The sequence below is a fragment of the Oncorhynchus tshawytscha genome, linkage group LG02, assembly GCF_018296145.1.
Source record: "Oncorhynchus tshawytscha isolate Ot180627B linkage group LG02, Otsh_v2.0, whole genome shotgun sequence".
NCBI lineage: Eukaryota > Metazoa > Chordata > Actinopteri > Salmoniformes > Salmonidae > Oncorhynchus > Oncorhynchus tshawytscha.
In genome coordinates, this window is record NC_056430.1 from 15169771 (window position 1) to 15313949 (window position 144179).

At 42.8% G+C, this 144179-nt stretch overlaps 3 protein-coding genes, 1 long non-coding RNA gene and 2 pseudogenes across 5 annotated transcripts; 3 read left to right on the forward strand and 3 right to left on the reverse strand.

The window, feature by feature from the left end:
- Positions 1-3825: 3825 nt before the first annotated feature.
- Positions 3826-29046, reverse strand: LOC112221067 (importin-9). Its single transcript, XM_024383161.2, has 22 exons — positions 28832-29046; positions 26328-26389; positions 26088-26174; positions 25744-25945; positions 25338-25633; positions 25118-25218; positions 24849-24907; positions 20738-20889; positions 19637-19735; positions 19345-19451; positions 17715-17854; positions 15753-15915; positions 15277-15503; positions 14771-14919; positions 14316-14444; positions 13941-14216; positions 13507-13673; positions 13202-13335; positions 12919-13038; positions 5311-5430; positions 4936-5012; positions 3826-4746 (listed from the first exon to the last, which is right to left on the reverse strand). The coding sequence occupies exons 1-22, from the start codon at positions 28995-28997 to the stop codon at positions 4636-4638; spliced, it is 3144 nt and encodes a 1047-aa protein (XP_024238929.1). The 5' UTR covers positions 28998-29046; the 3' UTR covers positions 3826-4635.
- A 16680-nt stretch (positions 29047-45726) lies between these two features.
- Positions 45727-87884, reverse strand: LOC112221063 (annotated as a pseudogene).
- Positions 87885-91353: 3469 nt separating this feature from the next.
- On the forward strand, positions 91354-92703 carry LOC112221057 (annotated as a pseudogene).
- LOC121847843 lies at positions 92474-94842 on the reverse strand. The gene is made up of 3 exons (XR_006084725.1): positions 93849-94842; positions 93657-93745; positions 92474-93437 (listed from the first exon to the last, which is right to left on the reverse strand). It is a non-coding gene; the product is annotated as an uncharacterized LOC121847843 (long non-coding RNA).
- A 574-nt stretch (positions 94843-95416) lies between these two features.
- LOC112221051 (probable protein BRICK1-A) lies at positions 95417-97826 on the forward strand. The gene is made up of 3 exons (XM_024383122.2): positions 95417-95666; positions 96408-96490; positions 96597-97826. The coding sequence occupies exons 1-3, from the start codon at positions 95459-95461 to the stop codon at positions 96621-96623; spliced, it is 318 nt and encodes a 105-aa protein (XP_024238890.1). The 5' UTR covers positions 95417-95458; the 3' UTR covers positions 96624-97826.
- A 222-nt stretch (positions 97827-98048) lies between these two features.
- On the forward strand, positions 98049-110388 carry LOC112221036 (RNA-binding protein 5-B). Of its 2 annotated transcripts, none has more exons than XM_024383103.2 (25): positions 98049-98183; positions 98440-98464; positions 99151-99316; positions 101538-101696; positions 101920-101989; positions 102405-102478; positions 103314-103397; positions 103725-103785; positions 104149-104211; positions 104343-104503; positions 104728-104825; positions 104925-105012; positions 105094-105165; positions 105265-105328; positions 105699-105790; positions 105906-106026; positions 106231-106322; positions 106454-106636; positions 106853-106993; positions 107119-107196; positions 107310-107498; positions 107635-107709; positions 107847-107950; positions 108553-108682; positions 109066-110388. In XM_024383103.2, exons 2-25 carry the CDS (start codon positions 98457-98459, stop codon positions 109189-109191), a joined length of 2499 nt encoding a protein of 832 aa, XP_024238871.1. In that variant the 5' UTR covers positions 98049-98183; positions 98440-98456; the 3' UTR covers positions 109192-110388. The 2 variants fall into 2 exon arrangements, with proteins under 2 accessions (XP_024238871.1, XP_024238878.1); XM_024383110.2 differs by having other exon boundaries at positions 105100-105165.
- Positions 110389-144179: the final 33791 nt, after the last annotated feature.

The following is a 144179-nucleotide window of genomic DNA, read 5'->3' on the forward strand; positions in this document are numbered from 1 at the left end:
ACTTTTTATTAAGATATCTATACCTTTACTCAAGTATGACAATTGAGTACTTTTTCCACCACTGAAGAAATCACAACACATGGTATGGGCAGCCATAAACTACGAACAACGAACACAAATCTGGATTTGATAAGATACTATAGTTGAGTAGGGGTGTTCACATATAGTCTTCTTGAATGAAAACAAAGGAAAAGTACTCGGTTGTATTTGTATTCACACTGCCCTTGCCTTTGAATGTGCAACTCTTTTGCCAGTTCACTACACCTATTTTGTGGTCTGAGTCCTCTTTGCATTCACACTGCTTTGTTCAGAAAGGAAACACCATGAGATTATGTTAGGACAGCGCCTAGCCACAGAAAACCATACAGCCATTTTCCAGCCAAGGAGAGGGCTCACAAAGTCAGAAATAGCGATGAAATTAATCACTAACCTTTGATGATCTTCATCTGGTGGCACTCCCAGGTCTCCATGTTAGACAATAAATGTGTTTTGTTCGATAAAGTTTATCTTCATGTCAAAAAATCTAATTTGAAATTGGCGCGTTATGTTCAATAATGCATTGTCTCAAACCCCCGGTGAAATTGCAGAGAGCCAAATCAAAGTACAGAAATACTCATCATAAAACATTGATGAACGATACAAGTGTTATACATAGGATTAAAGATACATTTCTTGTTAATCCAGCCGGTGTCAGATTTAAAAAATGCTTTACGGCGAAAGCAAACCACACTATTATCTCAGGATAGCACCCCATCAAACAAGCACAGAAAATCATATTTCATCCCGCCATGCGCAACACAAAACTCAGAAATAAATATATACTTAATGCCTTACCTTTGAAGATCTTCTTTTGTTGGCACTCCAATATGTCCCATAAACATCATAAATGGTCCTTTTGTTCGATGAATTCCGTCGTTATATATCCAAAATGTCCATTTATTTGGCGCATTTGATCCAGAAAAACACCGGTTCCAACTCACGCAACATGACTACAAAATATATCATGTTACTTGTAATCTTTGTCCAAACATTTCAAACAACTTTCCGAATACAACTTTTGATTATTTACATTAAAAAATAACCTATCAAATGTAAGGCGGGATGAACAGTGTTCGATACCGGAGGAAAACAACGTGAAGCGCGTGATCTGGAGCGCGCATCAAAACATTAGAGAGCCCAAGCCTGGACCCTCGTTTTGGACAGCTGTACTTCTTCATTTCTCTAAAGATAAACATCAACCCAATTCTAATTTCCACATCTAGTGGAAGCAATAGGAACTGCAACGAAGTGCCACAGAAATCTAGGAAACCCATTGAAAACACTGTCACCTCACAGACATCATTCAAACAGTTTTAGAAACTTCAGAGTGTTTTCTATCCAAATCTACCAATTATATGCATATCATAGCTTCTGGGCCTGAGTAGCAGGCAGTTTAATTTGGGAACGCTTTTCATCCGGTCGTGAAAATGCTGCCCCCTATCCCACAGCTGAAGTCGGAAGTTTACATACACCTTAGCCAAATACATTTAAACTCAGTTTCTCACAATTCATTAAATCCTAGTAAAAATTCCTTGTCTTAGGTCAGTTAGGATCACCACTTTATTTTAAGAAATGTCAGAATAATAGTAATAATAGTAGCGAGAATGATTTATTTCATCTTTTATTTATTTCATCACATTCCCAGTGGGTCAGAAGTTTACATACACTCAATTAGTATTTGGTAGCAATGCCTTTAAATTGTTTAACTTGGGTCGAACGTTTCGGGTAGCCTTCCACAAGCTTCCCCCAATAAGCTGGGTGAATTTTGGCCCATTCCTCCTGACAGAGCTGGTGTAACTGAGCCAGGTTTGTAGGCCTCCTTGCTCACACACGCTTTTTCAGTTCTGCTCACAAATATTCTATAGCATTGAGGTCAGGGCTTTGTCATGGCCACTCCAATACCTTGACTTTGTTGTCCTTAAGCCATTTTGCCACAACTTTGGAAGTATGCTTGGGGTCATTGTCCACTTGGAGGACCCATTTGCGACCAAGCTTTAACTTCCTGATGTCTTGAGACGTTGCTTCAATATATCCACATAATTTTCCTACCTCATGATGCCATCTATTTCATGAGATGCACCAGTCCCTCCTGCAGCAAAGCATCCCCACAACATGATGCTGCCACCCCAGTGCTACACGTTTGGGATGGTGTTCTTCGGCTTGCAAGTCTCCCCCTTTTTCCTTTAAACATAACAATGGTCATTATGGCCAAACAGTTTGGTTTTTGTTTCATCAGACCAGAGGACATTTCCCCAAAAAGTGCTCTCTTTGTTCCCATGTACAGTTGCAAACCGTAGTCTAGCTTTTTAATGGCGGTTTTGGAGCAGTGGCTTCTTCCTTGCTGAGCGGCCTTTCAGGTTATGTCGAAATAGGACTCGTTTTACTGTGGACATAGATACTTTTGTACCGGTTTCCTCCAGCATCTTCACAAGGTCCTTTGCTGTTGTTGTGGGATTGATTTGCACTTTTCTCTCCACAGTATGTTCATCTCTAGGAGACAGAACGCATCTCCTTCCTGAGCGGTATGACAGCTGCGTGGTCCCATAGTGTTTACTTGCGTACTATTGCTTGTACAGATGAACGTGGTACCTTCATGAATTTGGAAATTGCTCCAAAAGATGAACCAGACTTGTGGAGGTCTACAATTTTTTTTCTCGAGGTCATTGCTGATTTTTCCATGATGTCAAGCAGAGGCACTGAGTTTGAAGGTAGGCCTTGAAATACAGCCACAGGTACACCTCCAATTGACTCAAATGATGTTAATTAGCCTATCAGAAGCTTCTAAAGCCAAGACATCATTTTCCGCAATTTTCCATGCTGTTTAAAGGCACAGTCAACTTAGTGTATGTAAACTTCTGACCTACTGGAATTGTGATACAGTGAATTATAAATTAAATAATCTGTCATAAGCAATTGCTGGAAAAATGACTTGTGTCATACACAAAGTAGATGTCCTAACTGACTTGCCAAAACTATAGTTTGTGAACAAGAAACTTGTGGAGTGGTTGAAAAACGAGTTTTAATGACTCCAACCTAAGTTTATGTAAACTTCCGACTTCAAGTATATATAAATATAGCTAATTATCATCTTTTAACTAAATACAATCTAAATCTAAATCAAGTAAATATGATTGGTAACAGAATAAATAGCAGAATACTGCAGATAAAAAAATGCTGCACTTGAAAATTTCACTCAATTAACGCTACTGCCCCTTTACAAGCTAGCATTGATTTTTTGGTTAGTGCTAAACCCCACAATCAAATAAACAGTTTATGAAGCTTCCTTAGCCTATAAATAACACTTTTCAAACAAATAATCTGAACATTGTGTCAGCACCAAACTCCACACATATATTTGGGCATTTCTGTATGTCCTTGACAATCGCTAAAGAATATCCAAAAACAGCACACATTATTTCCACGAACCTACACATAATCTTCTCTCTTTTGTGCCACAAATGTGAGGGGTTATGGCAGGGGAAACTGTGTTGCAGTAGTCTAGTGTGTGGTGCAGGAATAATGGCAATAATACTTTGTGAGCTGTGTTCACATTGCCCTAATATAGGGAACCGGACCACGGGACTAAAGCAAACCGAACATAGACCACCTCGAGATGTCTCCATTCGGTTGGCTTCAAATGCTCTTTGGAGTGTTCACACAGCACAAAAAAATTTACGCGAACAGCACTGAGTACAGAAAAATTGTCTGAAAGGGACAAAGTACAAAGTCTTGTACTGCCATTCTTCACTATCTGGGAAAGTGACCAAATAACAATGGAAACAAAAATGGTGTCCTATTGGGACTTTTATTGAGAAATTTCACCCCAACTAGTGGGTAAAGGGAAATGAAAAGGCGGTGAGTCACCATGGCAACGGTGTGATTCCCCCATAACCACCCAGGCCCCAGTCGCAACCAGAAATCCTCAAGGTTTTCATCCCAATCAGAAAAGTCAATGGTTTCTGAAAACAAGGCCACCAAAGTTTCTTACTCAGTCTCAAAGATATATTTCTCTTTGTCTGTCCATCGTCATGAAGTCTCTTTTGCCTCTTGGAAGTTTATTTTTTAATTTTTTACAGAAGCACAAAAATAAGTGGGTCGAGTTACAAATGGGACACAGTAAAGACTCCGTTCATATATCACAGCTGCCCTGCCTGCCTGTCCCATTGCAAAACATCAACCCCTCTGTCACATTCCAAAGTCCTCCCACAAGTACAACAGGGCAGAGGAGCGAGGAGACACTAAGGAGGTGTCTCCCACAACTGTCTCCCAGCCCTCCCTGGGAACAAATCAGGGTGTCCCTCACGACCTTCTCTCGAACTTCTTCCGTCACATCCCTCCACAAGTCCGCAGTCTTTTCCTGGTCATCCTTTAAGTCAGAATAGAGAGACAGGATGTTATGGGTAAGTCATGTCTGTCTCTTCTCTCCCGCTTTACCTCCCCATGATCTTCTGCTGGAGATGTAGGTAAAGCATCAACAACTGCTTGGCCAATCAGAGCCTCTCCCACACTCAGGGGTTGGTGATTGGTTGGTGAGAGTGAGGGATTGGGCAAGAGTGTTCTAGTAGGGTTGACATAGGGAAGTGGATGGGAGCAGGTTTAGATGCCGATAGTTTGCAGGACTCTCCTCTCAGCGTCATTGAGATGGCCAGAGAACATGCTGTAGCACGGCGACTGGGCAAACTGGGTCAGGAAATCTGTCAGGTAGGCCTGGAACACACAGTACAACAAACTTTATTTAAAGTTAATTTAAGACATTAAAATACAACCGAAAGGACAAACCGTTGAAATCTGTTCAATCTCGAGGGCACAGTTGGAACACAACCACATCAGCCCTAAGTAGTCATGTTTTTGTGAACTAAATCTGAATAACAGATCAGTATATTAGCGAGGCATTACCTGAAGGTCTATCTGATATATGGGGTCCTTCAAGGCATCTGGATCCTCCTCATCATCATCCTCATAGTAGTCTTCATCTGAGAGATTCAAAATACATTTTGATACCTGTGAAACATGGCAGATGGCAGCCGTCTTGGCGCTTACTACACTGATGTAGGAGCCAGACCTCTAGAAGAGGGAAGTTATTTTGTCACCATGATGAATTATTTTGTAGCCGCAACGCTTCGGTGCATTTTTCATTCTTACTCAGCATAATCCATAAATAATAAGGGCTTTTAAATTATTCCACTACATGCCTTGATTACTTCTGTTTTTTTTACTTCTTTTCCGGCATTGTTTACTATCCAGCATCAACTTATTTTGGTCTATTCTCACCATATTTGTTGGAAGCGATGAGGTCAGATAGCAGCTGCCCGGCCAGCCCTTCATCCTCCTCATCATCCTCCTCCTCCTCCTCTTCTTCTGCCTCCTGGTCCTCCCACATTCCACCTGAATCTGCAGTGACACAACCAAACAGCTTGGGATTAGATTCAACAGGACCTACTTGCCTTCACAATACTCAACACACACATATGAAGGCCGTTTGTGGTCCTCTGTAGCTCATTTGGTAGAGCATGACGCTTGCAATGCTAGTGGGAAAACTCCCCATTTGTAAAATGTATGCATGCATGTCTAAGTCACTTTGGATAAAAGCGTCTGCTATAGGGCATATATTATATTACATACAGTCAATTCGGAAATAATTCAGACCCCTTCACTTTTTCCACATTTTGTTACCTTAGACGTATTCTAAAATAGATTAAATTAAAAATAAAGTCCTCAATCTACATACAATACCCCATAACGACAAAGCGAAAACAGGTTAGATTTTTTTTTGCATATTTCTAAAAAATTAAATAAAATTAAAAATAAAATAAAAATCGCTTATTCACAAGTATTCAGACCCTTTGCTATGATACTCGAAATTGAGCTCCGGTGCATCCTGTTCCCATTGAATTGATAGGACATGTTTTGTAAAAGGCACACACAAGTCTATATAAAAGTTCCCACAGTTGAAAGTACATGTAAGAGCAAAAACCAAGCCATGAAGTCGAAAGAATTGTCTGTACAGCTCCGGAACAAGAATGTGTCGAGGCACAGCACTGGGGAAGGGTACCAAAATCTGTCTGCAGCATTGAAGCTCCCCAAGAACACAGTGGCCTCCATCATTCTTAAATGGAAGAAGTTTGGAACCACCAAGACTCTTCCTAGAGCTGGCCGCCCGGCCAAACTGAGCAGTCGGGGGAGAAGGGCCTTGGTCAGGCAGGTGACCAAGAACCTGATGGTCACGGACAGAGCTCCAGAGTTCCACTGTGGTGGTGGCAGCATCATGCTGTGGGGATGTTTTTCAGCGGCAGGGACTGGGAGACTAGTTAGGATCGAGGCAAAGATGAACGGAGCAAAGTACGAGGTCCTTGATGAAAACCTGCTCCAGACCTCAGACTGGGGTGAAGGTTCACCTTCCAACAGGACAATGACCCAAAGGACACAGCCAAGACAACACAAGGATGGCTTTTGGTACATGTCTCAATGTCCTTGAGTGGCCCAGCCAGATCCCGGACTTGAACCCGATCAAATATCTCTGGAGCACAGAGCTTGAGAGGATCTGCAGAAAAGAATGGGAGAAACTCCCCAAAGACAGGTGTGCCAAGTTTGTAGCATAATACCCAAGAAGACTCAAGACTGTAATCGCTGCAACAAAGCATGAGTAAAGGGTCTGAATATTTATGTAAATGTAATATCTGTTTTTAATTTAATACATTTGGATGGGCTTGGTACCAGGGTACGGTTCGCTGCAAGTGAGAACGTGGTCCGGAACAAAAACAGGGAAAGGGGATACTTAGTCAGTTGTACAACGTGTCTACCGCATTTAACCCAACCCCTCTGAATCAGAGTGGTGTGGAGGGCTGCCTTAAAATCGACATCCACGTCTTCGGCACCCGGGGAACAGTGGGTTAACTGCCTTGCTCAGGGGCAGAACAATAGATTTTTACCTTGTCAGCTCGGGGATTCAATCCGGCAACTTTTCTGTTACCTGCCCAACACTCTAACCACCAGGCTACCTGCCGCCCCAAAGAACCAGAGGCACACATTATTATGTTGTTGTTTGACAAAAGCATTTGATGAAATGCACGCAGTAGCCAACCATAACTTGTTATCTCTGAAACATTCTATGAGTAGCAGCACATTTATGAGCACATCCGATGCAGATTAAGGGAGACGGGGAAGTAAAAATATACACTAAACTAAAATATTAAACAATAATTTAAGATTTCACTGAGTTAGAGTTCATTTAAGGAAGTCAGTCAATTGACATATATTAACCAGGCCCCAATCTATGGATTTCAATAGGCATCAGGATCTCATCATGGTATCTCTGTGCATTTAAAATTGCAATTGTGTTCGATGATCAAATGAAATTTGAGCATTTGCCCACTGAAAGTCAGCTATGACACCAAACTGCAGGCAGGTGAAGACTCTTGTGAGGATGACAAGCACGCAGATGAGCTACTGGGAGACAGTTTCTGACAGTTTGTGCAGAATTTCTTTGGTTGTGCAAACCCAGTTTCATCAGCCGTCCGGGTGGCTCGTCTCAGATAACCCTGCAGGTGAAAAAGCCAGATGTGGCATCCTGGGTTGGCGTTGTTACACGTGGGTCAGTGGTTGTGAGGTCGGTTGGACGTACAGCCAAATTCTCTAATACGACGTTGGAGGCCGTTTATGGTCGAGAAATGACTATTAAATGATTTGGCAACAGCTCTGGTGGACATTTCTGCAGTCAGCATAGCAATTGCACGCTCCTTCAGAATTGTGTTGTGTGACAAAACATTTTAGAGTGGACTTTTATTTTCCCCAGCACAAGGTGCACCTGTGTAATGATCATGCTTTTTAAATCAGCTTCTTGATATGCCAAACCTGTCAAGTGGATGGATTATCTTCACAAAGGAGAAATGCTCATTAACAGGGATGTAAGCAAATCTGTACACACAATTTGAGAGAAATAAGCATTTTGTGCATATGGACAATTCCTGGGATCAATACAAAGGCAATCAAAAAATTTAATCAAACATTTCATGAGAGCCCTGGCATTCAGAGTTTGGGTGGCAGTGAGAGCCAGCTCCTCATAGCAGGTTGGTGCATGGAATAAAGTAAGTGTTTCTGTTGCGCAACATTTCTACAGGCTATGCAATTGCATGAGAAAACAGGGTTTTGATGGCCTCAATGAGGATCCCACCATCTTTCTATAGGCTAGGCTTATATTTATTTCTCAACATTCCATGTATTAACACATCACTTCTGTTCTGACAGGTGCATGATAATGGACCATTCTAAACAAATTTCACACATCATTTAGAATACTTAAAGACCAGTGCCTAAATTTGTGAAAATCGGAAGGTACCAGAACAAAAAGTGAGCTCGAGAGGGGATTGACCTGGGGACCTGAGGTACCGTAACACATGGAGAATAAATAATAATAATTCACCTTTATAATAAAGCATTGCATGCATATCATGGTATTTGCGTAATGGCATAGAGCAGTAGAGTTGAGGCAGTTACAGAAGTTGCACACATGGGGAACATTTTTAGTAGCCTAGGGTCTGGAAAAGTGTCCTTTTATAAACGCATTTAATGCATTTCTAAGTCCTTTTACATGACTGGAGACAGGCAGAATCTATTTTAATACTGCACACATTATCTACAATGTCAAGAAAAAGTATGTGAACCCTTTGGAATTACCTGGATTTCTGCATAAATATGTCATAAAATTTGATCTGATCTTCATCTAAGTCACAACCATAGACAAACACTGTGTGCTTAAACTAATAACACAAATTATTGTATTTTTGTCTATATTGGATACATCATTTAAACATTCACAGTGTAGGTTAGAAAAAGTATGTGAACCCCTAGGCTAATGACTTCTCCAAAAGCTCATTGGAGTCAGCTAACTTGGAGTCCAATCAATAAGAGATTGGAGATGTTGGTTAGAGCTGTCCCGCCCAATAAAAAAAAAATCCCAAAACAAACTCACAAAATTTGACTTTGCTATTCACAAGCATTGCCTGATGTGACCCATGCCTTGAACAAAAGAAATCTCAAAAGACCTACGAATTGTTGACTTGCATAAAGCTGGAAAGTGTTACAAAAGTATCTCTTAAAGCCTTGATGTTCATCAGTCCACGGTAAGACAAATTGTCTATAAAATGGAGAAAATTCAGCACTGTTGCTACTCTCCCTAGGAGTGGCCGTCCCGCAAAGATGACTGCAAGAGCACAGCGCAGAATGCTCAAATGAGGTTAAGAAGAATCCTAGAGTGTCAGCTGAAGACTTATAGAAATCTCTGGAACATCGTCTCTGTTGACGAGTCTACGATACATTGCTGCAGGTCTGAAACATTGCTGCAGGTCTGAAACATTGCTGCAGGTATGAAGTTTGAAAAATAGCACCTGAATCTTCCACAGTGCTACTGGCAAAATAATCTGTGGACAGTTAAAACTACAGTTGAGTTGTTTGGAAGGAACACACATCAATATGTGTGGAGAAATAAAGGCACAGCACACCAACATCAAAACCTCATCCCAACTGTAAAGTATGCTGGCGGTAGTATCACGGTTTGGGGCTGCTTTGCTGCCTCTGGACAGCTTGCTATCACCTACGGAAAAATTAATTCCCAAGCTTATCAAGACATTTTGCAGGGGAATGTAAGGCTATCTGTCCGCCAATTGAATCTCAACAGAAGTCGGGTGATGCAACAGGACAACGACCCAAAACACAGAAGTAAATCAACAACAGAATTGTCTTCAACAGAAGAAAATATGCCTTCTGGAGTGGCCTAGTCAGAGTCCTGACCTCAACACGATTGAGATGCTGTGGCATGACCTCAAGAGCGGTTCACACCAGACATCCCAAGAATATTGCTGAACTGATAGTTTTGTATAGAGGAATGGTTCATCATTCCTCCTGACCGTTGTGCAGGTCTGATCCACAACTACAGAAAATGTTTGGTTGAGGTTATTGCTGCAAAAAGGAGTGTCAATCAGTTATTAAATCCAAGGGTTCACATACTTTCCCCACCCGGCACTGTGAATGTTTACACGGTGTGTTCAGTAAAGTTCATGAAAACGTATAATTGTTTGTGTGTAATTAGTTTAAGCAGACTGTTTGTCTATTGTTGTGGCTTAGATGAAGATCAGATCACATTTTATGACAAATTTATGCAGAAATCCAGGTAATTCCAAAGGGTTCACATAGTTTGTTAGTGTCAAAGTAGCCGGAGATCAATAAAAACGACCTGGTCTTGAATCCATCAATAGTCTAGGCCTAGGTGTGTGGAGATACATATTGTAGGCTACAATATGAGGAAATTATAGTCCTTAAAAAGCTTTCCAGTTTCACTGACTCACCCAATGCTGCGCAGATCACTCGCTGGTAATGGCCTACGTGTTCGTGCCAAACGCCCATCTCTAGTTTTATGCAGTAAAACCATATTTGGAAGTTGATCAAAGATTTTGATAGCCTACAGCATAGTCTTTTCAGCAGGAGCCATTTGCTTTCCAACCTGTTACCCTTCGATTGTATTTGAAATCTTGCAAAAGGCCTGTTTTGTCTGCATGCTGTTCTCTGACAGATTTGATGCACATTCTCAGCTGTATGCTATGCCTTATTGGGCTACACACAATACACAGCTAGGCATTTTTTTTAAAGAAGCTACTGATCCTGTGAGACTAAATTATAGGCCTTCTCATGGTGTAGTAGACAATTATTAATTACTTAATATCTTTCTGAACAGACAGCAGTAATTCTATAACTTTGGAAAATGTATTTCAATTCAACAGATTTGACTAGCCACTATACAATACAAGTGGATCCCAGGTTTCTAGTCCTGCTATATTTATTGCTCACTTAAAAGAAATTAAGCACATTAATCCGCTTTACAAACAGTGTAGCCTACCTGGTATATTAAAAAAACTATCTGCACGTAACCTCCATTTGCTATTTGAGTGCAGGTTATGGATGACTTTTTTTGTGGGCCATTCTTAATAAAAAAATTATTCCACACATATACACACAAGTATTTGGACACCCCTTCAAATTAGTGGACTTCAGCCACACCCATTGCTGACAGGTGTATAAAATTGAACACACAGCCATGCAATCTCCATAGACAAACACTGACAGTAGAATGGCCTTATTGAAGAGCTCAGTGACTTTCAATGTGACACCATCATAAGATGCCACCTTTCCAACAAGTTAGACAAATTTCTGCCTTGCTAGAGCTGCCCCTATCAACTGTAAGTTCTGTTATAGTGAAGTGGAAACGTCTAGGAGCAACAACGGCTCAGCTGCGAAGTGGAAGGCCACACAAGCTCACAGAACAGGATCGGCGAGTGATGAAGCATGTAAAAATCTTTGTCCTCGGTTGCAACACTCCCTACCGAGCTCCAAACTGCCTGGAAGCAACGTCAGCTCAAGAACTGTTTGTCTGGAGCTTCATGAAATGGGGTTTCCGAGCAGCTGCACACAAGCCTAAGATCATCATGTGCAATGCCAAGCGTCAGCTGGAGTTGCGTAAAGCTCACTGCCATTGGACACGCCGTCTCTGGAGTGACAAATCACACTTCAACATCTGGCAGTCCAACAAACGAATCTGAGTTTGGCAGATGCCAAGAGACCGCTACCTGCCTGAATGGATAGTACCAACTGTAAAGTTTGGTGTAGGAATAGTCCATGGTTTGGGCTAGGCCCCTTAGTTCCAGTGAAAGGAAATCTTAACGCTACAGCATACACTGACATTCTAGACGATTCTGTGCTTCCAACTTTGTGGCAACAGTTTGGAGAAGGCCCTTTCCTGTTTCAGCATAACAATGCCCCCGTGCACAAAGCGAGGTCCATACAGAAATGGTTTGTTGAGATCGGTGTGGAAGAACTTCACTGACCTGCACAGAGCCGTGACCTCAACCCTATCGAACACCTTCGGGATGAATTGGAAAGCCGACTGCGAGCCAGGCATAATCTCCCAACATCAATGCCCGACCTCACTAATGCTTGTGGCTGAATGGAAGCAGGTCCCTGCAGCAATGTTCCAACATCTAGAGGAAAGCCTTCCCACAAAAAGTTGATGCTGTAATAGCAGCAAAGGGGGGGCAACTACATATTAATGCCCATGATTTTGGAATGAGATGTTTGACGAGCAGGTGTCCACATACTTTTTGGTCATTATCAAGTCCTTGTCATATTGTGAATGAGATGTGCAGTGCAGCTCAAGAAACAGAGCGCTTCACTTTCACAACACTTTTTTCAAATCAGAATTCCTCACATCATGCAGCCTTAGACTACATGTTCTGATTTCTAATACATTCTAACGTTTGCATCACAACTAAAGTAGAATAAATAACTCTAAATTAGAAACACATAGGAGGACCTGTTTCTTTGTTAATTGCACGACACAGAACAGCTGCATGTGTACACTCCCTCGGAAATTGTTTGGGGAAAAATATCCTTTCTATTTTATTCAGCTATGTTCAATTGTATTGTTCTTACTATAAAATAAATGCCACAGGAATAATAAGCTTATCTTGCCTGCTAAATGAACTTGTGTAGCCCACAGCCATATGGCCTAGCCAAATCAGGACCAGACATAAGGATGACTCAGAATATGCTATTCTGTTCTTCTAAAATATGATAGAAAGAAAAGCCTGTTTCTTTAGATCTGCCTAAAATAAATAGATTCATTGTGAAGGTGTAGGCTATATTCAAATGGATTTATTAAGAGTTTTTAAAATGTATATTTTTCAAAAGGTCTGCATCAGTGAGTTGTAAGCTGTGTGTGGAAGCCAGAGATGAAGGTGTTTATATTCATTAACTGTCAATTACCGTGAGACCGGCAGTTATTTGAATGACAATCACCGGCTGACAAAATGTAATGACCGCCACAACCCTGACCTTGACTCCAGTCTGCTGCGGCAGCTCTGGTTGTGTTGGCCTCCACCACTGACGACAGCTCATTGACAATCAGCTTAAAGACCTTCACTAGCAATGGAATGTTGGTCCACTTCTCTGGATCTGGGGAGAGACAGACAGACCTTACAGCCACACTGTAAGATGTGCATACCACCAACAGAAGCATATAGCAATGCACCCCGTGTCATACATTAGACAAGATAATGGGGGAGGATATTTTTTGTGTCCTAAATGCTAAATTAGAGAAGTGAGCTGTGGGTCGTACTCTTGGCAGACTTGGAACGTGTGCGGATGCCCTCGTCAGGGCCAAAGATCTCCTCTCCCTTGACCACGATGTCCTGGAGACGCTTGTCATTGGTGTTGAGACCGTGCTGCAGCAGCTTACACAGGGCTACCGTACTACACAGGGACAACACAGGAGACGGGGGAAACACAAACATTACAAAAGGGAAGAAAATTCCAGGTCATAAAAAGGTGGAAAGGGGAGTACAGAGAGGAACACACCTTTTCTTCACCATGTTAAAAATATTATACTCTACCATCTATCTTGAGGAGTGTGGATACACTCACCTGACTTTACCCTCGTACTGTCCGTAGAAGAGGTGCTGTCGGCTCATCCACTCAGCCATGACAAACTCCAGGGCTGGTTTCCCCGTTGGACCCGGCAGACTGCACAGGAACTCCAACAGAGGCTCCAGCTGAGAGTGGACCAGGTGGGCAAATACCATGATCAGAGACTGGGGGAGAGAGAGAGATGATCAGAGACTGGGGGAGAGGAGGAGAGGAGAGAGATGATCGGAGACTGGGGGAGAGGAGTCGAATGTCAACAGGGTCTATATGGGTGGCAATAAAGTAATTGCTGGACAACATTGATGCAAGGCTCAAGATTAGTATAAATTGAATAGAGACATCTTGGCGTGTTGAAACCTCAACATCACAGAGAACCCTGATAGATTTAAAGAGGAAAGTTCCAGAGCGGGACAAATAGAATTGTTGCTTCCTACCTGCATGACGCTGAGGGTCTCGGCCTGCTGCATCTTGCTGAGGATGGCTCTGAGGATTTGGTCTAACTGCTCTCCAAGCTCAGTGCCGGCGCGGGCGATCAGCGTGGACACCAGGCGGCCCACGAAGGCAGCGGTGAACTCTGATGTCCTGGGGTCAAGTAGTTGACTGACCACCTGCATCACGTACCACAGACCACTGTGGCCCTCCGTGTCCCTCCACTGGCCCACCTGCTCCAGGGCCACTGACACATACGCCCGCAGACACTCACCCCCGTTCTGGAAGAGAATGGGGTTAGAGTTCATATAATTACAAAGTGTACTGGTGTAAGAGCAGTTGGTATTAACATCGGAGTCCTTCTCGGTGTGTGTGTGTACCTGTATTGTGGTGTTGTCGTCTGTGCGGAGGGTACACTGGGCCACCACAGGGAAGGCCTGGCAGACCAGCATCTCAGAGAGCGGGGGTTTGGTGTGTCGGACCACCGTGGTCAAGATGTCTATGGCGGTCTGTCAGGGAGAACACAGGAGACAACTGTCACCCTAAACGTTGATGGTGACAAGGAGGCCAGACCACCAACCATGGTCCTGGAGAGTGCAGGCTTTTAATCCAGCCCAGCACTAACACACCAGATTTAACTAAGTCAAGGAAATGACTACTTGATTAGTTAAATCATATGTTTGAGTACCTGGCTGGAATAAAAGCCTTCACACCCCTGTAGCCTAGGCCCTTGAGAATGGAGTTGAGACCACCTCTGTTAGGCCCCGACACACAGTGCTGATGCAAATGAACCACTTCCATAGTAGCTAGAGGCACCAGGCCAGTGGTGACTTACTGCACACAGACCGGAGGGGATCTTGTCAGGCGGGGCCTGCATGATGCTGACCAGGGTGGGGATGAGGCGCATCTGCATGGGGCCCTGGCACGCCTCGATCTGGGCCAGTTCCTTAAAGATGTCCTGGGCCAGAGACGCCACCACCGGGTCTGGGGAGAGGAGGGAAAGTAAGATGGAGGCACATGGGTTGATCTGTAAGGAATGGATAGTCATAGCGGCAGGTAGACTAGTGGTTAGAGCATTGAGCCAGTTACGGAAAGGTTGCTAGATCGAATTGCCGAACTGACAAGGTAAAAATCTCTTATTTTGCCCCTGAAAAAGGCAGTTAACCCACTGTTCCTAGGCCATCATTGAAAATAAGAATTTGTTCTGCCATGTCTAGTTAAATAAAGTTTAAATAAGAAAAGAAAATATGGTAATATCTCAATTATCTATGGGACTCAATGATACACTAATAATAAAATACAAGAGCACCAACTGCCAAGGTGGTTACTATAGTTCCCCACCGTTACTATACTTGAGAAAGATGGCGATGGTGAGGGGACAGATCTTGTTCTCTGCGCTGGTAGTGAAGGCTGGGTCCACAGTGCAGACGATACACAGTGTCTCCATGACCAGGGTGAGAACCTCGGAGCTGAACTGGGCTGCCAGCTGCACCAGCCCGTCCAGAACAGCAGGCAGGAACGGCTGCAGGACATGGGTACTCTCAGACAGCTTCAACTGGTCACAGTACCTGAGGAGAGCACACACACAGAATTACCACCTGCATATACAAACACATTTAATGTTATGGTGTAGTGACGGATTGTGTTGTATGGCTGGTTGGGTGACAAACTAGAGGGATTTATCCATCTATCTACTGTATGACATCATCGCTTCTACCTGGTCTAGCTTACTGGTATTATTATGATGACTGAAGAAGTGTAATCTACAGCTTGTCAGAACTATCGAGGTTTAAGTCTTGAACATTCATCTCCCTCACCCCCAGATGGCGCGTACGGCTGAGATGCGGACTGAGGGGGGCTGACTGTCGTGCAGGCCGCTGACGGTGGCCTGGAGGAACTGCTGGATGAGCTCAGGGGACATGGCTGCTGTGAAGCGGCTGGCCGCCCACAGGGCTCGGCCCAGCAAGAACGGAGAGGCCGCTGGGGAAAGAGGAAGGAGGGGTTATTATATAAGCATATACGGTACCATGAGTCACAGTCCAGACCTTTTGATGTCTGAAGGTTGTTTCTCCCTCACTCTTTATTGATCACGTAATCAATTGATCACCAAGTCAATGATTGACTAGTAAGTCCACCCACCAGGGTTTTGCAGTCTAAATCAGACATTTCTTAGAAAAACAATATACAGTGGGGCAAAAAAGTATTTAGTCAGCCACCAATTGTGCAAGTTATCCCACTTAAAAAGATGAGAGGCCTGTAATTTTCATCATAGGTACACTTCAACTATGACAGACAAAATGAGAAAAAAAATCCAGAAAATCACATTGTAGGATTTTTAATGAATTTATTTGCAAATTATGGTGGAAAATTAAGTATTTGGTCACCTACAAACAAGCAAGATTTCTGGCTCTCACAGACCTGTAACTTCTTCTTTAAGAGGCTCCTCTGTCCTCCACTCGTTACCTGTATTAATGGCACCTGTTTGAACTTGTTATCAGTATAAAAAAGACACCTGTCCACAACCTCAAACAGTCACACTCCAACTCCACTATGGCCAAGACCAAAGAGCAGTCAAAGGACACCAGAAACAAAATTGTAGACCTTCACCAGGCTGGGAAGACTGAATCTGCAATAGGTAAGCAGCTTGGTTTGAAGAAATCAACTGTGGGAGCAATTATTAGGAAATGGAAGACATACAAGACCACTGATAATCTCCCTCGATCTGGGGCTCCACGCAAGATCTCACCCCGTGGGGTCAAAATGATCACAAGAACAGTGAGCAAAAATCCCAGAACCACACGGGGGGACCTAGTGAATGACCTGCAGAGAGCTGGGACCAAAGTAACAAAGCCTACCATCAGTAACACACTACGCCGCCAGGGACTCAAATCCTGCAGTGCCAGACGTGTCCCCTGCTTAAGCCAGTACATGTCCAGGCCCGTCTGAAGTCTGCTAGAGAGCATTTGGATGATCCAGAAGAAGATTGGGAGAATGTCATATGGTCAGATGAAACCAAAATATAACTTTTTGATAAAAACTCAACTCGTTGTGTTTGGAAGACAAAGAATGCTGAGTTGCATCCAAAGAAGACCATACCTACTGTGAAGCATGGGGGTGGAAACATCATGCTTTGGGGCTGTTTTTCTGCAAAGGGACCAGGACGACTGATCCGTGTAAAGGGAAGAATGAATGGGGCCATGTATCGTGAGATTTTGAGTGAAAACCTCCTTCCATCAGCAAGGGCATTGAAGATGAAACGTGGCTGGATCTTTCAACATGACAATGATCCCAAACACACCGCCCGGGCAACGAAGGAGTGGCTTCATAAGAAGCATTTCAAGGTCCTGGAGTGGCCTAGCCAGTCTCCAGATCTCAACCCCATAGAAAATCTTTGGAGGGAGTTGAAAGTCCGTGTTGCCCAGCAACAGCCCCAAAACATCACTGCTCTAGAGGAGATCTGCATGGAGGAATGGGCCAAAATACCAGCAACAGTGTGTGAAAACCTTGTGAAGACTTACAGAAAACATTTGACCTCTGTCATTGCCAACAAAGGGTATATAACAAAGTATTGAGATAAACTTTTGTTATTGACCAAATACTTATTTCCCACCATAATTTGCAAATAAATTCATTAAAAAATCCTACAATGTGATTTTCTTTTTTTCTCATTTTGTCTGTCATGGTTGAAGTATATCTATGATGATGGGAGAACTTGCACAAATACTTTTTTGCCCCACTGTAACTGAACATGGCTGCCCGGAGATGAGCGACTGACTAACCTGTGAGGTTAAGGTCAGCCAGGATGACGTTAGCCAGGAAGCCGTGCATATCAAACTGAACACGGCCGTTCTTCACGTTCTCTGTGATGATAGTCTTCACTGAGCCCAGAGCTAACATACAGGCCTCATGGATCTTCCACCTGCAGAAGGGGACAACACAGGAGTAAGGAGAGAGCACACCTACAGTGCTGATGGTTTAGCCATGGGGTGCAACTCAATATTAGAAAGCAATGTTCACTCATTTTTTTCTGTCACTTAGCAAATTTCAGGTCTGTTGAGTGCAAACTTGAACATTGTGAAAATTCCGTGCAACTTTCAGTGGGCGTTTACAGCAAACACTGAGGCTGTACCCGCTTTAAGTTACAATTTCAGACAGTGGTCAAGTAGGCTACTGTGGCTATTTGGACCATAATGTAGGCCTTTCAGAGTGGCCTACCCTCAAAAAAATGGGAAAAAATGCATCCAATAACATTTTAACAGGGAAATAGCTGTTCTATCATTCAGCCTACAGTAGCAGCCAACGTGTGGTGTTCAATGTAAGCCTACATTCCATGAGACTTTTTAAAAGAAAAAAAAAAAAGCACGCAGGGCTTGACATGAGTCTGTTTATCCACTTGTCCTTCTGACAAGGAGGTGACAGAAAATGTTGTGTTTGTTTGATGCAAGAAACCACTTTACAAAATAAAATGCATTATTATTCCCATACCGTTATTACAGAGAATCAGACAAACTATTCTACCCTCTGCCTATTGGCTACTTAGCTTATTCAAACCTGTCTCAAAATACAACACTGCCCCTTTAAGACAAAAAACCTCTTTACCCGACTCCCTTTTCCTAAGATGTCTAGAAATGTACATGTTTTGTGCTCTTGTTGGAAGCAAATACTCCCCCGTTGCTGACTACAAATGATCTATAACTGGGCTAAGAACTCACTAACTAGCAAAGAATATGAACAAATGTGCACACATGGCTACATGCAGCTCTCGCTTTGATGTCAAAACAAGCAGTATCTACTCACGCTCATGCTGTAAACACAATCCAGTTCAAAGAGAATGGCACAGATCCATATATGGCAATGGTCTGTTTGCATATAGGCCTACTGCAGCGCTGATTGGTTATGTCGCACCGGTCTGTGTAGAGTAGGGGTTGAGTAGTGGGTGTCAATGCAAAAGAATCCTACTCCGATGCTTTCTGCCTACAACAAAATCTGCGGCATAGTTAGTTTTGCATACTAAGTCTTGCGTAGTTTGTTTTGTTTCGGTATGTTGCATTGAAAGTGGCTAATATTGCATTGATTCGATCACAATTCCCACAGTAAATCAAAATGTTGTTAGTGTTAACTAAGGGGGGGGGGAAAAACGTGCTTCTTTTCTCTGGGTGATATTTCTTCTGCGGGGCAGTCCCAGGGGAGCAGAACGCGTGAACACTGGTCGAAAGTAATCTCTTTACCTTGTTTTCCGTCTACACTGACAAAAATAACTGGACAGATTAAAGCAAATTCCTGAAAGGCATCCATATTGCTTTCACCTAACGCGTGTTTTCAGTTCAACGCCGAGGACAAACAGGAGAAGGACTATTAATTAAGAGGCATCCACTTTGCCATGTCATGCAGCCAGTGTGTGGTCCTCACCAGTGCTCATTGCCACTGTTCTTGGCCTGCTCGGCATCCTGCAGGTGCCTTGTTGCTGCTGCAGCCAACGCTGCCGCACTCTCGTTCTGGAACTCTGTCGCCACAGCCTATTGAAAGAGGAGGAAGGTTGGAGTGAGAAGTCTTCTCTCCAGAAAGGTCACATTGACCAGAATGTAAACATGCAGAAGTAACTGTGGAGTGAAACTTTGGGGTTCACACACACGTCAAAGGTAGTGCACTATATGGGGAATAGGGTGCTATTTGAGCTTTGCCTACAGACTGAGGTACTCACCAGCAGCAGGTCCTGGGCTGAGATCCTGACGGAGTAGGAGAAGGTGTCGTCATCCTCGTCCTCCACAAACTGCTGGGGGTTGGCCGTCCACACCTTGATCTACAGATACACGACTACTGATGAGGAACACATACAACCATGACATCATAGACTATGGATGAGGAACACATAACCATGACGTCAAATGGGTTTGTAAAGACAGTGGCAAATCAAATTCAAGGACTTTAGTACTTTTTCAAGCACCAACATTTATTTTCAAAGTCCATCAATTTGTAATAGTTCCTTTTACGCAATTGTTCGTAATCGTCACCAGATGGCAGTATATCTCCACAACCTCTTGAAAAAAAAAAACACGTACTATTCATCACTACCTTACAAGTTTTACTCAATAATAGGCATTCACTAGTTATTTACTAAATACACGAGTGGTAAGTCAGTACTAACGTTGTAATTTGAGTAGAGATGAGCAGAGTTTTGCAACGGTGAACACACATTTCCTATTCGCATTACTACACAATTCCAGCTTAAATGACTACATTGTATTTTTATTTTGTATTTGGGGGTCTACTAATTAATAGCTAGGAAAAAGCGACTTCATTCCAACTGGCAGCTTTAGTGTCACCGGTTCGGCAGAAGAGCTGGTGGGCTGTGTGAGGAAAACAGCATGTGAACAGCCTCCAGAACAGCAGGAGCACAGCTGCCTCTTGATAAAGCAGATTATCACAAACGCCCCTTGATCGAGGCAAAAAAGCTCTGGAGAGAAAAAGTCCATGTAGAATTGGCGCTAGTGCATGATGCAGCATTGTCTTTCCCCCCTTCAGGGCTGACTCACCAATGCTCGTCTGGCAACCAGAGCGAGAAACTATTGAGGAAATAAAACTTGGTTGTCTGCCTGGAAATTAATTTGTAAGACCAAAACATTGTTCTAATGTTTTTCATATTAAATCATTTTCTGTTCTCCTCACATTTTAATTCAAGTACTTTTTAAGTACCAACACATTTAAACATCTCAAGCACCTTGTGCGAACCCTGCATCAGACTCAGCACCATTAAAAAAAAAAGGTCTCTCTCACACATACACAGGAGTGAGGGAGTGTGTACCTGATCCTCCGTGATCTGCATGTAGAGGATGATGTAGTAGATCAGCTCAGGAAGAGCCTTCTTCACTGTGCTCTTGAACTTGCTGTTCTCCAGCAAAGTGTGAACAAACTCAAAGATGCTAAACACCAGGTTCTCAAAGCCCAGAACCTCACCTGGAAGAAAAAACGCACAGTTGGCAGACCATGGCACTTTCACTGCCAGAATAATTGGTTTGATTTCCGGAACCCTCCGTATGTAAAATGTATACAATGATGACTTAGTAGCTTTGGCTAAAAACGTTTCTTAAAATGGCACATACGCATGCATATAGAATACCAGTCAAAAGATTTAACACACATACTCATTCAAGGTTTTTTTTTTTTTTTTGACTATTTTCTACTTTGTTGAATGACAGTGAAGTATTCAAAACTATGAAATAACACATATGGAATCATGTAGTAACCCCAAAAAAATAGATTCTTCAAAGTAGCCACCCTTTGCCTTAATGACAGCTTTGCACACTTTTGGCATTTTCTCAACCAGCTTCATGAGGTAGTGACCTGGAATGCATTTCAATTAACAGTTGTGCCTTGTTAAAAGTTCATTAGTGGAATTTCTTTCCTTCTAAATGCATGATCCAAATCAGTTCGTGTGACAAGGTAGGGGTGAAATACAGAAGATAACCCTATTTGGTAAAAGACCAAGTAGATATTATGGCAAGAACAGCTCAAATAAGAAAAGAGAAACGAAAGTCCATCATTACTTTAAGACATGAAGGTATGAAGAACTTTGAACATTTATTCAAGTGCAGTCGCAAAAACCATCAAGAGCTATGATGAAAATGCCTCTCATGAGGACCGCCACATGAAAGGAATACCCAGAGTGACCTCTGCTGCATAGGATAAGTTCATTAGAGTTAACTGCACCTCCTATTGCAGCTCAAATAAATGCTTCATAGAGCTCAAGTAACAGACACATCTCAACATCGACTGTTAAGAGGAGACTGCGTGAAATCAGGCCTTCATGGTCGAATTGCTGCAAAGAAACCACTACTAAAGGTCACAAAGAAGAGACTTGCTTGGGCCAAGAAACACGAGCAATGGACATTAGACCGGTGGAAATTGTCCTTTGGTCTGATGAGTCCAATTTTGAGATTTTTGGTTCCAACCGCTATGGCTTTGTGAGACACAGAGTAGGTGAACGGATGATCTACGCATGTGTGGTTCCCACCGTGAAGCACGGAGGTGGTGTGATGGTTCTTTGCTGGTGACATCATCTGTGATTTATTTAGAATTCAAGGCACACATAACCAGCATGGCTACCACAGCGATACGCCATCCCATCTGGTTTGAGCTTAGTGGGACTAGCATTTGTTTTTCAACAATACAATGACTTCAAAAACACCCCCAGGCAGTCTAAGGGCTATTCGACCAAGGAGAGTGATGGAGTGTTGCATGAGATGACCTGGCCTCCACAATCACCCAACCTCAACCCAATTGCGATGGTTTGGCATGAGTTGACCGCAGAGTGAAGGAAAAGCTTCCAACAAGTGCTCAGCATATGTGGGAACTCCTTCAAGAATGTTGGAAAAGCATTCCAGGTGAAGCTGGTGGAGAGAATGCCAAGCGTGCGCAAAGCTATCATGACAAAGGGTGGCTACTTTGAAGAATCAAACATGTTAAATATATTTGGATTAACACTTATTTGGTTACTACATAATTCCATATGTGTTGTTCCATAGTTTGTGTCTTCACCACTATTCTACAATGTAGAAAAGAGTAAAAATAAAAACCCTGGAATGAGTAGGCGTCCAAACTTTTGACTGGTACTGCACACACACCTAGACTTTTTCTACATTCTGTTACGTTACAGCCTTCATCAAAAATTGATGAAATTATTTTATCCCTTATCAATCTACACACAATACCCCATAATGAAAAAACAAAAATGGGTTTTTAGAAGTGTGAAAATGTATTAAAAATTAAAAAAACCACTCAAGAACATTCAGAGACTTGTCCCAAAGCCACTCCTGCATTGTTTTGGCTGTGTACTTGGGGTCACTGTCCTATTGGAAGGTCAACTTTCACCCAAGTCTGAGGTCCTGAGTGCTCTAGAGCAGGATTTCATCAAGGACCTCTCTGTACTTTGCTCTGTTCATCTTTCCCTCAATCCGGACTAGTCTCCCAGTCCCTGGTGCTGAAAACATCCCTAACAGCATGATGCTGCCACCACCATGCTTCACCATAGGGAGGTTCCAGGTTTCCTCCAGATGTGACACTTGGCATTCAGGACAAATAGTTCAATTTTGGTTTCATCAGACCAGACAATCTTGTTTCTCATGGTCTGAGAGTCCTTTAAGTGACTTTTGGCAAACTACAAGTGGGCTGTCATGTGCCTTTTACTGAGGAGTGGCTTCCGTCTGGCTACTCTACCATAAAGGCCTGATTGGTGGAGTGTAGCAGAGATGGGAGAACCTTCCAGAAGGACAACCATCTCCACAGAAGAACTCTGGGGCTCTATCAGAGCTCACCTCCCTGACCAAGGCCCTTCTCCCCCGTTTGCTCAGTTTGGCCAAGTGGCCAGCTCTAGGAAGTCTTGGTGGTGCCAAATCTCTTCCATTTAAGAGCGATGGAGGCCACTGTGTTCTTAGGGACCTTCAATGCTGCAGAAATGTTTTGGTACCCTTCCCCAGATCAGTGCCTAGACACAACCTGTCTCAGAGCTCCACGGACAATTCCTTCAACCTCATGGCTTGGTTTTTGCTCTGACGTGCACTGTTAACTGTGGGACCTTATATAGACAGGTGTGTGCCTTTCCAAATCATGTCCAATCAATTGAACTTACCACAAGTGGACTCCAATCAAGTAGAAAAATCTCAAGGATTATCAATGGAAACAGGACTCAATTTCAAGTCTCATAGCAAATTGTCTGAATATTTAATGTAGAAAAGGCCCATGGAGTTGGTGGAATAATCATTTAATTCATGGCCACTTACTCAGCTTGGCCAGGGGCGCTTTAATTAGGTCAGGTGGCAATGACCGACAGGTCTCATCCCCATAAAAAGGAGGAAAACGCCATCGCCTGATCTCGCTGCTTTCTCTTCCTTTACTCAGTCTGCTCCAGAAGTTCTGTGAGTCCATGAATCCACCGACTCTGTGAATTGTCAATGATCACGGCCCTACGGATCCTCATAGGCCAATTATGCAATCGATATGGTTAATATGTAATGCAATTAATTACATGTACACATGACAATTGAAAGGGTGAAATGAGAAATGTCATTGTTTGCCAACTGATCGACTTTGATATCAAACTAATGGGGGTTATAGATTGAATAACCATTCACTGTTTGTATTATTTCATGATAAATAGTTACGAGCCTATATGACTCTCGGATGATTACTATTGACTTCTTAGTTAACTGGATTGTTGAATTCCCTAATTATGTTAATCATGAATGCTTGTTAAGATTTGATCTTTGTGATTATGAATTTGATCGGATACACTTTATTCTGTTTCCTTTGTTATGCAGCACAGACTACTCAGTAAATATACCACTTTATGGTTAAAGGAATTCCTGCCTCAGTCTCATCCATTCCTCTGTCACCTGACACGTGACCACCTGTTCACCTTCACTGTCAGTCATCCTACCTGTCCAGCTACCCACACAGATTCCACTAATCTTTCACTTATATAAATGGGGTATCTGTTTTTAATTTTTAATACATTCACTCAAATGTCTATAAACCTGTTTTCACTGTGTCATCATGGGGTATTGTGTGTAGATTGATGAGGATTTTTTTAAATCCATTGAAGAATAACGTAACAAAATGTGGAAAAATTCAAGTAGTCTGAATACTTTCCGAATGCACAGCACTGCACTGCACACACACACACACACACACACCTGATCTAGAGGACTTGAGGAAATTATATAGTAATAGCTCACTATGTTCTATACTACTATCTATAGCTACTGTATGTTATAATGCTTTCTATATCCATCTACTGTATGTTCTAGATCAGCCCATTTAAAATTATTAAATCAATATGTTACAAGTTCAATTAATCATGAACAATAACAAGTGATGTAAATGCATGAAAATAAGAACAAGACTAAGGTTGCACTCACCATCAGAGTCAATTGGATCATCTACCTCCTCTGTGTAGTTGACCTCTGTTCTGACATAAGTGCACAACTGGTTAAGGAAAACCCATTCTCAGGACACAGACCAGTGTTTACCTGATCACCCTCTACAGTTAGGTGAATAGGTCACATTCCAAGAGGAACATTGCCAATCATTATGGACAGATATCAACCAAAGCTATGGGAATTAATAGACATTGAGCTAACGTAATATGAAAGTGGAGAGGACATGGTTGCAGCAGAGTGAAGGATATAAAGCGGCACTCTCTGTCAGGGTGTTCCAGACGATGGGCAGGATCTGCTGCATGGACGACACCATGGGTTTAGGGAAGTTCTTCACTAGAGCTGTCACAGCCTGGCGAAGAGAAATTAGGTGAAAAGAAGGTTGGATCAGGACAACCTATAACATCTGACCTACAGAACCCATAAGGCCAACCTCATCTAGCGTATAAGTCCTTGTGGTAATCTTCTCACCTTGAGGACCTCCATCTTGAGGCCGCTGTCTGAGGAGGGTCCATCAGGCATCTGCAGGGCCAGAATGAACGCCTCAGTGAACTGCTGCACCACAGGGAAGATCAGGGCCTTGGCTGCTCCCTTCTCCAGCTCCTCTATCGCACAGATCAGGTTGGCACAGGTGGAGAAGATCTCCACGGCTCTGGAGCGGGTACGGATGCTGTAGATGTCCATCATGGAGAAGATCTTGTACATCTCAGGCAGGATCACCGGAGCCACCAGAGGCATCTGAGTGTCTGTCACCTCACGGGTAAACTCTGAGAAAAAGCCAGAAGAATTATGTGAATACACTGAGATCCATGCATACAAACAGTTAAGAGTGGGAACGGCGCACAGGAAAAGGGGTCCATTTGGGATGTGCGTGTACCTGTGAGGACCCTCATTGCCCCATGCACTGCGTTGACGTCGCCACTGACCAGCATGTCCATGAGGATGGTGAAGAGCTGAGGCCAGGCCTCGGGCCAGTCCCAGTGGGCAATGGCCGACACAGCATATGCCACACTGGACCGCACCTTACTGATGGACTCCCTCAGGCCTCCTGGCAACAGCTCCCTGATGGCTGCCTTGGCCTGGAGAGGAGAAAGAGAGAGAGAGATTTTAGGCAGCATCAGTGGTTTTGTAACTCCTCTTTCTCAAAATATTTTCAAATAGTCAGCCATCAAAAATGATACATTTTGTTTAGTTGGAAGAACGACGTGTTGCTTTGCTTACACGGTCTGTGGTCTCTGGGGGTCTGAACTTCTCAGATAGGGAACACCAGTGGGTCTCCACATACTGCTTAAGGATGACTGAGGCCAACTGGACAAAACACACAAACGTATAATTGATTGATATAGTAGAGTAAAGGAGATACAGAGATGTGGTCTCACATACACAATAGACATAGAATTAGAGCTCTAGAATACTTCTAGAGTTAGAATAGAAGAAGAATGACAGTTTCTGCTTACTAACCTGACGAATGGCCAGAGCTCCCCGAGGGTCCACAGTTAGCTCCGCCAGGTGGACTCCAAACTCTTCCAACACAAATGGAGCAACAACACAGTGGACAGATCATTAAGAACACATCAATCATCAGATCACATTAGCCTCACATGACGTGCAATATCGGAAACTATGACGGACATGCAAGGAAGGGACAATATGTCAGAAATATTCTTATGATTGGATTCATGACTTTGATTTGAAGAAGAAAAAAAACGTACATATCACATTTAGTGCTGAGTGATTATTGATTTGAGGTCGGATTAATTATATTAAACACGGTTTTCAATTGTTATTATTTTTTTTACATTAAGTGCACTACGCATGGTGGGTTGAATGCTGTAACCGAATAAAACAATTACTAAAAGTCCCATGATGGTAGTGAATGCCCATTACTGCTTATCACTTATTAACCATCATTTATTACCATTACTTTAATAAAATATTTCAGTTGTTATGGTCATTTGTTCGACAACTATTATTTCATTCCAAGTGATCATCTCTATAGAGCTGCTGCCTGACAAAATCACTGTATCAAAGTAAATAAGGCATACTTTTATGACTGCTGAATAACAACTATCAATCACTTAGATCATGTATTTTCAGGTAGAGATACTGCGAAGCAACTGCTCTCTATCCCTCTCGATCGCACTTTCTTCTCTCCGGCTCCGTGCTCCACACAGACCGGACAAGTAGGCGCGCAATGGATTATGGTAATTGTAGTTAATTACCAAGTTATGCACTAAACTATGTAAAATATTGGCCTGTTGGAAACTCCAACTCCCTACTACATCGCACAGTTTGGGCTTGATCTGATTTATCTCTACAGAAACTGCACATTGAGGAAAAAACGCAATGAAAAGGAATTCAAATAATTGAACAGTCGGCCAATTTGTTGTTTAAAAACTGATTTTTTTTTTTTTTTTGGGGGGTTAATTGCTCAGCACTTACATCGATTAAGCACATTCGAGCATTTACAACAAGCACCGTCTCTTCCCCCCAAAAAAACTCTTCCAATCTGTTTTAGGCTAGTCAGTGAGACTCAGAACCTCATCCCTACAATGTGCCACGCTCTATCCCAGCTTTAACTGAGAGTGACATCAGAGTCCAAGAGACAATGTTAGTGCTGACAGCTCTAGCTATACATAGAGTAGCTCCCTCAGAAAGAGGCCTGCCGGGCCCATTCTTGCTTCTGTGACACTACAGTGGATCCCGACAGACAGCCTGCACAATCAGCCTTTTTGTCATGCTGGAGGAACGCCACAGACAAAGGCACTGTACACACTGTCCCTATATTCACCCCTCACTGTACTTTGGATTAGTGGCAAGCTGATTTTGGGTAGCTAGCTAGTTACTACACTTTGCTATATAGCTAGGTATAGCTAGAGCCGTGTATTTAGAATTGGGCCAATGCGCTTTCTGCATTATGATGATGCATATACATGACACTTCAACATTCTATGACAGCCATGTTAGCTCCCTATTAACATTACATGGGGAATATTTAAACAATGGTATGTAACTGAAGGTCTAGAATTATAACTATATATGGTAGCTATAATTCATTCAACATGCATTGGGTAAAAGGGCGTGTGCAGTATTTGACAGATGGAAAATGAATTTATTCAAAGGGGAACAAGGAACAATACGTTGTTGTTTTGCTGAAAAAATTAAAACAAGTTGTCAAAACCACTGATGATGTCCGCACAGGGTTAGTTATACAAATATTTTATGTCAGTGTACAAAGGCTTGAAGCAGCAAGGCGGGAATACTACGGAATCATATTCGCGGGAAAACGTGACATTCCAAATCGAATGGTTGCTATAGCGACCCTAAAACGATTTGAGCTTCGATTATAGATTCATCAACACTATGTTCTTCTGTAATTACAAATGGAACGCAAGGCCCGAGATAACATTACACAAGTAATTTGGTAACTAGCTAGCTAACGTTAACTAAGAAACGTCTTATCTGCTGTATACGGTCAGCCCATCTAGCTAGCTAGCTCTTTGTATTAGTCAAATTGCCATTTTAATTTCAGGCAGTGTCTTCTTGATTGAATTGGTCCACCACATCGTGTGTTGACATACTTCACCGAAAATGGAATCAAAAAGCTGCTAAGTTTAACAAGCAAGGATTATGGAGGTAGAGTGCGCTTCACACACATGGTTTGTCTGTCAGCTAACTAGCTAGCTGCTAACTAGCTAGTTGGAATAAGTTAGCTAGCTGGATTAATTTGCGCCACTTGCTAGCCAATTGAATAGGAGAGAACATCTTAATTAGTTAGTTAGCTACATATTCTGTTTTATCATAGCGAGCGAACGTTAACAGTATTAAGTAACATGACAATAATTGTGTTGTATGCTGTGGCTAGCTAGAATGTATATTTCCGTAAAGGCCCATATGCATGGAAGTTATCATGCCATTCCACTCTCTTCATCAGCTGGTCTCGTAATGCTAGCATCCATGCTTACCCTCTGTCACTTCCAACACTTTTATTTGCTCCTCCGCGGCTGCTCGCACTTCTTGAACCGGGGACAGGATAGCCGTCAACGTCTCAATCAGGGCTTCTTTAAGTCCTTGTTGAACCGGTCCAGCAGCCGAAGCCGACCCAGGACCTGCTGCACTCATGCCTGCCATGTTTTCACACACACAGCCTGAGCAAATCAGTATCTCGTCTGCAACATTGGAAAAAGTACTTCCGGGTCACGTAATTTCTGAAACGTTCCAAATAAAAGTCCCTAAGCAATAGTAGAATATGTTCAACCTATATTTATTCGTGATGTATGTAGAATAATTGTCTAAACAGTAACAATGATTCATATTTGTTAATATTTAAGTGACATTTGCATTAAATCTGGGTTTTAAAACATGTTCCAATATAAAAAACTAAATGCCTCCAATGCAATTGATTCCTTGTGCCAATGTAAAAGAAGGGTAGGGAGCAGTAGGGTCTGTAGAATATTTATATGGTGTCATTTCATGAGGCTCTGAACAATACTGAGTGTTGCTGGCCTTTTACTGTGGTCAAACAGCTTAAAATGGGGTGCCTGGGCACTATACGGTACAAATATAGCACTGTACAGGAAAAACAATTCTTTGTGCCAATGTAAAAGTGGGGCGGGGAAGATCTCAGTAGGGTCTGTAGAATCGCAGTGGAGAGGGTCAAAAGCTTCAAGTTCCGCACATTACTGAGGACCTGAAATGGTCCCTTCACACAAACAGTGTGGTGAAGGCACAGCAGCGTCTCTTCAACCTCAGGAGGCTGAAGAAATTTGGCTAAGCCACCAGAGCCACGACCTGTTAACCCCGCTAACCATCTAGAAGGAGGAGACAGTACAGGTGCATCAAAGCTGGGACCGAGAGACTGATAAACAGCATTTATCTCCAGGCCATCAGACTGTTAAACACTCACCATTAGCCGGCCTCCGCCCAATGACCTGCCCTGAACCTTAGTAACTGTTACTAGCCGACTACCACTACCCTGCACCTTAGATACTGCTTTGTCCTATGTACATAGAGTCATTGAACACTGGTCACTTTCATAATGTTTACATACAGTGGGGCAAAAAAAGTATTTAGTCAGCCACCAATTGTGCAAGTTCTCCCACTTAAAAAGATGAGAGGCCTGTAATTTTCATCATAGGTATGGCAGACAAAATGAGAAAAAAAATCCAGAAAATCACATTGTAGGATTTTTAATGAATTTATTTGCAAATTATGGTGGAAAATAAGTATTTGGTCAATAACAAAAGTTTATCTCAATACTTTGTTATATACAATATAAAAATATATGCAATGACAGAGGTCAAACGTTTTCTGTAAGTCTTCACAAGGTTTTCACACACTGTTGCTGGTATTTCATCCATGCATATCTCCTCTAGAGCAGTGATGTTTTGGAGCTGTTGCTGGGCAACACAGAATTTCAACTCCCTCCAAAGATTTTCTATGGTGTTGAGATCTGGAGACTGGCTAGGCCACTCCAGGACCTTGAAATGCTTCTTACGAAGCCACTCCTTCGTTGCCCGGGCAGTGGGTTTGGGATCATTGTCATGCTGAAAGACCCAGCCACGTTTCATCTTCAATGCCCTTGCTGATGGAAGGAGGTTTTCACTCAAAATCTCACGATACATGGCCCCATTCATTCTTTCCTTTACACGGATCAGTCGTCCTGGTCCCTTTGCAGAAAACAGCCCCAAAGCATGATGTTTCCACCCCCATGCTTCACAGTAGGTATGGTGTTCTTTGGATGCAACTCAGCATTCTTTGTCCTCCAAACACGACGAGTTGAGTTTTTATCAAAAAGTTATATTTTGGTTTCATCTGACCATATGACATTTTCCCAATCTTCTTCTGGATCATCCAAATGCTCTCTAGCAAACTTCAGACGGGCCTGGACATGTACTGGCTTAAGCAGGGGACACGTCTGGCACTGCAGGATTTGAGTCCCTGGCGGCGTAGTGTGTTACTGATGGTCGGCTTTGTTACTTTGGTCCCAGCTCTCTGCAGGTCATTCACTAGGTCCCCCCGTGTGGTTCTGGGATTTTTGCTCACCGTTCTTGTGATCATTTTGACCCCACGGGGTGAGATCTTGCGTGGAGCCCCAGATCGAGGGAGATTATCAGTGGTCTTGTATGTCTTCCATTTCCTAATAGTTGCTCCCACAGTTGATTTCTTCAAACCAAGCTGCTTACCTATTGCAGATTCAGTCTTCCCAGCCTGGGGCAGGTCTACAATTTTGTTTCTGGGGTCCTTTGACAGCTCTTTGGTCTTGGCCATAGTGAAGTTTGTGACTGTTTGAGGTTGTGGACAGGTGTCTTTTATACTGATAACAAGTTCAAACAGGTGCCATTAATACAGGTAACGAGTGGAGGACAGAGGAGCCTCTTAAAGAAGAAGTTACAGGTCTGTGAGAGCCAGAAATCTTGCTTGTTTGTAGGTGACCAAATACTTAATTTTCCACCATAATTTGCAAATAAATTCATTTAAAAAATCCTACAATGTGATTTTCTGGATTTTTTTTCTCATTTTGTCTGTCATAGTTGAAGTGTACCTATGATGAAAATTACAGGCCTCTCATCTTTTTAAGTGGGAGATCTTGCACAATTGGTGGCTGACTAAATACTTTTTTGCCCCACTGCACTGTATTCTAGTCATGGCTCATCCTATATAACTACTGCTTTACACACCTTTTCTATTCATATACTGTCCATACTGTCTATATATACTGAACAAAAATATAAACGCATCATGTACCGTGTTGGTCCCATGTTCCATGAGTTGAAATAAAAGATCCCAGAAATGTTCCATATGCACAAAAATGTTGCGCAGAAATGTGCTTACATCCCTGTTAGGGAGTATTTCTCCTTTGCCAAGATGATCCATCCACCTGACAGATGTGGCATTTCAAGAAGCTGATTAAACAGCATGATCATTACACAGGTGCACCTTGTGCTGGGGACACTAAAAGGTCACTCTAAAATGTGCAGTTTTGTCACACAACACAATGCCACAGACGTCTCAAGTTTTGAAGGAGCATGCAATTAGCGTCCTAACTAATTTAATGTTAATTTCTCTACCATAAACTGCCTCCAATGTCGTTAAAGAGAATTTGGCAGTATGTCCAACTGGCCTCACAACCACAAACCACGTGTAACCACGTCAGCCCAGGACCTCCACATCCGCCTTCTTCGCCTGCGAGATCTTCGGAGACCAGCCACCCGGACAGCTGATGAAACTGAGGAGTATTTCTGTCTGTAATAAAGCACTTTTGTGGGGATAAAAACATATTCTGATTGACTGGGTCTGGCTCCCAATTGGGTGGGCCTATGCCCCCCCAGGCCCACCCATGGCTGCGCCCCTGCCCAATCATGCGAAACCTATAGATTAGGGCCTAATTCATTTATTTCTGTTGACTGATTTCCTCATATGAACTGTAACTCAGTAACATCGTTGAAATTGTTGCTTGTTTCGTTTTTTATTTTTTTCAGTATAAACATATACTTATATACCGGACTCTAAGATTGCGCCTTCTGATATTTCTTAATTTCTTTCTTTTCACCTTTGGATTATGTTAGTATTATTTTGTATTGTTTTCTTGGTATTATTACTGCACCGTTGGAGCTAGAAACACAAGCATTTTGCTGCACCTGAGATAACGACTGCAATTCTGTGTACACAACCAATAAACTTTTCTTTGATTGGGTGTCATTTCATTGGGCTCTGAATAATATGGAGTGTTGCTGGGTATTTAGACCTAAGTCCCACATTAAATAATACCATATATAAATCCCACTGACCCTATGCCACTTTTGCATCAGCACATATAATAATTCTCTCTTTAAGCCAATGTGTAATTTGTAGGCCTACAGGGTATTGCATTGGGACCAATAGAATGGGTGGAGTAGAAATGCTGGGAATTCAGACCAGTACAAGATCAGTAGGGTCTGTAGAAGGTTTTAATTTACTCAGCGTGTGCCACCTTATCTTATATAAAGTAGTAATTATCTTTAGTTTAACATTTTGTAACATAATTTGTTCCATTATACACTATGCAAAGCTGCAAAAAAATGACTGATTTCGTATCGTACACATAGCGTTTTACCGCATAATTTTTATTTTGAAGGCTAAATCAGAAAACCGGAAATGTTAATGTTGTTGCAGGAACGTTAATGTTGCTGCCGTGACGCTAACCCTGGGCAGCACGCTACAGTCACCTGGGAGGATGAAACACCGGTGAAGCGCGCCAATGCATGGACAATTCTTATCAGTGGTGTAAAGTACTTTAGTAAAAATACTTTAAAGTACTACTTATATCGTGTTTTGGGGGTATCTGTACTTTACTTTACCATTTATATTTTTGACAACTTTCACTTTACTACATTTCCTAAAGAAAATAATGTACTTTTTACTCCATACATCTTCCCTGACACCCAAAAGTACTCGTTACATTTTGAATGCTTGGCAGGACAGGAAAATTGTCAAACTCACGCACTTATCAAGAGAACATCCCTGATCATAAGTATTGCCTCTGATCTGGCGGACTCACTAAATACACATGCTTCGTTAGTAAATGATTTCTTAGTGTTGGAGTGTGCCCCTGGCTATCCGTAAATAATTTTAAAAAACAAGAAAACGGTGCTGTCTGTCTGGTTTGCTTAATATAAGAAATTTGAAATTATTTATACTTTCACTTTTAATACTTAAATATATTTTAGCTATTTACATTTACTTTTGATACTTACGTATATTTAAAACTAAATACTTTCGACTTTTACTCAAGTAGTACTTTACTGGGTGACTTCCACTTTTACTTGATTCATTTCCTATCAAGGTATCTATACTTTTACTGAAGTATGACATTTGGGTACTTTTCCCACCACTGGTTCTTATTATACCGCAGTCACAGAATTTCTAAACCCAGAGGCGCAACATCGCGAGACTTCCGGGAACGCTTACTATACAGACCACACCGGGTTTGGAGTTTGAGAAGTCAATGACAGAAGTGAACAATTCGTCCTTGGTTGTTAATTTTCTCGAAATCTAAAGGCACAACCTAGATTCGAGACAATGTCTTCAGTAGTTGAACATATTACACCAACCTCGTGAAAATGACAAACTGACACGTTTTCATTTTCGTTAAAACAGCTGTCGAAAGACTACCTTCGATTTGAAGGCATGCACATGCGCAGTTCGGCGCGAGAGACCTTTTGACGTGTTTCGTCGCATGAGCTTTGCTTGCCAACATCGCCATGACATCGCCTACAAGTGTGATCGGGGATTTCTATTGGAGAATCAGTTTTAGCCTATCTTCATAGTGTACCAAATATTTTTATAACTAACTCAAGATAGAGCCTGTCGTTTCCAGTGGGAGCATAAAAATCATAGTGGGCAGAAGAAGCAAGGAGGTGGGCAGAGCCAAGCACGAGTTACCGAGATCCTATTGGCGCGTTGTAGCATAATTTGCATATTTCCGTTTGGGAACGACTACTCTGTGAAGTGCGCGTGTGCAATAACTAAATTCGCCCTTGCAATGCTTCGAAATAACGCTTTTTTTGTATGACTTTGGCAAAGGATAAAGTCTACCAAACTTAGTCCACTCTATTCATAACAGACTCTTGTTTTGGAAACGGAAAACTGTATTGAGATTAAATGTTTCATTGATGAGAGAATTTGCAGAAAGTCTGCCAAAATCCATCTCGCTCCATCTTCTCTCACTGACAGCCACTGGGCATCCTCTCATCTCATCACACCGGATGCTTCACATTTATACATCCGGTGAAATATCTAATTGTGACAGTAAGGTCTTTGTGACTTGTTTTCTAACTGTACTGTCTTTGACTCAGTGGGATGGACGGCGATGGCAGGACTTCAATATAATTCTTTACACATTACCTGGGATGAATGTCAACAGTTTAAAATCCATCCATCTCGTTCGTCTGCATTAATCTGAACACAGGTGAACATATTGTGTTAGTTACCTGCCTAGTGCCTACCTGGTATTTGCTGTGACCTCTACATTTCTTTGAAATCAGTGTAGATGAAGAAAAGGAGACCAGGAAATGAAGTCTCTTTAGATGCAATCTTGGCCTAGTAATGCAATACTATTCAGCTGGTCAAATCTCTGTGATATTCTTTGTTTAAGTAATTACCAGGCGAGTAATAAGACTACTTTCATCTTCCACGGAGTTACCTTTTAAAAGTTATAATAGGTCAGGCTACTGAATAACTGACCAGTTCCTAAATGTTCCATCTTATGAAACTGTGGCAACATGCAAGGTTTGCGGATCCTGTTTTGAAGCTGACAGCTGATTGGACAAACAGATGATAACTGCCTCACACCATTGATGATCATCTATACAACATTAATTCCGGAGACCTTAAAGCTATAGAGAGCCTTAGACTCAGAGACGGTCCAAAATCAACCGCTCACCACTAGCCCTTCTAGGTTTGCAGAACTAAAATAATTGAATAAGTGTAAGTGACGTACCCAGGAAGCTCCCTGCTCAGCGTTCAACACCATAGTGCCCTCCAAGCTCGTCACCAAGCTTGGGACCCTGGGACTGAACACCTCCCTCTGCAACTGGATCCTGTACTTCCTGACTGGCCAACCGTGGGTGTTGAGAATAGGCAACAACACCTCTGCCATGCTGACCTTCAACAAGGAGGCTCCGCAGGGTTGTGTACTCCTCCTGTACTCCTTTTTTCCCCCACAAGTGTGTGGCCACACACACGACTCCAACTCCATCAAGTTTGCTGACAACACGATGGTGGTAGGCCTGATCACCAACAGCGATGAGACAGCCTACAGGGCAAAGGTCAGAGAACTGTCAGGACAACATTCTCTCCCTCAACGTCAAGATGACCAAGGAGCTGATTGTGGACTACAGGAAACAGGGGGGTTGAGCTGCACCATTGAGAGCATCCTGACTGGTTGTATCACCATCTGATATGGCAACTGCACCACCTGCAACTGGAAAGCTCTACAGAGGGTGGTGCGGACCGTCCAGCGCATCACTGTGGGGCTATTTCCCATCCATCGAGGACATACATGCCAGGCGATGTCTGAGAAAGGCCCCAAAAATAGCCAAAGACTCCAACCACCCAAGACATGGACAGTTCTCCATGCTCTTGTCCGGCAGGAGGTACCGGTGCATCAAGGCTCAGACAAAACAGACTATCCCCTGGCGTTAAGACTGTTAAATCTTGTGGGGTGGCAGGTAGCCTAGTGGTTAGTGTGTTGAACTAGTAACCGAAAGGTTGCAAGTTTGAATCCCTGAGTCTGCTGTTCCCACATGCTTCAAGAGGGCCACCATTGTTCCTGTTCCCAAGAAAGCTAAGGTAACTGAGCTAAACGACTACCGCCCCGTAGCACTCACATCCGTCATCATGAAGTGCTTTGAGAGACTAGTCAAGGACCATATCACCTCCACCCTACCTGACACCCTTGACCCACTCCAATTTGCTTACCGCCCAAATAGGTCCACAGACGATGCAATCTCAACCACACTGCACACTGCCCTAACCCATCTGGACAAGAGGAATACCTATGTGAGAATGCTGTTCATCGACTACAGCTCGGCATTCAACACCATAGTACCCTCAAGCTCGTCATCAAGCTCGAGACCCTGGGTCTCGACCCCGCCCTGTGCAACTGGGTACTGGACTTCCTGACGGGCCGCCCCCAGGTGGTGAGGGTAGGCAACAACATCTCCTCCCCGCTGATCCTCAACACTGGGGCCCCACAAGGGTGCGTTCTGAGCCCTCTCCTGTACTCCCTGTTCACCCACGACTGCGTGGCCATGCACGCCTCCAACTCAATCATCAAGTTTGCGGACGACACAACAGTGGTAGGCTTGATTACCAACAACGTCGAGACGGCCTACAGGGAGGAGGTGAGGGCCCTCGGAGTGTGGTGTCAGGAAAATAACCTCACACTCAACGTCAACAAAACTAAGGAGATGATTGTGGACTTCAGGAAACAGCAGAGGGAACACCCCTCCATCCACATCGATGGAACAGTAGTGGAGAGGGTAGCAAGTTTTAAGTTCCTCGGCATACACATCACAGACAAACTGAATTGGTCCACTCACACAGACACATCGTGAGGAAGGCGCAGCAGCGCCTCTTCAACCTCAGGAGGCTGAAGAAATTCGGCTTGTCACCAAAAGCACTCACAAACTTCTACAGATGCACAATCGAGAGCATCCTGGCGGGATGTATCACCGCCTGGTATGGCAACTGCACCGCCCTCAACCGTAAGGCTCTCCAGAGGGTAGTGAGGTCTGCACAACGCATCCCCGGGGGCAAACTACCTGCCCTCCAGGACACCTACACCACCCGATGCTACAGGAAGGCCATAAAGATCATCAAGGACATCAACCACCCGAGCCACTGCCTGTTCACCCCGCTGCCATCCAGAAGGCGAGGTCAGTACAGGTACATCAAAGCTGGGACCGAGAGACTGAAAAACAGCTTCTATCTCAAGGCCATCAGACTGTTAAACAGCCACCACTAACATTGAGTAGCTACTGCCAACACACTGTCAATGACACTGACTCTACTCCAGCCACTTTAATCATGGGAATTGATGGGAAATTATGTAAATGTATCGCTAGCCACTTTAAACAATGCTACCTTATATAATGTTACTTACCCTACATTGTTCATCTCATATGCATACGTTGATACTGTACTCTATATCATCGACTGCATCCTTATGTAATACATGTATCACTAGCCACTTTAACTATGCCACTTGGTTTACATACTTATCTCATATGTATATACTGTACTCGATATCATCTACTGTATCTTGTCTATGCTGCTCTGTACCATCACTCATTCATATATCCTTATGTACATATTCTTTATCCCCTTACACTGTGTATGACAGTAGTTTTTTTTGGAATTGTTAGTTAGATTACTTGCTCGTTATTACTGCATTGTCGGAACTAGAAGCACAAGCATTTCGCTACACTCGCATTAACATCTGCTAACCATGTGTATGTGACAAATAAAATTTGATTTGATTTGATTTGATTTAGCTAACAAGGTAAAAATCTGTCGTTCTACCCCTGAACAAGGCAGTTAACCGACTGTTCCTAGGCTGTCATTGAAAATAAGAATTTGTCTTAACTGACTTGCCTAGTTAAATAAAAGTTTTAAAAAAAATGGCTAACAACTACTCCCTCTCACAGACTCTATGACCATCCACAGGTCTTTACACACTCAGACACAACCTACACTGCTGCTAAAATGTTTATTGTGTTCTGTGTGGCTCAGCTGGTAGAGCATGGTGCTTGCAATGCCAAGGTTGTGGGTACAATTCCCACGGGACCAGTATGAAAATGTATGCAAGTTGCTACTGTAAATTGCTCTAGAATATAGTGTTGACTAAAATGGGATTAGATTTATTATTCCAATATGCTGCTGTCCATTGATTGCCATTACAAATAGTATTTATCCAGCTACTGGTCACTATTACTCCTGTTTACATGTATACTGCATATTACCATTGGATTTGAAATTATACAATGACTACCAGGTTAAAGTGCAGATTGTCTGCTTTAATATGAGGGTGTTTCATCCATATTGAGTAAACCGTTTACAAATTACAACACTTTTAGTTTATAGTCCCCCCCATTTTAGGGGACCAAAAGTATTGGGACAAATTCACTTATATTTGTATTGAAGTTGTAAAAAGTTAAGTATTTGGTCCCGTAGTCATAGCACGCAATCACTACATTAAGCTTGTGACTAGAAATGTTTGATGTATTTGCTGTGCCCAATAGAAATGAATGGTAAGTAATGTAGTGTCATTTTAGAGTCACTTTTATTGTTAATAAGAATATAATATGTTTCTAAACACTGATACATTAATGTGGATGATACCATGATTACGGATAATGCTGAATGAATCATGAATAATGACGAGTGAGCAAGTTAGTGGCATAAATTCACTTTGTGGAATACACGTATGTGGACACTCCTTCAAATTAGTCGGCTAATTCAGCCACCTGTTGCTGACAGGTGTATAAAATCGAGCTCACAGCCATGCAATCTCCATAGATAACATTGGCTGTAGAATGGCCTGTAATGAAGAGCTCAGTGACTTTCAACTTGGTACCATGCTAAGATTCCACCTTAACAAGTCAGTTTGTCAAATTTCTGCCCTGCTAGAACTGTCATGATCATCCAGCTCATCCAGATCATCATGTAAATGCTCCTATTGTGAAGTGGAAACGTTTCGGAGCAACAATGGCTCCACCGCGAAGTGGTAGGCCACACAAGCTCACAGAATGGGAGAGCAGTGCTGAAGAGTGTAAAAATCTTCTGTCGTTGAATGCAACACTCACAGTTCCAAACTTACTCTGGAAGCAACGTTAGCACAAGAACTGTTTGTCGGGAGCTTCATGAAATGGGTTTCCATGGCTGAGCAGCCACACACAAGCAAGCCTAAGATCACCATGCGCAATGCCAAGCATCGGCTGGAATGGCATAAAGCTTGCCGCTAAACGCGTTCTCTGGAGTGATGAATCACACTTCATCATCTGGCAGTCCAACAAACAAAAATCGGAGTTTGGCAGATGCCAGGAGAACGCTACCTGCCGAATGCATAGTGCTAACTGTAAAGTTTGGTGGATGAATAATGGTCTGGGGCTGTTTTTCATGGTTTAGGCTAGGCCCCTTAGTTCCAGTGAAGGGAAATCTTAACGCTACAGCATACAATGACATTCTAGATGATTCTGTGCTTCCAACTTCGTGGCAACAGTTTGGGCAAGGCCCTTTCCTGTTTCAGCATGACAATAGCAAAAAGCGAGGTCCATACAGAAATGGTTTGTCGAGATCGGTGTTGAAGAACTTCACTGGCCTGCACAGAGCCCTGACCTCAACCCCATTTAACACCTTTGGAATGAATTGGATGCCCGACTGCAAGCCATGCCTAATCGCCCAACATTAGTGCCCGACCTCACTAATGCTCGTGGCTGAATGGAAGCAAGTCCCTGCAGCAATGTTCCAACATCTAAGTGGAAAGCCTTCCCAGAAGAATGGAGGCTGTTATAGCAGCAAAGGGGGACCAACTCCAAATTAATGCCCATGATTTTAGAATGAGATGGTCCACAAGCAGCTGTCCACATACTTTGACATCTAGTGTATAATTTACCCCCCTCCAAAATGCTACCCTCTCCTGTTATTGTAATGGTGAGAGGTTAGCATGTCTCGGGTGTATGATATTTGTGCGTCTGTAACTTTCTTACCCATCATTATTCACGATTAATTCAGTAATATCAGTAATCATAGTAGCATCCACATTAATGTAAGTGTTTAGAACCATATTCTATTCTTATTTGCAATAAAAGTGACTCCAAAATGACACAATACATTATTTACCACTCATTTCTGAAACTCAACAGCAAATGCATCCAACAAATTTGTAGAGTCACAAGCTTGGTGTAGTCATTGTGTGCTATGAATATGGGACCAAATATTTACCTTTTTACTACACATCTATGTGAATGTGTCTCAATACTTTTGGTTCCCTGAAAGGGGGGGGGTTAGACTACGTACAAAAAGTGCTGTAGATTCTAAACGGTTTACCCAATATGGGTGAAAATACCCGCAAATGAAAGCTGACAGTCTGCACTTTAACCATAGTCATTGTTCGTATCATTTCAAAAGAGCCAAAACAAAAACAGAAGTGTCACAATTCTTTTGGAGCTCACTGTTCATCCACTTTTTTTTTTTTTTAAACCCACCTCATCCACTCCAGTAAGGTACTGGCGCGGACCTGTATATACAGTGCATTCGGAAAGTATTCAGAACTCTTGACTTTTTCCACATTTTGTTACGATATAGCCTTATTCTCAAATTGTTTAAATAGTTTTTTCCCCCTAATCAATCTACACACAATACCCCATAATGACAAAGCAAAAACAGGTTTTTAGAATTTTTTGCAAATGTATTAAAAACAAAACACTGAAATACCACATTTACATAAGTATTCAGACCCTTTAGTCAGTACTTTGTTGAAGAACCTTTGGCAGCGATTACAGCCTCGAGTCTTAGGAATGACGCTACAAGCTTGGCACATCTGTATTTGGGGAGTTTCTCCCATTCTTCTCTGCAGATCCTCTCAAGCTTTGTCAGGTTGGATGGGGAGTGTCACAGCACAGCTATTTTCAGGTCTTTCCAGAGATGTTCGATCAGGTTCTGGCTGGGCCACTCAAGGACATTCAGAGCCTTGTCCTGAAGCCACTCCTGCATTGTCTTGGCAGTGTACTGAGGGTCGTTGTCTTGTTGGAAGGTCAACCTTCGCCCCAGTCTGAGGTCCTGAGCACCCTAGAGCAGGTTTTCATCAAGCATCTCTGTACTTTGCTCTGTTCATCTTTCACTCGATCCTGTCTCCCAGTCCCTGCCGCTGAAAAACATCCCCACAGCATAATGCTGCCACCACCATGCTTCACCTTAGGGATGATGCCAGATTCCCTCCAGACATGACGCTTGGCATTCAGGCTAAAGAGTTTCATCAGACCAGAGAATCTTGTTTCTCATGGTCTGAGAGTCCTTTAGGAGCCTTTTAGCAAACTTCAAGCGGGCTGTCATGTGCCTTTTACTGAAGAGTGGCTTCTGTCTGGCCATTACCATATAGGCCTGATTGCTGGACTGCTGCAGAGATGGTTGTCCTTCTGGAAGGTTCTCCCATCTCCACAGAGGAACTCTGGCACTCTATCAGAGCTCACCTCCCTGACCAAGACCCTTCTCCCCCGTTTGCTCAGTATGGCCAAGTGGCCAGCTCTAGGAAGAGTCTTGGTGGTTCCAAACTTCTTCCATTTAAGAATGATGGAGGCCACTGTTTTCTTGGGGACCTTCAATGCTGCAGAAATGTTTTGGTACCCTTCCCCAGATCTGTGCCTCGACACAATCTTGTCTCGGAGCTCTACGGACAATTCCTTCAACCTCACGGCTTGGTTTTTGCTCTGACATGCACTGTCAACTGTGGGACCTTATATAGACAGGTGTGTGGCTTTCCAAATCATGTCCAATCAATTGAATTTACCACAGGTGGACTCCAATCAAGTTGTAGATACAGCTCAAGGATGATCAATGGAAACAGGATGCACCGGAGCTCAATTTCGAGTCTCATTGCAAAGGGTCTGAATACTTTGTCAATAAGGTTTCTGTTTTTTGATTTGTAATACATTTGCAATAATGTCTAAAAAAACTGTTTTCACTTCGTCATTATGGGTTATTGTGCGTAGATCAATGACGAAAATGTTTGATTTCATCCATTTTAGAACAAAGTTGTAACGTAACAAAATGTGGACAAAGTCAAGGGGTCTGAATACTTTCCGACTGCACTGTACTTGCATTCTCGTGTTCTTTAACTCTCATCGTAGTTCTTGTGTGGCTTTTATTCTAACTTTCATTTTTTATTCTATTTTTTCTATGATTATCACTGCATTGTTAGGAATGAGCTTTCAAGGTAAGAATTTCACTGTACACCTGTTGTTTCCTGTGTGCACGTGGCAAATAAACGTTGAAACTTGAACTCATGATCTATCCAATTGTTCTACCCGAACAAAGCCTCCCATCCCGTGTGTGTGTGCTTTACTCAGACAGTGTAACACTCTGCTTTTACAGACGTAATTTAAGTCTTTGTACAAAATGTACAAGAAGTGTTAGACACATGGAAAAGCAACATACATTGAAAACACTCAATGTAAAAAAAAAAAAAAAAGCCAGGTGTTTTTTGGTGCTAAAATTACACTCACTTATTGCTGCAGCGAGTTGGGCTAGGAAAACACAGGAGACATTAACATAACTATACTAAATTAACGAAATAGCTGAAATCTGGTTTCCCACCACTGTCACAGTACCACCATTTGAAAAAGGCAAGGGCTATGCCTCAAGAGTGAGGCTTAGTGTACTCTCATGTTCAAATCTGGCAAAAGTTGACAAATAAATACATAAATACTACTATGCATTTGTAAATCACAGAGCCATGGTAGAGCATAGTCATATGGCTGAATGTGTACTGTCATTTTCTGTAGTACAGAGAGGGTCATCTTGGTTCTCACCTGGTAGTAGGGCAAGGCTGCAGAAATAGAAGAGGCTCAGTCTGGCGAATATGGACATGACAGAAAATGGTAGCTTCGAAAAATAAATGGTACTCAGCCTCTGCAAGGCAGAACTAAAAATGAACCAAACACTAATACATTTTTTCTTATTTTTTTAAGCAAAAATAATTAGGTTTATGTAGTAACAAGCGATGTTTTGCATTTGGATATTATCCTCTCCTTTAAAAGAGTTAAAGCTTAAAAAAAGAAATACAAATTAGTATAAACTCCCATTACACCCAGATTAAATGTAGGCCGATGTTGGTGACAAAAAAACGAAGAAAACCTGGGGAGAGCTCACAATGGAGATACTATAGATAATAACATACATATAAAATATACAATCTGAAATATATTTTATATATATTAAATTGTGTTAGGGTTAAATATATTTTACTTCAAAACATTAGGGTAGGATGTCTGCTAATTTTCCTTCTTAAATTCTATTATATATAAAATCATAGGAAAGTAAAGCAAAACAAATTAATCAACGGACAAACAAATGTGGGAAAATGGTAACTAAGCAACAGATGGCAGCCTCGTCCCCTCACCCCACCCCTACCCAGGGTGCACCAGCACGGGGGGGTGCTGAGGCCTGCCTAGCTAGCTGTACAGCGCAGTGAAACATACCTTACATCTTAGCTCATTTTATACGTACAGTCGTGATCAAGGCACAGGGATCTTCTACAAGTAATGTTTTGTTCAATAAAGTTGTACAAAATAATACATTTTACAGTCTGTACAAGAATAATAGTCCAGCAGTAAAATAAAGACAGACAGACTGAATGCTCGGAGGCTGGGAGACAGGAGAGTTGGCAGGGATGTGTAGGTGGCAGGGACAGGGATGTGTAGGGGTAAGTGATGAGGGCAGGACTCTCTCTCTGTGTGTGTGTGTGTGTGTGTGCATGTCATGTCTGTCCTTTGCTCCCTCAACTTTTTATTTCTGTGTGTTGTGGTTATTCTTTCCTTGTTAAATAAAGTCGGTCTACAATCCCCAGGTGTGGAAAATAGTTCTGTGTTTTGTGAGCTGGAGTCTGGTAGCAGTGGGAAGGGAGGTAGAAGGGAGGGAGAAGGGAGGTAGAAGGGAGGGGGAAGGGACGGAGAATAGACAGGGTGATTTGGGAGGTAGGAAACAGGGTTAAATGGTGCACAAAGGCAGATCACACACACAGTGTACACCAACACGGCGAACTAACAAACTTAAAAGTTGACTTGTGTTATTACAGGAATATATAATATTTATATATATATATATATATATATATATATATACACATATATAAATATCTATATATCTATATATATCTATATATATATATAGCTTGTATTTTTTTGCACTGCATGACGTTCACTGTATACATGAATTCATGTATTATATGTTGAGATTTTCCTCATTGATTCCAGAAAAGCAAGTCATGTGACAGTCTTGTGTCCGAGTCACACTGAGTTCTACATGCATCCATCCATCCCCAGGCAGAACGTGCTCACAACCCGCTTCTTTATTGGTTACATTCCTCCATTTTTCCTTCCCAGAGCCGTCTTCAGTGTACTGTACATACTGCATCTCTCGAGGACATCTCTTGCCAGAGTAACTGAAGACTGTGTGTGTGTGTGTCTGTGTGTGTGTGTGTGTGTGTGTGTGTGTGTGTGTGTCTGTGTGTGTGTGTGTGTGTGAGGAATATTTCCAAGTAGAAGAATGAATGTGAGACACTGAAAATGAGAGAGGGTTTCCTTTTGTTTTTGAGAGTGAGAGTGCGCGAGGAAAAAAGCCACGGATTGCACATTGCAGTCCTGAGCACAGTTTCAAAGTGCAGTGGCGCGTTCAGCAGTCCTGGTTTGTTACAGGTACAGTACTGTGTTTAGGAGTCTGTTGGTTTGTTACAGGTACAGTACTGTGTTTAGGAGTCTGTTGGTTTGTTACAGGTACAGTACTGTGTTTAGGAGTCTGTTGGTTTGTTACAGGTACAGTACTGTGTTTAGGAGTCTGTTGGTTTGTTACAGGTACAGTACTGTGTTTAGGAGTCTGTTGGTTTGTTACAGGTACAGTACTGTGTTTAGGAGTCTGTTGGTTTGTTACAGGTACAGTACTGTGTTTAGGAGTCTGTTGGTTTGTTACAGGTACAGTACTGTGTTTAGGAGTCTGTTGGCTTGTTACAGGTACAGTACTGTGTTTAGGAGTCTGTTGGTTTGTTACAGGTACAGTACTGTGTTTAGGAGTCTGTTGGTTTGTTACAGGTACAGTACTGTGTTTAGGAGTCTGTTGGTTTGTTACTACAGTACTGTGTTTAGGAGTCTGTTGGCTTGTTACAGGTACAGTACTGTGTTTAGGAGTCTGTTGGTTTGTTACAGGTACAGTACTGTGTTTAGGAGTCTGTTGGTTTGTTACAGGTACAGTACTGTGTTTAGGAGTCTGTTGGCTTGTTACAGGTACAGTACTGTGTTTAGGAGTCTGTTGGTTTGTTACAGGTACAGTACTGTGTTTAGGAGTCTGTTGGTTTGTTACAGGTACAGTACTGTGTTTAGGAGTCTGTTGGTTTGTTACAGGTACAGTACTGTGTTTAGGAGTCTGTTGGTTTGTTACAGGTACAGTACTGTGTTTAGGAGTCTGTTGGTTTGTTACAGGTACAGTACTGTGTTTAGGAGTCTGTTGGCTTGTTACAGGTACAGTACTGTGTTTAGGAGTCTGTTGGTTTGTTACAGGTACAGTACTGTGTTTAGGAGTCTGTTGGTTTGTTACAGGTACAGTACTGTGTTTAGGAGTCTGTTGGTTTGTTACAGGTACAGTACTGTGTTTAGGAGTCTGTTGGTTTGTTACAGGTACAGTACTGTGTTTAGGAGTCTGTTGGCTGCACTGTCACTTTCTTACTTTGAAACACAACGTCCCCAGGAGAAGGTGTTTGTTTTTCAGGATGGAAGGGGAGGGCTGGTTGAGTTACGAGGGGACTAACTGATCAAGGATAGGCAGAACACTGGGAGTCTCTCCTCCCACTCACATCACAAGAGCTCATATTGTCGTAGGTGCATCCTCTGAATGATGTCTCGACAGTCGTTAAAGACGCGCCGGATGTTTTCAGTGTCCACTGCGCAGGTGAAATGGGGATAACAATAGTGCCTTCCATCTCCGCTGGCTGTGCTGATCCTCTGAAAAGGCCACACAGAAGAGAAGGGATTCATTATCACATATGGTTGTGTGCATATTGGCCTGACTTCTATACACATTTGGTGCTACTACAGTCTCACAATATGCTTGGTTTCTTACACAAAAAGGTAAACAAAAAAGTGACTAGACATTAATGAATGTACCAGAAACTCATCACGTATGAAGTACTTTGCCCTTGTGACACGAGGATCCTCCCCTGGCTCTGGTGTTGCTGGTTGGGAAGGACAGAGACATCAAACCCAGTGGACATCAGTTATATACCAGCATCTGTTTAATCTGTTTAATCACTGTATACCAGACATTTTCATTTCCATCAGTAAAATAATCCATGTTAACAAGATTCATTCTTCACCAGAGAAGAGTTCGCAAAGTGATCCGAAGTGTTCAAAGTTATATTATTACAATTGTTACATTTACAGATAAACTTGAAACGTTGCCAGTCTTGAATAGTTCCAGTAGAGAGTTGCCCAGCAGTATTACTGTTTCCCTTACCATCATCTGGTGTAGTGTAGCGCCCAAACTCTGGGAAGTACTCTTCAATTTTAGATTTCCCCGCAAGCACCTTCTCTGCTAGCAGATCCTGTTTGTTCAGGAAGAGAATGACAGAAATGGTCCGCAGCCACCTGAGGAGAGAAACAACAACAAAGGGAGTTGAAGTGGATGTATTCAAATCAATGACATTTTAAATTAGCATAAAAAGGTCAACAATCCATATCGGCTACTGCTGTGGTTGGGAATCATACAAAACAACAGTATGTCAAGGACAGGAGTGGCTTTGTAAGTGGGAGAGAACTGAAAGTGGTAGAGGCCAGAGAGGTCTTGCCTGTTGTTCCAGATATTCTTGAAGAGGTTGAGGGCCTCCTGCAGCCGGTTGGTCTGATTGTCTTCCCGGATCACCATGTTGTAGCTGCTACTAGCTACCACAAAGATAATGGCTGTCACATCTGGAGGGACAGACAGACAGACAAGGAGATACCCACCACTGGGTTAGACATGATACTGGACATGGATGTGAAGGTGGATGTATCACATGCCATTTGCTTATACACTAATTGGAGGTAGAAATACAACAGCATTAGATGGTGCAGAGACCTTACCATTAAAACACTGAATCCACTTTCGGCGTTCATCCCTCTGACCTCCAACATCAAACATACTGGGAGAGGAGAAAAGACAATGAGAGTTACTTACTGCTCAATACATCCACTGATAACAAGTAGTAGAAACACAGAGGGATCAACAGTTAACTAGGGTATTCATCTTGAAGAAAAATGGCTGCCATTTCAAACTCACTGAAAATTGACTTTGTCTACTTGGAATCTTGTCTCAAAAATCCCCGATGTCAGTACTCTGCATCTCAACAGGTCCTGATCAGTAGGAGAGTAGTCACTCTGCTTCACAATTTCAATCTTTTCTAGAAAGCTGTAAAAGAGGATTACACATTTATTGACAGATATTAAAGGACACAATATGATATTTATAGAGTATATTGTGCATACAACTGACAGAAATACATAATTAGTACTATACCCAAATGGACAATACTCCAAGAAATATAACAATATTCTTCATTCATGAGAGACAGATGACCGAAACCCACACAGTAGCCAGAATTACCAAACATCAGCCTACCAACTCTGAAACATTCTCAAACCAGAACTATTGTCAAATACCAAAACCTCACTGGGTGCTGCATTTGAGACATTAGATTTATGTTATCTGTCTGTGAATTCAGCCAACTACATGTTTCACCAGACATTTCCTGTCAAACTAATCAGACTGTAAACATTCTCAAGATGGCACTAGCTAGCGGTCATTCTGCCACTTGGCAAATTCCATACCAGGCAGATTGAGACTCGGGAGGGAAACTTTAGTCTCCAACCAGTAAAGCAAAAAGATAACACTTCCACAACCAACCAGCAGAGGGGTGTATTTATTCTCCACAGCCAGATCAGAGGTTTGCAGTGTGAGTCACCAGCCGTTTGCTCTGTCAGACACTGTAGTCACTGGAGCTGCTGTAGTAGTAATAGTGAGGGGGGGACTCTGTAAATGTTATATGCATATAGTTGAACCATTAAATATGTCTATGCTGAATTTAGAGAGCTTATGACTGACGTGCCTTTAGACTGATGTGACTTGTGGCCAGCCAGCAGACGGATCGGATCCGCCCCTCCCTCTTTTTCTACATGTGAACCTGTACCCTAAGTGTGGACTGCCATCATTGGTCCAGTCTACTGGGCAGAACAAGCCCAACCTCACACCATGGTCATAGGCTACACATTTCAGTATTAGAGAGGTATTCTGTGTCTGTTGTCCCAACAGTCAAATATTATTATTTTTTTGTTTGTTTTTTTACCTTTATTTTACTAGGCAAGTCAGTTAAGAACAAATTCTTATTTTCAATGACAGCCTAGGAACAGTGGGTTAACTGCCTGTTCAGGGGCAGAACGACAGATTTGTACCTTGTCAGCTCGGGGGTTTGAACTTGCAACCTTCCGGTTACTAGTCCAACGCTCTAACCACTAGGCTACCCTGCCGCCACGATACTGCATTTCAGACTGCTGTCTGAAATGAAGGTAAAACAGCTCAATTCCACAGTGAAGTGCAGTGATTCAGGGCATTACTGAAGATCCCCATGGAGACCAATAAACTTTGATTTGATTGGAGACTAGCTGTAGGAATGTGAGGCCTGGTAACCCATCTCATGTCCAGAACCCCAACATGGACAATCAGTGTGCTGCCTGGCTGCCTCTCAGGGAAGAGGTATATAACCCTCTGATATAACTAGGAATGTGACACACTGGTGTGAAATGTGACCAGAGGCCTGCAGGTCACACACAGAGAGAGGAGGGGGCTGGCTGGCTGGCTGGCTGGCAGGCAGACAGGCAGACATTGACATAGACAGACATGCTTCATGCTCACACACGCACTCATGCGCAGAGCCAGCTAGCTACCACCTCCCTCTTGGGGCTGAGTGGCAAGGCTGTTCTCATACCACAACTGCTCTGATGTGCCCACGGATCCAGTCCAAATACATATCTCAATTTTAGAATTTCTCCCTATTAATAGAGCTAGTCCTATAATAACCCTTCCCCAGTAGTCAGACTGAATAATGATGTAGAAACACTAACCTGGTGTGCTTTTATTGGTGGCAGACTGACGTGTTTTTATATTTTCTTTAACTAGTTTGGTGATCTCAAACGTATTTCTGGGATATAGTCTGTGTCCATTTGTCCAGCACTGGTAAACCCAGCCTTTGAGATTTCCAGTAATGTCAGTTTCTTTAACTTGAAGTAACAATAGCCTAAGTTTAATAACAGAGACATGTTCTACAAAGAAGGCTACAATGTGGCATAACTTAACAGCTCTGGGGCATAGCTCCAAAAATCTTAAAAGACAACACACACACACACACTGAATCACGTGAATTATATAACAATGATTATTTGTTTACATTTTCCACCAAAGAAAATATATGGGATCTACTGATGCCAACCGATAACATTGTACAGTCAAATTGTTAATGGGTCAAGTTCACCTCATTGAACTAAAACCCCGTAAAATACATAATTTTAAAAAGGTCAGAATTTTGAGGTATTGTCCTCTCGCGATTTTCTATTTTCAACAAAACGTTAAAACACATTCTGGTTTGTACAAAATGGGTTTAGTACAACATGGGTTTACTTATTGTTGGTTAAGAGTCCTAATTATTTTTCTACTTCCGATGAAAGACGTGTAAGGAGCATTTCTAAATGTTTCCCTGCATATCTGGACTTGTTTCTCAGCCGTCCCCCAGCCTGTAACTGATCCACCACACATTGTTAGAGAAAAGACAACTCCGAGCCAGCCTTTCCAATAGATAATAATATTCCACTGCTAGTGAGCAGTGTCATGGCGGTGTTTGCTAGCTGAGCACATGCGCAGAAAGAGACATGTGACCATGTCAAGATGCTAGATCAGGAACAGAGAGTGGACCTGGAACATACATGGATACATTGATACAGAGATTAACCATGCAAGTCTACCATGCAAGTCTACCATGCAAGCCTACCATGCAAGCCTACCATGCAAGCCTACCATGCAAGTCTACCATGCAAGCCTACCATGCAAGCCTACCATGCAAGCCTACCATGCAAGCCTACCATGCAAGCCTACCATGCAAGCCTACCATGCAAGCCTACCATGCAAGCCTACCATGCAAGCCTACCATGCAAGCCTACCATGCAAGCCTACAAGTCTATCGGTTTTGTAATACATTTGAAACGTGGCTTAATACATATTCCTTGAATATGAATGTCCTGATCCTAATCTTTACAAAAATGTTGATTACAGATTGTAAATAGTATGATAATGAAACCCATTACATTGGATCATCATTATTATAACTACATTAAATATATTATTGCAAACCACCCACTATTTCACTATCCCTAACATACCTCCATATTTAAAGACATACACACACGCACACACACCCAGAAGACGCTCTGACACAGAAGAGAGGGAGAAAGGGAGAAAAGAGAGAGAAGACATTACAGAGCTGCTCCAAAAATAGCTCCCTGGCGCCCTGGCCTCCAGCTTGGTTGTTATGGTGACAGAACCACAGGCGCTATAAATAGACTATCAGCTCCAAATCTTTAGTGACTGGAGTGGGGCCAGAGAGAGGGAGAGACAGACACAGAAAAGAAAGAGGAGAGAGAGAGAGAAAGAGGCAGGGAAAGAAGAAAATAGGGGGAGGGAAACGTGGAGAGAGACCAGCAAAGGGAGGGTGAGAGCCCCCGGGAGGGTGAGAGCCCCCCCCAAAAGGGCTGTTGAGCACAGAATGCTGGAAGTAGAGAGGGAAAGGGGTGAAGGCTCTAGGAGAGCATTCTAGAAATAACAACTGGCAACACGGGCTCTAAACAGCAGAGCATTCTAGAAATAACAACTGTCTGGCAACACGGCTCTAAACAGCAGAGCATTCTAGAAATAACAACTGTCTGGCAACACGGGCTCTAAACAGCAGAGCATTCTAGAAATAACAACTGTCTGGCAACACGGGCTCTAAACAGCAGAGCATTCTAGAAATAACAACTGTCTGGCAACACGGGCTCTAAACAGGAGAGCATTCTAGAAATAACAACTGTCTGGCAACACGGGCTCTAAACAGGAGAGCATTCTAGAAATAACAACGTCTGGGATCGCAACAATGTAACTACGTAGGCAGACCAGGGGTGTAATTCATTAGTCGGAATCTGTTTTGCAACGGACACGTTTACGGTTTACTCTGTGAACCAAACTGAAGCAAACAGAGCAAATGGGACGAAACCGGGAGGGACCTACCTGAATTTGTCCAGCTGCACGGTCGTAACACTGTAGTGCATCTCACAATTTTCATGGAGTGTATCCGTTAGTCTCGTTTTCGTTACAAAACATTTCGTAACAGAAAATGTTTTGCAATGGAATCCGACTAATGAATACACCCCAGGAAAGTTGCAAGACGCGCTACAATGCTATGGCCATGCACCTGGAACCAACAACTGTTTATCTATTCTCACGCTGGAAATGCAGTCAGCTAGATAAATAGGGAGGATTTTATATGTGTGCAGTGTGTGCGACTACACGAAAATACCCACACACAAACTCAGGCCTTTCAGTTTGAAAAGCCCTCTTTTACACTCTCCACCAACCCTGTTTCCAGTGAAACCTCTCACCCTCCCTCTCTCTCTTTGCCTCCCTCTCTCCTTCCTTCTCTCCCTCATGTGATGACTCAGTCCCAGCCATTTCCTGCAGAGACACTACTACAAACTGGATGGGGAGAGAGAAAGAGAGAGAATGGGAGAGAAGAGTTTACCAAGTGAACAATGTATAGCAGAAAAGTCAAGATAGTGTGGCTTTGAGAGAAAGTAGAACTGACAGGCCAGACTGAATGGTCTATAGCTCCGTTGATACATATGTCAGTGGCTAGTCGGCTAGGCCAGTGGTTCTCAAACTGGGGTCGCGGAGGTACTGCAGCAGGTCAACGGCCAGATCTAAAAAGATTTAGTCACATTGTTTACGTTTCATGAAAAACATTACTAACAACAACAGATTTAATGAATGTTGGCCAAGGGATCCGTGGAATAAGTTGAGGGTGTAATATAGTACAATGTAATATTATTGTGTTATTTAAAATGTATGTTCTTAACCCTGGGCAAAATGGGTCTGGGAGGCTCACAGGGATATTGGTATCCACAGTACTCTACCAATTATACATTTTATAACTTAATACTTATTGTATTGCCCTAAAACATTTTTGATTTTATAATTACATAAATGCACTGTAATTTAAGCTTTAAACCTGCAAAATGTGTAGAATTACAGGACATGAGCTTTAAAGCTGCAACAACAACAAAAATCTCAAGGACTATACTTTTTTGAATAGCAGGAAATTAGCTTGAAAACTGCACACATCTCTCTCCAATGCCAGGAGGTGGGCCTTTAAGGAGTGGGTTGAGTCACTGATGTGATCTTCCTGTCTGGGTTGGCGCCCCCCACCCCCCCCCTTGGGTTGTGCCGTGGCGGAGAGCTTTGTGGGCTATACTCGGCCTCGTCTCAGGATGGTAAGTTGGTGGTTGAAGATATCCCTCTTGTGGTGTGGGGGCTGTGCTTTGGCAAAGTGGGTGGGGTTATATCCTTCCTGTTTGGCCCTGTCCGGGGGTATCATCAGATGGGTCCACAGTGTCTCCTGACCCCTCCTGTCTCAGCCTCCAGTATTTATGTTGCAGTAGTTTATGTGTTGGGGGGCTAGGGTCAGTTTGTTATATCTGGAGTACTTCTCCTGTCTTATCCAGTGTCCTGTGTGAATTTAAGTATGCTCTCTAATTATCTCTTTCTTTCTCGGAGGACCTGAGCCCTAGGACCAGGCCTCAGGACTACCTGGCATGCTGACTCCTTGCTGTCCCCAGTCCACCTGGCCATGCTGCTGCTCCAGTTTCAACTGTTCTGCCTGTGATTATTATTATTTGACCATGCTGGTCATTTATGAACATTTGAACATCTTGGCCATGTTCTGTTATAATCTCCACCCGGCACAGCCAGAAGAGGACTGGCCACCCCACATAGCCTGGTTCCTCTCTAGGTTTCTTCTTAGGTTTTGGCCTTTCTAGGGAGTTTTTCCTAGCCACCGTGCTTCTACACCTGCATTACTTGCTGTTTGGGGTTTTAGGCTGGGTTTCTATGCAGCACTTTGAGATATCAGCTGATGTACGAAGTTGCTTTATAAATACATTTGATTTGATTTAAAATGTTCCTTCCCAGAGCCCGAGACTTGGTTCACCCCCTGCCGTTTCGGATTATAACTCCTTGTATACTATTTTATCTCACTAAAGAAGAATTTGATATCACATACATTCCTGGCCCCAAAACGTTTGAGAACCCCTGGCCTAGGCTACTCCACACAGCCCTATTTCCTCAGCATTCCTAAAGCTGTCCACATCAGCCTGAGGGGAGCAGCTCAACAACCTCGCTCTGCTTTGTCTCCGGCATCGCACTTTCACTTCCCAGTCCTGTTCACTGAATTATGTAGTGCGTTTAGGTACAAATCTTATCAGGGAAACTGAGATACAAATGCAAAATGAAGCCTAGTTTATCAAGTTTGGTATGGAATACAGAATTAGTACAAAGCAAACACAACTTTGACTCGAGGGACACATTGGGCTTTTTAAAAACCAGCGGAGGGACGATTTGTTCATCAAAAGCAATTTGCGGGCCAGAAAAAGGGCAGTTATTTGACATTTTTTATTTAACTATCTAGTTTCGACATTCAAGAGTGGCCTGGAGTGTTTTGTACACTCCTCCCCACCCATGATTTTGACAGAGCAACGAGCAGTGCGATTGTTAGACAAGACCGTAATACTCCTAATACACAGGGAATGAGCTTTTTATTTTGAGATTAATTTCTGTGACATTCATGTAGGACTGAGATTTATGCAGGTTAACCGTGCTCTCACTAGGTCTCAACCACAGATCAAAACTACTTGACATGTTGTTTGGGTATCTGTTTGGTTTAGTATCTATACTACCATATCGTCTATACTGTATGTTGCTGTTGGAACTTTTCAAGGCCCTCCCCAAATTGACCCCCAATTCATAACGGGATCCGGTAAAGGTTTGCTCTCAAGAATCTGTAACGTAACGTGTTTTATCCCGGTTGTTAAGGAATGAAAATGTAGCGCTCAGCCAGAGAAAGACATTTTGACAACACAATAAGCAATATACTTGCAACAGCAGCCATTTCATAACTTCTTGGCCTAATATGTGACGCCCATGAGAGGGTGGTAATCTATGTGGTATAGAATGAAATGAGGCAGATACATGATGCTCCCGAGTGGCAGAGCGGTCTAAGGCACTGCTTCTCAGTGCTAGAAGCATCACAGCAGACCCTGGTTCAATCCTGGGCTGTATCACAACTGGCTGTGATTGGGAGTCCCATAGAGCGGCGCACAATTGGCCCAGCATCGTCCAGGTTAGGGTTTGGCTGGGTTTTAAAAAGTCAGTCAGTTAAGAACAAATTCTTATTTACAATGACGGCCTACCTGGGAACAGTGGGTTAACTGCCTTGTTCAGGGCAGAACGACAGATTTTTACCTTGGGTAGGCCGTCATTGTAAATAAGAATTTGTTCTTAACTGACTTGCCTAGTTAAATAAAACTACGGAGCGTAGGGTTGGTAAATGTGACAAGCCATGCAATCACATGGACGTTGTATATGAAGTGATTGCCTACAGTCTATTTCAGCACCTTTCGGGCAGTCAACATGTCACCCTGTTGCATTGCTAAAATGATTAAGATACAAAACATCCTTAATTAAAAACAACACAGACTTCCAAATGTGACAGGAAGTGCCATGAAAACATCAAAACCTAAGAATCTGATGACAACAGAGCAGAAGTGATTCCATGCGCCTGCCTCCATCTGACAGACTCAATTCAACCTCCTCCACAAGTCCTTATCACAGTCCTAATAACAAATGTATCACAGTCCTTATCACAGCCTAATCACAGCCTTATCAAAGTCCTTAGAGCAGCCTTACCACAGTCCGTAGAACAGTCCCTAGAACAGCCTTATCACAGTCCTTGTCACAAGTCATAGAGAGAAGGGAACACTACCAAGTCCTTATTACTGACACAGAGACGGGAGAACATTACCAAGTCCTTTTCACCGCCAGAGAGACGTGGGAACACTACCAAGTCCTTATCACCACCACAGAGAGGGGGGATACTACCAAGTCCTTATCACCACCACAGAGAGGGGGGATACTACCAAGTCCTTATCACCGCCACAGAGAGGGGGATACTACCAAGTCCTTATCACCACCACAGAGAGGGGGATACTACCAAGTCCTTATCACCACCACAGAGAGGGGGATACTACCAAGTCCTTATCACCACCACCACCACAGAGACAGGGGAATACTACCAAGTCCTTATCACCACCACCAGAGACAGGGGAATACTACCAAGTCCTTATCACCACCACCACCACCACAGAGACAGGGGAATACTACCAAGTCCTTATCACCACCACCAGAGACAGGGGAATACTACCAAGTCCTTATCACCACCACCACCAGAAACAGGAGAATACTACCAAGTCCTTATCACCACCACCACCACAGAGACAGGGGAACACTACCAAGTCCTTATCACGGACACAGAGAGGGGTGGGGAATACTACCAAGTCCTTATCACGGACACAGAGAGGGGAGAATACTACCAAGTCCTTATCTCTCCCACAGAGAGGGGGGAATACTACCAAGTCCTTATCACTGCCACAGAGAGGGGTGGGGAATACCACCAAGTCCTTATCACCACCACCACCACCACAGAGGGGGAATACTACCAAGTCCTTATCACTGACCACCAGAGACAGGGGAATACTACCAAGTCCTTATCACCACCACCACCAGAAACAGGAGAATACTACCAAGTCCTTATCACCACCACCACCACAGAGACAGGGGAACACTACCAAGTCCTTATCACGGACACAGAGAGGGGTGGGGAATACTACCAAGTCCTTATCACGGACACAGAGAGGGGAGAATACTACCAAGTCCTTATCTCTCCCACAGAGAGGGGGGAATACTACCAAGTCCTTATCACTGCCACAGAGAGGGGTGGGGAATACCACCAAGTCCTTATCGATGACACAGAGAGGGGAGAATACTACCAAGTCCTTATCACTGAGACAGAGAGGGGGGAACAAGTAATTATCAACACAGAGACAGGGGAAAACAACCAACTCCTTATCTCTGCCACAGAGAAGAGGAACACCACCAAGTCCTTATCACTGACAGAGGTTGGGGAATACTACCAAGTTCTTATCACTGCCACAGAGAGGGGGAATACTACCAAGTCCTTATCACTGACACAGAGAGGGGGAACACTACCAAGTCCTTATCACTGCCACAGAGAGGGGGAATACTACCAAGTCCTTATCACTGCCACAGAGAGGGGGAATACTACCAAGTCCTTATCACTGACACAGAGAGGGGGAACACTACCAAGTCCTTATCTCTGCCACAGAGGTTGGGGAATACTACCAAGTCCTTATCTCTGCCACAGAGGTTGGGGAATACTACCAAGTCCTTATCACTGCCACAGAGGTTGGGGAATACTACCAAGTCCTTATCACTGCCACAGAGAGGGGGAATACTACCAAGTCCTTATCACCACCACCACAGAGAGGGGGGATACAACCAAGTCCCTATCACTGCCACAGAGAGGGAGGAACACAACCAAGTCCTTATCACTGCTACAGAGAGGGGGGATACTACCAAGTCCTTATCACTGCTACAGAGAGGGGGAACACTACCAAGTCCCTATTACTGCCACAGAGAGGGGGAACACTACCAAGTCCTTATCACTGACACAGAGAGGGGGAACATTACCAAGTCCTTATCACTGACACAGAGAGGGGGAACACTACCAAGTCCTTATCACTGACACAGAGAGGGGGAACACTACCAAGTCCTTATCACTGCCACAGAGAGGGGGAACATTACCAAGTCCTTATCACTGACACAGAGAGGGGGAACATTACCAAGTCCTTATCACTGACACAGAGAGGGGGAACACTACCAAGTCCTTATCACTGCCACAGAGAGGGGGAACATTACCAAGTCCTTATCGCTGACACAGAGAGGGGGGAACACTACCAAGTCCTTATCACTGACACAGAGAGGGGGGAACATTACCAAGTCCTTATCACTGCCACAGAGAGGGGGGAACATTACCGAGGGAGGGTTTTCAATTTCCCTCACTAACCCAGACAGATTTTCATTCCATGCCTACACCATCATTGATGCTAAAGTTGTCTCTCTTTCCCCAACACACACACACACACACACACTAATTCTTTCTCCTTCTGCAGCTAGCCTGAGTTAAAAATAGCTCTCCCTCTCCCCTTCTCCGTTTACATAAGTACACAGCGGGGGGAGGGGAGCACTTCCGGTGTGGCTACCCAGCATTTGATCCACAACACAGGCTGGGCTGCTGGGTGTGGGAGACTGGAGGAGGGCTGACAGACATACCCCGCAATGCAGGAAAGACCTCCATCTATATGTCTCTCCCCCTTTAGCCTGCACCTAACTGTCTGTCTACCTGCCTGCCTCTCCGTCTGTCGTCTTCCTGCCGGTCTTTGACGTTCCAGGAGCGGCTCGCATCCCCGGGCTAAGATTAACAAACCAGAATCACATTTCAAAACAAGGGAGAGATTTCATGATCATCTTGCTGCAAAGCTTTAATACCCCCCCCCCCACCAACAGCATCCATCTTCCAAGAACTCTGGATTCATGTGACCAGTGCATGACTTATAACATAGTCAGGTCTGACAGAGACAAAAAAACAGATAAGAAACAATTCCAGAAATGAAAAGCTATGAGCCGATGAGGGAAAGGTAACCTCTACTGTAAAACTCTCCCACCCAACACAGCCAACCCTCTCAAAACAGCCAACCCTCAAAACAGCCAACCCTCTCCTCAAAACAGCCAACCCTCTCCCTCCCAACACAGCCAACCCTCTCCCTTCCAAACACAGCCAACCCTCTCCCTCCCAACACAGCCAACCCTCCCAACACAGCCAACCCTCTCCCTCCCAACACAGCCAACACAGCCAACCCTCTCCCTCCCAACACAGCCAACCCTCCCAACACAGCCAACCCTCTCCCTCCCATTCCCCCCAACACAGCCAACCCTCTCCCTCCCAACACAGCCAACCCTCTCCCCCAACACAGCCCAACACAGCCAACCCTCTCCCTCCCAACACAGCCAACCCTCTCCCTCCCAACACAGCCAACCCTCTCCCTCCCAACACAGCCAACCCTCTCCCTCCCCTCAAACACAGCCAACCCTCTCCCTCCCAACACAGCCAACCCTCTCCCTCCCAACACAGCCAACCCTCTCCCTCACAACACAGCCAACCCTCTCCCTCCCAACACAGCCAACCCTCTCCCTCCCAACACAGCCAACCCTCTCCCTCCCAACACAGCCACAATGAAAATATATTGGAATATGCACAAATCTCCAGCATATACAAATAAAAAAACAAGCTATTGTAAAACACAATCTCAACAACAGCCACAGTGTAGAGTGAATCAACAGCCACACTGTAGAGTGAATCAACAGCCACACTGTAGAGTGAATCAACAGCCACACTGTAGAGTGAATCAACAGCCACAGTGTAGAGTGAATCAACAGCCACACTGTAGAGTGAATCAACAGCCACACTGTAGAGTGAATCAACAGCCACAGTGTAGAGTGAATCAACAGCCACAGTGTAGAGTGAATCAACAGCCACAGTGTAGAGTGAATCAACAGCCACAGTGTAATCAACAGCCAATCAACAGCCACAGTGTAGAGTGAATCAACAGCCACAGTGTAGAGTGAATCAACAGCCACACTGTAGAGTGAATCAACAGCCACACTGTAGAGTGAATCAACAGCCACACTGTAGAGTGAATCAACAGCCACACTGTAGAGTGAATCAACAGCCACAGTGTAGAGTGAATCAACAGCCACAGTGTAGAGTGAATCAACAGCCACAGTGTAGAGTGAATCAACAGCCACAGTGTAGAGTGAATCAACAGCCACACTGTAGAGTGAATCAACAGCCACACTGTAGAGTGAATCAACAGCCACACTGTAGAGTGAATCAACAGCCACAGTGTAGAGTGAATCAACAGCCACACTGTAGAGTGAATCAACAGCCACACTGTAGAGTGAATCAACAGCCACACTGTAGAGTGAATCAACAGCCACAGTGTAGAGTGAATCAACAGCCACACTGTAGAGTGAATCAACAGCCACACTGTAGAGTGAATCAACAGCCACAGTGTAGAGTGAATCAACAGCCACACTGTGAATCAACAGCCACACTGTAGAGTGAATCAACAGCCACACTGTAGAGTGAATCAACAGCCACACTGTAGAGTGAATCAACAGCCACAGTGTAGAGTGAATCAACAGCCACAGTGTAGAGTGAATCAACAGCCACACTGTAGAGTGAATCAACAGCCACACTGTAGAGTGAATCAACAGCCACAGTGTAGAGTGAATCAACAGCCACACTGTAATGAATCAACAGCCACACTGTAGAGTGAATCAACAGCCACACTGTAGAGTGAATCAACAGTGAAGTGAATCAACAGCCACAGTGTAGAGTGAATCAACAGCCACAGTGTAGAGTGAATCAACAGCCACAGTGTAGAGTGAATCAACAGCCACAGTGTAAAATCAACAGCCACAGTGTAGAGTGAATCAACAGCCACAGTGTAGAGTGAATCAACAGCCACACTGTAGAGTGAATCAACAGCCACAGTGTAGAGTGAATCAGCCACACTGTAAGTGAATCAACAGCCACACTGTAGAGTGAATCAACAGCCACACTGTAGAGTGAATCAACAGCCACACTGTAGAGTGAATCAACAGCCACAGTGTAGAGTGAATCAACAGCCACACTGTAGAGTGAATCAACAGCCACAGTGTAGAGTGAATCAACAGCCACACTGTAGAGTGAATCAACAGCCACACTGTAGAGTGAATCAACAGCCACAGTGTAGAGTGAATCAACAGCCACAGTGTAGAGTGAATCAACAGCCACAGTGTAGAGTGAATCAACAGCCACAGTGTAGAGTGAATCAACAGCCACAGTGTAGAGTGAATCAACAGCCACAGTGTAGAGTGAATCAACAGCCACAGTGTAGAGTGAATCAACAGCCACACTGTAGAGTGAATCAACAGCCACACTGTAGAGTGAATCAACAGCCACACTGTAGAGTGAATCAACAGCCACAGTGTAGAGTGAATCAACAGCCACAGTGTAGAGTGAATCAACAGCCACACTGTAGAGTGAATCAACAGCCACACTGTAGAGTGAATCAACAGCCACAGTGTAGAGTGAATCAACAGCCACAGTGTAGAGTGAATCAACAGCCACAGTGTAGAGTGAAACAGCCACACTGTAGAGTGAATCAACAGCCACACTGTAGAGTGAATCAACAGCCACACTGTAGAGTGAATCAACAGCCACACTGTAGAGTGAATCAACAGCCACACTGTAGAGTGAATCAACAGCCACACTGTAGAGTGAATCAACAGCCACACTGTAGAGTGAATCAACAGCCACACTGTAGAGTGAATCAACAGCCACACTGTAGAGTGAATCAACAGCCACACTGTAGAGTGAATCAACAGCCACACTGTAGAGTGAATCAACAGCCACACTGTAGAGTGAATCAACAGCCACAGAGTGAATCAACAGCCACACTGTAGAGTGAATCAACAGCCACACTGTAGAGTGAATCAACAGCCACACTGTAGAGTGAATCAACAGCCACACTGTAGAGTGAATCAACAGCCACACTGTAGAGTGAATCAACAGCCACACAACAGCCACACTGTAGAGTGAATCAACAGCCACAGTGTAGAGTGAATCAACAGCCACACTGTAGAGTGAATCAACAGCCACACTGTAGAGTGAATCAACAGCCACACTGTAGAGTGAATCAACAGCCACACTGTAGAGTGAATCAACAGCCACAGTGTAGAGTGAATCAACAGCCACAGTGTAGAGTGAATCAACAGCCACAGTGTAGAGTGAATCAACAGCCACACTGTAGAGTGAATCAACAGCCAGCCACTGTAGAGTGAATCAACAGCCACACTGTAGAGTGAATCAACAGCCACACTGTAGAGTGAATCAACAGCCACAGTGTAGAGTGAATCAACAGCCACAGTGTAGAGTGAATCAACAGCCACACTGTAGAGTGAATCAACAGCCACACTGTAGAGTGAATCAACAGCCACAGTGTAGAGTGAATCAACAGCCACAGTGTAGAGTGAATCAACAGCCACAGTGTAGAGTGAAACAGCCACACTGTAGAGTGAATCAACAGCCACACTGTAGAGTGAATCAACAGCCACACTGTAGAGTGAATCAACAGCCACACTGTAGAGTGAATCAACAGCCACTGTAGAGTGAATCAACAGCCACACTGTAGAGTGAATCAACAGCCACACTGTAGAGTGAATCAACAGCCACACTGTAGAGTGAATCAACAGCCACACTGTAGAGTGAATCAACAGCCACAGTGTAGAGTGAATCAACAGCCACACTGTAGAGTGAATCAACAGCCACACTCAACAGCCACACTGTAGAGTGAATCAACAGCCACAGTGTAGAGTGAATCAACAGCCACACTGTAGAGTGAATCAACAGCCACACTGTAGAGTGAATCAACAGCCACAGTGTAGAGTGAATCAACAGCCACAGTGTAGAGTGAATCAACAGCCACAGTGTAGAGTGAATCAACAGCCACAGTGTAGAGTGAATCAACAGCCACACTGTAGAGTGAATCAACAGCCACACTGTAGAGTGAATCAACAGCCACAGTGTAGAGTGAATCAACAGCCACAGTGTAGAGTGAATCAACAGCCACAGTGTAGAGTGAATCAACAGCCACAGTGTAGAGTGAAACAGCCACACTGTAGAGTGAATCAACAGCCACACTGTAGAGTGAATCAACAGCCACACTGTAGAGTGAATCAACAGCCACACTGTAGAGTGAATCAACAGCCACACTGTAGAGTGAATCAACAGCCACACTGTAGAGTGAATCAACAGCCACACTGTAGAGTGAATCAACAGCCACACTGTAGAGTGAATCAACAGCCACACTGTAGAGTGAATCAACAGCCACACTGTAGAGTGAATCAACAGCCACACTGTAGAGTGAATCAACAGCCACACTGTAGAGTGAATCAACAGCCACAGTGTAGAGTGAATCAACAGCCACAGTGTAGAGTGAAACAGCCATATTGAAGAGTGAAACAGCCATATTGTAGAGTGAAACAACAGCCATACTGTAGAGTGAAACAACAGTCATATTGTAGAGTGAAACAACAGCCATATTGAAGAGTGAAACAGCCATATTGAAGAGTGAAACAACAGCCACACTGTAGAGTGAAACAACAGCCACACTGTAGATTGAAGATGCCATTGTCAGCTGGACAAATTTAATAAGTCAGCAACAAAGCAGTTAAATGAAAATAAAAATGCATACTTAACCTGTCCTGAAGTTTGAGTCTGTGTGTGTGTGTGTGTGTTTCATAACAGGGGCAAAGAGTGGGTGGGTACTTACTACTGTGCACAGTCGATCAGCTGGTACTCATTGGATCTCTCGAAGCAGGCCTTCACCCCCTCGTCTTGCCATAGGGTCTTAGCATGCTCATAGAACTCCTGCAGAACAACATAACACAGAGAACTGGATCAGGCCAGTACATGGGTAGACAGTTAAACCGGTTGCCAACTTGGACCCAATTCAGATTAGAAAAGTCCTTCAACATTATTTACATTTCAGGTATTCATTTCATTCAGGCAATAGAAAATATAGTCCTAGGCCCTACCCCCTAGGCCCTACCCCCTAGGCCCTACCCCCGCGGCCCTACCCCCGCGGCACACCTGTACATCTCAAATTATTGGATAATTGAGCGATAGTTCACCTACATACAGTATGTAGGATCTTAATTTTATCCAGTTTCCTACAGCAGGAAAATAATCCTGGAGCAACAGGAAATGTGAATTATGTGGATTATAGACGGGTGGGTTGTTTAGGGAAAGGGATACCTAGTCAGTTGCACATCACGGAAAGCATTCAACCAAAATGTGTCGTCCACATTTAACTCAAGCCCTCTGAATCAGAGGGGGGGGCTGCCTTAATCAATGTCCAAGTCATCAGTGCCCTGGGAGAAGTTGTTGTTTGGGGTTAAGTGCCTTGTTCAAGGGCAGAACGGCAGATTTTTCCACCTTGCCGGCTCTGGGATTTGAACCAGCAACCTTTATGTTACTGGCCGCGCACTCTTAACTGCTGGGCTACCACTAGCAACTACAATGTGTGCACAGCTATGGGGAAAATCAGAGTGGTTATCGCGACGTTGTCAGCCAACCCGTCTATAATTAATGGCCATTTTTGTATGGGTTGATACATTTTTCGTAAGGGAAAATCAAGTCTGAAATTATAAAGTGGAAATTACAAACTTCAGAAGCCTTTTTAAACTCCAAATACACTACATGTTCTACATGTCTTTAGCCTATCAGAAGGTAAGATGAAGAAGCAATGCTTGTCTAAATCTATCCTATCTAACCTACCCAGGCTTTTGCTCTAGTCATATTATAGCAAACTACACCAGCTAATCCTGAGGAGGAGATAATTAATATGATCATATGTGTTTAAAGTTAGACTGAAACAAAATCCTGCAGGAGCTGCCCAGGAGGGTTGGCAATCCCCGGGCTAGCATAGAGGCTAATAGGCTGACCACACCGCTCTCGTCGCAAAATAAATGTAGAAATCTATGTTTTTCAATTATTGCTCACGCGTGTCAACGAGCGTCCTTTCTATTTCTGACGCAGATCGCACTGCAAGTCCTGCCTCTCCCATCTCCTCATTGGTTTATTGAAGCAGGTACCCACGTGCCATCTCCTCATTGGTTATACCCACGTGGGTGATTGAAAGACGAACTGTGTTGCCGGTCGGTGTAGTAATATTATGAAAGTTTAGATGCCAATAGCCATATAAGTTCAAAGATGAAAATGCCTGGAAGGAGGAGAGATGGCTAGAAACTATTCAGTTGGCCGTTTTATGTGTGGATTAATTGTCGGAGTAGAGGACCTTGTGCATTTCAGGTAAAATAACAACTCAATGTTTATATCCCAGGACAAATTAGCTAGCAACAGCAAGCTAGCTAAATAGGACAAATGAATGTAATTGGTTCAGAGTTTGTTTTGATATTTTAACCTGCGTGTCGTGATCACGTTTGGTGTAGGGGGACAAAATAAATGTATGCACGATGGTGCAAGCGCGCAGCCTGTTTGAGTTCCGTGTAAGAGTCAATTGGGAATTCAACACTAAATCAACCAATCAGAAAATACTTTTAAGCTGAAAATGACATATTTGGGGCGGGCATTGCATGTGTTTTCCTTTAAGTGGTCTCATTGAACCTACAGCCGTACCCGTCCCTTAGTTGACCGTGGTGAGTGGAGACAGAGTGGGCACAAGACACAAGAGATACAGACTGAAGAAAACATTCATCAAATCAAGCAGCCTACACATGAACGATGAGGGACAGAAACACCATAACAGAACCTTGTCTTTCCAAATGACAAGGACTCTCTAAGCATCCCCAACTAGGCCTCTGGAGTCTGGACAGTAACAAGACACAGGCTTACATGACAATTGATATGACTGCCAATGCCTGCATGCAACAAAAAAAACATAAATGTCAGTCTCACTCTGACCACGCTAAAATCCTGACATTCACTCATGTTGTAAATCAATCAACGAGCATTTTAACGCTAGTGACTAATTAGTAGGGTCAAGTGTTTCTCCTAACCATGTGGCAGGTAGCCTTAAGGTTAGAGCATTGGGCCAGTAACCAAAAGGTCGCTGGATTGAATACCGTAGCAAGGTGAAAAGGGTACAAGGTGAAAAATCTGTCACTGTGACCTTGAGCAGGGCACTTAACCTTAATTGCTCCTGGGGCGCTGTACAATGGCTGTCATCCTTCTCCCTGAGGGTATCTCAGGGGGAGATGGGATAGGCAAGAAACACATTTCCATTACACCCTTGTGTGTAATAGGACAAATATAATAACCCCCCAAAATATTATAACCAAGTAGGCTAAAACTCCTGTCCCTATTCTTGAGGTATAGCATCAGCGTACATAGCTGAGGACAAACAGATAGCAAGACACCTGTCCTGGTTCAAACTGGTGTTATATTTAGAGAAGTACAGAAGAGGAGGAGACAGATGAGGACAACAACCATATGGGTTGAGGATGTTCACTGAGACAAAAGGCCATTACGTACAGTAGAAGAAACCAAACTCTTTAAGGAAGACACTGGGATGTAGTCAGTATATTCAAGGCATTGGCTAAGCTTAGGCTTCCTGTCCCTGTTCCCTGTCAGAACCCTAAGCAGAGCGGAGCGAAGCGGCAGGCAGAGTCAACCAGTCAGACTGGTTCCTGGTAGGCCCTAGCCTAGGGCCAGGAGATAGGGGGAGGGCGAGAGGGAGGAGGAGGCGGCAGCAGCCAATCAGATAGTCTTCTCTGGCCAAACACACACAAACCCACATTAATATAATGAGTTAGATGCTTCAGAAAAGTAGTCAGAAGCCACAGACATTCCAATCCACAATATGCAGTGCATTCAGAAAGTATTCAGACCCCTTGACTTTATTCATTTTTTAAAACATTACAGCCTTATTCTAAAATGGATTAAATAAATAATAAATCCTCATCAATCTATCCCATAATGACAAATACAGGTTTTTGAAATGTTTGCAAAATGTATTCAAAATAAAAAACAGAAATACCTTATTTACATAAGTATTCAGACCCTTAGATATGAGACTCGAAATTGAGCTCAGGTGTATCATGTTTCCATTGATCACCTTTAATATGATTCTACAACTTGATTGGAGTCCACATATGGTCAATTCAATTCAATTGATTGGACATGATTTGGAAAGGCACACACCTGCCTCTATAAGGTCCCACAATTGACAGTAAATGTTAGAGCAAAAACCAAGCAGAGGTTGAAGGAATTGTCTCAGAGTTGCTCTTTGGAGATGGGAGAACCTTCTAGAAGGACAACCATCTCTGCACCACTCCATCAATCAGGACGATGGTAGAGTGGCCAGACAGGAGCAACTCTTTAGTAAAATGCACATGACTTAGAGTTTGCCAAAAGGCACCTAAAGTACTTCTCTGGTCTGATGAAACGAAGATTGAACTCTTTGGCCTGAATGCCAAGCGTCACCTTTATTTAACTAGACTAGAACAAATTCTTATTTACAATGACGGCCTACCAGGGAACTGAGCTAACTGCCTTGATCAGGGGCAGAACGACAGATTTTTACCTTGTCAGCTCAGGAATTCGATCCAGCAACCTTTTGGTTACTGGCCCAACACTCTAACCACTAGGCTACCTGCCGTCACATCTGGAAGAAACCTGGCACCATCTCTAAAGTGAAGCATGGTGGTGGTAGCATCATGCTGTGGAGATGTTTTTCAGCAGCAGGGACTTGGAGACTAGACAGGATCGAGTGAAAGATGAATGGAGCAAAGTACAGAGAGATCATTGATGAAAACCTTCTCCAGAGCACTCAGGACCTCAGACTGGGGTGAAGGTTCACCTAATAACAGGACAATGACCCAAAGCACAAAGCCAAGACGACGCAGGAGTGTCTTCAGGACAAGTCTCTGAATGTCCTCGAGTGGCCCTGCCAGAGCCCGGACTTGAACCCGATCAAACATCTCTGGAGAGACCTGAAAATAGCTGTGCAGCAAATCTCTCCCCTTCCAATCTGACAGAGCTTGAGAGGATCTTCAGAGAAGAATGGGAGAAACTCCCCAAATACAGGAGTGCCAAGCTTGTCGTGTCATACCCAAGAAGACTCAAGGCTGTAATCACTTCCAAAGGTGCTTCAACAAAGCACCGAGTAACGGGTCTGAATACTTATGTTAATGTAATATTTTTGGTTTGTCATCATGTATTGTGTGTAGATTGATGGATAATTATTATTTTTTAAATCCATTTCAGAATAAGGCTGTAACGCAACAGAATGTGGAAAAAGTCAAGGGGTCTGAATAGTTTCCGAATAGATTACTTCGGCACAGCAACAGACCATATAAAATATCTCCAAATCTATAGAAAGCATCAGGGCAAATTCTCACCAAGTTTCATGTTTTAGTCGTACGTATGGGATACACATGGTATACACCGTCCAATGAAATGCTTACGTGCAGGTTCCTTCGACAATGCAACAACAATAAGAAATAATACAAGGCTCAGTAGAATAAACATTTTAGCATCAGTATAATACAGGAAGTCACAAGTCAATATTTACAAGTTTTACAGAAGAGGGGATTGGGGGGCAAACTCTCACCTAAAGATGCAACTTCTGATTCAGAATAGGAAAACTGCTTATCCTGCCTGCCTGCCTGCCTGCTTATCCTGCCTGTTTCCCTGTCTGTCTGCCTACCCAGCTGCCTGCCAACCCTGGGAACAGGCAGTTTGGAAGGAATCCCTGAGGGTCCTGGTGTTTCAGAGGGGAACTCCCATCAGACTCATTTAGTGTTATTAAACACAATCAGTGTTAACAGGCACAGGCCATGCATCTCTCAGGTGAGAGCCTCATTCAATTGTGAGCATCCCAAGGAGAGCACACCTGCTAATTACTGAACCACAAAACAGCCAGACACCATACTGTAGTAGCTTTCATGGCTGATGTGATGTTCCTCGAGGAACTTATTGGCTATTCCTCCATTCACTGACTGGTCCTATTCCTCCATTCACTGACTGGTCCTATTCCTCCATTCACTGACTGGTCCTATTCCTCCATTCACTGACTGGTCCTATTCCTCCATTCACTGACGGGTCCTATTCCTCCATTCACTGACGGGTCCTATTCCTCCATTCACTGACGTGTCCTATTCCTCCATTCACTGACTGGTCCTATTCCTCCATTCACTGACTGGTCCTATTCCTCCATTCACTGACTGGTCCTATTCCTCCATTCACTGACTGGTCCTATTCCTCCATTCACTGACGTGTCCTATTCCTCCATTCACTGACGTGTCCTATTCCTCCATTCACTGACTGGTCCTATTCCTCCATTCACTGACTGGTCCTATTCCTCCATTCACTGACGGGTCCTATTCCTCCATTCACTGACTGGTCCTATTCCTCCATTCACTGACTGGTCCTATTCCTCCATTCACTGACGGGTCCTATTCCTCCATTCACTGACGGGTCCTATTCCTCCATTCACTGACGTGTCCTATTCCTCCATTCACTGACTGGTCCTATTCCTCCATTCACTGACTGGTCCTATTCCTCCATTCACTGACTGGTCCTATTCCTCCATTCACTGACGTGTCCTATTCCTCCATTCACTGACGTGTCCTATTCCTCCATTCACTGACGTGTCCTATTCCTCCATTCACTGACTGGTCCTATTCCTCCATTCACTGACTGGTCCTATTCCTCCATTCACTGACGGGTCCTATTCCTCCATTCACTGACTGGTCCTATTCCTCCATTCACTGACTGGTCCTATTCCTCCATTCACTGACGGGTCCTATTCCTCCATTCACTGACGGGTCCTATTCCTCCATTCACTGACGGGTCCTATTCCTCCATTCACTGACGGGTCCTATTCCTCCATTCACTGACGGGTCCTATTCCTCCATTCACTAAATGGTCCTATTCCTCCATTCACTGACGGGTCCTATTCCTCCATTCACTGACGTGTCCTATTCCTCCATTCACTGACGTGTCCTATTCCTCCATTCACTGACGTGTCCTATTCCTCCATTCACTGACGTGTCCTATTCCTCCATTCACTGACGTGTCCTATTCCTCCATTCACTGACGTGTCCTATTCCTCCATTCACTGACGTGTCCTATTCCTCCATTCACTGACGTGTCCTATTCCTCCATTCACTGACGTGTCCTATTCCTCCATTCACTGACGTGTCCTATTCCTCCATTCACTGACGGGTCCTATTCCTCCATTCACTGGGGTCCTATTCCTCCATTCACTGACTGGGCCTATTCCTCCATTCACTGACTGGTCCTATTCCTCCATTCACTGACTGGTCCTATTCCTCCATTCACTGACTGGGCCTATTCCTCCATTCACTGACTGGGCCTATTCCTCCATTCACTGACGGGTCCTATTCCTCCATTCACTGACGGGTCCTATTCCTCCATTCACTGACTGGTCCTATTCCTCCATTCACTGACGGGTCCTATTCCTCCATTCACTGACGGGTCCTATTCCTCCATTCACTGACTGGGCCTATTCCTCCATTCACTGACGGGTCCTATTCCTCCAATCACTAACGAGTCCTATTCCATCATGCCTTAAATTCAAACACATAGACCTATATCACGTTAGCAGCCAGTTTGACTAATGTTCATAGTTTCAACAGTTTGAGGTGGACATTTTTCTTTGGGGCAAGAACTCAGAATGAGACTGCGGAATCCAATTAGGGTTTGAACTAGTCTGTGTTAGCCCACTGAGCTAAACGAGCACCATCAGAGAACAACCAGGAAACATGCCAACATGACAGGGAGAACAAGTAATTATTCATTTGAAAAATACTTACCGATGTAAATTCAAAATCCTTCTGATTTACTAGGTTTAGGATGTATTCGATTCGGAACTGGTGTGCTGGGTTGGCTAACCGGACTGGGGGCGTCAGTGTACTCATGGCTGTCACTATAGTCTGGAATGGAGGAAAAATAGAAAAACCTTGATTTACAAAATCTACAGAATTTAAAAAAATGTTTTTTGTAAATCTTGAAATGTGTTAAAGACTTCCTCTGTTGGGATACTAGTAATGTTAACTCATGTAAACAATGTAACCAAGAGGGAGAAATCAGCAGTAAACAGCACCAATTACTGACCTCTATAGCTTCTTTTATGTTGTTTTTAATGTCTTGAATTTTCTGTTTTTTCTCCCTGTGAATCATGAAAATAGATATTTAGAATCACGATAATGAGGAAGTCAGTGTATAACAGCATACCACCTTAATGTCATCAAAATCACCATAAAGGTGTAGCAATGCTTGACATGGAAAAGAAGAATGGCAATCTTTACTCATTGACGAAGTCTGCAAACCCTAAATAAGGGCCAGACCACACAGATATTGCATCCATAAAAAATGGTTGCCAATGGTTTTTCTATGGGACTCATGCATTGATGGACAATAGAGACAATTTAATTTGGATAGATAGATAAATAGTGCATTCTTCATGCATTTCATCAGTCTGTGTAGCTGGGCTGATAGAATGTAGGAGTTTCAGTGACAGAGTAAAAGCAGTGCACTGTATGACTGAGAGGAGGCTCCACTACATTCCTCACACTAAGACCTCAAAACACCCTGTTTAAAATAAACTGCCATACCAATCTCTTCTCACCTCTGCCATTCCACTCCTCTCCCTTATCATCCACTCTCCCTATCATCCTGTCACTCCCCACCTCCCATCACCTTCTGTCCTCCTCATCCCACTCTCCAGCACCTTGTACTGACTGGCACTGCCTGTCCAACTTCCAGTAGGTAGGTACAACATTCTAGTCTGAGGGGCAGGCTGAGACAACCACACGGAACTGAAGCAAGAACTATAGAGATCCCCTCCCTCCATATATTTATCAATAGCCTACACCAGGGTGTCTGGCTGTGGAACACAAACCCGGACAACAACTGTCCTGAATTGACCATCAATACAATCTGTATACGGTCCCTGCTATGAACTGACTGACTGGCTGATGTGTGTGCAAGTGTGTGTGTGTGTGTGTATGTAATTTTGACCTACTATGTTTTTAAATTGCACTATTTCTATGAGGTGATCAGTATTATATGTTGCGTATGTCATGTAGGAGCAGTCGTTCTTGTACGTCCAACAAAAAGGCCCCCTCTGGGACAATAAAGTTGATCTGATCTTATTAAGACCTGTCAACTGTGCCATATGGGGAAGCCAAGGTGTGGAATGATCAGAATCATGACCAGTAAAATTAACAATACAGCCACTGTACGTAACCTGAGAATCCACGGAAATGGAGCCTGAGTGAAGTCATATTGTTGGGAAACAAAAGCTTAAGGCAAATTACTGTTTTTAATGAGAGGTCCTATAGTATTGATGTTGGCATACTATGACATACTATACTGGCTAGGAAAAGAAGTTAGTGAAACCAAAATCTTCAGCATTTTCTCTCGATGAGCAGGGTTACAAGACCTACTAGTCTGAACGCAGTAGGCTATGCATGTGATTTCAAACGATTCAAAAACTAGTTCAAGGATCTGTTGAATAATTGGTGCCATCGAGCAAAACACTTGTTGTTTAAAAAACAGTTTATAAAATAGGCAATTCATAGAGCAATACACTTTGTAAATATTATCAATTAACTCAAGCAGTTTCACCTATAGTCATAACAAACACCCAGTCTCTGGCGACAAACACCCAGTCTCTGGCGACAAACACCCAGTCTCTGGCTGGGCGACAAACACCCAGTCTCTGGCGACAAACACCCAGTCTCTGGCGACAAACACCCAGTCTCTGGCGACAAACACCCAGTCTCTGGCGACAAACACCCAGTCTCTGGCGACAAACACCCAGTCTCTGGCGACAAACACCCAGTCTCTGGCGACAAACACCCATATACTCTCTGAGGTGGGGTGGAATTGCACACCCAAGATAATTGAAAATGTAGCTACATTGCAAGAAACAGGTGAATATGCATTAGCCAAAGTTCGCCATCACACTCGCACATACCCTCACAGTGAATTTACTGTTCCTTGCTACCTTGTCACTTTTTTAATTTATTTTGTATGCTGGAGTACGCATATCCTTTGACAACAACACTTACAATGCCTCTTACTTCAGGAGATCTCACTGATGATATCAGTATGTGTAATTCGGTTGTCAAGGTAACAACCTGTATCTGCTGCTACATTTACATTTGAGTCATTTAGCAGACACTCTTATCCAGAGCGACTTACAGTAGTGAGTGCGTACATTTTCATTGATACTGGTCCCCTGTGGGAATCGAAGCCACAACCCTGGCATTGCAAGTAACATGCTCTACCAACTGAACCACACGGGACAATGGCAGGTACGCGCACACCCCTAAACAAGCTGAACCCCAATATTTATGAAAAGGCATTTGTACGTTTTGACTGTGGTCCTGAACTTGGTCAACCCGGAATGAAAATGCCACCCCCAGGTTAAAAAGAAGTGTGAACCCTCTTGTATCTTCAACCTGATTGGGGTGAATGCCAGTGTGAGATTGCCATTCAAGCCATATACTACAGTATCTATTTATTTAATAAGCCACGGGGGGTGTGGTATGTGGCCAATATACCACGGCAAAGGACTGTTCTTAGGCACGACGCATCGTGGACTGCCTGGACACTGTCACGACTTCCGCCGAAGTTGGTCCCTCTCCTTGTTCGGGTGGCGTTCGGCGGTAGACGTCACCGGCCTTCTAGCCATCGCCGATCCACTTTTCATTTGTTTTGTCTTTGTTTTACACACCTGGTTTCAATTCCCCAATTACATGTTCATTATTTAACCCTCTGTTTTCCTCAAGGTTTTTGTGAATGTTTGTTTTATGTATTTCGGTCTGATTGTGTGTGCTTGGTATTACTACATGTATTTGGTCATTTTGAGTAAAGTTACTTTTATTACTCATCTCTGCTGTCCTGCGCCTGACTCCTCTGCACCAGCTACACCCAGACCTTTTACAGACACAGCCCTTAGCTGTGGTATATTGGCAATATAAACTCTGCAAAAAAATGAAATGTCCCTTTTTCAAAACCCTGTCTTTTAAAGAGAATTCATAAAAATCCCAAAAATTTCACAGATCTTCATTGTAAAGGTTTTAAACACTGTTTCCAACGCTTGTTCAATGAACCATAAACAATTAATGAACATGCACCTGTGGAAAGGTCGTTAAGCTTACAGTCGGTAGGGAATTAAGGTCACAGGTATGAAAACATAGGACACTAAAGAGGCCTTTCCACTGACTCTGAAAAACACCAAAAGAAAGATGCCCAGGGTCCCTGCTCATCTGCGTGAACATGCCTTAGGCATGCTGCAAGGAGGCATGAGGACTGCAGATGTGGCCAGGGCAATAAATTGCAATGTCCGTACTGTGAGACACCTAAGACAGCACTACAAGGAGACAGAACGGACAGCTGATCATCCTCGCAGTGGCAGATCACGTGTAACAACACCTGCACAGGATCGGTACATCCGAACATCACACAGGTACGGGATGGTAACAACAACAGCCTGAGTTACACCAGGAACACACAATCCCTCCATCAGTGCTCAGACTGTCCACAATAGGCTGAGAGAGGCTGGACTGAGGGCTTGTAGGTCTGTTGTAAGATAGAACCTCACCAGACATCACCGGCAACAACGTCACCTATGAGCACAAACCCACCATCGCTGGACCAGACAGGACTGGCAAAAAGTGCTCTTCTCTGACGAGTCATGGTTTTGTTTCACCAGTGATGATGGTCGGATTCGCGTTTATCGTTGAAGGAATGAGCGTTACACCGAGGCCTGTACTCTGGAGCGGGATCGATTTGGAGGTGGAGGATCCGTCATGGTCTAGGGCGGTCTGTCACAGCATCATCGGACTAAGCTTGTTGTCATTGCAGGCAATCTCAATGCTGTGCGTTACAGGGAAGGTGTCCTCCCTCCTCATGTGGTACCCTTCCTGCAGGCTCATCCTGACATGACCCTCCAGCATGAAAATGCCACAAGCCATACTGCTCGTTCTGTGTTTGATTTCCTACAAGACATGAATGTCAGTGTTCTGCCATGGCCAGCGAAGAGCCCGGATCTCAATCCCATTGAGCACATCTGGGACCTGTTGGATCAGACGGTGAGGGCTAGGGCCATTCCCCCCAGAAATGTCCGGGAACTTGCAGGTGCCTTGGTGGAAGAGTGGGGTAACATCTCACAGCAAGAACTGGCAAATCTGGTGCAGTCCATGAGGAGGAGATGCACTGCAGTGCTTAATGCAGCTGGTGGCCACACCAGATACTGACTGTTACTTTTGAGTTTGACCCCCACCTTGTTTAGGGACACATTATTCCATTTCTGTTAGTCACATGTCTGTGGAACTTATTCAGTTTATGTCTCAGTTGTTGAATCTTATGTTCATACAAATATTTACACAGGTTAAGTTTGCTGAAAATAAACGCAGTTGACAGTAAGAGGACGTTTCTTTTTTTGCTGAGTTTATCACAAAATTGCTATTATAAACTGGTTACCAAAGTAATTAGAGCAGTAAAAATAAATGTTTTGTCATACCCGTGGTATACGGTCTGATATACCACGGCTGTCAGCCAATCAGCATTCAGGGCTTGAACCACTCAGATTATAAAAGGTATAAAATCTAAACAATTAATCAGCCTGAGAGAATCCGAGGACCTCGGTTACCAGTTTAAAGTCTGTGTAATACAAAAGGAGTAAGAACCCCATGGGCTTCAGTAAGGCTGCGACGATACCAGCATCGCGATACTCATTAGTCTCGTGCAACAAAACCCGAAGCGGATTTAACTTCTTTAAGAAAACAGCCCTAATGATGCAAACAAAATTATTTTGTCATCCAGAGTCACATTTATATAAAAGGACCAAAGACTTTGACCTGCTTCAGTTTTTCATTTTTTCCGTGAAAATAATATTGCTATACTGGTATCGTCCCGGCCCAAGCCTTCAGTGGCACCTACAAAATAATTAGTGCTTGACACAGTTCTGCAAAGATTTATGAAATGAGGGGAAAGAATACTTACTCTGCGTTGAAGCCATTCACATGCAATATTCGCATCTGTTTAACTATCGTGCTCTTCCCAGATTCACCAGCACCTGCAAACAGAGAGAACAGGAAGATAAATCTAAAGACCTTTCAAAAAACACCTCACTTGACAGTGGTCTCTTTAGGGCGATATCAATTCCCTTGAGCTAAATTCTAGGCATGCAAATCACACATTACTTCAGTGTTCAACCAAGTTATAACCTACTACAACTAGGTCCCAGAGTGTTTCCTGGTCAGATAATATGGTTAGGAAGCAATCCTAACCTCTAGTGATGACTGTCCACTAACCACGGAACATGGAATGCTGGGAACATTCAGGGATATTAGGAACAGTCATTCCCTACACATTGAGGAATGGAGAGAACAAACGCTGCTCCTTCGTGCTAACAGCATGCTACATGCTAAATGAAAATGAAAAGCAAACAGACCAGATCCTAACTTGGGCCTGAGCATCTTTTTTTTTAAATTTTTTTTACTTCTCTTCAAGGGAAAAACACAACAATAATGTAGCGAGTTGACTAGGTAGACTTGTCATAAATACCTAGGCCCCTATAAAATCCAAAATGGTAACCAGGATTCCGGGATTCGGTCAAACACATTCTTACTGTGCAGCAACAAAAAAAATGAATTGGAATAAATGTTTTGTATGGTGAACATACTTTTGTTGAATTAATGTATCCAAAGAATGTGAATTATTTTAGTGAATGAAGAATGTTGTTTTTGGATAAGTTCATTGGGACCCTAGTCATTGTCACTTCAGACTAGAATCAATGTCTGTATTGTTATTAGGCCTAATACTGTAAGGTCAAAAACATAGAACGTGATTTCATGTTGTTTGTAATACCAATGAGGATTAAATTGCTCCAAAGATGAGCCTACCAAATCAAGCCAGTTAAAGGAAAAGATCAGTAGTTAGTCTAGCCAGCTATCCAAACTTGTTGTAATCATGGCCGAATACCGGCCGGGCACGTATGGCATGTGCCCAGAGGTCCTGACCTCCGGAGCCACCATTGATTTTGTTAGTCACTCTCAGTCAGATATCATATTAAGAAACATTTTGTAGAATTGCAGGAAATTTCTCTGTCCCATGGCAAAATGTGTAGAATTGCAGAAAACTTGCTAACTATACAGACGTTTTTATCTCAATATCAAATAATTATGTGTAACAATTAACTACCTCACTGTGATTGTTTTCATTTAAAATGGTAAAAAATAAACAAAAATAGCTTCTTAGCAAAGAGCAATTTCTCAAGCAATTTTGCTAGGACTGTTTGGGAGTGGTCTTAGGGAGGGGAAAAAAATAAAATTAGCTGTTATTGGCAGAGAAGGTTGGAACTCTGTTTTTTATCTTTCTTATTTACCCCAAAGCTCAATCCCACCAAAACAGGTTGAAATTTCAGGGAGTCTTTTCAAACAGTAAAAGGGCCATTATCATCATGTTCACAATGTCACAGTATTATTCTAACCTCAGTGTGGAAATATATAGAAAATCATGTTTTTGACTGCACTGGGCCTTTAAAACTGCAACATGTTATCTATGCTCCATGGCAAAACGTGTAGAATTGCAGGATATGAACTTTAAAAGTACACTTTCTCTCTCTACTGACAAGAGGGGGCTTCTAAAATGGTTTTCCGTGAGGTGGGGGGGGTCACCCAACCAAATCTTGCTTACGGTCTTCTAAATCCTAGAGCCAGCCTAATTGGAATAACTCCATTACTATACAATTATAAAGTAATTACTATGAAACAACACGCTAATACAATGGTGTTACTTGAGTAATTACAGTGTTATTACATAGGTAGGACTAGGAACAACTTGATTACTCTAGGCCTACTGTCAAATAAATCAGTCCTGGTATTAGCAACGATTATGATTAAAAGCACTCCAAGGAAAACGTAGTCCATGATGATGAAAACTCACATTTCTGAGGACTATAATATATAGGTTACTCTTCCTAAGTCAGGCATATAGACACACATTGCTAGGCTTACACCACAAGCAATAATTCCACTAGTCAGATGGCATCATATGCAACAATGTTGCAAAATAAGGGTACAAATCCTTTTTGGTGGCTTTTCTTGAACAGCTGCTTGAAATGACAGGGGTGCATTGACACACGTGTTGTCAGTGTAAGTCTTTTACAAGAACAAAGTCCTATCGAAAATGACAGCAAAACCAAACGTAAACCCCCATTGCAATAAAACAAATGGAAGAGTCTTGGTTTAATAGACTGCCCAGGAAGAACATGGACCTACATACAATACGGTCATTTCCCACGTCAGACCCTTGTCATCCTCAAATGCCACAATAGGTATATGGCAGGGATATCCACATTAAACATGGTATGAAACACTTAACCAATGTCAGAAACCTACCTAATAGCAGAAGCCGGTGAGTAGCTCGGTAAATCTGTTTGTCTTTTTGAAGCTGTTTCTCTATCTTTTTGTTAGCTTCCCTCTGTGTCTTCTCCTCATTACGTTGGTCTTCGGATTTACTATTGCCCAGACAACCCATCTTCCCAAAAACCCAATAAAAAGGTTCGGGGGAGGGGGGATTCATATAATAAATAATTTCTAGATTCCTAGATTGGGCCAAGAGAAAGTCACCTTGCTCAAGATGGGTGACATCTGTATTGCCAGTTGCAGACTAAAACCTGCGGAAGATCAAGACCAACCAAGCCGTAGCCTTTATCACAGTTATTAGTGTTAAATATCTACCAGCTACAATAGATTATTCAGTGAGAACAGAGTGGTGGTGCTAATCACGACACTCAGGCCGCCCTCTCAGACAGCTGATTCCTATAATGTTTTCACTGTAAATCCGCAATATAGTCATCAAGATTAATTTCAGTGTTGAATATTATCCTTCAGCGTTACAATGTACATAAATGATCTCGAGTTGTCGTAGAGCTGAAATCCACACTAAATTCTAGCAAATGTCTTATCTAGAATCCATCATTGGTTTCACTCGTAGAATTCTGACTACTGCCATTCAAAACATTTGCGTATTTCCCTTTTTCTTGTTCAATCCGTCCTCAGCCCCAGCGTGACAGGCAAAGCAGATACAGAGGGTGGATAAAAAAATATTAATATTTCCACTAAAATGACGGCATGTGGATGATTATGCAGGGTTTCCTTCTTCATCCGAATGTATTTTAAATCCAAGACAAAACGTTTTTGTTGTAACTTTGTCAAATATATCCTGTTTTAGTCAATGATATTAATTTAATTCCCCTCCTCGTCACAGATGTTGGCTGCTTTTGGGGTTTGTCCAGATCAAAAAGGCCCTTCTCTCGGTCTTTTTCTTTACCGCTGTAATTTGTATTTCTCCTCACATCGGTAAGCTTTTCTAGGCGAACATTGCCTTCAGTAGGTTTTGTTGTATGCAATGCAATTTCCCCGATTCAGGTATATTTATGAAAATCATTCGTTATTTTCTTGTTTTTCTCGTGGGTAGAGCCCGCTGTTAGTCTAAGCTTTGTATTCCTTTTGAATTCGTATGGTAGCCTAAGCCTGGATATATGTGCATATCGATATATGAACATACCGCGTTAGGCCAATATAACAATTAATCCAACGATGACAGTGATTTTTTCATGTAAAGGCCAGATCTGCTCTTGCATAAATGTGAATAGATTAGTTTCTTTGAAGTATTTATATGCATTTTTGTCCTTTTCTCTGAGAATTGTACATTGAGATAGAAAGCGTTAAAGAGATGGGGTGGGGCAAACAGCTCTCACTGAACCCTGGGAAAGACCAGAGTGTAATCACATGATTGCCCAAAACGTCATGAAGTTGCGATTCCGAAGAGAAAAGGCGCCGTCTTTGAAGAACTGATCGTCCACACAGGGCAAGTGGACGACTGTAGCACAACAGATGCATCGTAACCATTATAACATGGATACACAGAATGTATTAATAGTTGCCGGATCTCTATTCAGTCTTGACTTCTTTATTCCCTCTCTAAATCTCTGAATGTTTTAGTGGAAATCAAATTAAAAACATAAAAGGATTTATAAAGGGGTAGTTTAAAACTGGTTGAAACTTCTCACTATTCTACAAGCACCAAATAAGTACACCATTTTAACCATTTGTTTTCATTTATTATAATCCATCTTTAAATTAATAATAACCTAATTATAAACCACCCCTTTATAAAGAATGGCAGTATATTAATATACATTTGTTTATAGATTAATTTGTAGATATGAATAATAAAAACACATTGCACTTCTTGCCAGATAAAGGCTTACTAAATGTACTGCTTCACTGGGTCTTGCCATTCCCAAATGTGACATATCAGCTCAGCCTTAAAAATACCAGCCTCTATTAGCATGCTTGAAAATAAATGTGCCCACATTGTGATCAGATTTCCCACTGCATTAAACAACATTTATCTGACCACAGCACAGACTGTATGAGTATGTGGCGTGAAGACACCAGGAGTCTGTTTCTGAATCACAGCAATATACAATCTATGTAAGTTCTCTAAAAAAATGACTATGTCTATGGTTATTTGATAGTTGCCCAATTATCATTTGTGTAACCTATTGTCATGTGTGTTGTCAATAACAATGAGTGACTAATATCAGAGCTCAAATTCTTCCGTTAGTGTTTTTGAACTTATTTTGTGAACTAGGAAGTCCTTCAGCTCATATGGTCGAATGAGTATCCCACTGTTTTGTGTAAATAAAAAAATGTAGGCCGGTATATTTCCTTCAACCATCATACAGGCCGGTATATTTCCTTCAACCATCATACAGGCCGGTATATTTCCTTCAACCATCATACAGGCCGGTATATTTCCTTCAACCATCATACAGGCCGGTATATTTCCTTCAACCATCATACAGGCCGGTATATTTCCTTCAACCATCATACAGGCCGGTATATTTCCTTCAACCATCATACAGGCCGGTATATTTCCTTCAACCATCATACAGGCCGGTATATTTCCTTCAACCATCATACAGGCCGGTATATTTCCTTCAACCATCCCATCATCGTCACTATTTCACCATGGTGTGAGTAGTTCATCTCCAAAGGCCTAAAAGATGTCAACCTTCAAATCTATAGGTAACTGCCAAAAATAAAGGAAACACCAACATAAAGTGTCTTTATAGGTCTTTGAGTCACCACAAGTCAGAACAGCTTCAATGCACATTGGCATAGATTCTAAGAGTTTCTGGAACTTTATTGGAGGGATGTGACACATAATTTGGTGTTTTGTTGATGGTGGTGGACAACGCTGTCTCATGCGCCTCTCCAGAATCTCCCAAAAGTGTTCAATTGGGTCGAGACCTGGTGACTGAGCATGGGATGTTAACTGCTTAATTATCTCATGAACCACACCTGTATGGAAGCCCGTGTTTTCAATAGAATTTGTATCCCTCATTTACTTAAGCTTTTCCATTATTTTGGCAGGTACCTGTACATCATGATGAGGCTCTGAAAGATGCTTACATTTCAGGAAGAAACCCTTTTCAACATTTGCAACAGAATTGTGCAAATAGCAGATACATTTTCATCCACCAAAAAGTTGGATATGTGTCCTATACATACAAGGTTAAATGTGAAAATGTGATTATTTGATTCCACTTCGCATTAAGAAGCATAAAACCCATATACTTACATTGTAAACTGTTACAATGTGTACCTACACTATAATTACACATGTAACTGCATAGGTTTAAGGCCACTTCATGCATGAAATATGACCACTGAAAGAGAACAAGTAGTTCACAAAATGCAGCTTCCGTGGCTAAGGTGTGGTTCAAATGTTTTACTATAGAGCATTGCTGTGTGGAATCCCTGTGTGTCTGCCTTGATCCCCCTGTTCCTTTAATGGATGTTTACCTCATAATACAGGGCAATTCTCTGTATTGTGTATGTACACATTATTTGTGTTCAGGGTGACCATAACAACAATAAGAAAATGTCTAAGCACTTCAACCTGTGCCAAATTATTTCGCAGCAAAACTAATAAAATAGTTACATATGATTAACTGATAATGAAAATTCCGAACTGAGGTGAAAAGTATGGTAATATTTTTTTAATCGATGAGCAAAAAAGATTCAGTATTCTACATTCAAATGCAATGCCCAACTCTTGCCAGTACGGGGCAGAATTTAGTTACAGTTGTATCATACCTTAGGCTTCTCAGCAATCACACTGGATTGTAGGATTTGAGCAGTGGCGATTTTAGCATGCAAATCTTGATGGGGCAAACTCAACAAAAACAATTATATGCATGCCAGCAAAGCCACTACACAAGACAGCAAAACAATACATTAATTGCACTATAACAGTAACAAACGGTGCCCACAAACTGTTAGAGCCTACATAAAGCTGTCCCAACAGCAGAGCTTTCTTTTCAGCACCATGGAGTGAATCCTTACCACTTCTACACCTGGCTATCAGCGGAGCCTTGTCTGGCAGCGAAACAGTTCATTCAGCCTCATTTACTGCCTTTTTTTAAAAACATAGCTGATATGGCTGACTTGCTTGAACCAATGTGGTTTCTACTGACAATTGAGATGTACAAACTATGGCATAAGGGAACGGTGAGCAGATAAGAGGCAATCCGTAATTTAGATTGAGACATTAATGAGTGAGCTAAGACGGACTTAGTGAATATAACTATTTGTTCAGCACTTCTGAAATGTACAGCGACAGAATTCAGAACATTGGCCATTCTTACAGTATTCTCCCTGTACACCAAGTTAGAACAGTAGGATAAATAAAGGGGGCACATAAGCAGACAATGAAATCTCTTGCAAAACTCAATGATAACAATTCTCTAAAACAGGCTATAGCCTACATGTGGACCACCATGTCAGAACAGTAGGTTAAGTTACGAGGGGGAACGGGACCAAATTAATAGGGTGAGGCACATGGGCTACTAACAGCTTACATTTATTTTGTTATTTAACCTTTATTTAACTAGGCATACACTTAGTATTACTTTCTTAGCTACAGTATACGTATCTCCCTCGCATATTACATAATTTTAGGCAGAATACAATACATTTTTGGACTCACCTTGTTGTGCTGTGCTCACTTGAACAGGAAGGTGGCATGGCGGTCCTTCTTGTGGGCAAATTTTGTCACCATTCTCTGGATTTATGGTGCTTTCAAGACAACTGGGATATCGGGAAAAAACAAGTTTGAATCATGACGTCAGGGTCGGAACTCTAGAAAGAGGCCAGAGTTCCCGACTTGGAATTCAGATTTGGATGACCGTTCACAACGTATTTTCTCAGTCGGCGCTCAACCCCCAAGAGTTCCCAGTTGTCTTGAAATCACTTAAGTCTGAGATTTTCCAGTTCCGAGTTTCCAGTTATTTTGAAAGCAGCGGAAGTCATGCTGGATGGGCACTTCTAATGTAAATCTATGACAGCACCCAAGGGGCTTGAACTTTATAGCTCTCCCTGTAGATTCTGCAGTGACGTAGTGTCCCCATGAGTGACAGAACACTGAGCCAATTACAGCGTAACTAGAGAACATTACCACCCCTACCCTCTGTATTTTGATTTATTTATTTAACTAGGCAAGTCAGTTAAGAAAAAAGTCTTATTTACAATGACGTCCTAACCCGGATGACGCTGGGCCAGTTGTGTGCCACCTATGGGACTCCCAATCACAGCTGGATGTGATACAGCCTGTAATCGAACCAGGATCTGTAGTGACACCTCTAGCACTGAGATGCAGTGCCTTAGATCACTGCGCCACTCGGGAGCCCCTGAGCACTCTAAAAATGAGGGGTTCAACAAGGGTTCTTCTAAGATCCTCAAAGTTCTTTGAAGAACCTTTGTCACGTTCGTTATAAGGATCGGACCAAGGCGCAGCGTGGTATATGTACATTCTTATTTATTAAAAGAATGAACACTGAACAAACTAACAAAATGAAACATGAAGCTATACAAACGAGTACTGACAGGCAACTACACATAGACAAGATCCCACAAACACCAAAGGGAAAAAGGCTACCTAAATATCATCCCCAATCAGAGACAATGATAAACAGCTGCCTCTGATTGGGAACCATATCAGGCCACCATAGACATACAAATCACCTAGACCTACAAAAACTCTAGATATACCAAAAAAAACCTAGACAATACAAAAACTAGCGTACCCACCCTAATCACAGAGATATCTAAGGTCAGGGCGTGACAACCTTAGGGTTCTTGGCACTGAAAATGGCCCCCAAAAGGTTCTTCCAAGAACCCCATAGGAGGTGTGGTTCATCGAGGAACCTCCTTAGTTAGTAGGGGTTCTTGCAGAAACCTAACTGCCCAACTGAAACATTTGAATTTGAAAGGATAGCACTTAAGTGAAAATGTAAAGATCTCCTCAATTTAAGGTAAGGTTTGTCCCTTGTATGATCTAAATTGATATGGTTTGATGATAATACCATGCCAATTGTGGTATATTATGCAGATCACATGTACCATTCTCCTCCCTTACCTCTTCAATGAAAATCCCATAGTCCTCTACATTATGGACAAACTATGTGTATGAAAACCATTATCAAAAGTTTGTTTCATGAACATTTACCACAAAAACCAAGGTATGAATACTGTTGTGTGCATGTTTTGTTAATTATCTGTATAAGTACTATTTTTTGAATTCACAGACTTTACCCTCCCTACACCTCTGATGAATTTAACAGGAAACCTGTTCGATCACCATGCACTGCAACATTTTTCTGTTTATGGATATGGAGAACATCAACACATTAACATCAACACACCAGACGATATATCCATTGGACTTGGGGTTTACCTCATATTTGGCTTTTTTAAAATTCTGCTTTCCCACTAAAATCACAATAAACACTGACAACTAAAATATTCTGTTATTGTTATGCATATTTTTATTAGTAATAAGAGGGGGGGGGGGGTAGTTCAAAAATTAATCCCAAAAGGTTATTTGAGGATCCATTAAAAGGGGTTCTTTGAAGAACTTATAGGGGTTCCACCACAGTTTAAATTTGAAGAACCCCTAAAGGACACTCCTGGAAACTTTCCTTTTTGAGTCCACCACCACAGAAAGCACTGAGCTAGGCTGAAACACCTGCATTTTGGAGCTGCCATACTCAAAGCAAAAAAGACACCATGTTTGTATGCGGCTTTATTAACTCAATTATTATTATTTTTTTTACATTGCTTGCTAACTGATATGGGACATGTATTAATGCCAAAATAACATGCAAAACAGGCAAGAATAAATACACACATATATATATTATATATATATATATATATATATATATATATATATATATATATATATATACACACACACACATATACAGTGGGGAGAACAAGTATTTGATAACCTGCTAAATCTGCAGTGTTTCCTACTTACAAAGCATGTAGAGGTCTGTAATTTTTATCATAGGTACACTTCAACTGTGAGAGATGGAATCTAAAACAAAATTCCAGAAAATCACATTGTATGATTTTTAAGTAATTAATTAGCATTTTATTGCATGACATAAGTATTTGATACATCAGAAAAGCAGAACGTAATATTTGGTACAGAAACCTTTGTTTGCAAATACAGAGATCATACGTTTCCTGTAGTTCTTGACCAGGTTTGCACACACTGCAGCAGGGATTTTGTCCCTCTCCTCCATACAGACCTTCTCCAGATCCTTCAGGGTTTCGGGGCTGTCGCTGGGCAATACGGACTTTCAGCTCCCTCCAAAGATTTTCTATTGGGTTCAGGTCTGGAGACTGGCTAGGCCACTCCAGGTCCTTGAGATGCTTCTTACGGAGCCACTCCTTAGTTGCCCTGGCTGTGTGTTTCGGGTCGTTGTCATGCTGGAAGACCCAGCCACGACCCATCTTCAATGCTCTTACTGAGGGAAGGAGGTTGTTGGCCAAGATCTCGCGATACATGGCCCCATCCATCCGCCCCTCAATATGGTGCAGTCGTCCTGTCCCCTTTGCAGAAAAGCATCCCCAAAGAATGATGTTTCCACCTCCATGCTTCATGGTTGGGATGGTGTTCTTGGGATTGTACTCATCCTTCTTCTTCATCCAAACCCTGCAAGTGGAGTTTAGACCAAAAAGCTCAATTTTTGTCTCATCAGACCACATGACCTTCTCCCATTCTTCCTCTGGATCATCCAGATGGTCATTGGCAAACTTCAGACGGGCCTGGACAAGCGCTGGCTTGAGCAGGGGGACCTTGCATGCGCTGCAGGATTTTAATCCATGACGGCGTAGTGTGTTACTAATGGTTTTCTTTGAGACTGTGGTCCCAGCTCTCTTCAGGTCATTGACCAGGTCCTGCCGTGTAGTTCTGGGCTGATCCCTCACCTTCCTCATGATCATTGATGCCCCACGAGGTGAGATCTTGCATGGAGCCCCAGACCGAGGGTGATTGACCGCCATCTTGAACTTCTTCCATTTTCTAATAATTGCGCCAACAGTTGCCTTCTCACAAAGCTGCTTGCCTATTGTCCTGTAGCCCATTCCAGCCTTGTGCAGGTCTACAATTTATCCCTGATGTCCTTACACAGCTTTCTGGTCTTGGCCATTGTGGAGAGGTTGGAGTCTGTTTGAATGAGTGTGTGGACAGGTGTCTTTTATACATGTAATGAGTTCAAACAGGTGCAGTTAATACAGGTAATGAATGGAGAACCTGAGGGCTTCTTTAAAGAAAAACTCACAGGTCTGTGAGAGCCGGAATTCTTACTGGTTGGTAGGTGATCAAATACTTATGTCATGCAATAAAATGCAAATTAATTACAATGTGATTTTCTGGATTTTTGTTTTAGATTCCGTCTCTCACAGTTGAAGTGTGTGTGTATGTATATATATATATATTATTATTATTCTTTTTTTTTTAGCCTAACAGGTGGGGCTCAAAATAGGCGGGGCTCTGCCCTACCTGCCCTGAATGACATGTCGCCACCGGATTTGAGTTTCAAAACAATTAATCTGGCTAAGAAGATGTAATAAAATTAAACAAGGTAGCTCCTTTTTTGTTTTCTACAAATTAGCATTTTAGCACAATCATACCTCTACTTTGTTCTGTTTTTCTAAAAACAACATTTCAAACTCCAACAAGAGGTCCCCTAAGGACACAGAAGATAGCCTTAGCTAACAGGGTGGAGATCATCAGCAGAACAACGAAGAGAAGCAATAATTAAGATAATAACTAACTAACTCACACCTGATTGTTCATAAGCATACGTAGGTTCTCATTCTGCTCATGTCCAGTCTGTTCTTAAACCTGCAGCCCCGCATGACTGGTGTATTTTGGTCACAGAGCCCACAGTTCTTCCACTTGTGTCTGCAGACTGCCCTCCTTTCCTTGTGTAACATAGAAAGAAGGGGCAGCTTCTATAAAAGGCAAAGGAGCTAAGGGTCTCCTTGTGATATAGTCTATAACTATAGGTTGTATCAAGGTCTTACTTTGCTAACACTTTTGATTAAAAAAAATGTTTTATAAAACCTGTTCTCCTTCACTTGAGCAAATCAAAACAACGCCTTCCACAAGAACTGGCATAAGCAGTTACAAGCAGCCATAAGCAGTTACAAGCAGCCATAAGCAGTTACAAGCAGCCATAAGCAGTTACAAGCAGCCATAAGCAGTTATTACTTGTCCTTATGGATAATTTTCTGGATATATATGTGTGTGTGTGTGTGTGTGTGCAAATTAATCTTGTTTTGGTCTCTTTTCTCAAAAAGCAAGCATGTGAGAATCTGCCTGTTCTCATTTACCCTCAAGGCAGCATTAGCCTCTGAAAGCTATGATAGCATGTCGTTTCTTAATTCACTCACTAAATAAACTGTAGGCTACAATAAGTCTTGTGTTTGTAATAACAAGCGATGAATAGGGCTGTATGTACTGCTGTTGCATATTTACACTTACAACAAACAGTCCCTCAAAAATAACGTGTTGTTTGGACATCAATAAGCATCACCCACAATGGTGTAGAGAAGGCAGCTGAGATTTCAGTGTAGATAGCCAGTTCGATATGAGAGGGAACTACAACGTAGTTACATTTATCAAGTGCAGGGCCTAGCCTATATATGGTAACTATATCCAATTTCAGTGTGACTATTCTGCTGAATAAAAACACAGAACAAGCTTATTAGCAGTCATAGCAGATCAGTTAGGTTACTTGTCCAGTTAGCAAATGATCACAAAGCTTGAGATCCTTATGGACATATGGCCAAATATACAGTGCAGAGCACAACACTTTAAATTAGGTCGTTTAACAGTTCAATTAACTTACCCAATAGCAGAAGCCTGTGGGTTTGTTTGTACTCCCTCTTCTCTGCTTTCAGACTCTTGTCTATGTTCCGACTTCTCTTTATCTCTGCTTTGATGCGTGCTTTCTCCTCCACTCTGCGTTGATCCCGAAGCTCCAGGTCGGAAGAATTATCCTGCTGCCCAGGCTCGCCATCTAGCCCAGCATTAGCACCCGTTCGCCCGCTGTAGGTTATCGATGAGTGCGGTCCTATAATCCTAGATCTAAAACTATGGCACATCCCCATAACGAGCCGCCAGGTTATAATTCAATTAGCTAACACTGACTGAGCGTGGAAACACCATTATAACAGTCTCGCTGTTTATTTTCACATCCCGTTAGCGGACATGGGGTCCGTGCAAGGACCAAGGTGTCCCCTTCTCGCACTTGAATGTTTTTTCTGAAAACGTAAAAACCACTCACAGTATCTGACGAATATGAAACTGAACGACGCACAGTTTCAGTGCTTCTAGTGTGATATATTTAAGTAGATAGCTTGTTGGTTTGCCCTATTTTGATATCGAAGTGCTTCCTCATCCTGTTACCATTTTTAGGAGCAACAGGGGGAGGCAGAGGAAAAGCCACGCTTTTGAGTCACATGATTTGCGTCATTCATAGCCTGCCTTAGCACACCTGATTCAATCTCAAATCAATCACTCTCACAGAATATACATACTGTAGGTCGGGTTATAGCTTCAAGGCTCTTTTCAGTGTCAGAGTACTTTCTGTCAATCACCGTATTCTTATCGGCAGACTCAATAGCCTTGGTTTCTCAAATGACTGCTTCGCCTGGTTCACCAACTACTTCTCTGAGTTCAGTGTGTCAAATCGGAGGGCCTGTTGTCCGGACCTCTGGCAGCCTCTATGGGGTACCACAGGGTTCAATTCTCGGGCTGACTCTTTTCTCTGTATATATCAATGATGTTGCTCTTGCTGCTGGTGATTCTCTGATCCACCTCTACTCAGACGACACCCTTCTGTATACATCTGGCCCTTCTTTGGACTCTGTGTTAACTAACCTCCAAATGAGCTGCAATGCCATACAACACACCTTCCGTGGCCTCTAACTACTCTTAAATGCTAGTAAAACCAAATACTAGCATCACTACTCTGGACGGTTCTGATCTAGAATATGTGGACAACTACAAATAGAGTAAACTCTCCTTCCAGACTCATATTAAACATCTCCAATCCAAAATCAAATCTAGAATCGGCTTTCTATTTTGCAACAAAGCCTCCTTCACTCACGCCGCCAAACTTACCCTTGTAAAACTGACTATCCTACCGATCCTCGACTTTGGCGATGTCCTCTACAAAATAGCTTCCAACAGTCTACTCAGCAAACTGGATGCAGTCTATCACAGTGCCATCCGTTTTGTTACCAAAGCCTATTACACCACCCACCACTGCGACCTGTACGCTCTAGTCGGCTGGCCCTCGCTACATATTCTTCGCCAGACCCACTGGTTCCAGGTCATCTATAAGTCTATGCTAGGTAGGGCCTCCCGGGTGGCGCAGTGGTCCAAGGCATTGCAGTGCTAGCTGTGCCACCAGAGACTCTGGGTTTGAGCCCAGGCTCTGCTGCAGTCGTCCGCGACCGGGAGGTCCATGGGGTGACGAACAATTGGCCCAGCATCATCCGGGTTAGGGAGGGTTTGGCCAGCAGGGATATCCTTGTCTCATCACCTACTAACAACTCCTGTGGTGGGCCGTGCACAGTGCACGCTGACCAGGTCACCAGGTACGGTGTTTCCTCTGACACATTGGTGTGGCTGGCTTCCGGGTAGGATGTGCGTTGTGTCAAGAAGCAGTGCAGCTAGGTTGGGTTGTGCTTCAGAGGACACATGGCTCTCGACCTTTGCCTCTCCTGAGTCCGTACGGGAGTTGCAGCAATGAGACAAGACTGTAACTACCACCAATTGGATACCACAAATAAAAAAGGGGTGAAAAAAAAAAAAGTCTATAGCTCTGCCTCACTGGTCACAATAACAGCACGTGCTGGAGCACATTGCCTTTTACATACACTTTCTTTTTTCTATTGTGTTATTGACTGTTATTGACTTGTTTATTCCATGTGTAACTCTGTGCTGTTGTTTGTGTCGCACTGCTTTATCTTGGCCAGGTCGCAGTTCTAAATGAGAACTTGTTCTCAACTGGCTTACCTGGTTAAATAAAGGTTAAATATATATATATTTTTTTAAATACCCAAAGCCTCCTTTGGCCGCCTTTCCTTCCAGTTCTCTGCTGCCAGTGACTGGAACGAATTGCAAAAATCACTGAAGATGGAGACTTATATTTCCCTCACTAACTTTAAACATCAGCTATCTGAGCAGTACATAGTCCATCTGTAAATAGCCCACCCAATCTACCTACCTCATCCCCATATCGTTTTTATTTACTTTTCTGCTCTTATGCACACCAGTATCTCTACTTGCACATCATCATCTGCTCATCTATCACTCCAGTTTTAATTTGCTAAATTGTAATTACTTCGCTACTATGGCCTATTTATTGCCTTACCTCCTCACGCCATTTGCACACACTGTATATAGACTTTCTTTTTTCTATTGTGTTATTGACTGTACGCTTGTTTATTCTATGTGTAACTCTGTGTTGTTGTTTGTGTCGCACTGCTTTGCTTTATCTTGGCCAGGTCGCAATTGAAAATGAGAACTTGTTCTCAACTAGCTTACCTGGTTAAGGTAAGCTGGTTTTAAATAGGCAAAATAAAACTGATAGACTGCAATTGTGTTTATCTGAAAATGTCAATATCTTACTTTGAAAAGGGGAAAAAACGGTGTATCGCTCAATATTTAGATGAAGATGGATTATATTAACACTACTGTTAACTGCTGGGTTATTGCTATCATGCAGTGCCTTTCCTGTCCCCAGGAAATATCACTTCTTATTTAGTGCATAGTAGTCGGACATGCAGATTTCAAAAAGCTTTAAATACAAGGTCAGGTGTCCTTTACCTTAAAAACTCACAAATATGGATATTAAAAGCAAATTTTATGCATTTTCTAAATAAAAAATCAGTGGACATAGGAGTTTTTGCCATGTCCCCGGAGGTTATTCATCAACTTCTACGAGAAATATAAGCCATAAAATAATACAATATTTAAAACAATTCTTCATTATTTTATAGTCCTAGTTAAATTCTCTCTCATAACTTTTTTACATGATTATTGTATTTATTATTATTTTATTTAAGATTTACTGTGTGTCCCTGATATCACTTTCCACCCTGTTAGTTTGTTGTAAATTTTCCATTTAAGAAAACAACCCTTTCCTACAATGACACCACATTCAGGAAGTGTCATAATTTATTTGGTGGGAAAACAACGGTGCAAAGATAAATAAATATAAACACTCAGTTATATCTATTTTACCATTGTTTCATGTTGTTAGTCTGTATTTCCCACTCATTTACACCTTGTTAGGCAAAATTATATATACAAAAAAAATCGAAATGTTAAACTATGTTTGATAGAGAAGTTAAAATCCTGTTCAAGTGTTTACCATTATTCTAGCTCAATCTTGGTCACTCACGGCGTTATGGCTAATTTAACCTCCAAATGTCCACTTTGTTAGGTTCCACCCTGTTAAGACATTTTTTCTGAAGGAATATACATATTATTTTTTAATATTTTCCCCTTTAAAATTAAGAGGTCCAAAAGGCACTGCTGTGTATGTGTTATAGATTTTTCAGATTGGGACCAAAAAAATCGGATTAGGGATGTTTGTGATTGACTAGAATTCATCCCATGTAGGAACCTCTCTAAAATTGCCAATAGATGGCAGCAAATTCTAACTAGTTTGGTACAGCCGGAGACGGCTTCATAATGTTTTGTATTTACTCCAACCTTAATATATACTCAAATTAAGGACATTCGTTAGATGGATAATTCCATATAATTATTTCCACATAAATACTTTAACTTTATTTTAAACTAATTTCTCCCACATTTTTCACCATCGGTGGTTCTCGAAACTGCGACTTCCTCAAACTTTGAAAAGTCGCACCTCCCCTTTTCAGTTGCTGTACAAAAGCTAAGAAAACGGAAGGCATCCGAAAGTTAGACGTCGTTGCTTCATGAAATGGCTGGGAAAATAAAGAAGTTTTACGACTTTTCAGCTAAATTGCTGTCTGGAGATTTGCTACATTTCTCCTCCCTAAAGGATAAAGTTGTGCTTATTGAAAATGTGGCGTCACTCTGAGGAACAACAACCAGGGACTACACTCAGATGAACGAGCTCCATTCGCAGTATTCTGAAAAGGGGCTCGTGGTTCTTGGGGTGCCCTGCAACCAGTTTGGCCATCAGGTAGGCATTCACTTATTTTTCTATATGAATTTCAATATTGCAGATTATTCAGTCTTATATTTGAAATGTGGTGGTCAAGTAGTGGTCAACTCTCAGACTGCGAGCCTAAATGTTGTTTTGTCGCAGTTGTTGCAACATTGTAGATTGGTAATAATAACAATATTGTTAAACTCTTGTCTGTATAATACTTTTGGGACTCATCATTGAAACATTCTTAGTCCCCCCCTCCCCCATGTTGTTAACATGCTTCAATTAAGATCATTTCTGAAACAGATGTATTGTTTATTGATTCTGATTCTGTATAAACAGGAGAATTGTAAGAATGATGAGATCCTGAGGTCCCTGAAGTATATCCGTCCAGGAAATGGCTTTGAGCCCAAATTTCCACTTTTTGAGAAGATGGATGTGAATGGGAAGGATGCCCACCCCTTGTTTGTGTATCTCAAGGATAAATTGCCATTCCCCTCCGATGACTCCATGGCCCTCATGAGCGACCCCAAGTTCATCATGTGGAGCCCTGTCTGCAGGAATGACATCTCCTGGAACTTTGAAAAGTTCCTGGTCAGTCCTGATGGAGATCCTTACAAGCGCTACAGCAGAAGGTTCCCGACCAGTGACATTGAGGCAGATATTAAGGAGCTACTCAATGTGAAATAAACCGTCCAGGCAGAGCTCTCATAGGGGTACGGTGGTGGTGGTGATAAGGATGTAGAGGGCCACAGGGACAACACAGAATGTCTTCACTCTCCTGTTAATCAGCAGTCACACATTTTCTTCATCACAATCACAATATCCCTTCACCAGTACCAACGGCTTTTGCTACTAGCATCTGCCTCTGTAGGAATACGCCTGCTGCATTTGTTTCAATTGGCTTTGCTCTCCTGTGCAAGATACTCTAGTTTTTTTAGACTCTTTACTGAATGAAGACATTCCTTAAAACCTTTGTTGTGAGGGGAGTTTCTGATAAAGCTGTAAAGTCCTGAATCTAACAGTAGTGTATTACTCATGTATAGCAAAGACCAGTCAGTGGAGAAATAAATGTAATAAAAACATGTTTTTATTGGTTTTCATTTCCTTTAACTTTATGTAATTCTACATTTGAGGAGTAATAACAGTCACTTGAGGAGTGATAACAGGTTGATGGTTGATATTAACATACAATCAAAGTTTTTACAACAGAGCAATGTTTTATAGATTGTTACAATCAAATAGTTTTAATATTGGTTATAAATACTATAAACTGAATTTATGGTGTATAAAAAAACAAACTACAGTAACTTGAACCAATGAAATATGACAGCCTAGATGTCTCTTTACAAAATAAAGTAGAGGGATACATAAAAAACTGCAAGTTTGCTGCTGAATAATTCACTTCTCTGATTGTTCTATGTACTGTAAAGTGAGCCCAGATTTAATCCTAATTTCAGACAGGTTTGTCTTGAAAATCGTTCCTGAGGAGTTATCAACAGAAACCTGTCACGATGCTCTGTGTACAGATAACTGGCTGAATGAGGGCCTTGTCATTGAGTACAGAAGTCATTGTAATAAACAGAAAGATCATACTCCCTTTCCATCTGCAACACAATCTCTAACATGCAGTGGTCCTCCTCTGAACTGGACACATCTCCATTGCTGCTGCTTCTGTCCTCTACTAGGCTGTCTGAACTGTGTTCCTCTGGTGATAGAAACTCCTTGTCTACGTCCTGATTCCCACACACACGGTGCAGCTCATTCTCAAACTCCAGTTTAGCCACTAGATCCTCCAGAGTCTGGATATCTGAAGTCCCTTTGCAGGGGACACAATGCAAGCTTTGAGTGGTTGGTGTTTGCCATCTCCTTTATGTGATAGCTTTGTGTCTTTAAACTAGTACAAAAGGCTGACCTTAAACATTCATTTTGTTTAACATTGAAATGTGGAAAAATGAAAAATAACCACCAGCGTGTGAACATCAAACACAAATTGTGTTTTAACTCATCTTTAATTAGTTGGTGTTTTAATACTAACCTAAAACTTCAAGTAGATCTTTAGGGAATGGAGCTTCGGATTTGCTTGACAGTGCAAAGCCATCCCTTTTATGCCTTGACTTCTCTCGCCTTTTGAATGACAAAATGACAAATTAACTCAAAATAACATTGTTATAGTATAGCCTATTGTAATTAAGTCTGTTTGCTTTTTATGTATCCATAATCTCTATACCTGACAAGTGGTTCCTCAAATTGGAGTTTTGTTTGTGAGTGACTGAGTGAGTCCTTGCTGGACTTATCAAGAGAAGAAGGTGTAGAGATCTCTAGTGCTGTAATATCCTCCATTGCACGGTCCAAGGCATCAGTTAGCCCTTGTCCTTGTTTACACTGTTTCAGGCTTGTTGGAGAGGCTAATGCTGTACAAATTAAATGGTTATGGTAGAATAGTGGCTGATATCCCATAGCGTCCACTGGAAGTGCATCAGCAGTTGTCCTATTTTAAAGTCAGTCCCTGACAGAGTCTATTATTATATATTTTTTTTAATTGAACCTTTATTTAACTAGGCAAGTCAGTTAAGTACAAATTCTTATTTGCAACGACGGCCTACACCGGCCAAACCAGGACGACGCTGGGCCAAATGTGCGCCGCCCTATGGGACTCCCAATCACGGCCGGTTGTAATACAGTCTGGATTGCAATGAGCCCATGTCAACTAACATTTTATAGTTTACTAGGTGAGTTAGTCGAACCAGCTATCTAAACCTTGTAGTAATTATGGCCGAATTACTGACCAGGCACTCAAGGCATGTGCCTAGGGGCCCTGACCTCCAGGCAGCCCCCATTGATTTTGTTTGTCACTCTAACTCAGATATCTGTAGTAGAATGTGTAGAATTGCAGGAAAATTGCTTTAAAATTGCTAAATGATTTCACCGTCCCAATTTAAAATGTGTAGAATTGCAGGAAAATTGCTTTAAAACTGCATTTTTCTCTCAACCATAGGGGGAAATGTGTAGAATTTCAGGAAAATAGCTTTAAAGGTGCAGGTTTCTCTCTCCACTGCCACTTAAATATTTTGCCTATGAGTTGCAACAGACCTGAGTGGATGATCCATGTTTCTGGGCATATTGACCCTGACCCCCTTGACATTTGATAAGGCAAGTTTCTTAGCTATTTTTTAAATTGATTATAGAAGTATTGAAATTCTCATTGTTGGTATGCCTAAAGCTTCAAGCTAATAGCAACAAAAAAAAACATAGCTAAACTAGCTACCTTTGTATTTCAGCACCATGGAACAGCGATCGGATGTTAGCTAGCATATGTATATATATGTATATATATGTATATCTATATATGTATATCTATATATCTATATATCTATCTATATATATATATATATATATCTATATATCTATCTATATATATATATATATATATATATATATATATATATATATATATATATATATATATATCGTGTCAAGCGATCTGAAATAACAAGTACGTTAACATTAGCTCTTGTGTATGGTGGGGTTAGTGCTTGTTGGCCTCACCATTGTCGCTGATGTTGCTTGTTTGATAACTGACTGATTTTTAAAGTTCGAACTTTCTAAACTTCTGAAGGTCTTGGAATCTGCAACCGCCATCCTTGTCTCGTGATTAAGTAGCTAGTTGGACGTGTTGAATGTGGCTCGTGAGCAAACTGATTATGAACATGTAAGCTCTTTCGTGTGAGTTTATGTTGCTGGAAAGGTTTCTGAAGTTGCCATTTCAAATAGTTAATGGGAAGGGTTGTGGTTACGGTTAGGGTATGGACGTCCCAAGTATCCCGGATAGCTCTTACCATGCGATCAACCCACCCAACCCCCCTTGGTGACAGCATTTGGCTCACCCTACCAGACCGCGGAAGTATTGAGTTTAGCAAACTCGTAAAGATGTCTATCCAGGATGACCCAGTTCAAAGAGAAATCCATCAGGATTGGGCAAATCGCGAGTATATAGAAGTGATCACGAGTAGCATCAAGAAGATTGCCGATTTCCTAAATTCATTTGGTAAGCTTTACCCAATGCATTCCTTCCTGCTTTCGTCCAGTGGCTCGCTCGTTAGCTATCTAGCTAAACAAGCAATCGACCACTCCTCGTTAACGTTAGCTAGCTAACGAATACTTGTTAGCTAGCTTGGAGTACGTACGCGTAGCGGTAACATTATTTGATAGCTGGCCAGCGTGTAATGTTGTTACTGTCTTGTGAGCTTGTCATGACCTGAGAGAGCATAGCCCTGGTGCAGTCCATTGATGGTTGCTTATCTAGCCCGCATACGACGCTAGCTTTAGGTAGCAGTGGTTGTTGCACAACAATTGCCAGTGGTATTATGAATGTCCTGGTCCCAGATGTAATCTACATGCCTTCTTTAGCCAACTCTAATTTGGCATGCCAAGTAGTGTCTGAGGAGTTAGTTACACATTGCATACAGAGATCTGGGGTCAGGTTAATGCTATATTGTTATACTTTTTTTTTTTTTTTTACTATTGTCTGGCATCACACAATCCATATGTTTGAATTGAGTGTCCTGTGGATTGTGCTATGACCTCGAGGTTATATTTACTGTAGTGATCTACCTAAAATGAACTTGACCCTAATAGCTTAATAATAATAGGGCCAAACTAAGCCAAACTGTACTCAGCTGGCATGGCTACACATCCATCACAATTGCTGGAACCTTGCTGGAATGGACAATATGAAATGAATAGGAACAAAGTCAAAAGTCAATTTTCATGTGAATTTATTTTCCAGATATGTCCTGTCGGTCCCGGTTAGCCACTCTTAATGAGAAGCTAACTGCCTTGGAGCGGAGGATTGAATACATTGAGGCAAGAGTAAGTGGTTTTGAAATGACGGTATGAGGTTATAAAATACTGGTACAGAAAAAAATCTTGGTTGGAACATCTGAAATTCATTATGTATCTGTTTCTCACTCCCAAGGTTACTAAAGGTGAAACCCTGACCTAGACCTCAGATGACTGCTGAAACACCATGAATACACCACTTTTCCTAATTTTCTGTTAATTATTTTATATGTACTTACTGTATAGTTTACATTTGGCTTTGCCTAAACATCAGACTTTCCTATGGTTACTCCATGGATATCCGTCTGAAAGAATTCGCTGTTAAAAAGACGCAATAGTCTCTACAAAGCAGAATGTTTACTAAAATGATATTTACACTTACTCTACCAGTTGTACATGCTGTTGGTCCTTTTGGCAGTAGGTGGAGATGGGGTATCCACAGGAAAGTGTTGTTTACCTGACTTTTTGTGGCGCCAGTAGGTTCTGTCGCTTGTATTTTCAATCTATCAATGCATTGCACGTGATGCACAATATGTAGACAATAGCCGAATATAGTCGACCGAAGAACATTTCCTCGCAATCAGCTGGAAGTGTTTGCTGTTAAGTTATGCTCAGCCATATTGTGTAAGTGTTTGTCAAGTGCAAATTACATCCGTATTGAAAATAAAATACAAACGATATACAGACTAGCGTACTGAAGGTCGGGTTGATAACACTTACCTGTGGATATTTTGTATCAGATTACCTCTGACATAGGGACAAAATTGGCAGGCAACAGGTAAAGTAAGCTGAAATGAAGTTTGTTCAACATTCTGACTTGTAATGGGACTGTTTGGGAATGCTGAGCCTGCATATTAGTGACACGTGTGTAAGTATTTCACTCACTGATTCTACGAAGATGCTATATTTGGCTCAATTTATTTCGTACCTTTTTTGTTTGATTCTGAACATATACCTGACTATTTTGTGTGTTAACAGTTTTAAACTCCATACTAAATTCATGAGAAGGCTATTTCATCCATTTTTATGGTTCGAACAGTGTATTATGTGCACTCAATCGTAGAGTGGAGAAGGACAAGCTTATCACTCAAGAAATCACTGTACAACTGCATTCTTGCTTTGTTTATCTTGCCAAGTGAATGTCTAAGCATACATCCACCTGTGTTTGAAACATTTGAACAGTTGATTTACCTGCTGTGAATCATGAATGACAAAATCAAAATGAGAGGCTTATGTCCCGAAGTGCCAAGTTGACACTGTTGCTGTTTGTGTGTATTTATTAATCTTCTATTACTATCTCATGGTCATGTTTGTACAGTACATAGTGACAATTGTTTTATGGCAAATAAAGAAACTAACATTGAAAGTGCAGCTATGTGTCATTTTCTCCAGACAAAGGGTTTGAGTAGTAAAGATTATTCATTCTCACGCTCACAAGCTCCCGATGTTGCCTTTCATTAAATGTTATAGACCTGTGTGAAATGTTTTAGGCCTGTGAAAACCAGGCAGGACAGGCTACACCTAGCCGCGTACGAAGGCACCGATCACCCTTGAAAAAACTTCGTTACCCAACATGCATCGTCTTTTTCCACGTTCCAGCCCTAAGCATCTTGGGAAGGAGAAAGTGTTGACAAGTCAAACACCATTTTTCCCTTTGAAATGTGCAAGTCCTTGAATTGTTTTCAAACATATTTGTATACTATTTTAAAGCTTGTTTAAACTGGTGAGTTACAATGCTTCTGTATAGTTGTACTCCTATGCGTTACTATTTGTGTTCTTAACCTAGGTACCAGCTAGCTCAAGGCAAGTCTCAATCAGCTAACGTTAGCTTGAAGCGTACGTCATTGTGTCTCCATCTTGCCTCTGCTTTCAGCAGACAAGCAAACTATCTAGCTAACTAGGTTGTATTTACATGCTGGAATAATAATACACATTTTTTTTCTTGTCCCCCAATTCCACACATCTCCACCCTTTGATAGTCGTGACAACCATTGAAATGGGACGGTGAGTTTAAATCCGCATAAAAATATTGTAGGTACTGTATTGTCTCGCTAGCAAGTTAGCTAACGTTAACAAGCTACTTTTTTGTTTGACCTTTTATTTAACTAGGCAAGTCAGTTAAAAACCATTTCTTATTTTACAATGACCGTCTACCCCGGACAAAGCTGGGCCAGTTGTGCCCCGCCCTATGGGACTCCCAATCACCCTCGGTTGGTATACAGCCCGGGATCGAACCTACTAAGTTAGCTAACTTACAACTACACTTGCAATAATATTTCGGTCAAAGTAATTTAGCTTGCTGATTTTGGCTTATGTAATGTTTACCATTCCATGGTTTGCTAGTAAGCAACTCCCTCATATTAAACTGGCTAGGGCGTTAGGCATCGCATCATCAGTGACATTCTCAGTATGAGAACGCACAACCAGGTCTCAGCATTTCGTATTTAGTCTGAGACCAGACTTGAATGCAGTGGTTTGTTGGATAAACCTCTTGACTAAATCCACACACAACAATTTCAGCTTGAAGGATAAATCAGAATTGGGAGGATTACATTTCTAACTGTAAATAAAAGTACTTGGAAGTTATCTTGACCAATATACAATTGCATTGGAACACATTCTTTATTCCTTGAGTGTGTCAAATTTCAATCAGCTTTTTACTGTGTATGTATGCCTGACTGTGTGCACAGGTTGAGTCGCACAGAGCGTAGCGGAAGATACGGCGGCAACGATCTGGGCCGGGGTGAGTCAGAGTGGCGTGAGAGGGGAGAGCAGGACATGCGCCGATGGGGAGAAGAGAGACACAGCGAACGCTACGATGGAGGAGAACGCCGGGGGAGCAGAGGCAGCCCAGAGGTATGTGTTCTGAGTCAGGCACCCAGTGACATGACTTGTAATGGGAGTGCATCCAAAACCAATCTCATTGACTACTAGTAGAGTCCACTGATCAGGGACCGGTATCAACGCTGGGCCGGGGCCAGTGAATCTCGTCTGTCCTGACCGGGCCAGTAACTTTTCAGCACATTTTTGCCTTCCGGTTCAACATTTACCTTTAGTGTCGCGTTCTGCCATTGAAAAGCATTAAAGACTACAAGTGGAAAATTCATGCAATTTGAACAATTTGATTGGTCTTTCATTCTAACACCACCATGCTCCAGCGAGTCACAACTTTCCAAGCAGTACATGAGTTGATGCCTTCACACTAGAGGTCGACCGATTAATCAGAATGGCCGATTTCAAGTTTTCATAACAATCGGTATTTTTGGGCGCAGATTTATTTTAAATCTTTTTTTTATTTTTTATTTATACCTACATTTAACTAGGCAAGTCAGTTAAGAACACATTCTTATTTTCAATGACGGCCTTTGAACAGTGGGTTACCTGCCTCGTTCAGGGGCAGAACAACCGATTTTTTCCTTGTCAGATTTTATTGATGTATTATATTAAGTTAAAATAAGTTTTCAATATGGGCCTCCTGGGTGGCGCAGTGGTTAAGGGCGCTGTACTGCAGCGCCAGCTGTGCCACCAGAGACTCTGGGTTTGCCCCCAGGCTCTGTCGTGACCGGGAGGTCCGTGGGGCGACGCACAATTGGCATAGCGTCCGGGTTAGGGAGGGTTTGGCCGGTAGGGATATCCTTGTCTCATCGCGCACCAGCGACTCCTGTAGCGGGCGCAGTGCACACTAACCAAGGTTGCCAGGTGCACAGTGTTTCCTCCGACACATTGGTGCGGCTGGCTTCCGGGTTGGATGCGTGCTGTGTTATGCGGCTTGGTTGGGTTGTGTATCGGAGGACGTATGACTTTCAACCTTCGTCTCTCCCGAGCCCGTACGGGAGTTGTAGCGATGAGACAAGATAGTAGCTACTAACAATTGGATACCACGAAAAAGGGGGTAAAAAAATAAGTGTTCATTCAGTATTGTTGTAATTGTCATTATTACAAATACATTTTTAAAAATCGGCATGCAAACTCCATAGACAAACATTGGCAGTAGAATGGCCAAAATGAAGAGCTCAGTGACTTTCAACGTTCCGCCATCATAGGATGCCACCTTTCCAACAAGTCAGTTTGTCAAATTTCTGCCCTGATAGAGCTGCCCCGGGCAACTGTAAGTGCTGTTATTGTGAAGTGGAAACGTCTAGGAGCAACAACGCCTCAGCCGCAAAGTGGTAGGCCATGTTTTTCATGGTTTGGGCAAGGCCCCTTAGTTCCAGTGAAGGGGAATCTTAACGCTGCAGAATACAATGACATTCTAGACAATTCTATGCTTCCAACTTTGTGGCAACAGTTTTAGGGAAGGCCTTTTCCTGTTTCATGACAATTCCCCCTCGCACTAAGCAAGGTCCATACAGAAATGGTTTGTCGAGATTGGTGTGAAAGAACTTGACTGGCCTGCGCAAAGGCCTCACCGCAACCCCATCGAATACCTTTGGGATGAAATGGAAGGCCGACACCGAGCCAGCCCTAATAGCCCAACATCAGTGCCCGACCTCACGAATGCTCTTGTGGCTGAATGGAAGCAAGTCCTCACAGCAATGTTCAAACATCTAGTGTTGCCTTATTAAAGCCTTATTATCTATCCTGATGCCTAGTCAACTTACCCTGCCTTCATCTACCTCAAATACCTTTATTATTATCATCTATCCTGATGCCTAGTCACTTTACACTGCTTTCATTTATATAACTCCCTCAAATACCTCATACACCTGCGCATTGATCTGGTTCTCCCTGTATATAGCTCCATTCTTGTATATTTTATTCCTCTTGTTGTATTTGGTGCATGTTACATACAATTTGATTTGAATATATAATACACAGAAAGCACATTTTTGACTGCACTGCCCCTTTAATAAATATACATATTTATAATAACCAGATGTAGCCCATTTAATAGCTGAATATGTCGAGAAGGCATGTCAACCTATAGGCCCTGCATGAACCCAATGAACTTAAGAACTACACAATTTCTACTGGCTAGGACATTATGTTCTGGACAGTAGGTTTTTGGTTATTTGGGATAGTGAGGACAAAAGTTAGCATTGGTCCATGCTGATGCACACTGTTTTATCCACTCCAGCAGAGAGACAGGAAGCGACGGAACAGCGATAGATCTGAAGACTGTTACCACTCTGATGGAGACTACCCTGAGCAGGAATACAGGGAGGAGCCAGGGGAGGAGAAGGAGAGTAAAACCATCATGCTCCGGGGCCTGTCTCTTCACATTACAGAGGGAGACGTAAGTTTCTCTTTCTCTGCTTTAGACACACCACCTGTGGTTTGGTTGGCTGCCATTTTCTCTGCGAAGAAAGGTGGGGGCACTACTGTATAGCCTACTCTGCGAAGAGTAGGCTATACAGTGAAACTAAAGGAGACATTAGTAACTATGTATAATGTCAAGTTAAATGTGTTCCAGAACTTAAGGCTATGGATTTAATGTCTGTTCTTCTCTTGCCGTCCAGATCCGAGCTGCCCTGGACCAGCTGGAGGGACCCCAGCCAATAGATGTCCGCCTGATGAAAAAGAGGACGGGTGAGACCCAGGCGTACCACGCAGCCCCCCTCCCCCCACACTATATTTGACTACAGGGCCAATCTGCTTCAGTTGTCTTCAGTTTTGCTATAGCAACATAAAAATCGGAAATTGTTAAGAATTAATGTCAAGCAAAGAAACAATTTTATTTTGTCTTAAGATGTGGAGCGAAAAGGTAAGAAAGGCCATCAGCCAGCCAAGCTGTTTTAAATGAGAGAGACACTGATCATAGATGCACACTGAGTATGTCTGGGCCAGTGTCATCCTGCAACATTTCTTGCTATGGCAAAACCCAAAAGGAAGGGCCCACTGTTTGCCGTACTGGCCCCTGAAGCAGTTTGTGACAGAGTTTGAATGTTGTGCCCATGGACTCTGACTAACACTCCTCCCGTCTATATTTGAATGCTGTCTCTAGGTATAAGCCGAGGTTTCGTCTTCGTGGAGTTTTATCACTTGCAAGATGCTACCCGATGGATGGAGACCAATCAGGTTGCTTCACAATCGCCAAGTCTAGTGTTTTTTACTTGTTTTTTTTTTACCTTGGGGCTCTGAAAAAAGACAACCAAATGGCAACCAAAATGATTATAAATAAGAACTGAGGTTTTGAAGGAAATGTGGATTTTTAGTTGGAGAGTACAATATTGGAATCTGAATATGGTATCCAGAAAGACTGCATGATTTTAGAGGTTTATTTAGCATTTCACTGATCCTAATTCCATCTCAGACCCCCCCCCCAATATTTTCATGGTGTAAGACTAAGTTAAGACAAGAAAATTGAATTATGTAGCCTAATTTATCGGAAGCTTAACTTAAAACACTTGATTTTCAAACCAGCTTTGAGATTGTAGTACCTTGCAATCTGGCTGGTAAGAGTTTCCTGATTAAATAAAATTGGCCTAAGGCCTTCGGGGGACAAATGGTGAATTTCTACTCCTTTTAGCCCAGTGGCGCCTCCAAATTTGAGCATCCCCCCTTTGATTTCTTTGATTTATGCTGTGCTTCTTAGCAAATTAATTTTCATCCAATGTCTGTTGTGGGAAGCTTATCCCTGGTTCTAGGAAAGCTGATTAAAGTATCTCTCATGTTAACATTATACACACTGCTCCGGCTCAGTCTGGACACTCGGGTCCCAAACACCTTAAGAACCCTCTGTACACAAGCTCACATACACATCTTTCTGTCTGTCTTTGACACCAACTCCAACCGGGGGTCCCTTTCCCCTTCCCTACCTGCCAGCACTGCTTGTTCTTTGGTTGCAGCTAGAGTGAGACCTGTGCCTGCCAGGAAGCTTGAAATTACCAACATTTTGAACCTCCTCTTGCAGAAACTCCTGGTCATCCAAGGCAAGAGTGTGGCCATGCACTACAGCATCCCGCGACACAAGTTTGAAGACTGGCTCTGCAACACTGTAAGTTTCTTTTGTGGCTTGACTCCATGTCCAACCCTGCTGCCCACACTATATTTACCTTCCACTCCTATCTGAAATGCTGTAGTGACAACGTTAGGCCCTCAATTGTTAGTTACCTTATAGTCCAGAATGAGCTCCTGCCAAATGAGTTGGAGCACGTCGTTAGGTATAGGGATCCCTGATTTCATTAGTTGCCAGGGTGAGCATTTGGCTCAGGTAAGTACCGTATGCTGCACCGCTGTTAGTTTGCTATTCATCTGAGGCAGCAGTGTCCTGGACATAAGTAGCTGTATTATCAATAAAAATGATGTGACCGGTTGCTTGCAGTGCGGCCTGTACAATTTCCGGAGGAGGCTGAAGTGCTTCAGGTGTGGAGCAGCTAAAGCTGGTAAGTAGTTCCTGAACCAGGAAGCCACTGCCTGCACCCATCTGGATGGCCTGAGACAATGTTCAGGCAAGAGGGGCTGCGCACAGGACCAGTACAGAATACTGATATATATACTTTAGAAATGCCAACCCTATTAACACGACTGTCATCATGGCCCCATAAACACTGACCAATCATATTCCTTAGTATTGTGAACAAATCAGATTTAGCTGAAAACGTACGTGAGAATTGACTGGCGGAATAGCGAGGATGTCAAATCCCTGTGGAGCGGATTTTTTTTTTCTAACTCATGTCCTGGACTCTCATGGGTACTGAGGGTGAGATGACGTTAATGCCCTGCTCTCATTCTGTCTGCCTTAACAGAGGGTGAGACCAACACCACTGGCGTCACAGAGATCCAGCCGAGTGGAGACTACTACGGCGACAGTGAGTACCTCTCCACAAATGGGCAGCCCACAGGCACACACCCATAATGTCCTGTCAGATGTCATGGGGGAGGGGCGTTTGAGGAGAGCCAGTGAGAGACTTTAGACTGTATGTGTTCATGTCCTCTCCAGCAATCATCCTGAGGAACATAGCCCCTTTGACCACGGTGGAGGCCATCCTGACAGCCCTGGCCCCCTACGCCAACCTGTCACCCAGCAACATCCGTCTCATTAAGGACAAACAGACGGGCCAGAACAGAGGCTTCACCTTTGTACAGCTCTCCTCCCCTCTGGTACGCCATCCTTTAAGCAGACGTCTCCACATATACACATGATATGGTCTTTGATTTTTGTTTCTCTACAGAACGTCCTCTAACTTCATTGATGTCCCTTGTGATTATTAATGGCCATATTGCTCGACTGGTGCTTCTCATCTTTGGCTTGATTAAGTGAAATCTGTATAAATGTTTCTGTGTAAAATAGTCTTAAGTGCTTTTGTTTTTTTTCTGTGTCACAGGAGGCATCTCAGCTCCTAACCATCCTACAAGGACTACAGCCTCCTCTCAAGCTGGATGGAAAGACCATTGGTGTGGACTATGCCAAGAGTGCCAGGAAGTGAGTGTCCTGTCACAGATGTCAGTAGTTTTCAGTAAATTATGTCCTCAGAGGGCGTAGTGATGGCAGCGTCTCTAATCTTGACTCTCCTCTCTTCAGGGATCTCTTGCTCCCAGACGGTAACCGGATCAGTGCCTTCTCTGTGGCCAGCACAGCCATCGCTGCTGCCCAGTGGTCCTCCAGCCAGGTAACCCACACACCGCTCATATTCAGCCACAGTCTTTTGTTTTGCCACACACATACTAAGATGCAGTGTATTCCTTCCTAGCCTCAGCAGGGTGCTGAAGGACATCTGTCAGAGTACAGCTACCTAGAGGAGGGCTACGCTCCCTACACACAGGTATGATGATCGGCGGGGAGGTTACCCCAGTCTGGAAATCCCTGGGGTTTATTGCAAATGCTCCAATGTGACTGACTGACTTCCTTTCTGTGTTACTAGGACTACCAAGCCTACTACCAGCAGGCAGCAGGAGACCCTTCCCAGGGGAACGGAATACTGGGAGGTAAGTGGAAACATACAGTCTGCAATTCATTCCGTGTCGATACCTTTAACAGATACTTTCCCTGTAGAGAGGTCAGTAAGGCAGGGCTGTCATTTTGTCAGCTTTGTTGTACAGTGTTTCTACAGAACCCCTAGCTGCTTTAATAATTAGGGATAAAGAGGGTTAGGGGTGTTGGAATCCCAGGTGGTGGTGTCAGTGTTCTACATCAGTACGCTGTTGACACTACTTGTACTGTGAAGGATGTAGGAAGCATTGGAAGCATTACAACAATCATTGACTTGTATGGTAAGGCATCAGGTGCTAAAGATCTGTTTCCAAAAGAGGTGTTGGTAATAGCATGTTATAAAGCCTGGGAGTCTTGTATTGACAGCGGCTCCAGGTGTCCCAGCAGCTACAGGAGTGGTGATCTCACAAGGAGCACAGGTCTACCAATCCAACCTCATCAGTCACACTGCCACACAAGTAAGTCCTATGTATTTAACCTATGAGCTTGTCACGACACTCAGCCTTATTTACTGCACCACTCACAATGTGCTCGCTGTAAAGATTCCCACAATTACCAATTGTGTCTTTGCAGGCGTTGCAATTGGCCCAGCAACTGGAAGCAAAACAGACCGGAATCCACTCGGCTGCTGCGACCACGACAGCGCCGGTTTCCACAGCCACAGCGACACTCTCTGGACTGGCCACTGACACAGGTTAGAGCCTCACTCGCCTACCTGTCTGACAGACACTGCATGTTCCCTGTCTGACTGACACTGCATGTTCTCTGTCTGACTGACACTGCAGGTTCCAGTGCAGAATTGAAAACTTGTGGAATGCTTTCAGATTTAAAATGATCTACTCTGTTCAAGCCAGGTGTTTGACTCTTTTAATATTCCATACTCTGTCTTCATCCTCAGCTGTACCTGATACCTCTACCTACCAGTATGACGAATCCTCTGGCTTCTACTTCGACCCTCAAACCGGCCTCTACTATGACCCAAATACCCACGTTAGTACCCACACACCAGTCTGTGTTTTCTCTTGCTGTTTTGCATTGTTCCACAATGCCGTCTGAGTTGTGCGAACACTTGGTCTGTGGATGTATGTATTTTGATAGTTGTAGTTACTCCTTTCCTTCAGTACTACTACAACTCCCAGACGCAGCAGTACCTCTACTGGGACAGTGAGAAGCAGACGTACGTCCCTGCCTCAGCCGCCGACCAAACTGAGCAGAGTGCGAATGCATCAGCAGCAGCTAGCAACGAGGCTAAGGAAGCCAAGGAGAGGAAACAAGAAAAGCCCAAGAGCAAGACGGCTCAGCAGGTAGGCAGAGGGATATCAAGACAGCATAACTTTAGACTTGTGATAATTGTGTGTAGTTTGTTCAAGTGTATTTGTCTAAGAGGGGGCAATTGGTTCTGCAGCAGAGGAGCACACAAGACTTAACACACATTAAATACACATGGATTACAGTGATACACAATGATACTGCTGAATACCGTGGTTGGTGTGTCTAAGTTGTTCTGGTTGGCCTTTCAGATCGCTAAGGACATGGAGCGCTGGGCGAAGAGTCTGAACAAGCAGAAGGAGAACTTTAAGAGCAGCTTCCAGCCCGTCAGCCAGGAGGAAAGGAAAGAGGCCGCGGCCGCTGACGCAGGCTTCACACTCTTCGAGAAGAAGGTAGCCATTTTAAGTCTATCCATGATATTTTGAATCCTTTAGAAAACCCATCCAGGAAATCATAACATTGACTTGATGGTAGATTGACGAGGTGGACTGAGTAGTGTTGTGGTGTGACTTTACAGCAGGCTGGAAGCTTGGAAATGCTGATGTTAGAAGCAGTGCAGCGCCCTGAGGAGCAGGCCCCAACCAACTCAGCCAAGGTAAGATATTGTTACTAGACTCCAATGTATGAGCTGCAATTTTAGAGTACATTTTCCAGTCTGGTATGGTAGCTACCTAGTTAATATACAACCATCTGGTTGTCCTACTCCAGGTTGGTTTGGTGGCAGCCTATAGTGGAGACAGTGACCCAGAGGAAGGGGGTGCAGCAGAGCCGGACCACGGTGGTGGTGAGCAGGACCAGCTGACAGACTGGAAGAAGATGGCGTGCCTGCTGTGTAGGAGACAGTTCCCCAATAAGGACGGCCTGGTGCGCCACCAGCAGCTCTCAGACCTCCATAAGGTACTTATCACTGACTCGAAGGAAGAACTTCAAAATAGTCCACTTTCTCAACTGTTATGAAAAGCTAATCTGGGAAAGGAAGAGCTTGAAATGTATGAATGAAGTGTAAAGGTCTTTGACTTATTTGTCTTCCCAGCAAAACCTGGAGGTCCACCGCAGATCTAAGCTGAGTGAGGCTGAGCTGGAGGAGCAGGAGAGGAGAGAGACCGAGGTAACGGCTCAGATATGGAGACGATGCTGCTCTTAACTGTTTTAGTTGGGGTTCAGTTAATAGAAACCCTGTTATCAGGTTTGTTTCTACATTCATTCACACTCTGTTTCTCTTTCTTGCTCTCGGTCTGTGAACAGATGAAGTACAGGGACCGGGCTGCGGAGAGGAGAGAAAAATACGGCATCCCTGAACCCCCAGCACCCAAGAAGAAGAAATTCACTGCACAGCCAGCACCAGTCATGTTAGTGCTAGTGTTATGCCATGCACATACTTCTTAAGCCTTGTTCACACTGGCAGTTTGAAGTGACTCAAATCCATATTCTGATATTCCAAGACTCATTTCAAACCACCTTCATAGGTGAAAAGAACCATGTGAATGTGCTAAACCACTAGCTAGCTAGTTGACTGCTGTGGCTAGCCAAAAAGGACTCATTTTGAAAGTTGGTTAATCTTATCCTTTGAGGCGTTAAGTGTTCTACTATGATTTTGAACATTCAAAGCAACTGGGAAACTTCTATAGCAGGCATTGTCACCTTAACATGCTACATAACTTCTGACTGATAGGAAGCACGAGCACCACCACCAGTCAGCCTACACCACTGCACACACACCCATCGTTACTATGACAACTAGCATAGCCATGTCAGCAAATTACTGCTGTCTTAACAAACACCTGATTTGGTTGCTTGTAACTTGCTGTTTGGACAGTCAATATTCCAAAACTGTTTTGAGCATTAAGGTCTGCAGTGTGAACAAAGCATACGTTGACTCAAGAACCTACATTGATGTTCTGTGACATGAGATTGGGTAATAATGATTGTTGTGTCATTTCCCCCTCTGCAGTAACTATGAACAACCCACCAAGGACGGTCTGAACAGTGACAACATAGGGAACAAGATGCTGCAGGCCATGGGATGGCAGGAGGGCAGAGGTCTGGGCCGTAATCAGCAGGGCATCACTGCGCCTATAGAGGTGAATCTCGTCCAGTTAAACCAGTAATAGTGCTGCTTCAACCCAACAGCTAAACATAAGGAAACTGTTAAGGTGTCTTTCATACACAACAAGTCTGTTAAGTTTGCTGTATAAATGTAGAGCCGTGGTACAGGTAACATTCCCCGGCATGTCACATATACAACTTCCCACCGGAGACCAGGGTTCAATCCCTGGGCACACCCTTCCCACTGTCTTTCTCTCCACCTAATTTCCTTACTGTCTGAATGTGTTTAAACACCTAAGCAATATATTGGAAAATAAGTATATAGAGATGGATAGAGATTTTTTTGTTATTTAATATGCCAATGATTCCAGTGTCATATTGCTTTACTGATCACAGGCCTGCTGTCATCTCTCTACAGGCTCAGCTGAGGGCAAAGGGGGCTGGTCTTGGAACCAAAGGCAGCAGCTACGGCCTGTCTGCCTCCGACACATACAAAGACGCTGTCCGCAAAGCCATGTTTGCCCGCTTCACTGAAATGGAGTGATTTGCCCACTCTACCTGCCTCCTAAGAATGGACACATCCTTCTGGACCTGGGCCCAGATTCACAAAACACTTCTTATGCAAAAACCTAAGAAGCTTCTTACGGATATAAAAAGATGTTTGTAAGTGCAATTCCTCAACAGTATCTGAAGATTTTATGATTTTTCTTACAATCTTCTCAAATATCTTCTTGGGATGTCTGTTGCTAAGCAACCGTTTTAACTAGCAATGCCAATCATGTTACCGTATTTCTTACTGAGATCACTATTCTAAAACATGTTCTTGGGTTTAAATAATCAATACTGATACTTTCAGATGATGTTTGTGTGAATTAAACATGTTCCATTGTTTTCAATTGCATTTTCTCTCACTGCCCTGAGTTTAAGACGAGGGTTTAGCTATCTTGGAATTAACAACATTTCCTTGAACTTTATTTTCAAGAATCTATTTTTTAATTTTTTATTATTTTACCTTTATTTTACTAGGCAAGTCAGTTAAGAACAAATTCTTATTTTCGATGGCGGCCTAGGAACAGTGGGTTAACTGCCTGTTCAGGGGCAGAACGACAGATTTGTACCTTGTCAGCTCGGGGATTCGAACTTGCAACCTTTCGGTTACTAGTCCAACGCTCTAACCACTAGACTACCCTGAAGCATAAGAAATGTTCCAATAACCTTTTTTTGAGGAATAGCATCTTTGCTTAGTCTATAGTTAAGGAAAAAATGGCAGTTAAGAAGAAATTTCTTCATAAGAAGATTTTGTGAATCTGGGCCCTGGTCCTATGTTCCCTTCCTTTCTGTGTGGGACCAACATCCAGGGGTATCCTAACATCCTTCCCTACAGTCATCCATTAAAAGACACCTTGAGATGAGCTGAAGGGATTGTAATGGCGGCATGGGGATGATGACACACTTCGTAAGGGGATTGGATGGAGAATAATGTTTACTGTACTCATTAGCCTAGCAGGGAAGAGAGGCATAAAGAAAGGACTGGTCTTTATTGGAGAAAGTGTAAAACTATGAATTATGTAACTTATAATTTGTGTATATATACGCACAGGTCATTATTTCCTTCTGTAAGAATGAAGATAGACATGTTTTTCTCCTTTTGTTGTGGCAATAGTATTTAAATTATTGTACATTCTGTATGATATGCTTTCTCATTTTGTACAGAAAATATTAAATAAGATTGATCACTCAATTCGTGTGGAACATTGGTTGTAAGTGATGAGCGTAGCTCCCCAGGTATAGTACAATGACTAAGTCACTGGATAAGTCTGCTAAATTACTAAAATATAAATTTACGTTTATTTATGTTCAACTTTGAATCCTTAACATTTGAGTTCAATGCAAGGTTAATTGACTAGGATAACATGTAATCTAGAGTCACATACCAAACTTGGCTGTCAGTAAAGAGACATAACATTGAGGAAATCAGGAATACATTTAAAGTGTGGGCTCTAGGGTCACATTTCTTCTGAAGCAGGGCCCCTACATTTGATTTAAACCTAAAATAAATGTTCTGCAGATGCAGTCCACCCCACCCCCCACTTCCTTTCCTCTTACCACAGGCATGGCCATTCTAACAAACTGAAGCTAGAGAACACTGAACTACCTGCTACCAATTTTCCACCAGGACCTACCTGGTAACTCACTACCAGGTAATGGCGTTCCTCTCCTCCCCGGTGACTCACTACCAGGTAATGGCGTTCCTCTCCTCCCCGGTGACTCACTACCAGGTAATGGCGTTCCTCTCCTCCCCGGTGACTCACTACCAGGTAATGGCGTTCCTCTCCTCCCCGGTGACTCACTACCAGGTAATGCCGTTCCTCTCCATGAAGCTCTTAAGCAACCCAGGACTGAGTTTGGGAAACTCTGATTTAGCAGGCACTCTAATCCAGAGCGACATCGGGTTTAAGACCCTAGTTCAAGGGCACAACAACAGATATTTTGCCTAGTCGGCTCAGTCATTCAAACCAGCAACCTTTTGGTTACTGCTCTTAACCACTAGGCTACGCTCCCTCTATCCCATATCCTATGCTCCCTTTATCCCATCTGTCCCCAGTGGAACATTCCTCCCTGGGCTTGGCTGCTCTGCCAGTTCTTCTACATGCTGGTCTATACACTGGCCTGGTGTGTGTACACAGCTCTGCTATTCAATGTCCCCTTAGTATACCCCCCTATTCCTCAGCTGCCTCACCTACTGTCTCATGGGCCTGTCCTACAGTCTTTGCTATTCGGGGGATGTCCCTAGCCCACTGAAGTTGACATTTTAAAATGGTAAGGGTTAAGGTTAGGACAATGGTAGGGGTTAGGATTTAGGGTAGGGATGTCCCAAGGATCCCGGAAATAACTGACCCCTGTACTACCTGTGTGCCCTCTGGAACCTGGCTGCTTCCTTCATGATCACCAAGAGACTGTCGGCCAGAGCAGAGTGATGTCTCTGCTGGTAGAGATGCCTGTACAGTATGTCATGTGAATACAGTGTCTCTAGGGATCAGGTTAATGTTTGTGAATGATTTGTGTGTAAATGCTTTGGAACTAAAATAATAACCCATCAATAACTAGTCTAGACCTACTTTATATATCAGAAAATAAATCTCATGCAATTTGTTGAGTCTATAAACATGGACTGTATTTGTATCCTTAACAATGTAATTTAATGTAGCTAACCTCACATAGATCCTGCAGAGTATAGGAAGATTTTCTCTCTCCTAATACGTTCCTGCTCCCCTGGGCCTCTCTCTGAGGCTGCAGTGGTTCCTCCACATCTCCCAGGGCCCCCTCACCGTCTCTTTCCTGTACTGGACTGGAAACTACCCCATGTCCCGCCACCCCCCTCTTTGCCTTCAGCATCAACTGCCACGTGGTCAACTTCCTCCAAACCCTGCTAGACCTGGTTCTGTCCTCCACACCCATTCTCCACCTCCCCTACATGCTGCTGACTGGTCGCCTCTATGTCCTCTTTGTGCTGCTCTATTGGTTGGCCGGCTGCACTAACATATCTACAGCGAAGTGTACCCTGGGATTTGCACTGGATCTGCCTGCCCCTGTTCCACAGTATCTGGATGTCGTTATGTCATTTTCAGCAGATTTGCATGCATTTGTAAAAACCCTTGGCTTCCTCAAACTAATACTATTATAATAACCTGTCTATTGCATTATTCATTGTTCACTACCAGTAGTTAATGTTTCTCAGGGCATGTAGCCCGGGGCCTTAGCTTCAAAAAGTGACAAAACCATTAAGCGGTGGATTAAAGCGTCAAATTTGGGATGTATTTGTTGATATTAAAAGGGGTGCCCAAAAATTGGGTCATGGCACCACTATTATTATTATTTTATCCAATATGGCCACCAATACTGAACCAGATTTTGAAAAGGTGATATTGCTGTTACATTTTTTTTGCCATTTATATAACAAATATTGTGTATTTGTGAGTAGTGGACCAGTCTTCTATATGCCATTATATTTCATCTGGACCCTGCCTAAAGTGCCAGAAATGACCTGGAAACACTAGAAATCAACCTGGAAATCACTAGAATTTCAATTAACTATTACATGAATCACCTTAACATGGTGTTTAACAGTTTATAGACTTTTGTTATCAAGTTCAAAAATTGCCAACACCCTAGGAGTTACATTATGTACTCTGAAATGGTCGTTCTGAGAAAATTACCCCTCTCCAGTTAGTCATATTCGAACAGGCTTTTACATTACGCTACAACTTATCAAACTGAAACCGTATCCATGTCAAGAAAAGCTAACCACAGTTTTTGTTAAGTTTGTTACAGTAAGTTTTTGTTTGGTGGACTGCACATAGGACCATCTATGTCACACAATAGGATCACTTTTGGATGGCTCAGGTTGGACAGCTGCCTTCCGGAAAAGAAGACTCATTCTTGAAGTCAGCACACTTGACTAAAACCAGGTACAGTCAAAACTCCTGAAAGATGCACAAGCACTTCTTTTGATACATGGAATTGTAATACTTCTGGATCCTGACAAAAATACAAGATCTCATGCGTGCTGCATGACCAAGCCCATGAACAAAACAATGAGCTGGTGAAAGGGGCAGGGGGAGCCATTGGTCTAACAGAGAACCCCACTGCCTTCTGGAGATGGATGGTAGCAGGACCTGAGCAGGCTAGTCTACCGGTTGATTTTGAATCCCAGCTTTTGAATGTAGAGACCCCTTTAACACAATCTTCAACACGAGCAAAGTTCATCACACCAGTAGGCATTAGAAAAACAGGTGGCCAGCTGCAACACAATTTCAAGCATGGAGAGTCCATTCCAAGCTAAATGTCTAGAGCTTCTGCTGTTGGATACAAACACAATTGTGCAAGCAAATATGTCATTAGAACTGTTCGCACCATTGAGAAACTATGCACTTTTCAATATCTGAAATCTTTGAAGGAAATCATTGTGGATAGGAACACAAACAGTACATCCTTCCAACAGAGCATTAAGAGGAATAATGTACCACTGCTTAACAATGCAAAGGCAAAGCCAGTCACAAAAGAGAAAAAAGTAACAATCAGCATTAAAAAGCGATCAAGTTCCGAGATGGAAATCTGCATGAGTTTCTCTACCGAGAATACGAATGTCCTCCAGCCCTTTCAAATAACAGCATGCTTAACTTGCCCCCAGATCTTACATGCTAGGCCTGATCGCTGTAGATTCCTACCCACCTGTGCCTTCTTTTGATGCACACCAGCAAAGTTTCCACATTTGGCAAATATGGCTGTAGTCTCTTCCAGCCTGGGGTAGAGCATCAATTGCAATAAAATCAATATTGAGTGGGACAGATACAAAGAAGATGGTCTAAAAACCTCAACAAAAGAGGAGCAAGGAAAAGGTTTCAGAAAGAAAGTTGGGGAGACAACCAAGCTTCCATGTAAGTTCTGTGACTTTCTTAGAAATCCTTTTAATGAACAGGAGCTTTTCAAAATGTTGACACAGAAGGTGTGTGCCAATGAATCTGGAGATGGAAAAGAGATCTGTTACAATTGATGATTCTGTGGTGTCAAATGGGTCCATCTGACATCACCAGAATGTAACCACGAAGAGGCAGACAAAAGAATACACCTTTATCTTAAAGATGCCCTTCAAAAGGGTACAAAGACAATTGTCATTTAAACAGTGGACTGTTACGGTTTTCTAGGTGTGAAGGAGAGTCGGACCAAACTGCAGCGTGTAGATTGCGATCCATGTTTAATGAACAACGTGAAACACGAATAAACACAAAACACTACAAAACAAAGAACGTAACGAGAAACGAAAACCGAAACAGCCTATACTTGTGTAAATAAACAAAGCGATAGGACTAAGGACAATCACCCACGACAAACTCAAAGAATATGGCTGCCTAAATATGGTTCCCAATCAGAGACAACGATAAACACCTGCCTCTGATTGAGAACCACTCCAGACAGCCATAGACTTAACTAGAACACCCCACTAAGCTACAATCCCAATACATACACACCAAAACCCCAAGACAAAACACACCACAATACAAAAACCCCATGCCACACCCTGGCCTGACCCAATACATGAAGAAAAACACAAAATACTTAGACCAGGGCGTGACAGTGGACACTAACAATGTCCTCCTTGCTGGGCTGTTCTTCCCTTTTTATCAAGGATTATCCAACCTTAAAACTGTGGGTTGCTTTTGGTATGCGCTCCTGAGTGGCGCAGTGCTGCATTAATTAATAAAACAAATGATCCCCCTTTCAATCTCTCATTCACCCCCCAGTTACGTGTTACTTGTCCATGGGACCGGCTGACATTCACTCTCTGACCTTTTCACACTCTTTCCCTCAATCACTCACTCCCTCTTTCTGTCACTCATTCACTCCCTCACTCACAAACTCCCTCTTTCACTCACCAGGGATAGAAATAGTACTCAAATATCCTATTCAAAAGAGATGCACTGTTACTTTAATGACATTTTATTAAAGTAGAAGTAAAATGACTAACTAATTACAACTGTCATTACTGTAATTTCCAGAGGTGACTGATGCCTTTGTTTCCATGTCAGCTGAACCAATTCTGGAATCGTCTACTTTCACATTGCATAAGAGAGACACCTGTGTTCTCTATGGGAAGACAATTCGCCTAGGGATGGTGTCAATGATCTGAGGAAGGATCTCTTCTCCAAGAGGTCATTCTCAATGGAGAACGCCCCCCACAACACAGGCTGTACTGCAGCAACAGTCAAACCAAGCAGGGTTTCAAACAAGTATTTGGTTGTTAACAACTCTGAAAACCATTTATTCGGCACCATCACCAGAAAGATTTTGACGGTTGATTCCTGGGCACCTTTGTGGACACTTACCAAAGGCTACCAAACCTTGCAGGGATCACCTGAGGTATGGCTGCAGTGAGCCCCTCTGTTCTCGGAGGAGTCTAGGCCAGGATGATGGATTATCATGCACTGCATTGTGCCATCGTCCTAAAACTTTTATTTTCTCCACAAATCAGAACTTAAAGAATACATTTGATATGACATTAAGTAATAATATGTTATTTTATGACAATTCACAGTAACTCACTTCCTGGTTAAGTTTACAATGGGCACCCTTTCTGGGATGTTTTTACATCACCTGAGGAATGTTTTTACCAAATGGGGTGTGTGTGTGTGTGAGTGAGAGAGAGAGAGAGAGAGAGAGAGATGTTTTTATGAAATGTTAGTAATTTGTGGGTTTCAACCTTCTGTAACATTTCAATCTGTCCACAATGTCCTTAAAACCCTGGACACTGTATTTTCACAGGTTATCCAGATTGTGTTTGTGTTGTCATGCCACACACACACACACACACACACACACACACACACACACACACACACACACACACACACACACACACACACACACACACACACACACACACACACACACACACACACACACACACACACACACAGGTGGAGCGTGAACCCTCAAGGTGTTCACTGAAGGTCTTCTCTTGGCTATATCAGTCAATAATTGCAAAGACAAACATGCGTAACTTCTACAGACCTGGACTACTGTTCAGTCGTGTGGTCTGGTGCAATTGGCTCAGAACAGGGCAGCACGGCTAGCCCTTGGATGTACACAGAGAGCTAGCATTAATAATATGCATGTCAAATCAAATCAAATTGTATTGGTCACATACACATGGTTAGCAGATGTTAATGCGAGTGTAATGTAATGCTTGTTTGTGCTTCTAGTTCCGGCAGTGCAGTAATATCTAACAAGTAATCTAACAATTCCCCAACAACTACCTACACAAATATAAAGGGGTGAATGCGAATATGTACATATAAATATATGGATGAGCGATGGCCGAGCAGCATAGGCAAGGTGCAATAGATGGTATAAAATACAGTATATACATATGATATGAGTAATGTAAGATATGTAAACATTAATGAAGTATCATTGTTTAAAGTGACTAATGATCCATTTATTAAAGTGGTCAGTGATTGGGTCTCCATGTAGGCAGCAGCCTCTCTGAGTTAGTGATTTTTTAATTGTACCTTTATTTAACCAGGCAAGTCAGTTAAGAACAAATTCTTATTTTCAATGACGGCCGAGGAACAGTGGGTTAACTGCCTGTTCAGGGGCAGAACAACAGATTAGTACCTTGTCAGCTCAGGGGTTTGAACTTGCACCCTTCCGGTTCCTAGTCCAACTCTCGAACCACTAGGCTACCCTGCCGCCCCAGACTGCTGTTTAGCAGTCTGATGGCCTTGAGGTAGAAGCTGTTCTTCAGTCTCTCGGTTCCAGCTTTGAAGCACCTGTACTGACCTCGCCTTCTGGACGATAGTTGGGTGAACAGGCAGTGGCTCGGGTGGTTGTTGTCCTTGATTATCTTTTTGGCCTTCCTGTGACATTTGGGTGCTGTAGGTGTCATGGAGGGCAGGTAGTTTGCCCCCGGTGATGCGTTGTGCAGACCGCACCACCCTCTGGAGAGCCTTGTGGTTGAGGGTGGTGCAGTTGCTGTACCAGGCTGTGATACAGCCCGACAGGATGCTCTCGAGTATGCATCTGTAAAAGTTTGTCAGGGTTTTGGGTGAAAAGCCACATTTCTTCAGCCTCCTGAGGTTGAAGAGGCGCTATTGTGCCTTCTTCACCACACTGTCTGTGTGGGTGGACCATTTCAGGTTGTCTGTGATGTGTATGCCGAGGAACTTAAAACTTTCCACTTTCTCCACTGCTGTCCCTTCGATGTGGATAGGGGGTGCTCCCTCTGCTGTTTCCTGAAGTCCACGATCATCTCCTTTGTTTTGTTGACGTTGAGTGAGAGGTTGTTTTTCTGACACCACACACCGAGTGCCCTCACCTCCTCCCTGTAGGCTGTCTCGTTGTTGTTGGGCATCAAGCCCACTACTGTTGTGTCGTCTGCAAACTTGATGATAGAGTTGGAGGCGTGCATGGCCACACAGTCGTGGGTGAACAGGGAGTACAGGAGGGGGCTGAGCCTTTGTGGGGCCCCAGTGTTGAGGGTCAGCAAAGTGGAGATGTTGTTTCCTACCTTCACCACCTGTGGGCGGCCCGTCAAAGTCCAGGACCCAATTGCACATGTCGGGTTTGAGACCCAGGGCCTCCAGCTTGATGATGAGCTTGGAGGGTACTATGGTTAGGAGAAGGGTTAGCTTAAAGGGTTAAGGTTAGGGTTAGGGAAAGGGTTAGTTAACATGCTAAGTAGTTTCATAGTAGCTAAAAAGTAGTAAGTAGTTAAAAATGTGACAATTAGCTAAAATGCTAAAATTGTACGCTATTAGATTAGAAATCGCAACCTTTGGGTTGCTGGACGTTATGGTTATACATTCACCCTACTTTTGTTTTTGTTTAAGTAACCATCTGTCTTAAGTAACCATACCAAATGCAACATACACTACATGATAAGTATGTGGACACCTGCTCGTTGAATATCTCATTCCAAAATCATGGGCATAAATATGGAGTTGGTCCCCCTTTGCTGCTATAACAGCTTCCACTCTTCTGAGAAGGCTTTCCAATAGATGTTGAAACATTGCTGCGGGGACTTACTTCCATTCAGCCACAAGAACATAAGTGAGGCCGAGCGCTGATGTTGGGCAATTAGAACCGACTCGCAGTCGGCGTTCCAATTCATCCCAAAGGTGTTCATGGGGTTGAGGTCAGGGCTCTGAGCAGGCCAGTCAAGTTCTTCCACACCGATCTTGACAAACCATTTCTGTATGGACCTCGCTTTGTGCACGGGGGTGTTGTCATGCTGAAACAGGAAAGGGCGATACCCAAACTGTTGCCACAACGTTGGAAGCACAGAATCGTCTAGAATTTCATTGTATGCTGTAACGTTAAGATTTCCCTTTACTTGAACTAAGGGGTCTAGCCCGAACCATGAACAACAGCCTCAGACCCTTATTCCTCCTAAACCATTAGTGCCACATTGAAAGTCACTGAGCTCTTCAGTATGGACATTCTACTGCCATTTTCGTCTCTGGAGAGTTCATGGCTGTGTGCTCGATTTTATTCACCAGTCGGCAACGGTGTGGCTGAAATAGCTGAAACCACTAATTTGAAGGGGTGTCCACATACTTGTGTATATATATAGTGTATCCTACTAATTTGAGTGTCTCAGATGTACATTTACTATGTTACGTCTAGTCTACGAGAACAGGCTGGAATAAAAGGCAGCCATTGTGAGTGTATCCATGAATTTTACGTCAAATTGCCTGGGATAGAATTTCCAAACATGTTCTATTCATTCTTTTTCTATGGTCAAGTCTCTGTTGGCAGTAGTTGTGAGGTAGGGGTGGGTGTCAGCAGTGGGATTTTACACTCTTGCCTGAATCACACTATAGGGCTGACCCAAACCATACTGTGCTGCCTGGCTCTATTATTTTGTTTTAACATGGTCGTTTCCAGCACTGTTTCAGCATCTATGGGGGATGCTTAACCAGGCCAGACCAGCACCAGGTCGACTTGGCTCGGCTCTTAGGCGTTATAGTGTGAATCAGGCGTGTTCAGGGGAATATCAGCTGACTGGGGGAGCCTGTCTACACACGACTTGATGGCCTGATGTTTAGCTCTCATTATCCCAGCTCTGTTTCCCTTTGGGAAAAGAACAACACACCTACTTACAATGCTGCCTGCATGTGATGTATCACATGGTATTAAAGGATGTTGTGTGCACCTGGCATCCACAGAGACGACATTGTAGGAATTGAGAAACAGTTATTAAAAATACATGACGATGGTCTCAAACAATACCTAGTCTGTTGACATTTTAACTCACTTGGCATGTGTATGCAATTTTGAAATGGACAGTAAAGCTAGCTGTCTTTTACACATGTTGATGCAAGTGCAGAAGATGTTGTGATACAGTACAATACAATATACTTACGTGCACTTATGAAATTAAAGTTTGATGAAGAATTTGTTACATTGACATTTTTTAATGATAAAATTAAAACAAAAAAGTAATGAATTGGAAACAAAATCAACGAGCTGCGAGGGCACTTCCTCATTTTTGTTATTTTTATTTCACCTATTTAACCAGGTAGTCTAGTTGAGAACAAGTTCTCATTTGCAACTGCAACCTGGCCAAGATAAAGCATGGCAATTCGACACATACAACAACACAGAGTTACACATGGAATAACCAAAACATAATCAAAAACACAGTAGAACAAAATAAAACAAAAAGTCTATATACAGTGAGTGTAAATGAGGTAAGATAAGGGAGTTAAGGCAATAAATAGGCCATGGTGGTGAAGTAATTACAATTTAGCAATTAAACAATGGAATGGTAGATGTGCAGAAGATGAATGTGCAAGTAGAGATACTGGGGTGCAAAGATAAATAAATAAATACTGTATGGGGATGAGGGAGTTGGATAGATGGGCTGTTTACAGATGGGCTATGTACAGGTGCAGTGATCTGTGAGCGGCTCTGACAGCTGGTGCTTAAAGCTAGTGAGGGAGATATGAGTCTCCAGCTTCAGAGATTTTTGCAGTTAATTCCAGTTATTGGCAGCAGAGAACTGGAAGGAAAGACGACCAAAGGAGGAATTGGCATTGGGGGTGACCAGTGAGATATACCTGGGTGGCAGGGTAGCCTAGTGTTTAGAATGTTGGACTAGTAACCGGAAGGTTGCAAGTTCAAACCCCCGAGCTGACAAGGTACAAATCTGTCGTTCTGCCCCTGAACAGGCAGTTAACCCACTGTTCCTAGGCCGTCATTGAAAATAAGAATTTGTTCTTAACTGACTTGCCTAGTTAAATAAAGGTTATGTATATACCTGCTGGAGTGTGTGCTACAAGTTAGTGCTGCTATGGTGTCCAGTGAGCTGAGTGGGTTGTGTATGGGGCTTTGGTGACAAAACGGATGGCACTGTGATAGACTGCATCCAGTTTGTTGAGTAGAGTGTTGGAGGCTATTTTATAGATGACATCACCGAAGTCGAGGATCGGTAGGATGGTCAGTTTTACGAGGGTATGTTTGGCAGCATGAGTGAAGGATGCTTTGTTGCGATATATGAAGCCAATTATAGATTTAATTTTGGATTGGAGATGCTTGTTGTGAGTCTGGAAGGAGAGTTTACAGTCTAACCAGACACCTAGGTATTTGTAGTTGTCCGCGTATTCTAAGTCAGAGCCGTCCAGAGTAGTGATGCTGGACGGGCGAGCAGGTGCGGGCAGTGATCGGTTGAATAGCATGCATTTAGTTTTACTTGCGTTTAAGAGCAGTTGGAGGCCACGGAAGGAGAGTTGCATTGAAGCTCGTCTGGAGGTTAGTTAACACAGTGTCCAAAGAGGGGCAAGAAGTATACAGAATGGTGTCGTCTGCGTAGAGGTGTACCAGAGAATCACCAGCAGCAAGAGCGACATCATTGATGTATACAGAGAAGAGAGTCGGCCCGAGAATTGAACCATGTGGCACCCCCATAGAGACTGCCAGAGGTCCAGACAACAGGCCCTCCGATTTGACACACTGAACTCTGTCAGAGAAGTAGTTGGTTAACCAGGCGAGGCAATCATTTGAGAAACCAAGGCTGTCGAGTCTGCCAATAAGAATGTGGTGATTAACAGAGTCGAAAGCCTTGGCCAGGTCGATGAATACGGCTGCGCAGTATTGTGTAGTATTGTAATGTCGTTTACGACATTGAGCGTGGCTGAGGTGCACCCATGACCAGCTCTGAAACCATAGGTGGGTGTTAAGAGTAGAAGTTCAAAGGGCATAGGTGAGGGCACTGGTTGACTTCTTATCTGTGCACGTGCCTCCCATGAAGTTATAAAAGTGTCTTATCATTCTTCTTGTTGTATGACATGGACACATTGCATGATAGCCCATGATTTATCTTTAAGAAATCTGATAACCTTGAGGCCTTTACTGTCCAAAGCCACTATTATTCTACAGTGTTGTTGGTGAAAAGACCAATGGAATTTATCATGGGCATTCAGATACTATATCACTTCATTCTTCATAAGACAGAGTACATTATTGTGTCTCCCTCTCTATCTACGCTATTATATTGCAATGGGCTTGAGTCTGTGGGTTCATTCTTTCCAGAGGTCTCTGCTTTACCCAGGTTTCCAGCAGAGCATGTGTGTGTGCTGTGGCAGGTTTTTTCTGAACAATGGATGTGGTGTAGCAAGGTCACGAGGGTTCTGTGAAAACTCTCTTATGCTCAGTGTCTTGGGAAACATAATAAACATATTCACTGTTGAATGAGACATCCTGGGTTACATAGAAGGGTTCAGTGAGGTGTAGCACATGACTTAGCAAGTTGATTGAGAGCATATTCACATTTACAGTGCTTTATATTGTAATGATCCTCGCTAATGAGCCATGTTATCTCTACTTCCGCGATGCCTAGGTTTTTTGCCTTTCACGCCAGCGTCCCAGGTTTGCGTCTTTGTTCCTCTGTTTGCTACATTGGTTTCAGAAGTTGTATGGTGGCTGTGAGGCCATCATAATGCACGGCCGGATGTGTGAGGAGGCTGAAGTGGTCGAAGTTTGTACCGTCCCGTTCGCAGGGGGCAGTGTATCGATCCTCACGAATGAGCAATGTTACAATTCCCAGCAAGTGAGTTCAACTAAGGTTTTGCATTTCACGCCAGCGACCCAGGTACAATATTATAGTCCCTTTATCCCTGAGACACAACATTGTAAAAATGCAACTTCTGTAAACTCAAAAATAATGTCAAACACTATATAATGAATATCCTTAAACCCAGATCTGTCTCTTAGTAGTCTCTGTGGTGTTTTAGTGGGATGTTTGTGTCATCAGTAGCCTCTAAAACACAGATCCTCAACTAGATTTTTTCTTGAGTGGATGGTCGGGGGGCCGGACCATAATTACAAATCATTTCTAGACTGCTAATTGACTGCAAGAAACCCAAATGGATATAATATTTTAATAAAACATAATCATTTAAATCCTTGCTTACATTTGTATACGATCACATACATGTATATCACTCTATTATGAGTGGGAATACTTTTTGACATATTTCCAAAATGTAAATTGTGATTTGCTGATGTTTTTACAGTCTTTCATGTCAAAAGTGTGTTTATGTATTTTTGCTCAGAATACATGGGGGGCCAAATAAAATCCCTCGCGTGCGGCCAGTTGGGGAACCCTGCTCTAAAACATTAGAAACTAAATCCCTCGTCTGGCACCACACTGGTCCCCTACACAAGCATATGTTGTAGGCCATCCATGCAAGTCAATTACTTGAAATTCTTCTCTAAGATGTGGTGTTTATGTAGATATATTTTGGGTGAGAAATAAACATTCTGAGCCTGATCTAGAGGTAGTTTGGTAAGTGTTGCAAAAACACAAACAGGGGCTTATTAAAGAGTTACCAAACTGAGATATACACTCTTAGAAAAAAGCATTCCCAGAGAGTTATTCGGCTGTCCCCATAGGAGAACACTTTTTGGTTCCAGGTAGAACAATTTTTTTTGCCTGAAACCAAAAGGGTTCCACCTGGAACCAAAAAGGGTTCTTCAAAAGGTTATCCTACTGGGACAGCAGAAGAACCCTTTTAGGTTCTAGACAGCACCTTGTTTTCTAAGAGTGCAGGGCCACATTCAATTATTGATAGACAAGTTAGAGAGATTGTTTCCCTTCCAAATTCTGCAAATATGCACAACCAAATACTCCAAGAGTGAATTTGGTGACCCCTCTACACATCAAAAGAACAGAAATGTATATCTTTAAAAAAAAAGTGGTTTATGATGTCAGAATATGGCTATTGACGACCATTCATTTTATGGTAAAGACATAAGAAAGTCGATTATCTCTCCAAATTAAGTGAGAAAGGACAACCAAATATGACTAAAAGTAGAGTGAGTTAATGTTCTCTATACATAGAAAAACCACAAAATAGTTGTCATTTCAAAATATTTTGGGGATAGCGAAATACAAAAAATGTGTCTATTTCAGACAAAATAGGACTTCATTATTTTCATATATGTACTGTATATACACTGAGTATACAAAACATTAAGAACACCTTTCCATGACATAGACTGACCATGTGAATCCAGGTGAAAGCTATGATCCCTTATTAATGTCACTCGTTAAATCCACTTCAATCAGTGTAGACGAAGGGGAGGGCACCGGTTAAAGAAGGATTTTTAAGCCTTGAGACAATTAAAATCAAATAACATTTTATTGGTCACAGACATATTTAGAATATATTTTTTTAATTTATTGCAGGTGTAGTGAAATGCTTGTGTTCCTTGCCTCAACAGTGCAGTAGTATCTAACAATTCACAACAATGCACACAATTCTAAAAGTAAAATAATGGAAATATATAAATATTAGGATGAGCAATGTCGGAGTGGCATTGACTAAAATACAGTAGAATAGAATACAGTATATAGATATTAAATGAGTAAAGCAGTATATAAACATTATTAAAGTGACTAGTGTTCTATTATTAAAGTGACCAGTGATTCCATGTCTATGTTCATAGGGCAGCAGCCTCTAAGGTGCAGGGTTGAGAAACCGGGTGGTAGCCGGCTAGTGATGGCTATTTAGCAGTCTGATGACCTTGAGATAGAAGCTATTTTTTCAATCTCTCGGCCCCAGCTTTGATGCACCTGTACTGACCCCGCCATCTGGATGATAACGGGGTGAACAGGTCGTGGCTCGGGTGGTTGATGTCCTTAATGATCTTTTTGGCCTTCCAGTGATATCGGGTGCTGTAGGTGTCCTGGAGGGCAGGCAGTGTGACCCGGTGATGCGTTGTGCTGACCGCACCACCATCTGGAGACCCCTGTAGTTGTGGGTGGTGGAGTTGCCGTACCAGGTGGTGATACAGCACGACAGGTTGCTCTCAATTGTGCATCTGATCTGGCACTTTGTTTGTTCCGGCGCGTATTTTTCCGGACCCGGTAACTCTCGCGGCATGATTGTAGATATTCTAATAAAAGCGGTCAACGTTAAATCAAGTTGCCTCCTTGTTATTTCCCCCGCCCCCCAGACAGACCATCATGTAAAAGCACCGTGATCCTTCTGTGTAATCATCCTATCCTGCAACATTGATTCCAATCTGCTTTCTTGTTTGTACATAGAGGTTATGGGGAGGGCCGGTGGGGTAAGTAACTGATCTTGACACAGGTCTTGGTAGTGGTGGTCAGCTAGTGAAGAGGTCCCTAAAGAATCACGCTACGTAGCCTAGGCTAGTCAACTCCCTACTGAATTTGAATTGTGAGAAAGCCAAATAAAAAATGGATAAGAAAAGGCAATAGAGTTTGATGAGATTTTTCAAGTCCTAAAATCCGGAGAAAGATGGTGCATTAAACCCAGAATGTATGCCTAATAGCGAGTCAGACACAGAGGGAGATGGGGAACTGGGGGGAGGGGGGCAGTGCATCCACCGACGAAATGCTCGGTGCAGGTGCAATTTGCAGTTCAAGAACAAGCAAATGTATAACACCTGGCTTGTCATGCAGAATAAAACATTGGGTTATACAACATGCAAAAAGGTAGGGAGCTTGGGTCTAAAAATGACTGGAGGTATTAAACTAGCAAAAGAGTGGGTGGGATGTACAGTTGTGGCCAAAAGTTTTGAGAATGACACAAATATTAATTTCCACAAAGTCTGCTGCCTCAGTTTGTATGATGGCAATGTGCGTATACTCCAGAATGTTATGAAGAGTGATCAGTTTAATTGCAATTAATTGCAAAGTCCCTATTTGCCATGCAAATGAACTAAATCCCCCAAAAACATTTCCACTGCATTTCAGCCCTGCCACAAAAGGACCAGCTGAGATCATGTCAGTGATTCTCTCGTTAACACAGGTGTGAGTGTTGACGAGGACAAGGCTGGAGATCACTCTGTCATGCTGATTGAGTTCGAATAACAGACTGGAAGCTTCAAAAGGAGTGTGGTGCTTGGAATCATTGTTCTTCCTCTGTCAGCCATGGTTACCTGCAAGGAAACACGTGCCGTCATCATTGCTTTGCACAAAAAGAGCTTCACAGGATATGGCTGCCAGTAAGATTGCACCTAAATCAACCATTTATCGGATCATCAAGAACTTCAAGGAGAGCGGTTCAATTTTTGTGAAGAAGGCTTCAGGGCGCCCAAGAAAGTTCAGCAAGCGCCAGGACTGTCTCCTAAAGTTGATTCAGCTGCGGGATTTGGGCTCCTCCAGTACAGAGCTTGCTCAGGAATGGCAGCAGGCAGGTGTGAGTGCATCTGCACACACAGTGAGGCTAAGAATTTTGGAGGATGGCCTGGTGTCAAGAAGGGCAGCAAAGAAGCCACTTCTCTCCAGGAAAAACATCAGGCACAGACTGATATTCTGCAAAAGGTACAGGGATTGGACTGCTGAGGACTGGGGTAAAATCATTTTCTCTGATGAATCCCCTTTCTGATTGTTTGGGGCATCTGGAAAAAAGATTGTCCGGAGAAGACAAGGTGAGCGCTACCATCAGTCCTGTGTACAGCCAACAGTAAAGCATCCTGAGACCATTCATGTGTGGGGTTGCTTCTCAGCCAAGGGAGTGGGCTAACTCACAATTTTGCCTAAGAACACAGCCATGAATAAAGAATGGTGCCAACACATCCTCCGAGAGCAACTTCTCCCAACCATCCAGGAACAGTTTGGTGACGAACAATGCCTTTTCCAGCATGATGGAGCACCTTGCCATAAGGAAAAAGTGATAACTAAGTGGCTCGGGGAACAAAACATCGATATTTTGGGTCCATGGCCAGGAAACTCCCCAGATCTTAATCTCATTGAGAACTTGTGGTCAATCCTCAAGAGGCGAGTGGACAAACAAAAACCTACAAATTCTGACAAACTCTAAGCATTGATTATGTAAGAATGGACTGCCATCGGTTAGGATGTGGCCCAGAAGTTAATTGACAGCATGCCAGGGCGGATCGCAGTTGTCTTGAAAAAGAAAGGTCAACACTACAAATATTGACTCTTTGCATCAACTTCATGTCATTATCAATAAAAGCCTTTGACACTTATGAAATGCACATCACTAAGTCCCAGAGTCCTTAGTGATGTGCTTCGTGGGCACTATGGTTTTGAACGCTGAGCTGTAGTCTATGAACAGCATTCTCACATAGGTGTTCCTTTTGTCCAGGTGAGAAAGGGCATTGTGGAGTGCGATTGAGATTGCATCATCTGTGGATCTGTTGGGCGGTATCCGAATTGGAGTGGGTCTAGGGTGTCTGGGAGGAAGCTGTTGATGTGTGCCATGATCAGCCTTTCAAAGCACTTCATGGCTACCGACGTGAGTGCCACTGGGCGGTAATCATTTAAGCAGGTTACCTTCGCTTCCTTGGGCACAGGGACTATGGTGGTCTGCTTGAAACATGTAGGTGTTACAGACTCGGTCAGGGATAGGTTGAAAATGTCAGTGAAGACACTTGACAGTTGGTCCGCACATGCTTTAAGTACACGTCCTGGTAATCCATCTGGCCAGCGGCTTTGTGAATGTTGACCTGTTTAAAGGTTTTGTTCACATCAGCTACTGAGAGCGTCATCACACAGTCATCCAGAACAGCTCGTGCGCTCATGCTTGCTTCAGTGTTGCTTGCCTCCAAGCGAGCAAAAAAGGCATTTAGCTCGTCTGGTAGGTACACTCTTAATTTAAAAAATAGACACTACAGCCAGATTCTTCAGATCAGCCTTAGGAGGCTAAACGTCACAGCCACATGCCCGCTCATGGCTTGAAGAAAACTAAGGTATGATTTTTTTTCTTCTTTATAAACTTGTTCAGTACTGTGAAGGTAATCTGATTATGTGCTTCATATTATCACATAGGCAGGAGGCCTATATATTCTAATGTGTTTTGCTGTAGGCTACATTGATTTATTTTATTTGAAGTTATATTCTGATATTGTGATATTTGTTCTACTGCTACGTCGATGTCTTGAAAATGATATGAAATTCAGGTCTTGTAAACCCCACAGCTGAGTATGTGTGCGTATGCATATGGCAGGTGTTCTGCAGTGTCATTTCAAAATGTTGCTGTACATTGATGTCTAGAAAATTAGGCAATAAGAAATTCGGACTTGTGTAATTTAGGGAAAGGGGAGGGGTTTGATACCTAATCAGTTGTCCAACTGAATGTATTCAACTGAAATGTGTCTTCCGCATTTAACCCAACCCCTCGTCTTCGGCGCCTGGGGAGGTTCCTAATCCCTGAGATGTCTAAAATGCTTTGAATTAATCAGCACCTTGGGGAGTGACACGCTGACACGTTGTTTTTTACCCTTTTTTTCTCAATGTGTTCCGGTACCTCAGAGCCCCCGGACCCCCCTCCCTTCGCACGCTCACTATGTGTTCTGGAACCTCCCGACTTTACAAATTAAGCACTGAGTGAACCATTTAAGATTGTCAGTGATGTGTACGCCGAGGAACTTGACGTTTTTCACCTTCTCCACTGCGGTCACGTCTATGTGGATTGGGGGCGTGCTCCCTCTGCTGTCTCCTGAAGTCCACAATCAGCTCCTTCGTTTTGTCTGACTAGACTGTAAACTCTCTTTCCAGACTCAAAGGTTATTTTCCTGGCACCACTCCACCAGGGCCCTCACCTCCTCCCTGTAGGATGTCTCGTCATTGTTGGTAATCATTGTTGGAGACATGGATTGTGTATGTATGCCATTCAGAGGGTGCCTTTGAACAGGGTATGGTACTAGGTGCCAGGCGCACCAGTTTGTGTCAAGAACTGCAACACTTCTGAGTTTTTAACAGTTTCCCGTGTGTATCAAGAATGATCCACCACGCAAAGGACATCCAACCAACTTTAAACAATGGTGGGAAGCATTAGGGTCCACATGGGCCAGCATTCCTGTGGAATGGTTTCGACACCTTGTAGAGTCCATACCACAACAGATTGAGGCTGTTCTGAGGGCAAGAAGAGGGGAATTTTGCTCTGCCCGTAGTATCCCTGAAGTACCCACTCATGTGCATTTTACCAGTAGGCTGATGGTCTCATGAGTCTTATCAAGTACCCTTTGTGGATAGGCCAAGTACCCCTAGGGGTCCTAGTACCCCTGGTTGGGAATCACTTCACTGCAAAATGTTTCCTAACATTTTGCTCTACAACCTTGAAATAAAATAAAAAACAGATTATTTTCATGAGCAGAGGCCTAATTACAAGTGTTTCTGAAGGGTAATACATTTGTTCCCCTGATTTGGATCTATGCTTGGTTCTCACAGGGTTAAGGCAATCTGCTGCATTTACAGTGGTGGAAAAAGTACCCAATTATCATACTTGAGTAAAAGTAAAGATACTTTTACAGTAAAGTCAGCCAGTAAAATACTACTTGAGTAAAAGTCTTAAAGTATTTGGTTTGAAATATACTTAAGTATCAAAAGTAAATGTAATTGCTAAAATATGCTTAAGTATCAAAAGTAAAAGTTTAAATCATTTCAAATTCCTTATATTAAGCAAACCAGACAGCACAATTTGTGTTTTTATTTATTTATTGATAACCAGGGACACAGATCAGAGACAGTAGAGATGTCCAGGGATGTTCTCTCGACAAGTGTGTGAATTGGACCACTTTCCAGTCCTGCTAAGCATTCAAAATAGTACTTTTGGGTATCAGGGGAAATGTATGGAGTAAAAAGTACATTACTTACATTAGGAATGTAGTGAAGTAAAAGTTGTCAAAAATAGAAATAGTAAAGTACAGATACCCCAAAAAACTACTTAAGTAGTACTTTAAAGTATTTTTAATTAATTACTTTACACCACTGTGCATTTACCAGGTTTCAATACTCAGGCTTCAATCATGCCTGTTAAGAGACATTTACATTTGACATTTTAGTCATTTAGCAGATGCTCTTATCCAGAGTGACTTAGAGTTAAGATAGCTACTATAGGTGGGACAACCACATATCACAGTCATAGTAAGTACTTTTTTCTCTCAGTAAAGTAGCTATCAGGAAAGTCAGAGCTAGTAAGAGGGTAAAACGTGATGCGCAAGTGTTAGTTCATGAAAGGTGTGTGTGTGTGTGGGGGGGGTCAGATTTTTTTGGAAGATGGGCAGGGACTTCTACCATTGGGGTGCCAGAACAGAGAAGAGCTTGGACTGGTCTGAGCGGGAGCTGCCCTCCAGTAGGGGGTGGGAGGGCCAAAAGACCAGAGATGGCAGAACGGAGTGCACGGATATAGGGTTTGAGCATAGTTAGGGAGGGGCAGTTCCTCTTGCTGCTCCGTAGGCAAGTACCATGGTCTTATAGTCGAGGCATGTTGGAACCTGTCCCGTCTCCCTGCCAGAGGAATAACAGGGTTTAAATATCCTCTCAGTATGGTCCTCACTTGGACCATACCGTTGTTAACCAATCATCAATCAACCCCTTCAATTTTGCCATGAAAAGAAAGAGTTGATATTAGCGGACTAACAAACAATTAGTTTGTACACAAACCAATTGAATTGACGGAATCTAACCAAAATCTAAACATGCGCAGCTCTGTGACACCACTGTTGCTTAATAAATGTGAATGGAAAGCAATAAAAAAAAACGTTGAACTTTTGAAACTTTTGTAAACACTTTATATTTGGTCAAACCCTGGGACACATGATCATGTGACAAGTCACGGTTCATGTTTGGGGAGCCTCTTGTTTGTTAGTTGAGTTGGAAGTTGAGAACTTCTGTTGACTTTGCTCTTCTGTATCTTTTGAAGCGAACATTGAAAGAGATCATTGCTCTGTGGGTTTCTGAGATCAAGGTCTGTGTTTGTGTTTTCGATGGGGAGAGAGGTATCAGAAGAAAACAGATAGTTGGACAGAACAATTAGATGCTATGTCCGCTTTTGGACTTATAAATGAATAATACATACCCATTGATTCTTGAAGGATACAACTTATGCCTCATGAGCTTAGTTCAACTGTTGTACCCTATCAGAACTTAAAATACAACATTGTTTTGCTCCAATGTTTGTTAACAATGTAAATTAACACTTGTTATAGCATCAAAATATGGTTAAAACTAAGGTTGCACATTTTAGAGTATATTCAGAGGTGGACACTTTCCGTGGAAATTAACGGGAATATATGGGAATTAACGGCAATATATGTGAATTAATGGAAATATATGCATATTTACCATATCATATGGAGACAAACATAAACTTTTTACCTATTCATAAGTAGACATAATTGCAAATGATTTAATCCTTCCAATAGAAAAAAAACAAAAAAACAATTTAGTTATGAATTGAACTTTAATGAAATGAGCTGACTCTTCACATGGGGTGATTTCATTGAACAACAAAAAAGGGAATATTGAAAGATCCCCAATGATCCATCGCATCTCCCCAAAAACTTTTCAACGTAGATCTGTAAAATAATAGTCTAGAAACTAAAGCTTTCGTTGTCTTCCTCTCAGGCTTCCATATCTTCTCCCTGGACCTCCTCAATTACCACCTCTTGAACATCAGACTCTGAGGTCTCATCTTCACTGTCACTTTCCAACCTTGTTGAGGATGGTTCGTTATCAGGCTCAAAAAGCCTCAAATTTGCCTGGATGGCCACCATTCTTTCAACCATTTTTTTTATTGGTCAGCCTGTTTCGTGCTTTGGTGTGTGTGTTCCCAAACAAGGACTAGTTGCCTTCTGAGGCGGCTGATGTTGGTGGGATTTGGAGGATGATGGAGGTAACAGGGGAAAGAGCCTCAGATCCACAAAGTCCCTTCCACCAGGTGGCTGATGAGATACTGTATGTTGGCACGACATCCATATTGCATCTCCAGCCCAAAGTCCTTGCTTGGAAGTGTACTTCACCAGACTGCCAAGAACCTTGCCCTTATCCAGGTCATGGTGGCGAGACATGGTAGTGATGACACCAACAGACAGGACGCTCTTGCCAGCATTCTTGGGGTCCAACATGTACACTGCGGCGTGCATGGGCTTCAGGCAGAAGTCTTCATGCTTTTGATGTATTTCAGAAATGCAGTTTCCTCTGCTTGGAGCAACAGTGAATTGGGCAGGGCAGTACAGATTTCTTCTCTTACATCTGCAAGCAGAGTCTGAACATCAGACAGGATGGCATTGTCTCCCTCAATCCTTGCATAGGTTTAGGTTTCAGGCTGCTTACCACTCTCTCCCAAAATAAATCATCCAGGAGAATCCTCTTGATGGGGCTGTCCATATCAGCAGACTGTGATATGACCATTTCTTGGAGAGACTCATTCCCCTCCAGGAGACTGTCAAACATGATGACAACACCACCCCAACAGGTGTTGCTGGGCAACTTCAATGTGGTGCTCTTATTCTTCTCACTTTGCTTGGTGAGGCAGATTGCTGCTATAACTTGATGACCCTTCACATACTTAACCATTTCCTTGGCTCTCTTGTAGAGTGTATCCATTGTTTTCACTGCCTTGATGTCCTTGAGGAGCAGATTCAATGCATGAGCAGCACAGCCAATAGGTGTGATGTGAGGGTAGGAGTCCTCAACTTTAGACCAAGCAGCCTTCATGTTTGCAGCATTGTCCATCACCATTTACATTCTTTATTTTTAAATTTTTTATTTCACCTTTATTTAACCTGGGGTGGCAGGGTAGCCTAGTGGTTAGAGCATTGGACTAGTAACCGGAAGGTTGCAAGTTCAAACCCCTGAGCTGACAAGGTACAAATCTGTTGTTCTGCCCCTGAACAGGCAGTTAACCCACTGTTCCTAGGCCGTCATTGAAAATAAGAATTTGTTCTTAACTGACTTGCCAGGTTAAATAAAGGTAAAAAAACACAAAAAAGATGCTTAATATGAGTCTGGAAAGAGAGTTTACAGTCTAGCCAGACACCTAGGTATTTATAGTTGCCCACATATTCTAAGTCAGAACCGTCCAGAGTAATGATGCTACTTTTGTCAGAGGTTGCTTGTTGTGAGCGCTGAGGCCAGATGATTCTGCATCTTTGTTGCATTCTTCACATATGATTTGGCACAGTATTTGCAAATGTGCACAGCTTTTCCTTCTACATTAGATGCAGTGAAATGTCTCCACACATCAGATGTATAAAGATTAGAAAAAGATTAGAAAAAATGTGTACAAAATAAATAAATACAATTCCATGTACAGATAAATAGTTAAGCTGTTAGATTGAACAATTCCTTTGTTAGATAAATGTTTTCAAATGAAACCTGTATGGAAACAGGTGAAGTAACACTCCTCAGTTAGCAAGGCTCAAGCAAGCTAAAACCCACATGGTAGCAAAAACTAACGAGCAGAAATTATTAACAAGTTAGAAATTATTTAAGGCTACTATTTACTAGTTAACAAAAAAAATCATGTATGTCATTTATAATAATTTCACCCCACCCAGTATTGTGATCAAAACTTGCCAGAAAGCATGTAGTCCTTGGCTCAGACAATGTAGTAGTGTGGGCTCAATAGCATCTCATTAGTGTGCAAGATCTTGGAATCAGCTGTACATGTGATGGAAGAGTGCACTGTACATGTGATGGAAGAATGCACTGTGCATGCAGAGGGTTGCAATTCCATTGACTTGGGATAGTTTAACCAAAATATGCCACAAGAACAAGAATTGCCTTATCCCACAAAAAAAGGTTCACTGTTATAAGCTAACTTTTTTTAATGAATTTAAGCAAAATTCCCCAAATTCCCAGGCTTAACTTCCCATGGAAAATTACCAGAAATTTACCGGAAAGTTTCCGACCCTTTGCAACCCTAGTTAAAACTATACACTTGATATCATGGATGGTCAGTCCTTGCATCCATAGCTCTGACTGGTATGATTTCTCCAGCCCCATCCCTGAGCTTTTTACCAAAATAGAGGCAGGATCTCCGCTTTGTTATTGCTTCAATTAAGGACTCAAGCTTTAAATCTTGGACGGTTAGTGAATTACATTTTCCCAGAATGACTCTTCACACACAACAATCTAGTGACCATAAACTAATCATCATCTCACATGGGTGATCTTGGAAGACCCGATGGCCTGCAGATATCCTTCTGTTATTATTACATCTCAGGCACAAACGTTCTGACTTGCTTCTCAGCCCACCACGGCGTTTGACTCATCTCTGTAAAATCAGTGGTCTGTTATCATTTCTCCTTCCTTCTCTCCCTCCACATTCCCAATTCCTGGAAATATTACAAGCGGAAGGTGAGCCGTAGGAAAATGCCTTTCAACCTTTCCCCATCGTTAAAGATACTCTACACTGCATTATTTCTTCAAACAAACAGAGTGAGATTGAAAAGGCATGGGATCTGGTAAAACTCTTGCCCAGGTTTGAAGCAGCATGACCTGGCCAGGGGGTGGGGGACACATGGCCCATCTGAGAGAACAGCAGGTAGAAGCCTCCTGGGGATGGCTAGACAAAGAGCCTCTCTGTTCACCATGTTGGTTTGCACCGGGGACGAGGATCCATGTTGGGCAGGACAAGGTGTGTGTCTCTTTTCCTTAGGATCTAGATAGAAACAGAGTGGAGAATAGATGGGTTCCTACAATGCACATCCCATAGCTTTCAGAGGACTCTCGTTTCTTCTAAATTGTGTCCTGTACTACTGATATCAAAATGTAAGATATCTCCTGGAACATGCCCTGAGATGACAGAGGTGAACCTAAAGCCAGTGAATTTAGTGATTTTCTATTCATTTTCTATTATTAACTGTTTATTGTACAAATGTAAATCCCAAGTCTGGACACATTTTCACAATCATTAAAACCTCTAGTGACTCCCCATCCCGCATGCGGGAGCGTAATCATCGCCTGACACTAATTAGCATAACGCAACAGACATAAATATTCCTAGAAAATATTCCTATTCATGAAAATCACAAATGAAATATATTGAGACACAGTTTAGCCTTTTGTTAATCACCCTGTCATCTCAGATTTTCAAAATATGCTTTACAGCCAAAGCTAGACAAGCATTTGTGTAAGTTTATCAATAGCCTAGCATAGCATTTTGTCCAGCTAGCAGCAGGTAACTTGGTCACGGAAATCAGAAAAGCAATCAAATTAAATCATTTACCTTTGATGAGCTTCGGATGTTTTCACTCACGAGACTCCCAGTTAGATAGCAAATGTTCCTTTTTTCCAAAAAGATTATTTTTGTAGGCGAAATAGCTCCGTTTGTTATTCACGTTTGGCTGAGAAATCGCCCGGAAATTGCAGTCACGAAAACTGCGAAAAATATTCCAAATTAGCTCCATAATATCGACAGAAACATGGCAAACGTTGTTTATAATCAATCCTCAAGGTGTTATTCAAATATCTATTCGATAATATATCCATCGGGACAATTCGTTTTTCAGTAGGACCGATTGGAGTAATGGCTACATCTGTATTTTACGCAAGAATCTCTCTGGGAGCATCACGTGACCACTTGTGCAATGTAGCCGCTTACGGGTATTCTTCAACATAAATGCTTAAAACTATGTCACAAATGCTGTAGACACCTTCGGGAATACGGAGAAAGAGTAATCTGGTTGATAGCCCATTCACTGCTCAATAGCGACTCATTGGAACGCAGCGCTTTCAAAACATGAGGCACTTCCGGATTGGATTTTTCTCAGGCTTTCGCCTGCAACATCAGTTCTGTTATACTCACAGACAATATTTGTACAGTTTTGGAAACTTTAGAGTGTTTTCTATCCTAAGCTGTGCATATTCTAGCATCTTGTCATGACAAAATATCCTGTTTACTACGGGAACGTTTTTTTCCCAAAAATGAAAATACTGCCCTCTAGTCACAACAGGTTTTAACAATACCAGTCAATTAATGTTCTGGCTTTTGGATATGAGTTTATAATTATAATATCATCCAGTCTGACACTCTCAGAAGAATTAAGACTGGGTTAATTAAAAACTGGGTTGGGTTCCATCTCTATTCTGAGACATTTAAGTTCCTTTATTTGGGGGGTTTCAATCTCCCTTTTCCTATAAGTAGTGTTTTAAGATAAATCCCTTAACTTACAAAGCATATGTTCTACGTGAACTTCAGGTGAGGACACAGAATTTCCCCCAAATACTGTCTGTTGGCGTTCTGTATGTGGCAGCAAGGAGGTCAAAGGGTACACAGAGAGACGGCAAATAAGTCATTACTCATATTACTACGATTAAAGCATGCAGGATGATTTGTCAAGTCTCAATTAAGACATAACCATGGGGGTGCCACATGGTTACACATTAAAGACATTGGAGTCTGAGACTCAGACATTTAATCTGGCGGCAGGTCAAGAAGTCAACTGTCAAGGTAACACTTTACATTAATTAAGGTATACTTAAAAAGCATTCATAAATGGGTTTATTAGTCATTAAAAAATGCTATTTCTAAGTTTATAGATAGTTTATAAATATGTAATAAACCGCTATAATACATTGGCTGAAATCATTACCTCAATCAGTCGATTTGCATTGCTGACAAAATCAACATAGTTAGATCCAAACAGTTAATAAATACTAAGTAAGTTATTTCCTGTATTAATTTCTTCACAAATTGTTTATTTGATTATTTGTAACAAAATTTACCCTGTAAACCAGAGTGACCCAGTGGATTAGTCACTAGTTATTGGAATTAAAGAAAGTACATAGAGGTGGATTGTGAATGCAACTGTACAGCAAGTCCCTCTCCCTACGTCACCCTACATTGTGAAACTGTTCCTTCATCTCATAATGACTGGTTAAATTTGCTCACTACGTCATGTTTGTTCTGTACCTGGAAGGCTGAACTGAAGAATACTCTAGATGCATAACTAACTGGGTCAACTAGGCACCATGGTTTCCCCAATGATGACCCCATGAACTTTTGGCCGCTGTCTCACTATTGTAAACAATATGAATGTGTTAAAAATTACCCTGTTAAAGGAATGTGGCTCCTGAATCTCATTATGACCCACAATGTCACACAGTGCAGGGCCCAGAAACGTGAGGCATTTCCTGTCGATACCAGCCAATCCCAGTCGTTCACAAGTTTCCAACCCAAGGCGGCATCGCCCCCCAGGACACCTCGCCCCCCCAGAGCTAAACAATCTTATCACGCTCTGCTCATGTGTTACTTTATTCACAAATCAGTCTACCGGTAGCCTATGTGGAATGTGCCAGTATCCTATGTGGAATGTATTTTCAGACAGGATTTTTGTAAATCTTTCTTGGTTTTATGCTGTCTGTAAGTTCCCATCAAATAATGTAACCTATGTTGTAGCTAGTAGATACTGCCAGACAAGCAGGAAAAAAAGAACACTTCTACTTAGACTGCCTGTCTGCCCTACTGCTATTTGAAAGTATGTCATCTTCATATACACTGAATGTACAAAACATTAGGAACACCTTCCTAAAATTGAGTTGCACCCCTGTTTTCCCTCAGAACATCCTCAATTCATCGAGGCATGGACTCTACAAGGAGTCGAAAGCGTTCCACAGGAACGCTGGCCCATGTTGCCTCCAATGCTTCCCAAAGTTGTATCAAGTTGGCTGGCTGTCCTTTGGGTGGTGGATCATTCTTGATACAGACAGGAAACTGTTGAGTGTGAAATACCCAGGAGCGTTGCAGTTCTTGACACACTCAAACCGGTGCACCTGGCACCTACTAACATACCCCGTTCAAAGGCACTTAAATCTTTTGTCTTTCCCATTCACCCTCTGAATGGCATACATACACAATCCATATTTCCATTTCAATTCTCTTCGATTATAGTCACAGCCGTGTATATCACGTGGACTGGGATATGTTCTGGGAAGCCTCAGACAACAGCATTGACATATACGCTGACTCATGGCAATGCGACTGGAAACCTGACCGAATACAAACAGTGTAGCTATTCTCTCCGCAAGGCAATCAAACAAGCAAAGCCTCAGTATAGAGACAAAGTAGAGTCGCAATTCAACGGCTCAAACACGAGACATATGTGGCAGGGTCTACGGTCAATCACGGATTACAAAAAGAAAACCAGCCCTGTCGCAGAAGCACAGCCATGAGCTGCCCAGTGACACAAGCCGAGCAGACGAGCAAAATCACTTCTATGCTCACTTAGAGGCAAGCAACACTGAGGCATGCATGAGAGCATCAGCTGTTCCGGACGACTGTGTGATCACGTTCTCCGTAGCTGACGTGAGTAAGACCTTTAAACAGGTCAACATACACAAGGCTGCAGGTCCAGACGGATTACCAGGACGTGTGCTCCGGGCATGTGCTGACCAACTGGCAGGTGTCTTCACTGACATTTTCAACATGTCCCTGATTGAGTCTGTAATACCAACATGTTTCAAGCAGACCACCATAGTCCCTGTGCCCAAGAACACAAAGGAAATCTGCCTAAATGACTACAGACCCGTAGCACTCATGTCCGTAGCCATGAAGTGCTTTGAAAGGATGGTTATCACATCAACACCATTATCCCAGAAACCCTAGACCCATTTCAATGTGAATACCTCCCAAACAGATACACACATGATGCAATCTCTATTGCACTCCCCACTGCCCTAGCCCACCTGGAGAAAAGGAACTGTCATGACCGTCGTATGAATAATTAGACCAAGGCGCAAAGTGAGTAGAGTTCCACATTTTAATGATAGTGAAACTTCCAAAACAACAAAGATATAACGATCGTGAAATACATAGCGCACATAGGCACGCATACAAAACAATATCCCACATCGCAGGTGGGAAAAAGGACACACTTAGTATGATCCCCAATTAGATTTAACGATCATCAACTGCCTGGGTCCTGAGATCCTCAAAACGTTCTACAGCTGCAACATCGAGAGCATCCTGACTGGTTGCATCACTGCCTGGTATGGCAATTGCTCGGCCTCTGACTGCAAGGCACTACAGAGGGTAGTGCGTACGGACCAGTACATCACTGGGGCTAAGCTGCCTGCCATCCAGGCCCAATACACCAGGCGGTGTCAGAGGAAGGCCCTAAAAATTGTCAAAGACCCCAGCCACCCCAGTCATAGACTGTTCTCTCTACTACCGCATGGCAAGGGGTACCGGAGTGCCAAATCTAGGACAGTTTTGACCCTCAAGCCATAGGACTCCTGAACAGGTAATCAAATGGCTACCCGGACTATTTGCATTATGTGCCCCCCCAACCCCTCTTTTACGCTGCTGCTACTCTCTGTTTATCATATAAGCATAGTCACTTTAACTATACATTCATGTACATATGTACATACTACCTCAATTGGCCCGACCAACCAGTGCTCCCCCACATTGGCTAACCGGACAATCTGTATTGTGTCCTGCCACCCACCACCCGCCAACCCCTCTTTTACGCTACTGCTACTCTCTGTTCATCATATATGCATAGTCACTTTAACCATATCTACATGTACATAGTACCTCAATCAGACTGACTAACCGGTGTCTGTATGTAGCCTCACTACTTTTATAGCCTCGCTACTGTTTGTCACTGTCTTTTTACTGTTGTTTTTATTTCTTTACTTACCTATTGTTCACCTAATACCTTTTTCGCACTATTGGTTAGAGCCTGTAAGTAAGCATTTCAATGTAAGGTCTACACCTGTTGTATTCAGCGCACGTGACAAACGTTGATTTGATTTGTTCATTGACTACAGCTTAACACCATAGTACCCTCCAAACTCGTCATTAAGCTCAAGATCCTGGGTCTTGACCCCGCCTTGTGCAACTGGGTCCTGGACTTTCTGACGGGCTGCCCCAGGTGGTGAAGGTAGAAAACAACATCTCCGCCCCGCTGATCCTCAACACTGGGGCACCACAAGGGTGCATTCTCAGCCCCCTCCTGTACTCCCTGTTCACCCATGACTGCGTGGCCATGCACGCCTCCAACTCAATCATCGAGTTTGCAGACGACACTACAGTGGTAGGCTTGATTAGCAACACCAAAGAGACGGCCTACAGGGAGGGGGTGAGGGCTCTCGGAGTGTTGTGTCAGGAAACAACCTCACACTCAACGTTGACAAAACATAGGAGATGATCGTGGACTTCAGGAAACAGCAGAGGGAGCATCCCCCCATCCACATCGACGGGACAGTAGTGGAGAAGGTGGAAAGTTTTAAGTTCCTCGGCGTACACATCACGGACAAGCTGAAATGGTCGAACGACACAGACAGTGTGGTGAAGAAGGTACAATGGCGCCTCTTCAACCTCAGGAGGATGAAGAAGAAATTTGTCTTGTCACCTAAACCACAAACTTTTACAGATGCACAATATAGAGCATCCTGTCAGCCTGTATCACAGCCTGGTACGGCAACTGCTCCGCCCACAACTGCAAGGCTCTCCAGAGGGTAGTAAGGTCTGCACAACGCATCACCAGGGGCAAACTACCTGCCCTCCAGGACACTTACAGCACACAATGTCACAGGAAGGCCAAAAAGATCATAAAATACAAAAACCACCCAAGCCACTGCCTGTTCACCCAGCTATCATACATGAAGGCGAGGTCAGCACAGGTACATCAAAGCTGGGACCAAGAGACTGAAAAACAGCTTCTATCTCCAGGCCATCAGACTGTTAAACAGCCTTCACTGACAGAGTGTCTGCTGCCAACATACAGACTCAAATTTCTGGCCACTTTAATAAATGTAATAAATGGATTTAATAAAGGTATCACAAGTTACTTTAAATAACGCCACTCTAATCATGTCTACATATCACGACTCCTACCGAAAGTGGCTCCTCTTCCTGTTCGGGCGGCCCTCGGTGGTCGTCGTCACCAGTCTACTAGCTGCCGCCAATCCCTTTTCCCTTTTCTGTTGGTTTTGTCTTATTTGTCTTATGGTTTTGTCTTACTTCCACCAACGGCCGTTACATCATCAGACCAGAGAATCTTGTTTCTCATGGTCTGAGAGTCCTTTAGGTGCCTTTTGGCAAACTCCAAGTGGACTGTCATGTGCCTTTTACTAAGGAGTGGCTCTGTCTGGCCACTCTACCATAAAGGCCTGATTGGTGGTGTCACAGGCCGGCTCATAGCCTGTGGCAAAAATGAGGGGACACGAAGAACAGGTATAGGCCAATAAAAAAGGTTCATTATTATAAACCAAACTATTAACTTTAAACAAAGAAACGGGAATGAGGTGTGAAAGTATCATAATGTAAGGTGTATGTAAAGTGCAGGGATGCATGAATCTGTGTGTGTGAATGACTGAGTGAAAACTATGCAAAACTACAAAGGAACAAACAGGATCATACCTGGAGGAGCAGAGAGAGAGTGATTAGTGAAGCCATTTAAATACCCTGAGCCCAGGTGACTCCAATCACTAACGACCCTCCTCTGCCTGCAGGAGGAACCGCCCCTGCACTGCAGAAGAGGAGCTGTGACAGTGGAGTGCTGCAGAGATGGTTGTCCTTCTGGAAGGTTCTTCCATCTCCACAGAAGAACTCTAAAGCTGTCTCAGAGTGACCTCCCTGACCAAGGCCCTTCTCCCCCGATGGCTCAGTTTGGCTGGGTGGCCAGCTCTAGGAAGAGTCTTGGTGGTTCCATTCCTCTTCAATTAAAAAATGATGGAGGCCACAATTCTTCTTGGGGACCTTCACTGCTGCAGACATTTTTTGGTACCCTTCCCCAGATCTGTGTCTCGACAAAATCCTGTCGCGGAGCTCTATGGACAATTCCTTCAACCTCATGGCTTGGTTTTTGCTCTGACATGCACTGTCAACTGTCGGACCTTATATAGACGGGCGTGTTCCTTTCCAAGTCATGTCCAATCAATTGAATTTACCAGAGGTAGACTCCAATCAAATTGTAGAAACATCTCAAGGATGATCAATGGAAACAGGATGCACCTACGCTCAATTTCTAGACTCATAGCAAAGGGCCTGAATACTTATGTAAATGAGGTATTTCTGTTTTAAAATTGTTTTATACATTTGCAAAAATGTCTAAAAACCTGTTTTCGACTTTGTCATTATGTGGTATTGTGTGTAGATGAGTAAAAAAAGTATTTAATGCAATTTAGAATAAGGATATTACGTAGTTTAGATGTAGTGTAGAAGACAGGTTAAAGAAGGATTGTTAAGCCTTGAGGCAATGGAAATATGGATTGTGTATGTGTGCCATTCAGAGGGTGAATGGGAAAGATAAAAGATTTAAGTGCCTTTGAACGGGGTATGTTAGTAGGTGCCAGGTGCACCGGTTTGAGTGTGTCAAGAACTGCAACGCTCCTGGGTATTTCACACTCAACAGTTTCCTGTCTGTATCAAGAATGATCCACCACCCAAAGGACAGCCAGCCAACTTGATACAACTTTGGGAAGCATTGGAGGCAACATGGGCCAGCGTTCCTGTGGAACGCTTTCGACTCCTTGTAGAGTCCATGCCTCGATGAATTGAGGATGTTCTGAGGGAAAACAGGGGTGCAACTCAATTTTAGGAAGGTGTTCCTAATGTTTTGTACATTCAGTGTATATGAAGATGACATACTTTCAAATAGCAGTAGGGCAGACAGGCAGTCTAAGTAGAAGTGTTCTTTTTTTCCTGCTTGTCTGGCAGTATCTACTAGCTACAACATAGGTTACATTATTTGATGGGAACTTACAGACAGCATAAAACCAAGAAAGATTTACAAAAATCCTGTCTGAAAATACATTCCACATAGGATACTGGCACATTCCACATAGGCTACCGGTAGACTGATTTGTGAATAAAGTAACACATGAGCAGAGCGTGATAAGATTGTTTAGCTCTGGGGGGGCGAGGTGTCCTGGGGGGCGATGCCGCCTTGGGTTGGAAACTTGTGAACGACTGGGATTGGCTGGTATCGACAGGAAATGCCTCACGTTTCTGGGCCCTGCACATTGTGGGTCATAATGAGATTCAGGTGCCACATTCCTTTAACAGGGTAATTTTCAACACATTCATATTGTTTGCAATAGTGAGACAGCGGCCAAAAGTTCATGGGGTCATCATTGGGGAAACCATGGTGCCTAGTTGACCCAGTTAGTTATGCATCTAGAGTATTCTTCAGTTCAGCCTTCCAGGTACAGAACAAACATGACGTAGTGAGCAAATTTAACCAGTCATTATGAGATGAAGGAACAGTTTCACAATGTAGGGTGACGTAGGGAGAGGGACTTGCTGTACAGTTGCATTCACAATCCAACTCTATGTACATTGGCTGAAAAAACGCAATGACTCTTCACGGGAACCAATTTGGAGGTTGAATCGATTCCGTTACATAATCTTCCACTCTGTGTAAAGAGAGGAAGATTTATTTACCATTGGTGTAATATGCAACAACACAGAAGTGAGATATATATTCCTTACCAATACTCAATTTAAAGTTAAAATTAAATGTAATCTTTAATAAATTTTAAACAAAATCTTAAATGTGCTCTTAATTGCTGATGTTTTACTGTTGAATCACTGTTTCTGGGATCCTGAACTAGCTTCCACCAGTCTCATGCTGTGGGGTCCCTGTCATGGGCCTCAAGACCTCCTGGAAGAACACTTGAAACCTACATGGACAACATCGGTCTATACACTGGTCTCAGAACAGAGGACCTACAAAACCAGCTGTCATGAACAACAGAGAGCTATGGCATGCTATCATCCGGAGCATTGCAACGCCTTAAGCAACACAGAATCTGCAAAGTAGTCAAGGTAAGCAGAACAGAGAACAGTTCTTCAATTGTGAGTCATTCTCTTTGGAATTGAAACGGAATTTGGCACAGAAGTGACCCCTTGACCATGGAGGTAAGTCCAATAGCGTAGGCCTTTAGTACACAGTCAGTGTATTGCTCTCATCCATTAAATGTAATTCATCCATTTCAGTTGTTGGATGGTTCCATGTTGAGAGGAGAAAATGCTTGATCCAACCAATTGTCCCCCAGTGAGGGATTGAAACGTGCTAAAATTCACAGGATTCCTGTGCTGTTTCCTTTCCTTATCATATACTATACAGTAAGAGTATATTGTCTCTGATCAGATTAAATGAATATATTTTAATATCAAGTATTCCCACACCTTTCCTGAAGCACAGTTGGCTTGACTGCAGGGAAAACAATCTTGGATATTAAACTGCTTTGTTTTTCATCATTTTCCAAGAAAGGTCTGGGGTACAACTCTAAGCTGGTTGTGAATGTCAGCGTGCTGTTGATGCTGTTGTTGTCGTGGACTGACACAGCTGCCTGTAAAGCTCCTTTAGTACCGCCCCCCTGGGTGGCTGGGCCCCGAGGGCCTCACATTATAAAAAGTCTGTCTCCGTGGTGACCAGCCTCACTGACAAAGAGGGGGTCGTCAAATGGGGCGGGCAGGTCATTAAAGGTAGTGAACATGAGTCACCCTAAATGACCTAACCATGAAGCCGGTCTCAGAGCATTTCATATTATTCTGCATATATATTAGTATGATTTAGGTTTAGTATGATATGTTACATTTCGTATGGTATGTATTTATTTGTGGATGTCCATCACCCATTTCGTATGATATGTTACTAATTACAATTGGTATTATTTGCAAAACGTACAATATGTTACAAATTGGCAAAAGCTACAATATGTAACGAATTTGCGAAACATGATATGATGATATGTTACGAATTCTAGCTAGCTGGCTAACGTTAGCTAGGCTA

Bases quoted from the DNA above. Each gene is read 5' to 3' on its own strand.
- LOC112221051 (XM_024383122.2), top strand. From the start codon at position 95,459: ATGCGATCAACCCACCCAACCCCCCTTGGTGACAGCATTTGGCTCACC. The intron at 95,667-96,407 runs GTAAGCTTTACC...TTTATTTTCCAG, and splicing joins CGATTTCCTAAATTCATTTG to ATATGTCCTGTCGGTCCCGG. The intron at 96,491-96,596 runs GTAAGTGGTTTT...CTCACTCCCAAG, and splicing joins TTGAATACATTGAGGCAAGA to GTTACTAAAGGTGAAACCCT.
- LOC112221036 (XM_024383103.2), top strand. The intron at 104,504-104,727 runs GTACGCCATCCT...TCTGTGTCACAG, and splicing joins TACAGCTCTCCTCCCCTCTG to GAGGCATCTCAGCTCCTAAC. The intron at 108,683-109,065 runs GTGAATCTCGTC...ATCTCTCTACAG, and splicing joins GCATCACTGCGCCTATAGAG to GCTCAGCTGAGGGCAAAGGG.
- LOC112221067 (XM_024383161.2), bottom strand. From the start codon at position 28,997: ATGGCAGGCATGAGTGCAGCAGGTCCTGGGTCGGCTTCGGCTGCTGGA. The intron at 24,908-25,117 runs ATATCCTTCACT...CCAGTTGTGCAC, and splicing joins CTGACAGAGAGTGCCGCTTT to TTATGTCAGAACAGAGGTCA. The intron at 13,336-13,506 runs GTGAGTGTATCC...GTCCCTGTGTAG, and splicing joins CAGTACGAGGGTAAAGTCAG to TACGGTAGCCCTGTGTAAGC.